General features: G+C 39.9%; 4 protein-coding genes across 8 annotated transcripts; 2 read left to right on the forward strand and 2 right to left on the reverse strand.

The window, feature by feature from the left end:
- Positions 1 to 495: 495 nt before the first annotated feature.
- On the reverse strand, positions 496 to 64837 carry FAM13B (family with sequence similarity 13 member B). Of its 2 annotated transcripts, XM_063120792.1 has the most exons (24): positions 64515 to 64837; positions 52454 to 52620; positions 51467 to 51656; positions 48977 to 49189; positions 45624 to 45798; positions 44261 to 44402; positions 43318 to 43496; positions 33179 to 33220; positions 31635 to 31781; positions 30535 to 30661; positions 25786 to 25850; positions 24786 to 24840; positions 24251 to 24398; positions 21294 to 21359; positions 19490 to 19697; positions 14596 to 14728; positions 13179 to 13260; positions 12731 to 12960; positions 12209 to 12292; positions 9560 to 9655; positions 8769 to 8852; positions 8369 to 8544; positions 7340 to 7441; positions 496 to 2867 (listed from the first exon to the last, which is right to left on the reverse strand). In XM_063120792.1, exons 3-24 carry the CDS (start codon positions 51621 to 51623, stop codon positions 2750 to 2752), a joined length of 2829 nt encoding a protein of 942 aa, XP_062976862.1. In that variant the 5' UTR covers positions 51624 to 51656; positions 52454 to 52620; positions 64515 to 64837; the 3' UTR covers positions 496 to 2749. The 2 variants fall into 2 exon arrangements, with proteins under 2 accessions (XP_062976862.1, XP_062976863.1); XM_063120793.1 differs by lacking the exon at positions 21294 to 21359 and having other exon boundaries at positions 64515 to 64836.
- A 23-nt stretch (positions 64838 to 64860) lies between these two features.
- LOC134394931 (thymosin beta-12-like) lies at positions 64861 to 80671 on the forward strand. 4 transcript variants are annotated; one of them, XM_063120795.1, is made up of 4 exons: positions 64909 to 64953; positions 65098 to 65170; positions 77196 to 77303; positions 80325 to 80671. In XM_063120795.1, exons 3-4 carry the CDS (start codon positions 77204 to 77206, stop codon positions 80360 to 80362), a joined length of 138 nt encoding a protein of 45 aa, XP_062976865.1. In that variant the 5' UTR covers positions 64909 to 64953; positions 65098 to 65170; positions 77196 to 77203; the 3' UTR covers positions 80363 to 80671. The 4 variants fall into 4 exon arrangements, with proteins under 4 accessions (XP_062976867.1, XP_062976866.1, XP_062976865.1 ...); XM_063120797.1 differs by lacking the exons at positions 64909 to 64953; positions 65098 to 65170 and adding an exon at positions 64861 to 64879; XM_063120796.1 differs by lacking the exon at positions 65098 to 65170 and having other exon boundaries at positions 64894 to 64953.
- An 18762-nt stretch (positions 80672 to 99433) lies between these two features.
- Positions 99434 to 106151, forward strand: WNT8A (Wnt family member 8A). Its single transcript, XM_063123311.1, has 6 exons — positions 99434 to 99513; positions 99616 to 99649; positions 99845 to 99983; positions 102202 to 102327; positions 103549 to 103691; positions 105591 to 106151. Exons 1-6 carry the CDS (start codon positions 99443 to 99445, stop codon positions 106149 to 106151), a joined length of 1074 nt encoding a protein of 357 aa, XP_062979381.1. The 5' UTR covers positions 99434 to 99442.
- A 20193-nt stretch (positions 106152 to 126344) lies between these two features.
- On the reverse strand, positions 126345 to 133344 carry NME5 (NME/NM23 family member 5). The gene is made up of 5 exons (XM_063123312.1): positions 133196 to 133344; positions 131024 to 131229; positions 130133 to 130233; positions 127051 to 127169; positions 126345 to 126520 (listed from the first exon to the last, which is right to left on the reverse strand). The coding sequence occupies exons 1-5, from the start codon at positions 133322 to 133324 to the stop codon at positions 126440 to 126442; spliced, it is 636 nt and encodes a 211-aa protein (XP_062979382.1). The 5' UTR covers positions 133325 to 133344; the 3' UTR covers positions 126345 to 126439.
- Between the last annotated feature and the right edge of the window lie 10835 nt (positions 133345 to 144179).

A 144179-nucleotide genomic window follows, 5' to 3' on the forward strand; every position in this document is an offset into this window, starting at 1 on the left:
GTATAGAATATTAGAAAAGTTATGAGATGTTTGGAAAAGTGCTTCGCCATGCTAAAATGTAGGCCTGCATCACGCAGAAGATCTAACACTCTAGCGTAATTTAAAAGCATTAATATATTCAGATGCTGTGAAAAGGACACAAAGATAACCTTGCTGTACCTTCTGCAAACACAATACAGTAGGCTGTGTTTTTAGTGGGCAGCATCATAAAATTTAGGAGAGCATGCATGAGCATATTTATATTTATAAACTTCTTTTCCATATTAAGTTTTCAAAGCAGCTTTTAAAGATAAAAATTAAGTACATGCTAACCTAGAACTACGACAAGTTGGGATTCTTTGTAAAACATAACTACAAATTAAAGCTAAACAGCAGTAGAATTGGACTACAGCAGATGGGGTTTTAAAAAAATGAAAAACTAACACTGTTAGGATCTTGCTTAAAGTCCAAGAGTTGTTTAGAGGAGGGAAATGAATACACAATACAAACACACAATGGAGTATGACAATAAAAGATCCTTTTATTATAAAAATCTATACAATGAAATGCCAGACATAGCAATCATTTATATCTGGTTTATTTATATATATTTATATATCTATATATCCACATATAGTTTTTACTTATACCAAAGTAAAACTATGTTATATCACAAAATGCCTAACACTACCATTTATTGCTCAATAAGGATGGCACAACACACACTCTTAGCATAACTGATGCCATGCTAACTACGATACTGAACAAACAGCCAAACACTGCATAACACACACAAAAGCAGCTGTTAATTCTGAAGTGGAACCAGTCTGATCACTCACTTTATAAAAATATTGGAGTCATATAGATTTAAGCATTATAAAGGAGGAATATATTATTTAAAACATTTAAATAGTGCATATTGACATTTTGCATGTGGTATATAAAACATTCATGTACAACACTATACAGTACACATAGGTTTCAATGTTTGGATGCACCAGTGTCTGCATACTGATAGAAAAGTAACTGAAGTGTACATTGCACAATGGAGCAGAATAAAAGCCACAAATTATCTCCAGCTTAATTTCCAACTTTGCAACTTGTTACAGTTCACTAAAAAAACCTTCTAGTTGTAAAAAAAGGCAAAGCAGGATATAAATTCATTTTAGTGCTCTGTTGGGATTCAAAATTTCATGCCTATAATCACAGAAAAATAAGTGACATAGCGAACGGACAAGTATGGAGTATTGAAAACTTTCTATCTATTCCATGTTACCACACCAACCTGATGAGTTTACACGCTAGCCACATTTCACAAAAGATTTTTTTTTTTGGTCTTCAGAAAGCAATGAGAAACAATATCTGTGCTGATATTAGCTGTTCATAACACATGCAAATAGGCACATGCAAAAAACATGGCCACAATACAAAAGATATTCAGAAGGCGCAAATTTAAACATTTAGGGCTAAATCCAGTCTTCTCACGGGCGCAGCAGTCACATGCAAAAGGATCCCATAACAGAGCCCTGTTCCTCCCTACTCAGCGCTCACACCGAGGCACTCAGTTCACCAAGTTGTTTGGAAAGCCCTGGGATGCAATGCCTGCATGTGTGCTATGGAGACAAAGTGAAAAGGAACTCCGTCCCATGGTTATCTTCATGTGCAGACATATCATGTCCATGATAGGACTGGATAGAACCCTTCAGATGATGCACATTTAAAGAAAAACACACATTGAAGGCTGTTGTGTTATCTATACTAGGCAAAATAAATGCCACCAAAAATATTTCAGTTCTGAAGCTTCATCATGCAAGAACCATGTATCTGCTTAACGCCACAAAGATTAAATCACTTTGCTTCCCATTTCTACAACAGTGACATAGCAGAAATACTTCTTTCAAAACTGGCTCTGTCCACCATGTTGATCACAATTATATTTATTTTAGCCCTTGATAAGATAAGCTTATTTCAGATACAGCAGAGTTGACGTAAGCCCACTCGGCTGTACATATCTGAGCACCAACACACACTTCCCTTCAAGGGTAAGATGCACTATCTAATTCAGACCACACACTTAAGTTGCCATTGACCGATAAATTGATAACTGGTAAATTAACAGTAATGTAAGTCTTGTAGGCAATATGTGATATAAATGTTCTGTTTTTTTCCAAGTTTTAAAAATACAACAAGCAAGGTCACTTTCTGGTTTGTCCATTGTCATCTGAAACTGAAGAACAAATAGGAGCTTTACGTTTCAATATCCACAGACCATAAACCATTATACGACAAATGTCATTTGAACTCAAAGTTATTCCGTAGCAGTCCTCTGAAAGGCATTCAGTTCAGTTTTGGTGTTCAGGAACACAGTTGTGTTATAAATTGCTGCCATTGTTCCCCATAATAAAAAGGCAACAGAGAAGTTCAGTGTAACACTAACAAATGCAGATGAAACAAAGTGAGCAGGTCCAGAGTTTTTGAATGGTTCTAGTCCTACAGTCTTTTGGGAACAAGATGCATTTGTAATATATATATATATTAAAAAAAAAACATGAGAAGAAAACTGTTTGATTACACTGGACAGAGCAGTCTCAATTTAAGATTTTCATTAGCTCGCTAGACAGGACCTACTTGCCCTTCAAATGTGGCACCATAATAAAGTGTACAAAAAACGCATTCTTTCAACAGCGCAAGACAAAAGAGAACACCTAACAGTACTATGGACAGCATAAGAAAACAACCTTTCACTGTTATGAAGAAACATAATTTATATTTATTTTGAGGGATCTTGTTTGCTGATGAGGACTTCAAGAAGCCGCAGTTTGGCTTTAACTTTCTTGTATTCTCTGTACTCATCAAGCATGGGAGTGCGATCTTCTTTCTGAACATTCCTGGGGGCAGAGGGAGGGGAGAAAAAAAAGATACAACCTTTAAAGATCCTGGCCCAATTTAGTTGGTTTGAAATAGATTGGGGATACATCCAGACCAGTGGTATTTCATGCTATATTGGTGACCTTGCCTGCACCACATCCTACAATCTCACCTGTTCTTTTTCAGCGCTTCATTTAAAGTGTTTCATGCAAATCATGTATCTCATTAAAGAGGTACAAACCTCACATTATGGAAGGCACCTACTAATCAGAAGTATACTGCTTCTGAACATGATTTTTTCATTTAGCTAGATAGTAGCAGCCTTCTACAGCATGACTTAATTCAGTTTAAGATAGCAACAAGAAAATATATCTGCAGTATGCAACATTCAGCAGCTCATTTCATCTTACATTCTCCAGGGTTTTTTTAAAACTGAGGTTTTTCTTAAAAAAATAACTCATTTCAATGACTTAAGAGGGACAAAGGATTGTGCCCACATTCCACTGCAATTGGTGTAAAAATATCAATATTTAGCAGGCTGAACTCTGAAATGTAAGTGTTCCACAATCAATCAACCCTGCCAGTTCTGTTGCACAAACAGCACCCACCGCTTGCACAAAGGGGATTTAGCGCTTCCGTCGGCAAGTCCCAAAACAAACTGAAATACTATTTCTGGAACGGAACGGTGGAGTTTCCTTATGCGTGCTTGTTTGGGTTGCCCACAGAAGGGCGAAATCTCCATTGTGCAAGAGGTGTGTGCTACTTACAGAATTGAATTGGAGGGGCTGATGACTCCCTGATGATCACCACTGAATCCTGCCTAAGCTACTTTGTTTTGAGGCATAAATAAATGCATCAGGTATGCAACAATGAGAAGAGTAATATTATGTAGTAGTACCAATGGTTATCTAGAATAAAATAATACACTAGATGCTTCAGGAGACTAAAGGACTCTGGGTTAACTGTTCAAATTTCAGTTAACTGGTGCCACAACAATGTATAAGGATTATGACTTTTTTTAAAAAAAAATGTTTAAAATTATTCTTAGGCTGCCTTTTATGGGTAAAGCCTTGTTGAAACTCTGAAGGGTTAATGTTTTTATTAGGAAAGTGCAAATGAAAGTAATTCAGGTAGAAGAAATGAAAGTAATATCATCTTGTTTGGTAGTAGTAGTTAGACCTTCTCTTTCAGTCAGTTGTATCAGCAGAAAATTATGCTCTGCTTTGTTTAAATTTGATTTAAAAATAAAAAAAGAAAATGTCCAGAGTCCTCAGTTCAGAAAAGCCGTTCTACTGGAATCTGGCCTGTTAAACATCTCTCAAGGTTCTGCACAGAGAGAGCCCTGAAAAGGAGGTATACTTTGAAAAATATTTTGAAGCTATATATTTTATTTTTTCTAGATTTTGTATGATTCTTGAATAGAATTCCTTAATTTAGGTAGAAGAAATAATGTCTAGAATGTCAAGTAGTAAGAAGTGCACTTCAGACAAGCATTAAGATACATGCACATACTCAAAATAGGTATTGGGCAACATATAACTGAAAATGACTATCTAAAAATTCACATTCATACTCCACTACCAACTCTTAACAGCATGACAGGAAGAACAACATAAATATGCTGTAGTAGACAGACTATTCTGCTGTACTTGTGGGTATTGGAATGTGGCAAGCCTTTGTCCTGCCCCAATTAGCCCTTAGCGCTACTGTGGGACAGATTTATTATTTCTACAGGCTGCAGTTTTTTTGTCTTACTGGCTGAAAGTTCATTACATGGAAAAACATAGGTTTGTGAAGCTGTCCCTAGAACGGAGTGCGTGTTGTGAGAGCACAGCTGTGCGGACTGTTTAGTGGAAACCCCTTGCATGTTCTGATCTATAGCATAGCCAGGCACAGGTCTCTATCCTTATTTCACTTGGAGCAGAATTGGAGAACCTCATGATTGTTTTTGAGTAGACATACAGAGGCTTGGTGTTTGAAATAAGATTTGAAACTGCTAAGTAATTCTTTCTTGCTTCATTGCAATAGGCTTCATGCAGAGGCTTGCTTACTTGTAAGTATACATGCTACTCAATCTAACTTCTGAGCAGAGATGCTTGCTACTATAAGAGAGCCTCGGCTATTGAGCACTATAAAAATGAAATAATTTTTTTATCTGGGTCCAGGAGGTTGTAAATGCCTCCTTGAGAGAGGGAGTGGTGCCGGCCTCTTTAAAAGAGGCGGCAATTAGACCACTCCTGAAGAAGCCTAATCTGGACCCGGAAGATGTTAACAACTACAGGCCGGTGGCTAATATCCCTTTCCTGGGCAAGGTGCTTGGTTGCAGGACAACTCCAGGCACTCTTGAATGAAACGGATTATCTAGATCCATTTCAATCGGGTTTCAGGCCTGGTTTTGGAACGGAAACTGCCTTGGTCGCCCTGTGGGATGACCTCTGTCGGGAGAGAGACAGGGGGAGTGCGACCCTGTTGGTTCTCCTGGACCTCTCAGCGGCCTTCGATACCATCGACCATGGTATCCTTCTGGATAGGTTGTCTGAGCTGGGAGTTGGAGGTACTGCGTTGCAGTGGTTCCGCTCCTACTTGGATGGCCGATTCCAGAAGGTGGTGCTGGGGGATTATTGCTCTGTGCCGTGGCTCCTAAGCCATGGGGTTCCGCAGGGCTCTATTTTATCCCCTATGCTGTTTAACATATACATGAAGCCGCTGGGGGAGGTTATCCGGAGATGTGGACTGAGGTGTCATCAATATGCGGATGACACCCAGCTCTACCTTTCCTTTTCATCAAACCCAGGTGAGGCAGTGACTGTTCTGAACCAGTGCCTGGGCACGGTAATGGACTGGATGAGGGCTAACAAACTGAGACTCAATCCAGACAAGACGGAGGTACTGTTAGCGGGTGGTTCATTTGTCCGGCGAGGTGATGTTTGCCCTGTCCTGGACGGGGTTGCACTCTCCCTAAAGGATCGGGTCCGTAGTTTGGGGGTGCTCTTTGATCCAGAACTGTCACTTGAGGCACAGGTGAACTCAGTGGCAAAGAGCACCTTTTATCAGCTTAGGCTGATATACTAACTGCGCCCTTATCTGGACAGTGATAGCCTAGCTACAGTTATCCATGCTCTGATAACCTCTCGTTTGGATTACTGCAATGCGTTATACGTGGGGCTGCCTTTGAAAACGGTCCGGAAGCTTCAGCTGGTACAAAACAGGGCAGCCCGTTTACTAACAGGGACTGGCTGGCGAGATCACATTACGCCAGTCCTTTTACAACTTCATTGGCTGCCAGTCCAGGTCCGGGCCCGATTCAAAGTGCTGGTATTGACATTTAAAGCCCTAAACGGTTTGGGGCCAGGTTATTTGAAGGAACGCCTCCTCCCATATGTACCTACCCGGACCTTAAGATCATCTACAGGGGCCCTTCTCCGTGAGCCCTTGCCAAAGGAAGTGAGGCAGGTGGCTACTAGGAGGAGGGCTTTCTCCGCTGTGGCACCTCGGTTGTGGAATGAGCTCCCCAGAGAGGTCCGCCTGGCGCCTACACTGTACTCCTTTCGTCGCCAGCTGAAGACCTTTTTATTCACTCAGTATTTTAACACTTAATTTTAACTTAAATTTAAATTATACTGTTTTAACTCTGTATTTTAACCTTATATCAATTTTGCTGCGTGGTTTTATCCTGGTTGTGCTTTTTATATTGTATTTTGTATTTGTATTTTTAACTTGTTGGTTGTTTTATGATGATTTTAATTTTTGTGAACCGCCCAGAGAGCTTCGGCTATTGGGCGGTATAAAAATGTAATAAATAAATAAATAAATAATATAAATTGGTGGCAATGGAATTGGGGCCCACTCACCACTGGACTGCAGCCCACAAAAGCTTTTCCAAAATAGAATCTGATCCTTGGGCCGAATTTCCTCCCCACCCCGATCTACAGTGTCTTTAGGTCATACTCCTATAATCATGAGCTTTTCCTTCATGTGAAAAACAGTGGTGTCAAAAGGCTGCACTGTTCACTGTTGTAGTAGCAAAGCTAAAGGGATATGTTTGCCAATAATGCTGTAGTTGATCACCATGGAAAGGTATTTGTTATATTTCTCTATCTCTCCACTGAATATAATGACATATTCTTAAATTTGATTGACAAGCACTATGTGCCATAAATCTCCAGCCTCTTGCACAGAACCTGATTAAGTTACCTCTTGCTGCATTGGGATAAATGGTTTCCCACTGGGATCTAACTTGTACACAATTTTATCAATTTTATTCATTTTGGCTGCTGTTTTGGTTGTTTTTATTTCTATGAATTTTAATTAAAATTATTGTCAAGTGTGATTGCGAATTAGTCAGTATCCTATTTAATGCTAATTAAGATATACAGTAACACATTGCTAGCATAACTGTCTTCAACACAGACAATTGTTTCTTCCTTTTTCTTCTCATTGTTTTCATTAACAGGGAACATCTAGGAGAACCAATTCTGTATATTAAACTGACCTTCCATTCTGCTGATAAAACCCTTCTTCAAATTCTCGTAATGTTTTACGCAATTTCTTTTTTTCAGCTCTGGCTTTCCAAAGTTGCTCCAATAATTCAGGCCTAGAAATACATTGTAAGAAAATATATCGGATCGTCATCACTATCTGATCTACTAAAGAAGCAGTAACACATGTTAGGTAATAAGTGACAACAACAACAACAACAACAACAATAATAATAATAATAAATTTATTTGTTACCAGCCTCTCCCTCCGGATCGAGGCGGGGTACAACATAAATGCAAATGCCAAAAAATGCATATAATTAAATCTTTTAAAACTAATACATTATTAAAAGCAACATATTATTAAAAGGCATCTTAAAAGTCAACAAATTCAACATTTGTTCAGAAGTTGATTTGAACCAAGGGAAAGCGTTCAACTGCTCTCTTGCTGTTGAGACAGAGAAAATAGCTAAGTGAAATGGTTTTGTGGACCTGATAAACTAGTCTATTTTATAGAATCATAGTACTGTAGAGCTGAAAGGGATCACAAGGATCATCTACTCCAACCTTCTGCAATGTGCAGGAAAACCAATTAAACCATCCATGAGAGGTGGCTGTCCAGCCTCTTCTTAAAAACTTCCAGAGACAGAGAACCCACAACCTCGGTAGTTAGACTGTTCTACTGTTGCACATATCTTACCATCAGGAAATTTTCCCTTATATTTAATCGAAACCTAGGTAGCTGTAACGTATACCCATTATTTTGGGTCCTAATTTCTGTGGCAATGGAAAATAGTTCTCGATCATCTTCCCCCTTTTATGTACCTGAACACTGCTAACATGTCTCCCCTCAGTCTTCTTTTCTCCACACTGAACATTCCAAGTTTCTTCAGCCTGTCCTCATAGGGAAGATGAAACCCCTTCCCTCCTCCATCCTAGATCTCATCACAATCATCAAATATTTGTTGAAAACATTAAGCAGCTATGTTGATTATGAAACTCTACATTTGTTGTTTAGCACTGATGTCGTCATATTTACATACATGGAAGCTGCACGGGTACTAGACAGACGGAGCTCTCGAGTCAATTTCTCTTGACTTTCTTCAACATCAGATTCTGAGTTTTCAACTGGGCTAGTGGTAGTGGAGCGCATTTCTTGGGCATTTGATTTTAGGAGATCAGTCAACTCTGAAGACAGGTTACCTTCTTCATCTTCCTCCTACAAAATAATAAAACAGTTGAAAAACAAGCATTTAGTATTCCAACTAGCTAGCCATAGTCCCAGTGGTATGCACACTGTACCTGCATTCACATTTAAGATTCTCCTGCAGCTTAGCGTGTGGGGAGGTCTAATATGGTGTGTCACTGCAGTTAAACTTAAGAACACGTGCACTATGGCTTTTACAGGTTATGGTCATTGTCATCTTTGGATAGACAAAATACCTTAATTTCATCGAAGAAGTGGGCCGTTTCTCCTTCTATGATAGGTTGTAACATCTGGCTGCGCCTTTTGGTTGATGGTGACCCCTAAAATATAATCACAAGTTGTTGAATAAGACACAAGAATAATATAGCTTTAGGTTTTTGTTCCATTTACTTTTAGAATATCAGTGGAGTTTCATTTTATATGCCTTTCTATGTCAGCAAAACGGTACATTGAAACCTAGCCAAAATCTATCTTAAGGTTTTGTTACTAGCATAGCGTGTGAGAACACTAAATCTTACCTGCCACTAACATTGCAATGCCAGCTATTGCAAATGAATTTGCTGTCCAGCTTTATTTATTGCATTTCTATACCGCCCAATAGCTGAAACTCTCTGGGCGGTTCATAAACATTAAAACCATGAAGACTATCCAAAGTATAAAAGTTTTACAAAGTGTCTAGAGAAAGATCATCACTTTTAAAAATGATAGTCACTTCAAACAAAGATCAATATTGATGAATGTTGGCAAAGAAATAGACAACGTTTGCTGTAGCTGACAAGCTAAAGACACACTAAAAACTCTCCAGCGGGGACTAATTCAGTCACTTATTATCCAAAACAAAGGGATTAATAATTTTTAAAAATTCACTAACCCACACTCTACTATCTGGCTCTGCAGCAGTCATCTTGAGCGTAAGGACTTGAACATGTCTCCAGAAAGGAAACACACAGCAAGGTATATACTCATTGTTGAGCTAAGTTAACATCAATCAATTGGAAAATTTATGAAGCACAGATTCTCTACTCACAAGAATAGGAGTAATGCTTGCTCGAGTTAACATTTGTTTCACAAGCCTGTATCTGTCATAGAGGGGTTTAACAATGTGTCTTTCTTCTCTGGAAACCTGTCAGAAAGAAGAAATGGATCATCTAATGCTGAAAATGAATAAAATGGTCTATCTTCAACATTGAGAAAGAAGATCACATGCTCTGTTAAGCACTATAGTAATGTTTATTATTAGATTTACATTCTAACAAAGAATTAATTAATGTGCCATTACATGCAAACAGCCCCCTTGAATGTGATGTCAAGAGTAGCTCAAGTCTTCTTTGCTACAGTTTATCTCCTATCCTAAGCTGTGGAGTGTAACCCATTTGCCTAGAATAGCCATCCCCAATCTAATACTTTCCAGATGTATTGGACTACAATTCCCATCACAAAAAAGCAAGAAGCTGGGAAAGACTGGCCTAGAGTTTCACCAGAGATAGGCAGGAGAACTAAGGTTAAGCAAAGTACCCAGAAAGACAGTGTCTTTGCTCTAACAGCAAGAAACTATAAGGCCTCATCTACACCAAGCAGGATATTGCAGTATGAAAGTGGTATATAAAAGGCAGGAGCCACACTACTGCTTTATAGTGGTATCGAAGTGCACTGACAACAGTTGGGGCCCATTGACACATACCATATACCACTTTCATACTGCAATATCCTGTTTGGTGTAGATTAGGCCTTGTCAATGTGAATAGCTTTCTAGGAATTTTCACACAGTAATAAGAACAGAAAAAAGTCTGGTATTTACATTCTGAAGCCTAGAGCAAGCTTTAAGCACCTAGCATGGGGTGTCGCTTCAGAATTTTAAAATGGAGATAGTCAATGGATCTCAGTATTTAGAAGTCAAACAAGGAGGGCTGTTATAGAAGCAATCTTTTTAATTTTCTTTTAGCAATGTAACTGTGAAGGGGGGTATAAGTTGTGCCTCCTCCACCCATACAGAACAAGAGGCACTGACATAGTACTGGGATAATGATAAGCAGCAACTTTATTCCAGAACATAACATCAAAACCAGTTGGTGATTAGAGAGGATCCAAACATCGGTTGCATCCTACCCCTTTGGCAAAGTAGAGAACAGGATGGAAGTGAAACAAGACGCAGCCTAATGTGTTAGACATTCACCTGGAGATGTTGGTCTTACCCTTCCTATTTGCAAGACTAATTCAGGTCCCCAAGCACCCAAAGTTTCTCAAGGACTACATCTCGCAAAGGTTCATGGTTCTAATTCTTCACCCTATTTTCCTTATCTATGCATGCCCTTGCTCAGTATAAAATTATCAGTTGGGTCATAAGTAATATATGTCAAATTTTCCAACTTGCCAGAGAATCACTGAGGGGATTACAAAATCCAATGGCAAACCCAGAATTCAAATAGATTCCCTCATAATGTTGTTGACTAGTGGTCAACCTTTATTCCTAACAACCCTGTACCGCAGAACATACTAGATCAAAGTATGGGCAACGTCCTCAGCTCTTCCCCTTATGTACCATATAGCCGGCCCATGCCACTGTATGACATACATGGGGTGGTGGGGAAGGAAAGTAGCAAATTTTTCAGACACTTGCTGATTTCCAATGACTGATTCTGGTTACAACCCTAAAGTCCTTGACTACAAGTTTAAAACGACACTATAATATAGAATGTCAGCAGAATTCAAACTCACACTTTGATTCCTTCTCAAATTAACATTTTTTTCAAATGCTTCTGTGTTTTCATGCTGGAACTACATATCAGTTCAACTCCAGAATTCGCAAAATAAGTTTCAAACCCATTAAAAAAAAAATCTTATCTTGAGAAGGAATCACAGTTTAATCATCAGAATTCTATCCACTAAGGTGTTGAAAGCTGCTGTCCTTTCAGTCCTATTTTGCAGTTCATTCTTTGGACTTCAACATGGCTTCCGTTTAATCAGCATTCTATTTTAAGAATCATTTGGGAATCATAAGATATAACTATCTGGGGCAGGTGTTCAGTGATCTTGCATAATCATGTCAACTGTATTTTAAATAATTGCAGGTGAGGGGGTGGGAAGGTATGAAATATGTGGGGCTGCCTTTAAAGCTGCTCCAGAAGCTGGAGCTAGTACAGAATGCAGCAGCTCAGTTGCTGGGAGCTGCTCCTTTCCAGCATGTAACTCCTCTGCTGAGGGAACTGCACTGGCTAGCTATTCGCTACCGGGCCAGGTTTAAGGTTCTAGTACTAGTGCACAAAGCCCTAAACAACTTGGGACCAGGATACCTGAGACAGCGCCTTCTCCTCTATCAACCTGCCCGGTCTCTGAGGTCATCTGAGGGCATTCTCCTGGTGGTTCCTCATGGACCTATGGCCGGACTGGAGTCCAACAGGAGAAGAGCCTTCAGTGCGGTGGCCCCCTTTTTATGGAACTCCCTGCCGTTGGAGGTCAGGCAGGCACCACTGTTGCATTGTTTTCGGCGCCTCCTGAAAACTTTATTGTTCCAAGAAGCTTTCCCGGAATGACCGGCCGTGGTTCAATCTGTACCTGTTCTTTTGAAAAGTAATTTAAATGTTTTTATTCTTTTATCCCATTCGTTCACCGCTCCGAAATCCTCAGATAGGGAGCAGTATATAAATATTGTAAATAAATAAATAAAATAAAATATTACCGGGCGTCCATGTTGACTTTCATAGTACAGGAGACTTTTCTGAAGTGAAGTTTTTTCTTCTGACAGATGGTCTTTTGTCATTTTCTACAGTGAGAAAGAAAAACAAGTGTCTTTCCTAAAGTCCACTATCTAGTGCATGTTTGTTTCTTAAGCTGAAAGAAAAAAGCCTAAAAGGATATACAGAATAATAGATCTGCATATTGGTACTAAAACGCCTAAGGGTTCCAAGCCCAGACAGTTGCTTTTTTGTAGGAGGCTTCTCTGTTCAATTAACTGTCAGCAAACATTTCATATGTCCCAATGCCAAATAGAATTGCAAGTCCCTTTCTTATGAAGAGCTCCATATGTGGGTTTGAGACTGCAGCAGAGCAATAGTTTGTGAATGTTTCTACCTACAAATTTAATGAACAGTGGGACATTACTATGCCAGTGATTGCATGCTGTACCAGGAAATTAAAAAGTGTCATAAAATGACAGGAGTATTTCCATTTCTTCTTCAGGCACAATACAAACAATACTTACCTTTACATCTTCTGGTAAGCATCTTTCAATTCGTTTTTCCTTCAGCCTTTTAAAAATTAGTTCAACAGTGACCTCCTTGGTAGGCTTCTTCTCTTTCTGCACACCCCGTGGATCATCTTCATTTTCTTCATCTTCATGATCCAGAGATGAGCCAAAGCTTTTTGGAAGAGTGTTACTTCGTGGACGTGTCTGAGGTATGAATTCTCCATCTGAGCTTTTGTGCTTTGCATCTATATTTCATAAAAATTACAAACCCAAACTAAGAGTCACTTTTCAATTATTACTGTTAAATTACCTGAGTCAAAACAAAAATGAGGAGGATTCTCATCCTTATCTAATGTGTGTTTTAGGAAAGTAGGTCAAGATTCAGATATTATTTCTCTCAAATGAAGGCTACAGAAATATGCATAAACTGTAGCTGTTTGAGAAATGAACACAAATCTCTTACCTTTTATTTGCTTTTTCAATTTGGTAAGCTCTGTCATCCATTTTAAAACCTTTGGGTTTGCTGCAATATCAGAATATGAGGGCTGCAAGGAGATATGTATAACATTAGTATGCTTTAATGGCTTTGCTACTGGAAAAGAAAGACTTCCATGCCCCTTGCTGGACAAAATCAGCAACAGCAGCAAAAACTGGCCCTTGGTTTTTAAAACAGCCTAGCATGCAATTTCACTGGCCACAAATCTTAATTCCTCCAACTCAGCCAGTTGCCATGATAATTGGATGGAGATAAGGAGGAGGTTGCAACACACTCAGAAGCTGTTACTCTTGTGAAACAGACAAGATTAGTTATGAATCTCCTCGCCATGTGTAGATGGCATCATGGTTAAGTGCTGTGATGGGCGTAAGCACTCTATACAGATTATGACAATCAAGCTTACAGTGGAAAGAACTGGGCCTGAGGGAGAAGACTCCATAGCTACTTCTTGGGGGAGAGCTTAAAAAAAAGAAAAAGAAAAACCTGAGAGAGCCAGTGTGGTGTAGTAGTGCTTAATTCCCTGATCAGGTATGAAGCTCACTATGTTATTTTCAGCCAGTCATTCTCTCAGGCCAACCTCACACAGTGTTTGTTAGGATGCACAGAAATAACTGTCATGTTTTCTATCCTGAAGTCCTTGGACGAAAAGTGGGAATACACAAACACACAATCTAAACTAGCTATTATCCACCAACATTCTCATTTTTCACATCATTATTTCACTTTTACTTTCTAGTCATATAGCAGAAATTAGATGGAAGATCCTAGACATTGTAGTGATAGTGAATGTATTATTAAGAAGTGTGTTTTGTGTGCAGATTATTTTGCCAACTTCAGTAGATGAGGATTTGTACCCAAAATTGCTTAGTTGGAAAAGACTGAGATTGCATTCCAAGTAATAAATGTTCATGAATAAATGTACAGATTCAATAGCATAAACTTCAAGATTGTGGCTTTCCTTTTCATCTAAGAAGAAAATGTTTATTTGCCCAATTTTGTCATCTAGCAGCCTAAGTAGTATGCAATTCTACTGTCTGACAAAAAAGATACACAGACACACACACGACAACCAAATAGGAATTATAAGCAGAGTGAAATAACAGAAATTTAATCCCATCCAAAGAATAAATGAAAAGGAGAGAATACTAGTTCACCCTGCTTTCTGGTCAATGAGTTCCCCTCTAAGAATGATGCTGACTGCACAGATTGACAGACAGTCCACATATATTAATTCTTATGTAATAATTCAGTAAGGAAGAAAACCTCTAGGACGTTTTGGTTAGAGAAGAAAATAGGTTGATGGAAAGTATAAAAGTGCCACAGCTGGAAGATCAAATGTTTTGGGTATGCTAGCTAGATAACAGTGTGCAATAAAATAGCTGACCTTGAAGTTTTTGTCTTTTTCGAATTGCTCCTCAAATTGCCTTATTTTTTTCTGCAACTTTTTGACTCGTTGATAAGGAGTCTTTTCTTCTCTTCTGTCATCCTTAGAACTACTAAAGGATGCTCTTCGAGTTCTGAATTTAAAAAAAGGTGGGAGAGATTTGAGATGCTTCATACACATATTATAAAACAGCTAAAACAAAACAAACAGCAAGCAGGTATACATTTCCATCACAAAGCCCATGGAGCAAACAGAACAAAAATAGTCTCACCTGTTAACTTCTCCTCTCACACAACATTGTCACTAATCCTCACTATAAAGTTGTATTTTGCTCAGATGAGAACATGGCAGGTGAAAAAGCTGTCAGTCAAGTGCTTGAGTCACTGATAAGAGCCACCCCTTCCTCTTGCCACAAGATGATTGATTTCTTCCAAAAGCTGTAAACCATAACATCTAAAAAACTATTAAACCATTGGCAAACCCTTCTCTATGGGAAAAAGCATACCTCTTTCACACTACAGCTTTAAAAAGTATCTGACGTGTAAAAGCAACAGCAGAATATACATCCTTTCTCTCTCCGATACCATGTCAATCTCATTAATACAAAAATTGTATATAATGCAGCGAGAAGTGGAACAAAAGTTTCAAGGTTCACTTCTACTGATATTTTCACAATAGTATTTTTATGTAATTTGCTTCAGTTGAAGGCTAACAATTCAATTTCAAGACTAACAGCTCCTGTAAGATGTTAATGCTGTATTCTATGTATGGAACTCGAAATCAAACTGGAGCATGAGCACAATGTTGCTGAGATAGCTTCACAGAACGCCCACGCCTTTTCCTCCATGCACTGTGTTTCCTTCCTCCTTGTAGACATGACTTTCAGCAGACAGCCTTCCCATTTCAAAGAGCATATGAAATGCTCTCTTTAGGGTCAAACTACAGAAAGGCTTTCTAAGAGTTAGTGTCTATTCAAGCTGAAAGCAAACACAAAGTCTAAAGACTTTGTGTCACCCTTGCAATGCTAATTCCCCCTGCTAGATTTCTCCTTTTTCTCGAAGGTCAGTAGATGCCACAAAATTTGAGCTTTCTATACATTGCATATTCACAATATATCTAAAAATATTCCACAACAAAGATAGCTGACAAGAAAATGTTACTTCTGTCACCACTTCCTCTGTAATTCTAGCTGCACTTTATTTTACTTATTACAGATGGAGATAACTTCATTTGTAAGCACTTTGTAACCCCCACATTGGAATTTCTGTATATTTGAAAGGGGAACAGTTTCATCTAGTTCCAGATTTTACTTCAGTGTTGTCAACAATTTATTCCTCTTTTGTTTCTTTTTGGACTAAGTTACCCTTTGAATGTTACGCTAATCATGATTCCAAAAGAAAATAATACCTCTTTTCTATTTCCAATTCTACAAGCACACACAGAAGTGAAGACATTGGAAGTTCATAAAAATAGGGAGAGGGAGAATGGACTGCAAGAAAAGAATCAACAAATGCCAACTAAAGCAAACGCTACCCATCTCAGAACTATGAAGATACTAATCCTTTAAATATATACCATCTCTATTTTCTTATTAGGTATTCTGAAAATGGGATTTCTCTCTCCAGAATATGCAATTCTCTCTAATGCACTTTGCTAATTCTCAATATTCTTCTGCATTGCCTTGCCTCTTTGGAAGCAGTATGAATGTTAACAAAACAAAGACGTTAGTTCCTATGATATCGGTTTGACATTTCCTATGATATCTGTTTGATATTTTAGTGTTCATCTGCTAGAGAGTAATAATAACCTGCCACAAAGTAATAAGAAAAAGCACACAAAAAACCCTGCACATGCCAGAAAACAGTTGAAAATAAAAATAATAGTACACTCCCAACAAGATGGCCTTATCTGCCATTCATAGAACTATATTTTGAACTACCCAACACCTCCCTCCCGCAGATTTGGAAGCTACTGAATGTGATGCAAGTCCAAAACAGCTGGGGCTGTCTAGCATCTAGCATCATGCTATCCTAGGCACGCTAGTGTTCTCCTTTACGTTATAGCTGGATTTAAAGTCCTTGGACCATGGATTCGAGACCAAGACAGGCTTGTCAAATGCCCATCTCTGCCTTAGACAGTAAGACAATTCAGTTTATGATCTTGAAAGGTCTATGCAAGAATTCTCCTACAGAAAATTCCTATTATGTTGACCTGAGACTCACAATTACATTTCAAAGCAGCCAATGGATGAAACACATTCAGTGCATATATCTTACTTGTAAGAATGAATGCTAGTTCCAGTAAATTAATAATGAATGCAGGCTGCAGTAAAGTCAAACAGAGGGTAGTGAATGCTCAATTCTCACTCTTCCTATAATCTGAATTCAGTTGCAGGCAAATACAAGTGTAAGAAGATTCTGGAAAGAGCTTTTCATGTCTTGAAACTGATTTCTCTTTCCTCTTCCCCTAAGAATATTACTACGTAAATCATAAAATGAAGGAAGGCTACCTACTAACTTTGTGTTCTTTTCTAGATAAATTTCTTTGCAAATAACTTCATCACAAATAAGTTACCATTATTACAAAACAAAGGACCAGATACGTAGTCTGAATAGGGTGTTAAAGGGGTGTGTTTGTCAGTTTCAGTGGAAACAAGTATTAATACTCCCCTGAAACAAATGGTGGGAGTCTACAAGTAAATTGTCCTAAGGGGTCCAAAAACATTTTGGCTGCCCAGCTGATAGACTTCAGACTATTACATACCTTTTCAGTCACACTTATTCTGAATATAGCCATTCGGAGAATGAACACTATTAGATATTGAATGAAAATTGGCTACCTAAGAGTACCAAATTCTTTGGAATTTTGACTTTATAAAGAACAAGTATGATCTGAAAAGAAATTAGATTGGTTGCTGTCTATAATATGGAGTAACAGAATGAATATGAACAGGTTACTTACTCTTAACTGGTGCTCTATGAATGCTCACACCAAGATTCTGTCCTTATGCAGAACAACGTTTTACACTTCAAGCCAGGAAGCTGGTACCCTCATCAGTCCATTCTAGGGGCAAAGTTTTGTCTTGTGTGCATGCCTGAAGGACATGAAGCAAGCACCTTTCTTCTTAGTACTTTCATGTCTGCCACAAACAAACAACCCCCAAGAGGGAGAGACAAGAGACACCTGCAGCATGGAAGGGGGAGGTTGTGCAACTGTACAGACAGCCACTTGAAGAGCACCAGTTATAATAAGCAACATGTTTTTCTTTTCATGGTTTTGGCCCAGACAAATATGAGGGGCCAGTAAACCAACATCTCCAGAGACTAGTGGTGGCTGCCTCAAGCCAAAAGTCCATTGAAAGCAGTTCTACCATTCAACCTTACCCTGAGCAGGAAAGTGTTCTTCCCACCCCTCCAGGCATATGCACATGACAAAACTTTTCTCCTGAAGTAGGGGGACATGAGCGACAACTCCCTGGCTTGAGATTCAGAAGTTCCTGATATTTACCCTCCACAAGCACAGAAGCTATGTATACCTGCAAAGTATTTGAGATATTAAATACTCATGGGTGGGTAACTTGTGACTCTCCGTATGTTTTAGCCTACAACCCCCATGATCCCTCACCACTGTTGGCTAGGACTGTGGGGGCTGTAGGCCAAAACATATGGAGGACCCATGCTATAAGGAGACTACAAAGAGAAATAAATGGACATAGCCAGTTTGCCAAAGATTGTCTTTAGCCTCTAGCATTCTGAGGCAAGAACAGCTCATTTCTACTTTAATTAAAGCTGAAGGATCCTATTCTGTTAACGCCAAGTCAGTTCTTTCTTACAAGAGCTAGACAGCTCTTTCTTACAAATGGTGCTTGAGGAATAGTGTGAAGATGGTGATGAAATATACAACCGTACAGGCAAATGAAAGTTGGAAAATGACAGACTTCAACTAAAACACTGCGGTGGGGGACAGACTACCGAAATGTGTTAGGAAAGTATCAGTGCTTTCTTTGTTTCCAAAGTTCAACACTAGTCAGCCTTTCTGCAGCTATAAACCTGTTTAAGGGCATTGAAATCAGTTGCAGAACTACAGCAATTTTAAACTGTCCCCATTGTCCATTATAAGGCAACACTTGTGGCAAGAAGCTGGTAAAGGCCCACAAGAGGCTTGAAGCTTGACTGAGTGCACTTTCCACACAGACTTTGTCCTCTATTTTAGAAAAACCTGAAGCAACTTTGTAGTGACAATTGTGGGTCAATTTCATATATCTTTCTAAAATCCTCACAAACAGAAAAAGATTCATGTATAATGAGTTACAAGAACTACAGTTTACTAGAACTCAGTGCAAAGGAAGCCCCACTACCATTAAAACGCTGTAACTTTTAACTGTTCATAAGCAGGTGCCGTATACCCTGGAATGCCTCTCTCTACACTTGCACTGCTAATTTGTTTTACATTTGCCTTAGCTGGAAGGAGGGTGGGGGGAATGTGTCTATAGACTTGCAGTAAACAAGAACGGGCAGCTCAAGAACTGTTGAAATTTCCAGATTAGGTACACAGAAGTGCCAACATGCTCAGCTTTTACTCCAAAGCAACTTTCCTAAGCAACAGACCACAAAATTTGCAAAAACTTTTCTTGTGGTAAGGCAAATCCTCCTAAGCTGAACCCTATATGCATATTCTCCTTCATTTAGCACAGTGGGTTTTCAGATAGACAAAGTGGAACAAAACGGGTTTTACAAAGCAATTTCATTGGAGAGACGTATATGATCAGCCTATAGCCATATCATAGCACCCACAATTTTGGTTTACACACAGATGAAGAATTCTGGATCCTAATACATGAAATAGAAAAAAATTATTTCACGTAGCTTACTTGTGAATTACATTAACTACCTACCTAACAAAAGGAAGTGCTTTGGATGAAGAATCTATTTTGTCTGGATCATGCAGGAAACGCTGGCTTTGCCCAAAATCCAAACTCCGATGTGACAATACGGGATGAATGTCTTCTTCCAGAGGATGATTCATTCTTCCAGCTTGTGGAGAAAGCTGAGCTTCTCCAGATTCACTGTCTTCCTGCCAAGACTTAAAAGCCGGAAACGGCTCTACGAAAGAAGAATTAGAAAACAAATGGCACTGAGATATTAGAGGGTCACAAGGAAAAGCAAGTCCGCACCCAATACTTAAGCTTGTATGCTATAATAGTGTGGATTATAAAGAAAATGAATTGTGAAATGCACTGAAAAACTACATGTCAAACAAACAAAAAGTAAAAAAGCCCAATACACTCAAAATAATATACAATAATCTAGTGACTATAACACTTGTGCATTTTACTGAACAACCAACATGCATTGTTTTATAAAGCGGTACAATTTTGCACACTAAAATATGTACAGTGTGCATTTTGTTAAAATTCTAAAACAAAGGCAGTGGATATGTTTAAACTACATGACCACAGAAGCCTTGTGTAAAAAGCAATAAATGACACACTGAAATAATTCAAGTGCAACATCAATTGCATTGATCCATCTGCATAAAGATTTTAGATAATTAAGTCTATCTTTATGAATCTTAGAAAAGAGAAAGAATCAATGTTTATGTTGCAGTGTGGTACATGGGTGGGCTGAAGATAGATCTCCAGATGTTTGGGATCTCAACTCCCATAAGTCTCTGCCAGCATGACCTATGGTCAGGAATTTTGGGTACTGAAGTCCAAAACATCTGGTGATCTACTTTCTGCCCGCTCTTGCTGTAAGATATAAAGAGTTCTGACCTCCACCATGTGTTGGTATATATAGCAGGGGTGGGAAAAATGTGTCCCTCAAGAAATTGGTGAACTGCAGCTCTCATCAAACCTAGCCAAAAAGGCCAATGGTGAAAGATGAGAGGAGTTATAGTTGAATGACAACTGGAGGGCCACATGTTCCCCTTCCTTGATATCTAGAAATAGCTCGCTCTAGAGTGATGCTGAAAGAACACAATACTTTTCAAAGAAATCAAGATCAGAACAACATTTCAAATCAGAAGTAAAAAATTTTTTGTTCAAATGCATGTTTCAAAAAATATTTTTTGATGGTTCTAAAAAGACTGAAAGGTTAAGTAAGGGATTTCAAGACAGAAAATTCCTGTTACTATCCCTTTAAATACATATACATATGGGGCTTTTAAATCTGCCTTTTAGCCACTCCAGATAAATATGGCCATATATTGACTATATTTTCATTTCCAGTACAAATCTTATATTTAAAACTAGATAAAGCATAGAGAATGACAACAGAACAAAACATTAATTGACCCACTTATACCTGCTTCCCACCGAATACAAAAAAATGCCATTGAGGAATCACTTGCTTAAAGTACACTATGTCTGGTTTAAAGAGACAGAGAAGACTGTTCCCATGGTATGAATATATGAAACTGCCCTACACAGAATCAGATCATTAGTCCATCTGGAGTACTGCCTACTCTGACTTGCAGCAACTCTCCAAGGTCTCAGGCAGAAGTCTTTCCAAGCCCTGCTTGGTGGGATCCTTTAACTGGACAAGCCCAAATTTGAACCTGGGACCTTCTGCATGCTTAGTATATGCACTATCAGTAAGTTATGGGACTTCAGAAGGCAGCAGGTAAAGGGGTAACTTGAAAGCAACCATAAACCATGAAAAAGGCAGATAACTAAACGTATGGCGAACCATACTTACCCTCCCCATCTCTCTGTAGATGCATTGTTTTGAAATCAATGAGGGGGAAAGTGATAGGGCATGGTGCTAATAAATGAAAAAAATGGCAAAAAATACCGAGGTGAACACATCGCACAGTTAGAACAAACCATACATTAACAAGTAGGAAGTACAGCATCACAAGGAAAGTCTTCCAATTGACTCTGGGCCAGCTGTGAGTGCTCAATTCCCAATGATGTGGAGTAGTTGAAACATGCCCGGCACCAATTAATATTAAGCCCATTATTAATCAAAAGCCTTTCCAGAAATGTTGATCAGAGGCTACAAACAAAAAAGCCACATGCTTTTCCATGTTTTAGCAAAGCACGTTTTAAACAAAAGAGGATTTACACGTAAGACAAATTTTGCTCACATTTGTTTAAAGGTAATAGCAATCCAGAATGCAGGGTAAGTTCATAGCACTAAGGATTAAATTATTTGTGACCCCAACACATGCATTTGTTTGAATTAGAATGATAAGCATTGAAATAAATAGTGGTGAAACAGATTTTTGAACAGAAGACACTAAATAAGCCTGTCAACACAGAGGAAGGCCAGGATTTCTTCTCAATCCTCCCAAAGCTCAGACACGGAATAATGAACTCAAGTTACAGGTAGCCAGTTTCCAGCTGGACATCAGGAAAAACTTCCTGATTGTTAGAGCAGTACAACAATGGAACCAGTTACCTAGGGAGGATGTGGGCTCTTCCACACTAGAGGCATTAAAGGGGCAGCTGGACAGCGATCTGTCAGGGATGATTTAATACATGGATTCTTGCATTGAGCAAGGGATTGGATTCAATGGCCTTATAGGCCCCTTCCAACTCCACTATTCTATGATGCTATGCATCTGCTAATCAGTGAACTAGACCTGAATCCCACTAGGTTACATCTGCAATCCAATTAGTTTAACATAAAAAGCTTAGCATACCAGAATTCAAATTGATTTCAACAAGAAACCAGAATAAGCAGACCTAGTCCATAATCCAAAGGGCCATACACAATCTTCTAAGAGCACACAGAGGCTTTCAGGCCCTCCCAATAGCAATCCCTAATACACAAATGCAAGCAACCTTTGGTCATGGAATCCTCTGGAGCAGCATTCCATTAGGTAAAAGAAAAGAAAAACAGAATTATATCCCCAAACCCACGGTATCTATCTGGATCCTGGTCCTAGAGTATAGCAGCAAAAAGAGCAAGAGGCATTTCTTGTTATAACCCTTTTTCAAAAGTTGACATTCCTATCATCTAAACGGCCAACATTTTTAAATGGGCACAAGTTACATCCCTAGACTCAGAAGAAATTTAGAATGGAAATGATTACCTATTAGGGAATTGAGTCCAAATGGAAGTTATTATTGGTACTTAAGATACTGTGTATGGCTCAGATTGTGTATGGCCCAGCTTCATGGGTTTGTTGCTACAAGTAGGGCTCAAGTTCATGTGCTATATGGTTGCTTTTTAAAATTATTCTGTAATTGTTAAGTTTTCATTGCATTTTAATGTATTGTTTTAATCAATTTTAATTTTACCTGTAAGCCATCTTAAGTGCCATATTTTGGTAGAAAGGCAGGGTACACATCTAAATAAATAAATATCCTTCCCTCAAGCTCAAAGCAATTACTTCCTGGCTTTTTCAAACAGAACACTGGATACAAAGCACATTCCTGGTTGGTGGATGGAAGCATCTAAGTATACAATTATCTCCCCCTCCCGCCAACCACAGAACTATAGTTTGCCCTTACATCCAACCAACAAATTATGTTTTCAGCTTGCACTGATTTGTAGGCAAATTCAAATCATAGTTTGTCAATCTGGATGCAAGGGCAAATGTCTTCTGAGTCCCTCATGTACAATTATTTCTGTATGGCATCTAAGAGAAATTAGAAGCATCTTTGATTTTGCCATAGTATCAGGATAAAAAGAATACCCTGAATACCTGATACTATGTAGAACACCAAGAATATTTTAAAATCGTAACTTATGAAACAGACTAGAATTAAGGCACCACAGATGGATATTAACATTGAAGTTAGCTGGATTAGGAATTTCCCATTTTTAATTACAAATTAAAGTTCTTTTCTTGAAACTATACACTCACAAATATATATGGCATTGTATACCAGGTGCCATCATTTTTGGCTGGCCTTGGCAGCAAAGCTAAAAATAGTGGTTGCCAAGCCCTTGCTCATATGGATGTTCTGTGGCTATGGTGCTCCTTTCCTGTAGGAACGAAGGGGCAGGGAGTGTGTCATATGGCCAGTCTATGCGTTCCACAGCTGCTCAATGGGAAGAAAGCTGCATACAAAGGCAAGGACTATATTGTTTTGGCTTTTGCTTGGTCAATACTTTCCTGCTCCAGAGCAGGAAATGATGATGTGGGGCTTGCTGGTTTGGCCTTGTGTGATCACAGAATCCACAGTCTTTGTCCTAACTCTGGAGCTCGGGAGAGGGGAAAGGACTACCATGATGGTCCCCACCAACTCCTGCAGCTCAAAGCCTCAGTAAGGGTTTACTGGAGAGTTGTAGAACCTTGATTACGCAAAACAAAAGTATGGAAGCCTAATTGTATATAGAAGTTCTAAAAAAATGACTCACTTACAAATAATGAAAACCATATAACTGGTTTTGCATAGGAATAATAGTAAGATCTGAGCACTTTCTTTGGGCTTGAGTGAACGGTGGTTTTTCTTTTATTTTCCTACGATAAATGGCAACTGTCTCCTTTTCATGATAAATCTGAAAGTCTCAAATAACTTCCATTGTTCTAGCCATCAATGCTCCTTCATATATTTCAAACAGCTCTCTATTAGCCCATATCTCAAAGTGCTATGAGAAAACCAAAATTAAGGATAAACAAATGCAAACATCTAAAGGGCATGTATTTGAAACTTCAGATTTATTCACTTCTTCAAAATGCTCAAAAGACTCAGAATTACCTTCCCATTTGTCAACACCATTCACATTCTTCAAATCCAGATGTGGCACGGGGACACACAAGGTTGCTTCAGGAGCATTGTTATTTCTGTTTTTCAGTTCTTCGGATTCAGTTTTAACATTTGGATCACAAACCTTGCTAACAAAGCCCTGTAAATAAGTAGCAAAGTTATATTAATCACCCTGCATTGTACTTAGCAGGTTTCAGTCTGTAGCATCCTTATTGCTCTGCACTTTAACTTCAGTATGCTACCTTATCTCTAAAGCTAATGTGAGCAACAACAAGCAAATATTCGGCCAAAAATCCACATAAATGTTTTCCTTCGCTGGAACTCTAAAACCATAGGCAAATATGACCCTCACACAAACTGAAGACCTTATGGATAAAGAGGAAATACACATACTCCTCTAAAAGAAGGTACAAATATAAACATGTATGTACGTTTACAATTTGGGCCAAGGTTTATTATTTATTTATTTATATAGCACCAACAATGTACTTGGTTTACAAGAAAAAGTAAAGAAGCAAATTCTCACCAGAATCATGTGTGACGTCAATTTGTCGCCATCATCAAATGATGTCCAATCTTGCCTATAAACAGAGTCTTATTATTGTTTGAGCAGATTATTACTTCAAAGCATCTGTGAAGACAATTTATTCTTTTATACCACACATATAGGCTCAACTCAGACATCACACAAACCATGGTTTGCACCAATTGTAATTCAGACAAAGCACAGCTTAAGCTTCCAAACAATCAGGCAAACCATTGATTAGAGACGCCTGTCTGATTTTATTTGTCATGCGCCCAGGACTGCCATCTCTAGATGCAGCCGCCTCTGAAGATGGAGTAACAGCAACAGCCATAACTATAGTTTCTCACTTCAGACTTCATGTCAAACCAAAGTCATCAAAAACCATGGTTTGCACAAATACTTAAAATATGATTTATGATTCTGGTTTGTCAGCTGATTACAAACGACAGTTAAATTTCCTTATCCATGATTTATAGGTAGCGAGCCAGAATGTATAGCAAGAATCTGGCTAGACTGCACACTTGATTTCAGAAGGATTTAAATATACTATAAGCAAAATCTTCTGATACCCCAATTCTTGTATTTTAAATTATTAAAGGGGCAGGTTGCTAGGATAGATAATAGGTTTTATATGAAATTACTATTATTATTTTCTAGCTTGGCTTTTCCTTTTCCTTACTCCAATTAAGAAATCTGGGTTACTTAAAAGCAACCCACTTCTATCCTATAAAATACAAAATAAGGGTGCCAATAGCATCAACTCTGTTTTTAAAAGTTCATATCTTCCAACACTATGCTTGCACAAAGTAACAGCCCATTTTCTTTATCCTCCAGAAAACAAATAGACATTCATATCCCGGAAAAACCAATCTTGGAGGATAACGTTCAAAAAAACATTTCTCTCTGCAGAAATTCCTTGATATTTATAAAACTGAGGTTATGAACAAAAATTGCCATCGTTCTTTAACTCTCAAATACTTTTATATATTGAAATACGTACTTATCTCCTGTAGACTCTTTAGCTTCTCCTCCTCCATCACATGGCTTCAACAATATGCCTGCTGTCTATTGAAGAAAACAGAGACTTTAGCATGGTATCTCAAAGACTGAGACACCCACCATTGTTTTTTTATGTTATACATGTAACTCAAGCCAAATCTATATTTTACTATATTTTATCTATATTAAAATATTTACTATGTTTTATCTGTACGCCGCCCTGAGATCCTAGTGATATAGGGTGGGATACAAATGTTTAAATAAATAAAAATATTCAAAGTAGTTCAGTCACTCTAACGTTACACAAATATGGCCCAAAACACAATGTATCAAAGAAATTAACACCACACATAGTACACTTTTCATTTTCAGCCTGTTCCTAAGTTTCTGGGGAACAGATTTTTTTTCCATTTGGCCATTGAAACATGCTAGATGTAGATCAAACTCGATGCCTGAAGATCTGTACAAAATAATAATGACAAGCATGTTAACGACTTGTCCTCAGCTTATGTAAAATGAATCATCTGCTGAACTCTCTAGAAGGTACTATTAATCCTTGTTACTAAATAAAGCCGCAACATGGATCAAATGAGATACAAAACTGTTGGCAGCATGCACTCATACGATCTAAAGCAATAACAAACACACACAAATACATTTTGTTCATCTGTTAAAATCTAGAACATCAGATCATTCTAGTTCTAAATCTGCCAGTTTTAACTCTTGGAACCCAAAAAGAGCCATGAAGCACTGGGGATGTGCGGGGAGCTAGAACTGCTAGCAGTCCCTACTAAAATTGCCACCACTTGCCCAATCCCTGTTGGTAACTTGGAGGGAAAGGTGATAAAGAAATGCATAAAGCTGCCTACTAAATTCAGTGCCAGACAGAAATCTGGATTCTGAATGCAGCCCTACTCTCTGCACTCATCTGATGCTCCTCCTCCAAAGAACAGTTTAAAGTCAACAGCCTAATAGTCAACTGATGTTCCCCCCTTTTGACACTGCATCCATTTCCCTCCCCTTGCTCTGCTAGACAATATCTAGATTGTAAGCTCTTTGTGCAGGGGCCTGTCCTCTTATTGTATTTTTTTGTAAAGCACTATGTACATGGATGGCACCACAACAACCAGCAAAATATGCTGTCCTTCATTTAAGCTTATGGGTACTGCAGTACCATGTCTTATGGCACATAGTTGACAGGTAAGGGTAAATATTGCACTCCCAGTTATATGTTGCAGCTAATAGTTGCATGCATACAGACATTCACAAATCTTCCCGAGACACACAGTACAGGTGGAATGCATGGGACACTTTCCCATGTGGTCTCGGAATGTGAGTGAGGAAATCCCAAAGGAAGTCACAGAGTCTAAATGCTGCAAAATGTCCCTTCCTTTCTTCAATGGGTTCCAATACGGATTTTTTTAAAAAATACTTTTTAATGTGTTGTATTATTGGTTTTTATCATTGGCTGTATTGTTTTTTGCTTTTATTATGTATGTCCACTCTGAGAGCTCATACGGCAACTCATAAATTGAATAAATAATCAAAGAATAAAAACACTCGGATTCTCAATGCCATTTATATGCCGAAAAAATAACACATCCATTTTTTTCTAGTTGAGGGAGTGATTACTTGCACAATCTCACTCATTTATCCACCATTTTATATTAAACTATGTTAACCATAGGAAGGAACATAACCGGTGAGCCTAATATGCATATGAAGGTGCTATTCAGGTAATTTGGTGGTTTGTTTGTCAAGGTGGATATTCTATTCAGGTGGCATAACATTTGAAAAATCTGTGGGTTTTTGGATACAGGAGCCCCCTTCACAAAAAAGGCTCACATGTTGAATAAATATGTAGAGTGGGCCCATGTCAAGTAACCCTGCCCCCAATGATATGCCTGCTAGCTGGCTCCATCCCCTACTATCCATTCATTCAGGTATATGCACAAGGCTTCTTTGCTACAGACATTTATGTTGAATGCATGATGCCAGAGAGGAGGGGAAAGTGCTGGGTGCAACATAAGGGGCACATCTAGTCAGCATGGCCCTGTTCACACATTGAACCAGTTCACACATAATGACAACCCGTGGGTTGTTTAAACCATGGGTTGACAGAGCCAAGCAGCAGCAAGAGAGCACAGCACGCTGCTTCCTGTGCACTCATTGTTTCCACTATCAATTAACAACCCAGGATTGCTCCCTTCATGAATTATTATTGTGATGTACTAACCCAGAAACTCTGGGTTGTTTAGGGATTAAACAACCCAGAGTTAATTTATGGTATGCTGTTGGTTTTTCATTTGCCTCAGATTCCACCACTTTCCACACCTAACGCCAAGGAACAAATGAATATGTGAAAGAGTTGAGAGCTTGTTTCAATTCATTCCAACTTCCAGTGTATATTACATATTACATTTCATAATCAGCAACTATTGAAATATGACAACGAAATAAAACGAAATAAAATAGTATACTGAAATCAGGCCACCTGATTTGTATAACCAGATATGATTTGTATGGCAGTGTGTGTGTTGAACTAGATATTTACTCACATATGTTTCAGGTACAGATGTGCACCAACCACACAAATCGGTTGAGAGACCAATTCCAAAAACAGCCCAATTTGGTTGTGGTAGTGCAGATCCAAATCTTGATTCAGAAACCTGAAGTTTGTCCCTCCCACTGACTAACACTGGAAATCAACAAACAAACATATTTTTTTGCTCTTTGTATTTGAACTTCTGTCACCCTTCTGGGCACTGCCACATTATTAGATAAAATAATGGAGAGAGACTGGAGCAGGCAGGGACCATCAGAGCCTGCTTCAGTTGGACCCCCCCCCACCCCCACAGGGCTAACATCTTCACCTTGTGTGGAAGAAGGAGATGTTGGTTTGCCCCTCCATTGGGAGATGAGAGGACGGAGCAGGGCCTTCCCACCAGCCTAAACAGTCTCCTTAATTTCTTTTTATTTTCTCCCTCTTCCCTCCCCATCCACTTTTCCTTGTGTGTCATGTCTTTTTTTAGAATGTAAGCCTGAGGGTAGGGACTGTCTTCTTTACTGATACATTGTAAGCCGCTCCGAGAGCCTTTTGGCTGAGGTGCGGGATAAAAATACTCTAAAGAAATAAAGAAATAAAATGCCTTTGGCTGCCATTTTCTAGCCTGTGTGGATAGTACCTTCATTCTGAATGGTGGGAAGACAGCAAACCTATGCTGCTCAAAGCTGTTGAAATGGGAAGGCTAGGAGCCAAACACACCTGAGACCACGGTAGTTGTCAGTCTTGTTTGTTTCAGAATGGCTTGTCATGATGTCCAAACACAAAATGGTTTGTTAACCATGCACAAGCTACCCTGAGAACCCATAGCTTGTTATTCAGTTGTTGCGCATTAGTTAATGCAAATTTGCGCAAGTCTCCCCCAAAGATTTTTAAAAATGCAAATTCCCCCCCCCCCCCCCCGAACCCACATTTTCACACTTTAGCCTATGGAGGATAATGGTGGTGGGTGTTAATATGTGGTGGGTTTTCTTTTTTTAATTTACATAATTTTCAATTGATTGCTGCTCAATTGGTGCAATTCTCCTGTTCCCGCAGAGTGAGCAGCAATCCCAAATACAAACTGGAATTGAAGAAGCAAATGAAAAATGCGAATTCGTCGAACAATATTCTCTGTATATCCCTAATTTTGTTAGAAAAGTCTCTGCACATAGTGATTGGCTGAGGTGGTGGTGGAGACGGTGGAAACGTTTCTGTCTGAAGATGGCGGAAAAGTTTCCAGTATGTATTCTGGGCAGAACACACCCAGAACACATAGGGGTTCAATAGTGAAAAGGCTGCTGCAAAGTTGTGCCCTAATGGCTGCTGGGATAGATGCTGGGAGCGGGCAGGAGGATCAAAGGAGAAATCAAGGAGTGCCTGATTGTCGACAGCAGCATAGGTTAGTGATCAATTAAACAAGCTACTGTCATTTATTTTCAGGGTTGCTTATCGTATGGTGCAGAGTGGTAAGCGGCAGTTACTGCAGCCGAAACTCTCCCCATGGCCTGAGTTCAATCCCAGCGGAAGCTGGTTCTCAGGCAGCCGGCTCAGGTCGACTCAGCCTTCCATCCTTCCGAGGTTGGTAAAATGAGTACCCAGCTAGCTGGGGAAAGGTCACTGCGACTGGGGAAGGCAATGGCAAACCACCCCGCTACAAAAGTCTGCCAAGAAAACGTCAGCGAAAGCAGGCGTCCCTCTAGGAGTCAGCAATGACTCAAGTGCTTGCACGAGAGGTTCCTTTCCTTTCCTTATCATGACATCCAAACCAGCCCAGAGTAGAACACAAGAAGGAAAAGTAAAAAACGAAAGGAAAATCTTGAAGAGAATGATGGCCAATGTAGATTTTTTTCAGGGAGGCAGAAAATATTTTCTGACTCCTGAGATAGGCAGGGAAGAAACTGGGAATTCTTTCTAAGAAGGCAAATCATAAAACTTCATTAGCATGCTTCATTAGCATTCTCCCTGTCTAGTAGGAGTAAAACCTGGCTTGGCAAATCTCCTACACCAGAAAATAAGAGGTTTGGTGTGTGTGTTTTTAACAGTATCGTGTTTGACTCACTAACAACACAACCCTATACATGTACACACTGAAGTCACAACTGTGTTCCCACTATACATGCTTACAGTTGCACTCTTTTTTTTTCAGACTACAGTCGCAAGAAATAGCATGAACATGCACCAAAAATATCTCTGTACTATTCTTACCTGATAAATTTCTGTTTCCTCAGACACAGGCTGTACAACTTCATTTTCTAAATTAGTGCAATCCACAATTTCAGAGCAGTCTTCAAGATTCTCACTATCTTCTGTAACATTCTTTTCAGTATCATTCCTAACAAAACAAGACATTAAAATCCCAGTTGTGTATTTGCTATAATTAGTGAAAATTAAGAATGTTAAGCATGAGATGTTTTTGGCAATGATGGTATCTTGGGATGAATGAAGTAAAATTAGGTTGATAAAAGTCAGACCAACTGTATTCAGAGAAGAAACATTATTTAAGGGATACTGGCATTCTCAAATTGTTTGCTACAGTACAACTCTTTGTTTAGTCATATTTATAGCTATATTCCTAGGGAAGATGAGTACTGCGCCTACAATCACAGGCAGCAGATAGCGGAATGGCAATCAGGGTCTGCTATTCACACAATAAGGAAAGACATCCAGCCAGTAAATAGTTTGGACCAAACACAGCAGTACCAAAAAGGTATGGTCAAGTTAGCTAAGTGGCATCAGGATCTTCATTAAATATCCACATAACCCTCTGAAACAGCATACAGTTTGCCACAAATAAGCCTGCTGCACTCCTCTCTCTAGGGGAGTCTTTACACCACAGGTGACAGCAGTCTTTAGGGTATAATCTTGACTTGACTGATCTAGAACACAGGCACCACAAGCTGTCTCTTGGCAGAAAGGAGCATTACTTCCCCAAGAAGTAAATTGCCATCTATCATAAAGGTGGGCACTGCCCATTCTGCATTTTTATATGTTCTTCAAGAAGGTCTTGAGTTGAAGGGAAAAGTGCATGAAAAAGATATCAGTTGTCTATGAGAACCCACAGAAGGTATATATTGAAGATAATCATAGACCCCCAGATAACATCATAGTTTATAGTGATAATAAATAATAAGCAAAGCAATTTCATGGTTTTACATTAAACTAGAATAACTGTTGAATACATCTTGTTCTTCTAAACAATTATTTAATTCAGGTATAGCAGATTAATAATATTAGAAAAATACTTTTTAAAAGCAATTCACCCATGTTTACAGTTAAAAAGGCAAGTTTATAAAATAATATCTTACTGGTTGTTAGATCCTTCTTCATCCCCCTCAATATTTGCTTCATGGCACACCATTCGGTGTTGTAAATTCTTGAGATCTTGATCTATGCTGCTCTGCAGATCAAAGAGATGTTGTTCTACAGCTGCTCTAATTGTTCTTTCCAAGATGCTTAAAAAAGAGAGATTATTTTAATTAATAATCTAATTTCTCAGCATGGGGTATAATTTCATTTCCAATTTATGTACTTAGCAAGGGTATTCATGCAAAAATAAGCAAGCAGACCTGAAAACTAGAGGTTTAAGGAACAAGCCATAGTTTTATTTATTTATTGCATTTCTATACCGCCCAATAGCTGAAGGTCTCTTTAACCCACATATAACCTAGAGTCCACAGTTTCAGATGACACGTTGCAGCTTGAATATTCAAAATATCCTCCTGCATGTACTGCATGTCCAACTCCTTCAGTTGGAACCCCACTCCCCACAGGGCTAACTGCCATCTTCACCCTGTGGGGAAGAAGATGCGAGGGAGACTAGAGCAGGCAGGCACCATTGGAGCCTGCTTCAGTTGGACCCCCCCCCAGGGCTAACATCTTCACCTTGTAGGGAAGAAGGAGATGTTGGTTTGCCCCTCCATTGGGAGATGAGAGGACGGAGCAGGGCCTTCCCACCAGCCTAAGCAGTCTCCTTAATTTCTTTTTATTTTCTCCCTCTTCCCTCCCCATCCACTTTTCCTTGTGTGTCATGTCTTTTTTTAGAATGTAAGCCTGAGGGTAGGGACTGTTTTCTTTATTGATACATTGTAAGCCACTCCGAGAGCCTTTTGGCTGAGGTGCGGGATAAAAATACTCTAAATAATAAAAAATACTGTAACCAGGGTGACTTAAATAAGCCACAGCATACTGATGTTTGAAAGAACATCAAGATAGTCCAATATATCCAAAATTGGATTGTCTTTGCAAACTATTTCTTGCCATCCACACACCATTTTGTCACTGGCTGAGTTGCTGTGATGACATGAAATTTTCTGACTGTGCAAAGGCAGCAGCAACAAAACACTGATAAGAAGTGCAATTTGTGCAGAAGTGAATGGTCAATTAGATAAGAGGAAATCTTTCAATAGGATACTCAGAATGTGCAGGCTGGCAAGCTCTTAGCCAGAAAGAGCAAACAGAAGCAGGACTGATGGGATGTGAAGGCAGGAGTAGAACCATGGTAGTGTATCTGAAGTCAGAAAGACTATAACAACCACACTGATAATTAAGAAATAAATGAAGTATTCTGGCACACAGAGACTTGAGGGAAAGAGATGCAAAAGAGGGTCAAAGGAAAAATTCAAAATCTACTATATGTGCTCATAGAAAAAGGATGTGTGTAGAATATCTAGAAGTTAATGAAATGTAAGTTAAGTTTCCCGTACAAGTTTTAACTAGCCTTTCCATTGTTAGCTGCAGGTTTCTAGACATATTGAAATCAGTGAATGTTTATCTTCCCAAAGTTCAAACTGCAAAAGCTTCCGTAACAGAATAAAGTGCAGTTGTGAATACTTAGAGAATGTATACTTACTCTGCAGAGGCCGGTAAGATGCTTAAGGGGGAGAGATGAGCACTGCAATGAAAGAGAAATAATGGTTTCCCTTTGCCACATAGAATTTCAACAACGAACATGCACTCTGGATAAAACCTAGTGGACATTTTTTAACAACTGTACATATCCCCGACTTAAAGAGATCAATGCAAATAAAGTTTGCAACCATACTATTGAACTAAACTCCAAATTAGCAAAAGCCCAAGCAGGAACCATGTGTGGCAATATCTGAATAAGGAATTCCTAGACCTTACAGCTATCTAACTGTTCTGAATCAGTGCCTGGACACAGTAATGATTGGATGAGGGCCAATAAACTGAAACTCAATCCAGATAAAATGGAAGTACTCTTAGGCCATAGCTAGGCGGGGTGATATCCCAGGGATCGTCCCTGTGCATCCATATGATGTGCAGGGGATCCCGGGAGCAGGGAGGGATGATACCTCCCTTTCCCCGGGATATCACCCTACCCTTTTTTCGCAGTTTTTCAGTGGTCTCAGGATGATCGTGACACCATGGAAAGTGTAGCCTGCCATCACGGTTTGTGCAGGCTCCTTGCAAATAACGAATAACTCCTCAGGAGCTCTGTGCCCACTGGAGATGGGGGGGGGGAGCGGGGATTTTTTTAAAAAAAAAAAAAACTCAATTCCTGCACACGAGCACTCCCTCGCCGATAAAAACAAAAACAAAATAGTGGCCACAATGTTGCACGCCGCGTGTAAACGAGGACGACATTCCCACAATCATAAAATCGTGAGATCATTGCCCTTTTATCCCCCTCATTTAGCCATGGCCATAGTAGGCGATTCTACTGCCCAGCTAAGTTGTTCAACGTGTTCTAGAGGAGACTGCACTCCCCCTAAAGCAGGGGTTCTTAACTGGTGGGGTACACCTCCCCAGGGGAGGTTTGGACCGACTCCAGGGGAGATGTGAGTAGCCTCTCAACCATAAATTGCTTATTTTACAAGTACCTAGCAGCACAGCTTGGTCCAACCTTATTTCTTTCTACTAGTCTTGGGAGCTACAGCGTAGCTCGTTTGTACACCGTGTACGTTATAGTAGTTATCGTTACCTGCTACACGTGCGTTAGCGTTCGTGAAGAACAATCAAACTTTCAAGATAAGTGACTGCTTTGTTCTAAGTCACTTTTTTCCGGTTTATTGCAAAAAGTGTTTTTTTTGTTTGTTTTGCATTTCTATACCACCTGATAGCCGAAGCTATTGTGGGTTCGAAATCCTTTCACATTTAATTTTGTCAATCTTATTGAGTTGCAGAGCAAAGCCCTGGTCAAGCAAAATTTCTTCAATCAAAATCTTGATGAATTTTGGTGCTCTCAAATGGCTGCATATCCTTTTCTGGCAAAGAAAGCTATTTCATCATTAATTCCATTTCCATCCACCTATCTGTGCGAATCTGGATTTTCAACTCTTGTCAGCATAAAAAAACAAAGCTAGAAATCGGTTCGATGCCAGAGATGATATGTGCCTAGCATTGTCTAACATTGTCCCTTGAATAACTACTCTTGCTGAGCACAAACGGCAACAGCGATCACATTGAAGTTATTTTGAAATTATCCTTTTATGTGTGTAGTTATTAGAAATACTTTCTTTAAATACAGGTTTTATTTCCACAAAACTGTTCATTGCTTGTGTTTGTGCTCTTTTCATTGAATATGCATTTTTTTAGTCCAGAGACAGAACTAAAAAATGCAGACTTGTCCTGCCTAAGCCTAAATTTTGGACCATTAACACATGGGAGGCGTGGATCATAAGAATTTTCACAAGGGAGGTGTGACACCAAAAAGGTTAACAACCACTGCCCTAAAGGATCAGGTTCATAGTTTGTGGGTGTTGTTGGATCCAGCATTGTCATTAGCAGCACAGGTGGACTCAGTGGCACGGAGTACCTTTTATCAGCTTAGCTGATACACCAATCATGTCCTGATCTGGAAAGAGATAGCCTAGCTACAGTTATTCATGCTCTGGTAACCTCATATCTGGATACTGCAATGTGTTATACGTGGGGCTGCTTTTGAAAACGGTCCAAACTTCAGCTGGTCCAAAACAGGGCAGTGAGAATGTAATGGGACTGGCAATGTGATATTATGCCAGGACTTCCCTGTCTGCATTGGCCACCAGTCCATTTCCAAGCCTGATTCAAAGTGCTGGCATTAATATTCAAAGCCCTAGACGACTTGGAGCCAAGTTACCTGATTGAGAGCCTCCTCCTATAATACCTGCCTGGACCCTAAGATTGTCTTCAGCATTCCTGCTATGAGAACCTCCTCTAAGTGGTGAGATAGAGGAATACTAAGAAAAGGACCTTCCTTTCCTGTTGTGGCACCCCAGCTGTGGAATGAGTTCCCCAAAGAGGCTTGCCTGACACCTTTTTAGCACCAAGTGAACACCTTATTTCCCCAGGCATTTTACTCTTTCAGTTTCTGTTGTTTTAAATCTGGTTCTGTATCTTTACACTGCTGCTAGGTTTTATTTTGGTTTTTATTTTATACTGTAGTTTTAAACTACCTTTTATTGTATTGTATTTTATGGTTTTAATTGTTACCAACCTCCCAAAGAACTTTGACTATTGGGTGTTAAAGAAATAAAAAAAAAAATAACTGGAAAGTATGAAATGGTTTTAATTTTAATTTAAAGTATTAATTTAGTTTTGCAACAGTAGCATTATTTGTTACATTAAAAAGAAGGGTTTCTATATGCTGCTTGTGTCTTGACTAAAACCATTTGTTTATAGTACCCAAAGAAATCGAGGATCATATGGGGACATATTATGATTATTTTAAATGAACTTATTGGTTTGTTAGTATCTTTAACCCAAATCAACCACAGGGGGCTTTTTTATGATACCCCATTTAACCATCGCCAGAATTATGGATGAAATTTAAACAGAGGAAACTTTATCAGAGTTATAAATCCTGTATTACACAGGAAATATAAAGAGAAACTTTTATTTTTTATAAAGGTAACAATGCTCTTCATTTATTGGATGTATTGAGATATCATAATCTCATTAGAAATTAGAAATTGTACTTGATAAAATTAAGTTTTACTAAGTAGCAATATCTTTAATTATAATTTCCAGAAAATGTGAAACTATGGGGGCTGGGGTCTCCCTCCAACCACCTCAGTTGTTTCTGAAAATAAATTAATATTTTGGGGGAAATAAAATATGCAGTACTTATTTTCTTATGAGTTCTAAACTTAATGTACTACTTTTAGGAGATAAAATGAATTGGGTTCCATTGGTGCTGTAGAAAGGGGATTTTCTCCAATAACCTCCTTCCCTTGCATCATGCAGCAAAACTTCCCACACTGTTCTGGAGGATCAAAATGGGGGCGGGGGCAGAATGCAGCTTTTCCAAAACCCAAAGAAAGAAAGTTTCAGTAATTTAGCTTGAAAACTGTATCTAAAAAGATTAGCCAGTGGTCAACGAATTTTGGTTCGGCTCGCTAGCAAAACCCACAGTCTGTGTCACCGACTCCTCCCTATCTCGAATCTTGAGTCATATGCAGATAATTCAGGGAAGTGCAGAGCAATTACCTTTGTGTTGGACTCTTGCAGAAAGTGCAAGTAGCACCTTAGTGCTGCTGCCTCCAGCAATAGCTCAATGGGATAGAAGTGAAACTAATCCTCTCTTCTTCTATAGAAAGTGAGAAGGGAATGAAGGAGATTTCTCTCCTGCAAGTTGGACTTTTGCAGAAAGCATAAACCATGTGTTGCTTTACCTCTGCAAAAGCCCAGTGGAAGGAAAAGACGTTACCCCTCCCCTCTCCATAAAGAAAAGGGATTTCCTTCCTTTCTCATCTGGATTTTGCAAGACGCAGCAGAAACATACTGCAAAAAACCAATCAGCAGGACAGAAGGCACCTCTCCTTTCTTCCTCGTTCTGTGAAGGAGATGTGATTTTGCTCCCACAAGTTCAGCTTTTAAAGAAAATGCGAACCACACCTTGCAGCCCCTTCCTGCAAAAAAACTTTAAGGGAGAGAAATGAAGGGAACCGTGTTCTTTCTCGTTTCACACCACTTGTTGAGTTTTGGCATGGTTGGTGCTTTCCTCAAAAAACCAACCTGCAAGCCAACTCTCCCAATATGGCTTTCTCCGTGTTTTTTTTCCTTTTGAAAGCCAAGCTTTTGCGAAACCACCACTAACACTTCACTGATGCTTCCTGAAAAAACTGAAGTGAATGGAAAGAGACTACCTCTTTCTTTCTTCTACAGAGAAGAAAAGGGGTTGGTTTGTCTACCTTCCTGTCAGTATTTGAATGAAGTGGCAGTGAAGCAGTGCTGGTGCTTTTTGCAAAAACCCAGCTTCCATCAGAGAAAGCACTTCTCTTTCTTCTCCAGAGGATAGGGGATAAAAGGAGAGAGAGTATACTACAAGGGCAGCTTTTGATAGACGCATAATAGTGCTTGCCAGATGGGGAAGGGCAGCAGCCAGACTGGTCATTGATCTGTTTTGGAAGGACCTAAGAGGAGTTTCATTGGATGTCTGGTGGAGTCAGGTTTGGAAAATTGCCTTATCAGAAAAATTAACAAACAAGTTACAACCGGCAAAAGGAAGTAGGAAACACGATACATTCGCTACAGATTGGTGTCAATTTATTATGTATGTTGGTAACACTCAATTTCATAACACTCTGCCTGTAGCATTTTGGTCTCTCTCGTTCATGTGCATAATATATTCTGTATTTTTCTGCCTTGATTTATTATAATTATTGAATGCCTGGACTATTGCATGTAGAGGGGAGGGGGAGGAGGAGGAGAATAATAATAAATATGTTTAGTTTTTTAACGGTTTTTTAATGCTTTATGTGTGAAAGATTTTAAATTTTGTATACTCGTTTTAATCTTAATTTTAGAATTTCTGTAAACCGCCCAGAGAGCCCTGGCTATGGGAGCGGTATATAAGTGCAATAAATAAATAAAATAATAAATAAATAAATAAATAAATAACAACAACAGCAGCACTGCTGGACAATTACTCAAGGATGCAATGGAAACAGAAAAGTAAACCTTCTTTGCTGTCCCCACTGCCACATAGTAGGCAAGATGATGTCTAGCCCAGTATTGTCTACACTGTCAGGCAATGACTTTCAGGCAGGAGTCTTTTGCAGCCTAGCTAGAAATGCCAGGAAGGAACCTGGCATTGCTCTGGCCCTTACCCAAAGAAAGCTGCCTTAGACTGAGTCAGACCCTGATTCTTCCCCTCAGTATTGTCTACACTGACTGGCAGAAACTCCTCAAAGTTTCAGCCAGGGGTCATTCCTAATTATACCTGGAGATGCAGTGGATTGAACCTGGCACCTTCTGCATGCAAAGCAAGTGTAGCTATGATGAAAGTAGGAGGGTTTATTGAAGCCTAAGATTAACCTATGAAAACGTATCCCAGAGATGTTGTTAAGTCTTTAAGGTGCCAAAGGTCTCTTGCTTCTTAAAAATCTATTGTAAAGTCACCTTCACTTTTGTTACTTGGGACAGAGAATTTAAGTAGGCATCTTACTGGCTAAAGCCTATACTTTCCTGACATTTGGGACTGCAAGTCTGAATTTTCTCTTCCAGTCTTTTACCCTGTACTTTTCCAGCATCATTATTATGCAGAGTGAAGCAAGTTGCTGGAAAAAGTGCCATCTGCCTCCTTGCTATTGACCAGCACTAAGTAAATATTATAAGATTAAATAAGGGGGAAGGAGCAAAGAATGGAAGGACCATGAAATGGGTCAGAGAGGAGTTAAACATCTGAGACATGACAAAGGGAGCAAAGGAAGGGTGACGAGAACTCCAAACAGGAGTCTTTGGAGACCAAGCAGGGCAAATGGAAACGGAGGTTATTTCACAATTTTGAGCTGGGAGCTCAAGGGAGACTTAAATTACAGTCAGGGAAGGATCCCATGGTGGAAGCTGTGATCAGCCTTAAGTATGTGACAGTACATCGTGGGGCCAAGCATTATATGAAAGTATGATTATCAATTCAATAACCCAGCCATAAGTAGTTCATTAGCTGCACTGTATTTATTTGGGGAGGAGTACAACTGAAGATTTTCTGGTCCAGGTACAAAGTGGGTAGGAATATCACTGCCTGTTCCTTCTTTACAATATAAATATTTCCAATCTACCATATCTTACAGATGTTGGCATACTTACAGTTTCAGAGCTTGAAATATACTTTACAGATCAGCTTTAAAAGTACTTGCATATTATTTCTAGGATTTTATACATGTTATTTCTTATAGTGACTAAGGCCATCATCAAAACTAGTGTTTCATTCGGTTTTAATTCAGTTTATCATCATATGGATATAAACACTGTCTCATATATTACTTTAACTTGGTTCTAAGCCAGCTTCTTCTGCTTTTGCTACAGTAACTAGCTGTTACTTTCAGAACAGGCAACATTTATTGTAATTTGTAATATGAAAGAAACACTAATCCATCAAATGCTTAAGTATATTCAGTGATGTCACTACACAGTATACTAGGCTTTGTATTAGTAAAAGGTTCAGGGGGTCAAAACAAAAAATTAAGAGAGCAAGTGATTTTAAGCAACATTTGAGGGAAGGATTAGAATTTTTTTTTTTAAATTATCACTTTATTAAAAATATGCCCACACCTACTTTAATCAGAGTGTCATTGATTAAATCCAATACTATATAAGATAATTCTTACACACTTGAGACTGAATATTATAAATGTAAAAAACATAACTGGGCAAAACTGAAATAGAGGGACAAAGCAAATTTTAGTGAAGCATCTTACTGATGCATTCATTTGGGAAAGACGATAGTGCAAGCTAACACAGAAAATAAAAATTATTATGAAAACCTATCGTTACTTGTGGGAATTTAGACTTGGCATTCTAAAATGTCCAAACTGTATTAGACATGGAGCTGAACCATCCTGCTCCCAACTAGGAAAGATTCATTAAGCATAGAAACAAAATATTCTACAGTTTTGTTCTTTCCCCACCTCAATACACAGTCCTTCAAAAAACAGAGTTTTTAAAATAGCACCACTTCAAAGCTTGAAGAATCCTACTACTACTTAAAGTATTACTAATCAATTTACCAGATTTGCTAAGATGTTGAGCTGAATTTGTATGACATGTAAAAATGTAGTATCCTATCAGTATCCCTCCAAACATTTGTATTTCAAACAGCAGCAGCATTTGGGTGAACTGCTGATGCAGAATGACGCAGCAAGATACCAGCATAAACATTTTAATGTGCTACCATATTCTGGCAGCACATTTTAGATCATCACAAGCATTAATTTTAATATCAAAAATAACCAATTAGGGAAACAATCGCAAGCTTGTTTTCCTTAGATTAGCTTATTACTTAGATACACAGCATGCAAACCCTGTTTTCTATTACAGTGCATACCTTAAGCAAATATTTATGTTTAGCTTCTTAAAGTTATTTCAGTTTTATCAAACTATTCTTTTAAGTCAATTTACCTGTGCAGTAGAACTTTGTAAGCCATTCTGATTATTTTTGCTATTCCAAATGAGCATTTCATATAAAAACACTTCATTTGAAAAACTATACAGTATGATAGTCTCTGTTGGTTATTCATTCTGCTTGCCTGACTTCAATAGCTGCCTGTAAGATGGTACTGAAGTACTGCACTAAGCCCTGCAGTCTACATAGAAATAGACTGCAACATGAGGTCACTACTGACAATAAGCTGCCCAATCCACCCTTTAGCTCTAGTATGCTTTTCATTTTATTTTTCTTGGTGCAAGATGGTGGGAATCATAAGGACTCCTGCCACATTAGTATCTATTGTCTTCGTTTTAGAATAAACTGGAGAATACTCACAGGAACTAATATCAAATGACAAGCAAACAGTAAATAACACAGTGGGTTTATGTTAAGTTTCAATTATTCCCCAAACATAGTTTTTGAAAGAGTCATTCGAATGAAGCCACAAAGAATGCAAGAACAATAGGCTTGAACTGAAATAGAGTAAGCTTAAGTAACTAACTAAAGTTCTTAACAGTAAACAATGGTGGGCTACGAATCAAGTTGCTTACAAATGATGCTGGCTCTCTAGCTTTAGATGGCATTTAAAAAACATATGCTGTAGACGCTTTAAATGTTTCTGATATATAGTTATGGTGGCTATAAAACAGGAATAAATCTGCTTTTTAATGGAAAGGTGGGGGCAGGGAGAATGGGTGCCCAAATGGGAGATTCCCCCTTAGGGTATTGCGATACCTCAGCATGAATGGGAAACCTACAGGTAAGTGGGTGATTTTTAACCCTTTTCCCCCACCCCAAGGGGGGGGGGAAGGGTAAAATCACTACTTAGCTGCAGGCTACCCAGTTACACCTTGATGGGTGAGCACTTTGGGGTGGCCCCCCACTCCCCCTCGGCACCACACTCCTTCCCATAGAACAACGTAGTCATCCATGATTTGAGGAAAAGATTGTGTCATTCTATGGGAAGGAGGGGTGTGCAGGGGGACCAAGTGGGGGACCACCCCAATGGGATCTCCCACTGAAGCACAACTGGGGAACCTGCAGCTAAGTAGGTAATTTTAACACTCCCCCCCCCCGCACACCCAAAACAACCTTCTCCCCAAACTAGGGATAGGGCGCGTAAAAAAAAATAGGGCTGGGAAATTTTTTAAATGACTCCAGCCATGATCAAGATCATGTTCAGAGCCAGGAAGGGAGGATCAGCGGGGGCAGAGAGGTGGGGGCGACATCCCCTCCAAGGTGCCATTTGGTATGGGTGGTTGCCACTGGCATGGGCAGCAGCTTGGCCACAATGGTGAATGGCCATTGCAGCCCTGTTTGACAAGAGCAGCAGGGGGGGTTGCCGCCCCGAGCGGCTTGCTGCCTGATGCTCTTTACCCACGATTGCTTGGCATGTCTGGGTCCGCACAATATTCCAATCTATTGTGGGTGAAACAACACCTACTTCAGATCTGTGGTTATCAAGATGGGTTGTTTGAAAAAAAAAAATCCACCCTGATAAGAACAGTCCAGGTTTGCACAACACGCTAACCCATCATGGGCAGTTACCTATGATGGGCTAGTGTGCAGTGTAAACTCAGTCAAAGCCAAACAAAATGTGGAACTACTTAATGACCAGATTCTTTGAACTAATAGACAAAGCACTGATAAACTGAACACAAAACGTCAGGCAGGCGCCAACTTTGTATTCCTTTCGGCGCCTCCTGAAACGCCATTGTTCCAGGAAGCCTTTCCTTAATGACCAGCCAGAGTTCACTTTTCATTCTGCTTCTTTTAAAAATCTATTTTAAGGTGTTTTATTCTGTTTTTATTTTATTTTATCTTGTACACTGCTCTGAAATTTTGAATGAGGAGCGGTATATAAATATTGTATGCAAACAAATAAATAGATACATATACATTTTTTCCATGAATAAAGGAAACATTATTATTTTAATCACACAAGAAAGGCAGGATGGTGTAATGACAGACATGTGGTTTGGATGCGGGAAACTTGGGATATGAATCACTGCTCAAGTTTTGAGCGCACTGTGGCCTTGGCTATAGTGCTATCTCTCAATCTGACTTCTCTCAGAGGATGGTTGAAAAACTAAACTGCCCCTTTGTGTTCCCTAGTTGAAAAGCAGAGCATAAAACGTAATAAATTCTGAAAAGCGGTTTTCAACATGCTGCACAAGTGAAAGTACAATGAAGATCAAAAATAAAACAGGAACAGCTTTATGAAGAAAATTACTAAATAGTGTATCATTTAATGATGTTGATTAGGTTTGCATGATCGGGGAAGGAAAGTAAGCCACCCTACCTTATTTTCCTGCTGTACATGTGGCAGATACGTAATATGTTAACTCCCATAATTAACCTCGCTGGGTGCAGTTTCTTGTGTCGTCCGAAGCTGGTGACGGGTGGGTTTACAAACCACCCTGGAACCCATGGCTTGTTCTAGGACTGCAGGGAGTTTGTAACCCTCGCTGGGTTCAAACGTGACAAACTGTGCCTGCCAGTACAGGGAATTATGCACACAACCGGCATGAACAGAGTGGGAAAATACCTGATGCTGGCTTATTTTCTGTCCCTGATTGTTCGAATCTGTCTGTGGTCTGTACTAAGAACCTTGCTGATACCTTGTTGATGCTGAAACGCTACACGACTCCAAGATGCTCTCCATCATATCTTGAGACTCCATATCTCGCCTATATTCTGGGTCCTCCATGTTTTCTTCTTCTTCTTCTTCTTCTTCTTCTTCTGGCAGTTCTTCAGACTGCTCAAGCTTTATATCATCTTCATCCAACAGATCATTTATCTGTAAAAACCAACAAAGACCACATTAAGATCAAGATTTCCAAGAAAGCCAGATTATTAAATTCCAAAGTGAGCTCTAAAAATAAAGTTGCTTTAGTAATTTTTAAACAATGAACTATGAAGAAGTTGTGCTCAACCCTGATACAGAAAAAATCTACTAGAAAAACTTAAGCCAACTTTTTCACAAGAAGCCACATCACTTCCCACTGGGCCATCTAATCCAGTGGCCCTCAAAGTTCTCAGCTTCAAGGGGTTCCCATCTACTATCTGAGACGCTTCACTTGGGGTACAAAAACCTTTGCTTCCAAGACTAATCCTGGCCCATGTAGCCTCTGGGATTCCTCCAGGGGGCAGGGTTTTGCCCCCTAAAGAAATCCACCCTGGAGGGAATCCTCATTCTTATCTCCTATCTGAAAACAGCATCAATATAATCAAACCTTCATGTATCTGCTTGGCAGGTTCAAGTGCCTCTGGCAAACAGGACACCTAGTAATGCAGAGATCATCACCTCAAAGCTCTCATTTGTGCCGCAGATTGGAGAAATTAAGAAATAGGAGAATTTTCTTACAAGTAGCAACTAATCACCTGCCTCTTCCCAAAGTCCTTGCCATATGCCTGAGGATTAGGGAAAGGGAAAGGGTTGAGAGCAACCGCAAATAAAACCTGGCAAAAATCCATGACAGTATTTGTGGTCCCTTAACATAAAATGCTTTATTTTTTACTTGTAGCAAAGTATTTTATTAAACTGCAAATGAGAGTCTTTACCTGCTCAGTTATCGAACTTAAATCATTAGATGAGAAATCTTCCTCTTCATTTTCAAAGAGTTCATCATAATTTTCTAGCAGCCCCGCCATTATTCTGCTAACTAGTTCTTGCTCTTTCAGATCCTCCACATCTGTATAAATGCTAAAAAGAAGAAGAAAAAGCGAACACTAAATTTATGATTTGAATTTTTTCCCCCAAAAAAGTGATTGTTTGCCTCCTTCAGGGATGTAGGAGAGTTAAGGGAGGACAATCCTGAAGGACATAAACTGACTGTCTGAGCACACAATGAAAATTCTGAGCCCTCTTTCCAAATCCTTTTGCATTGCTCCCAAAGCTGAGGGACCTTCCACAGCAACTACAAGACTCTTCCATTTTTGGCTTGGCCAGCAAGGCTAGCCAAAAAACATAGTCGCTAGCCCAACCACACCTGCCAAACCCTTGGCATTCCCCCCCTCAAAAAAAAGTCAAATGAGGAGTGTGCCCTATTGGAATGCTGCCTTAACGCTTCCAATGCTCCCCACAGTCTTTCCCGCAAGATGAGCCACCTGCGGAGAGTGCGCATTTGGATGTCACTTCTGGAAGGCATTACGAGCGCTTTCAGGCAGCATTGCTCAATGCTTCCTCCCACCTGCTTTCCAGCTCTGCAGTTGCTTTTGCCCTGCATGGTCAAGATTGACAAACAGATGCCAAACCATTGTAAGCCTCCAACTTTGGAGCTGTCGGGATCACTGGACAACTATCCAACTTATATCCACTCACCTCTGCAGCTTCAAAGTTGGGTGAAGGGCTAACTGTTTGTCATGCTCACCAGAGGGTGGCACCACACTTGCCATGGTGAGAAGATTTGATAAATATGCATCCAATGCAATATAAAGACATGCACTCTGAAGTATAAATGATGGTAGGCCCAATATGTACATGGAAGCACTTGGTTGGACACTAATCTTGGGAAGCAACCACAGTACATACAATTCTAGTTTTTGAGAATTTACATGTAAAAAGAAAAATCTGCTTCTTACACCTTTATATACAATTTTTTATTTTAGACCAAACAAGGCCATGATCAGTAATATAATTACTAAAAGGATTAAAACTCAAGCAAGCAGCTGATGTCAGCATGCACTTTTTTTAAATTAATATTTGAATTTGAGAAGATGTAGGAAACATGCAACTTTGGCTTAAACATTTTTATTTATATTTGCCGCTGTTACAGCAGCTTGACAGGGATAAAAATACTGCATGCACAGTATTGAACTTATTGAAATCAAATTATTTAACAAATTATGAAACAAAACTCAATGCAAGTTTACTATCAAGTCACATTAAGAGCAGGAGTAGAAGTTTGCAGTATCTTAAACTTACTGAAAAACATCAGGACCAAAAACTGCAGCCAAAGAACTTGCAGACCAAATCTCTTCATGATGCGATGCTACATTAGCTAAAAATCTACACAGAAACTTTAACAAACTGTAATTAAGAGGCGGAATCTGCTGCAAGAGGAACCTCAACTTTCTTCCAAATTCATCTTCATTATAATCTGTAAAGGTGATAGAAAAATTGAAAGATAATTTAAAATTTAACAACATGTGACAAATTTCATTTCAGCAATACCAATATTTAGCCAGTATGAAGGTTAACAAAATTCATGTGATTACTTGCTTTTTATTTTTATTTTCTTTAAAATAACAAAAACTCCGAATCTGAGCTATATTCTCGCACTTTCATACTAAACACATTTTTCTTGTCCTTTAATTTGTACCTTCCCATTTAATCCATCTGTTCAGCAAACCATTCTATCCATCCCTGCATTACTCTTATCCACTTATTCTAGAATACTACCATTTGTCAATTCACAAAGTGAGACTTTCCTCTCTATAGTACCCATCAAATGGATTTAAACAGTCTGGAATAAAATATTTATTTTGTTCAGATACACACAACATTCAAACTCCACACTCCCTCAAATTTGCAACCATTTTGTTTCCAGAATTGACTTCTGAAGTTACCATTACAATTTAATAGTTATTATTTTAAAATTTATAGTATTTATATCCTGTATACCAGCTGGCTGAAAAGCCTGTTGACAGGCAGACAACAAGCAAAACATATTATACAAAATTATGCTGATCAGACCTAGAACATCATAATTAGAAAGAGCAGAGAATCTGGACTAATAAACTATCCTTTTTTTTGTCATGACACATACTAGAATAGAAGCATATGAGACAGGCTTTGAAAGCAACAATACCACTGGACTAGGAAGGAAGTATTTTCACCACAAGAAATTAACAAATTTGCACCACAGTCCTAAGCTGCAACAATATAGGGCACTATCAAGTTAAAGAAAAAACAATTTTCATATGCTCATAGAACTTAACATATCTTACCCTTCTAATAATTTTTAATTAAAAAAATATGGACGGAAAGGGCCATTTTAATAGTCCTATGATGATAAAAAAGTTAAGTACTTAGAAATATACTAAACTAAAGACTCATTTGAGAATTCTTAATAAGGTTCTGAGCTAATGAAGAAAGCAAGGCTTTATCTTTAAAGAAACCTCACAGCCAGATCTTAAAATATAATTACTCAGAAATGCCCCACTAGTTTATAGGATATTAAGTGTTATTGTTCACATTGCAGACCATATAAAAATACAACAAAAATCCCTTAAGTATTACAATCTTCTGATTAAAGCTAGCTTGTTTATCTCTATTAAGGAAATGGAGTGTAGTAAACCATAACTGTTTGTAAATAAGAGAGTCAATCCCAATTCTATAGTCTCAAACAATTCTAGGCAAGGTGAGAAAGCTGATGATGGTGGGTCAGCCCTGTTTCTTTTGGCTGAACCAATTTCAATCTGGCTTTGGACTTGATCTTGGAACAAAAACTGCTTTGTTTGTGTTTGAGGGTTACTTTCCTCTGGGGCCAAAAAATGCAAAATTGGTTTATTCTTCTGGATGTTTTGGTGGCTATTGAAGCTATTTGTCACAGAGTCCTTCTGAGCCACCATGTAGAGTTGGGAGTAGATAACACTGCTTTGCAGTGATTCCTATCTACTAGGTAGCCATCAGGCAGTTATGCTGAGAAACTTGTTTTATCCCACTAGGATTTATTTGAAACTTTCTTTCAGACTTGCTAAAACTGTAGTTTGCTGTAGGATTCCATCCTGAATCCCTTGCATTTTAATATTTACATGGAACTATTAAAGGAGACTCTAAAAGGATTTGAAGCTCAATGTCACCAATATTACAAATGAAAGCCAATAAATAAGCTGGAGGTCAATCCAAATAAGATGGAAATTACAGCAATCGATGGCTCCTTGGATTGCAGAGCCGGTAAATGATCTACTTTGGTTGAGATGTAGCCCTTCTAAAGCAGGTTTGCAGCTTGGAGGTGCTTCTGGACTTTTAGGTGGTAGCTGTGGCCAGGAGTGCGTTTTCTGGTGTGGCTGCAGTGCAGCTGGGATGTCACCTCTGTGATACAGCTTGGCCTATAGCATGGACTACTGTAAAGCATTCTACATGGTCCTTTCTTTTGTTCAAAAATGACAATTGGCCCAAAATATAGCCATATGGATCATATAACCGTATACCTAAAACATCTACATTAGCTACCTATTTGTTTACAGGTCCAATTCTAGGTGCTGATTTTGTCTTTAAAGCCCAAACAATCTGGAACGTATGTATCTGAAGGAACACCTCCTCCCATATATCCTACCTCGTGCATTAAGATCTTGCAAGAGGTTCTGCACTGGCTGCCATGCACTGGCTGCATCTGAAGTGCAGCCAGTGACTAAACAATCTAGATCTTTTCAGCAGCAACCCCCACAATTGTGAAATTGTTTGCCCAAGGAGACTGTAGGATTGTGAACACATGTGGAGAGAATTTGGAACCTAAAATAACATTTGTTGGAAATACCAGAAAAGAAATTTAGCAGCAGCATACTGACTGCAACGTAACAAAAAACAGGAGATTAACTGAATGGATAAAGTTCACTGCTGCAGAAGACCTCCATTTCTTTGAAGTCCTATAGTACTCAAGAATCGGGAACAGACAGACATCTCATTAGATGGGCATGAATTTTCTGAAAGGACACCAGACCAGCTTTTAGACTGCTATTGTTCCCAAATTCTTGCACAACACTGAGGAAAAGCCACTGAAAATTGTGCTCAACACAACTAGTTTAAGATAGAGAATCTCATCTCCTAAGATTATAAATAGGACCTTGCAGAATTTGATAATTACACTTTGTACAAAAGGCCCACTTTGAACATAAAGGCTATGAGTCAGGAGAGAACAGGATCTATCAACCTCACTTACTATCTTGTCTCCAGACCAACCACTTGTGCAAATGAGGCCATAAAATTTGCATATGTCTAATGAATATATAAAATCAACACACAAAGAGACCCAAACGATATGGACATTAATTTACATAAAACCCAGAAATCAACTACATAGATGTTGGAATACACAGTTGGGCATGAAAAGTGTCCGGTTCACACATGACTAGCTGGTGGGACCAGAAACAGTACAAGTGCACGTTGGTGGGCTGGTATTGCTCACCAATATATGTAGCTTTTAGGTTTCTCAACACCAGACCAAATTTCCCAATCGTATTCATACAAATGTGAAATATGATAGAAGAAAAAAACCACTGCATTCTAAATTATTTATCTGATTATTTCTTGAAGCTAGTTAACCATTCTAATACCTTGAGAAAGTTGTATCAAATGCATATGTAGAGTTCCAGGAATAACTGGTTCCGGAAGTGCTTGAAGAAAAAATCTAAGAAGGCTAATAGCTGAAGGTACATCTGCTTCTTTAACCAGATCCACATCTTCTCCATTATCATATCTTTGCCGAAGCCACTCCACTGTTTCTGCATTTCCATTGACTTGAAAAAGTCCTTCTTGTTCTAGACCTCCTTAAGTCAGGGTGGGGGTGGGGGTGGGGGAAAGAATTCAGTACTCACTCTTGATTTTAAATAAAAAAATCCAACTCAAAGCTTTAAACATGTATGATCCTATGGCAAAGATGGAAAGCAGAAATGTATTTTTCAGTTTTAAAAAGGAAAAAAAGAAACTACTGTGCTCCTTCTCACAATTGTAATATTGTTCTCTATAATATAGCTAACATCCTCATAATTAGCTGATTATTCACTTTTGGAGCATCATAGATTCAATACAGCGTAACACATGACAGCACAGTCAGCAGTATTAACAGAGGTGGCCAACTTCAATTAGAAAGGTAGACAAGTTTGCAGCCACTGCCTGGAAAACTAGATTAATGTTCACATTTATTTCTACAGCGCTTCATTTTTACCTCATTTCTTATGTGACTATTAATTTCCCACACAAAAGCAAGGTAAGAGATGACACAAGCCACTACCCATGGAAACACTTTTTTTGTCAATGACAATGGCTACATTCGGACAACACAATAGTTAATGGTGGGTTAATAGTCAACTCCATGGTTGATTATCGAGGGGGTATGGATTAAGGCCAGCGTCGAGTTGACTAATAGTCAACAGTGTGTTTGATTAACACACATCCCCCACCCTCTCTCCCCCCTAGTCCACCCAAAGGTATCCCATCAGCCATTGCAAGTTCTGCCAGCTGGACTAGAGCAGAAGCCGCCGTTTTGGTCGCTCTTGCCAGGGGACTCTGTAGTCACCGAAAATAACCAACTGTGTTCAACGAAATACTCAACATGCCTGACACACAACACAATAACCAACAGTTGTTCAAATAATCAACTCTGCACTGCGTTGGTTATTTACATTGTGTAAAAAAGTTCCGACAGACACCACAATAACCAACCATTGACTATTTAACCCACCATTGACTATTTAACCCACCATCGTTAGTTATCAGAGACTGGGTTCAGATGACACAATAGTCAACGGTTGATTAAATAGCCCACTGTTGACTATTGTGTCATCTGTCAGGGAAAAACCACGCCACGGTTAGTTATTTCCCCAAAATAACCAACTCCAATAATCAACAGTGTGTAGAGTTGATTATCTGCACAATCGCTGATTATTGTGTTATGTGGTGGGCTCTATTGATTATATCCCTGCCTACAGTCATAAGGCAAGAATGACAGAAACCCCTGCCACTTTTGCCCAGTGGGGCTCTATACCCAGGGGAAATAAACCCATCCTGGGAAGTGCTTGGGGAACCTCTGATTGTGCTGTCCTTTGGTGGGAAGCCACCGATCGTGCTGTCCCTTGGTGGGGCACCATGATCTGCAGCTACCTATTCGCTTCCCAGGACAGGCACATGCCATCCGTGGGTGGGGTGCCACCAATCACGGCACCTGTTCTATCAGGGTCATGCACTTCCCTTTCCCCCCATCCTTGCCGCAAAGGGAAAGTGCTGGTGACTGGGATACTAGGAACTCCTGTCACTGCTTGAGAGCGGCAGGAGCTCCTAGCATCCCCATTGCCAGCCGCCACCGCTTTGTGGCAATGGCAATTTGTTGCTATGCCGGGGGGGGGGGGGGGAACAATGTCATAAGAGACTCTCCAGACATTGTCTCTCTCCGCCATCAACATAACAACAAATGAGGGAGGAGGCGTTTTGGAGAGACAACATCCCGTCTGACATCATTTCCACCGCCCTCAGCCTAGCAATAAATTGCCTTCGTTGCAAAATGGCGGTGGCTGGCAACAGGGGATGGAGGCAAGAAGGAGGCAGGGGAGCAAGGAGGTGGAAGAGCTTCTCCCCCACTTCCCCACGGAATGGCCACAACAAGAAGGAGGCAGGGGAGCTTCTCTTCTCCCCCACTCACCCTTCCCTATGGAATGGCAATGCAGTAAAAAGGTAAGGGACAACCAGCACTGCCATTCGGTGTGGAGGGCAGAGAAGGGGGCAGAGAGCAATAGCCAACCCTGCCCTTATAGCCTACTCCACGGATGACTTATTAGCATGTTTCCCAAGCACGACATCCTAATAGTCATCCGTGGAGTGGACTGTAAGGGCAGGGTTGACTATTGTGTCGTCCAAATGTTCCCGGAGTGTTTTTTCATGACCAAAAGAGGACTACTGAAGAGGGTAAAATGCCTTTCACTTTAATAAAGCATAATGAAGAAAATCAACATACATAAACATTCAAGATGTGAGTGAAAAATAACAAGTGAAAAATATTGATATTGTCAGCATGTAAGTTTGTAGTTAAGACACGGGATGAAAATACATACCATGTTCCTCAATATAGTCCACAACATGGCGGACTATCAATGGAACTTCACTGCCTGGCTGTCCTTCCTGCTGCAGTTCATCGAGTGGAATTCCAAATATTTTGTTAGTGAGAACAGAGTTGCAGTTACTCAAAGAAGGGGAGGAGCTCTTCCTCATATCTTTATGCAGCCCAATATCAAAGCTGTCTTTCTGCAAAATAACAGTTTTAGATTCAACTCCTTCAACACTAAATGCTAATTCATACATATAAACATTCATGACTTGATGAATAAAGCTTATCACAAATCACATTTCCAACTATAAATTCCATCTGAAATATATTCCTTTTTTATTTAAGGAGAAAACTGTACTACAATAACTATACAATGATATCCAATTCCTCCAATGCTAAGATGTATAAAACTATTAATGATAGCCACTGGTATTATTGTAAGAACAAGTGGACCTGTCACATTTAATGGCTCTGTGCTAAAGCCCAAGGCCAGTATCCAATTTGGCATTAGCACTAACATAAAATTAGTAAAAAGAATAATACTAAAATCTCTTATTTTTACATGGATTGTAAAATATCTCTATGTTAAAAAGGAAGAAAAAGAAATACCCCTGAGACTTAATAAGGAAGCCTTAATTACAATGCTGGGTTAATAAAGTGTGTTTTCTAAGTGCAGAAGAATTAAAGGGAGGTGTGATAGAGCACATGCTTTTCATGCAGAAGGTCCCAAGTTCATTTCCTGGCTTCCCTAAATAGGGCAAGGAAAGAATCCTGCCTGAAACCCTCAAGAGCCACTGCCAGTCAGTGTCGACAATACTGGGCAAGTCAGACCAAAGGTCTGACTCTGTATAAGGCAGCTTCCTAAGTTCCTAAAATGTAATTTACATTCTGGTAGAAGTAGGAAGGCAGGAATTAGATATAGGTAAAAAGCGCTCAGGATATCCATGCTTGCAGTCCTTAACATACATTATAAAATTACTGTAGCGAAACCTACCTCAGAGCACTTAGACACCTACGTTCACAAAATATTTTCTACGCCAGCTACCCTCACTGACCAAGCATTCTTTTGTCATTTATGGTTGCTTGAGGTTATGGCAGAAGATCAGCCTGTAGTTCCTCATTGAAGAAGAGCAGAATTCGATCAGTACCTCAGCTGTTAATCTGGAAAACAGACAAAAGCATTTGAGTACTCTAAATTTTATAAGTGTTTAACAGTGCAATACTATAATGTCTACTCAGGAAAAAAGCCCCAGGGAGTTCAACCAATTAGCATAGAAGTTTATTGAAGAAATGTGAATTACAAATGGAAAACTATTTTAAAATTTTCAGAGTTATTTAAAATCAATCCATCTGGTCATAGGGTTCCTTCTTGATGGCTAACAGATAAACTAGTAGCAAGTTAAAGTTTTAAATACATCAGTCCACTCTTTGTTTTCTTTTCAATGGACATTGGTTACTAAGAGCTACCTTAAGTCAGCCAGTGACATTTACAAGCATGAAACAGTTTCTTAGCTTATCAAAGTGCCTCAAGTATTATTAGACTCTATGCATTGTATCCAGATTTTGCATTCCGCAACTGGCATCAGTTTCAGCTATGAGCTTTATGAGGTAAATATTGGGGGTACATAGGGGCTGTCATAACCCCCAAAATCCCAGTAGCTTCCTGTAAGGCTAGCAATTTTGGAACGCCACAACTTTTGTAAAATGCTTAAATAGCCATCTTCTTTTCCTTATGTGGCAAATAGCCCAGCATAATCTCTTAGATTACAAGGGTTGGGCTATGCAGATAGTGCCTGGCTCAATTTTCAATGGCACCAATTGAATTTTCTGGAATAAAGTAAGCTGCAATTTGCAACACAGTTTGTGTTGCAAACTGGAGGCATGCAGAAGCTTGCTTTCTGTCATGGACAATCCTCCTTACTGTATATTCTGCAAGTATAGCTTCAGTAAGTGACGATGCACCCAATGGCTCAGGGGGTGAGGCAAAGTCTTGGACAATTGATTCATCTAAGAACTAACACAAGCACTCAATCAGTATTTGTCTCTCATCCCGTATCTGTCATCTACCTACTGCATACCTCCTGTCATTTACTGCACAGTCATTTTAAATTTGTTTAGGTATTGCTGACCATTGAGAGGACATAATAAGCCACAATAAGGGAAAGAGGATTCCTTCCCTCACACAGTTTACCTTCCATAAGTGGGATGGCTCAGCCTTCAGGGCATACACAGGGAAAGTGACAGTGTATAACTAGAGTCCCAAAACACATACCCTACATTAGTTAATATACAGAACGGTCTACCAACCAACCAACATAAATGTTTATTTCCCATCTCCTGAAAAAGGCTGCTCTGCCCAATAACTATGAGTAATTGCTTTTGGGACATTCTGGCACTTACAGCACAATCCTATACATGTCTATTCAGATGTAAGTCCCACTGAGTTCAATGTGGCTTACTTTCAGGTAAATGGGTACAGGATCGCAGCCTTGGTCACCAAGTAAGAGATGTTCAGAGCTGCTGTATGTACAAGTACAATTTATGTTGATGTCATGACAAAACTTAAGTTATCTATTAAATAAGTAATACATCATGTACCATTTCTAAAACATTAACAATACTGATCTGCAACCAACAAAGCTGCTGGGAGGCTGGCAACCTTCACCACTCCCCACAACTCAATGGGTTACCAGGAGCAAGTTTAGAGTAATCAACTCCAGCTAGATAAAAAAAACTAGTCTAACAAATTAAAGATAACCTTCCCAATAACAAATGTCCTACCCATTCCTAATGACTATAGGTATTTGAGCAGAAAGAGATCTTCAGCCGTCTGATCAAATATTGTTAATAAAATGTGTGAAGTATTTCAACTGGAAGAAACTCAGTAAGCATGTTCAACGACACATCTTTATCCTGAAAAACAACAGTTTAACATTCATTAAAACAGACTCATTTTTAGATAGCTAGTTCACTCTGTTTATATCACCGCTACCAAAAAAGCAAACATAGCTACTTGTTCAAATCGTAATTTCTTCCATATCACAATCCAGCAAAGTATACAAAACTTCATCCTACTGAATTATCCATGCACATTCCATCCTGACGATGGGGGAGGGGGGAGATTATGATAATTTACAGTACAGTTTTATGCATGTTTACTTGGAAGTAAATCCCACTGTGTTCAACGGGGTTTACTCCTTTATGAGTGTGTCTATTACAGCCAGAGTACTAGAACTCACTCTGTATGTTTGCTAATGAAAATTCCAGTACAAGATTTGAAGAAGCCCGCAACTAACCAAATTGGTAATCAATGCAGCCAATGAGCATGTTTCCTACTACAATTATAAGTCCTACATGGAGGAGGGGAAAGAGAGAGAACAATACCGAGGAAAAGGGAAAGCCAGTGGAAACAAAACTAGCAGCAGCCACACCCATAGCTTAAACTTTTAACTCACCTCCTTTATATTGCCCTTTTGTAGTATATTATTTGAAGTCAAAAAGTTTTTTTTAAAAAAGGACTTCATGGTATTTGTACTTGAAGGGCTAAAGAGTTTGTCAAAAGAAGTAGGTTACATGTTCATAGCAAAAGTATTCCAACTCTCATTCCTTTCAAAGCTTTATTTCTAAATATACCTACACTAGTAATTGCTGGATGTTTAATCATGTTTTCAAAATAATAGCCTCAACTTTTCTTATATTTAAGAGCTCCCCCTGCAGGCCACAGGGCCACATAGGGAGATTTGTGACATCAGAACTATAAACTTCATTCCTATAAAGCCCGTATAAGTATAGCTCAAGCACTTGGTGTATGAAAAACTATTGCAATGGTTTGCCATTTTGTGTAGGCCTGTTCTACTTTCAGTAACTGTAGAAGCTCTTCTTTAAAACCCAAGTCAACCACATCCACTGAAACATCAACTGATCACTGAAGAGTCAGTCTCAAAAATATAAATCTATTCAAAAGTGAAAAATCTAACTGCCTAGTGGCAATTACAATACACCAAAAAACTGTATTAAAGAACAGTACCTTGCAAAATGAATATAGATTTATGCTCGATGAAAAAGGCCTTTGGCCAAAAAGCAAAATAAAAATAAACAGGTTTCTAAAATCTTACACAGTAAAGCTTCTTCTAACACGAAATTCTAAAAATATTTCCACATTATAATCTAAATTAAACACACAACATGTCTACCTTTAATATTCAGTAAAATACTGTAACTTCTTATTTCACTATCACAAAACCCTACAATAAAAACAATGAGAATATTGCCCATTTACAGAATTTGGATAACTTAATTCTGTTTCATAGTGCTTTTTAAAGAATCATCTATGTCACAATCAGCTTACTGTGCCAGCAATTCAAATGTTTAAAATTCATGTAAGGAATAAACCTGTAAGTCTTGCTTTTTTGACTATCATTCCTAGCCTACATTTTACCCCACATGCATTTAAACCAGACACATAGAGTCCTGTTCTACATTAAATTATCCCAGATTTGCATTTTATGAGATGATGACTTGAAGTATTAAGGGTGATTTTATTACAGAGAAAGGACGTTTTAGGGATCTTGATTTATGCCATGACCTAAGACTTATGTACTATTCAATGAATGAGTTGACTTTCCATTTTCAAAAAGCTTATTTAACAATAGAACAAAGGATAGGGATACACCAACACTTGACTATTAGCTTCATTACTAACAATTCAACAAAATGTACTACAATGGAAACCGATTCTATTCTGCCCAGAGACCAGTTTTAAAAACTAGTACTTTTAGGCTGCAATCCTATGTCCTCATATGTAGAAGCCCACAAAACACAGTAGGAATTAGTTCGGGAGGGCAGGGGGAAGTGTTCAAAACCTTGGTTTATGTGGAGGGATTATATGATACCAAGTAGTTAACTTTTACTTTATAGTTTCCTTTTCCATAACGGTACTGATGGAAGAGACCACGATTTTCCATTACAATTTTCTAATGTGCCTTAGAAGAAGAACAGATCTATGAGGATAAATGATAAAGTAGCTAGTTCCTTGCCTCATCCAACCACTACTGGGAAGTTGCTACTTATAATTTCAATAGACTTAATCCCTCATAAATCCACCCTTTCCTGCACCAGACTCCCATACATTCTATTTCCACAAACAAACAACATTTTAGAAGCTTCCCATCCAGCCTCAAGATTCCTGTAGAAGAGTACCGTTGTATAAAAAAAACCTGTTAGCATGCTCTTTAATTGTGAGCTTTGTTATTTCTCATCTCCTCTACCCAAATGACAATGTTCAAGTGTTCACTATCTTGTGTCATAATGCCTCACAACCACTTCATCAAGTAACTGTAGACCTTTTGTGCTAGATATGAAACTCAGTCACAGCACATGCACTACCATCATATGAATTTAGTACTGTGTGTTAGGCAGAAAAGTTGGAATAGCAACTTAAAGTGCATTGGAATGCCACTGTAACATAACGTTAAGTCTGACAATACGTTTGTAGACTATCAACCTAGAAAGCACAATTTGCAAAACTCCAAGTAACTTTTAAAATAGAAAAACACAGTGGGTTGGATCCAGACTTAGTCATACTTTGAGTAGACCCACTGAAACCAATGGCACTTAATGGAAGTCCCATTATTTCAATGGGTCTACTTTAAGTATGACTATGTCCAGATCCAACGTGCTATGTGCCTTGCTATTCTTTTTTTTTAATATAATTTTATTAAACACTAAATAAAATACAGCAACATAACATCACATACATAAACTAGTCATAATACATAACAAATTATTTGATTATTTGACATATATTTTTATCCATAGACATAATCAAAAAAGAAAACATAGTGCTCCCCCTGCCCTTCGGGATCATTCCTGATTCCAAAACCTTAAAACCTCTTCTGGAGGCGGTTTCCCACTTCCTTTAGATAACACATATACCAGGAACTGTCTCCAAATCCCCTCAAATTCATTCGTTTTTGCTATACCTCTTCTTACTTTAATATTACATGTCAATTTATCATTAATAGCAATATCCCACACTTCTTTATACCATTCTTCAATAGAATAATCTCCTTGAATCTTCCAGTTCCTTGATACAATTAATCTTGCAGCAGTCAGCAAGTTTGTTATCAATTCTTTAGTTTCTTTGGTACACTTTACATCTCCATATAAAGATAGTAATGCCACTCTTGCTATTCTTAATCATATTTGCGACCTGGCTTTAAAAACACACACACAAAGCAGTTTTCTTCCTCATTTTTGTGTATTATGAGACACTGTAGTCTCTACTTTGGCTGAACAACTACCACAAAATAGCTTATGATACAGACTCAAAACAGTATCTAAACAGTATCTAACTCATTTATGTATTTATTAAGTTTCTTATGTGACTCATTAATGTATTTATTGAATTTATGAAAGAATTCATAAAAAAAATCTCTAGGCATTTTCCAATAATGATAAAAATGCAAATAAAATCAACCATGTAACATCGATACGCCAACACAGCATAAAATGCAATATCACATTGCAGGGAATAGGTTAATAAGACGCAAACAAACTAAAGTATTTTAAAAGACTTTAAAAGTCTTTGCTTAAAAAAAAAGTCCTGGAGAAGAGGAACATCTTAGCCTAGTGATGGAAATAGAGCAGTGTAGGCACCAGTGAAGCGTCCCTTCAGAAAGCATTCCAGTGTTGGGGGGGGGCACACCCAAAAAAGGCTCTCTTTTTGCCAGCCATCAAGTATCAGAATGAGGAGGCACTTGAAGAAGGGCTTTTGTGGATGACCTTATAGTATGACCAAGTATATATGAGAAGAAGCCCTCCATCAAGTACCAAGCTGCGTAGAGTTTTAGAAGTCAAAACTTGTACTCTGAATTGGGCCTAGAAACAAATTGAGAGATAGTGCAGGATCAAAGCATCTGATCCTAGTGCAGGATCATAGCATCTGATCCGAGTTAGACTTTTCACAGCTATATTTTACATTTTCCAGACTATCTTCAAAGGCAACCCCACATACAACACATTACAATAATCCAAACAGGAGATTACCAGACATGAATGACTACAACTAGGTTATTCACCTCCAGATAGTCATAGCTGGGATACCAACCAAAGCTGGTAAAAGGTGGTTCAGACCATAAAGGCCACATGAGCCTGCAATGACAGTGATGGATCCAAGAGCACCTCCAAGCTGTGTAGCTGATCTTTCAAGGGAAGTGTAACCCCCTCTAGAGCATGAATCCCACTCATCCAGTCTGAGGAACAGTGCCTCTGCCTTGTCTGGATTGTGCTTCAATAAATCATCCAGTCCATTACTGCAGCCAAACACCAGTCCATTACCCCCACAGCCTCACCTGGCTCTGAAGAGAAGGAGAAACAGAGCCCTGTGTCATCTGCATACTGATAACACAATCCAACCTTTCCCCCCAAATGACCTCACTCAGCAGTTTCATGTAGGTGTTAAACAGCACAGGGGACAACATGGAACCTTGAAGCAAAAAAATCCCTCAGGCACCCCATTCTGAAAACACCCATCCAAGTAAGAGCTTAACCACTGCAAAGTGGTCCCACCAAAGCTAACTCAGGCAGACACTCCAGAAGATCATGGTTGATGGTCTCAAAAGCTGCTGAGAGATCTAGAAGAATCAACAAAATTAGAGCCTCCCAACAGAGGTCATCCCTACAGGGCGATCAAGGCTGCTTTCATGCCGCAACCATGCCTGCACCCCAATTGAAATGGTTTCAGAAAATCAGTCTCATCCAAGAGAGCCTGGACTTGGTCAGCCACCATAAGCCTGAGCACCTTGCCCAAGAAGGGAACATTTTTCAACTGGCTTATAATTACTAAGATCTTCTGGGTAGAGACTGAAGGCCCAGAAAACCCCTGGAAAAATAACATGTTTTTTCCTGAAGCCTTTTTTGTTTTTTCCGAAAAATTGAAAAAATAAATAAAGAAAAATGGATTATGGGATGATTTGTTTTAGCATGATGAATGAAATGTTTAAGACAAATAATTTTCTGTTACTAATGCTGATGGTTTCTTCTGTGTGTGTTGTTGTTGTTTTTTAAAAATTGCCTGCTCTTCATAAACTGGCAAAACCAAAGTGGTTCCTTACAGTTCTGGTGTTCCTTGCAGTTCAGGAACTTGTAGCTCCATTTGTTACAAAAAAATGAAAAATGAAAAAAGTAAATTCAATTTGTAATAATTGTTTGAATACACTGTACTTTTAATGTACTAAATGTGATAATTTTATGCCAAACCAATTTATACATAATTACATTTTATGTTCCTAAAGTAAAAAAGTGACTTTCAATCTGTTAAAAAAAAAATCTGTTTCCCCCCCCATCCCCCTCCAAAAAAAACCCAGAATTTTTTTTTTTTTATGGCTTCAAAATTTCTGGAAATGTTACATCTCTACTTCTAGGTCCATTGATGGAGTGGTCCTTTAAGGCAGCTGGGATCACTCCTTCTCTAAGAGAGGAGAACTACTCCTAGGCCCAGACAGCTGTCCCCTCCTTGCCAGATGTGATTAACCACAAAAGAGAATAATCAAGCAAACACATGGTTGGCCAAATCTTATCAAGCACCTTGTCCACATCCACAAGACCCACAAACTAAAATTCATCCAACAATACAGGACAGTGTTTTGGATACTCCCAAGACTGAACTGTCACAACCTCAGAATCTCAGTCATGATACATACAAGCAATTTTGCCCTCAAAATGTCTAGGAAACTTGTCACAGCGTGCCACTGAGGTTCCCACTGTGCCAGATTTCAAAAGGCCATCAACCACTCAGATAGGCTCCACTAGACAATTTTGAAAGGATGCAAAGGTGAAGAAAATTGGCTTCTTCTCCACCATTCGCTCAATGTTTTCCTCTATTTGCATAACAGATGTCTCCCAGCTTGCTTCACTGTCCTCAACTCAGGTGTATACCAAGCAGCCAAATAGGCTCTGCGAAGCAGAAATCGCTCAGAAGCAATCATGACAACTGCCTTACTCATCTCTGTATTCCACAAATTAACCAGAGCTTAATAGGAGCACCATTCATACAGCCTGGAAAATCTCTTAGAGCCCTCTGGAATCCATCAACCTCTGGAAGCAGACTATCTTAGTACATCCCCCACCTTTGCAGAGGGAGACAGTCACTGTTAGTCTAATGGCTTGACTAGGACCATGTAATATAACCCACCCTTAGACTGCTATCCTCCTGCCCTGTACAGAAATCCAAATCTAGAGTGTATCCTACTACATGTTTTGGGCCAATGACAGATTGGGACAGCCCCATGGCTATCATAGCAGCTATGAAGTCCTGAGCTGCCCCAGACCCAAGACCCCCAGCATGAATGTTGAGATCCCAAGGACCATCACCTACAGGCCTGCAAGACCAAGCCTGTGACCACCTCTGTCAGCTCAGGCAGTGAGATTGCTGGGCAGTGGGATGGGTGGTACACCACCAGAATCCCCAGGCTGACTCATGCCAACATAAAACACATGTAAGTTATTACTTGATACTTCAAGCTTCATCACAACTTCTACCAATTTTACAATAAAATTCTATACATATCTACTTGGAAGTGAGCCCCATCAGTGGATTGCTATACAATTGCCACCTTAATCTTCACTGTTCTACCAGTGTGTGCTATACGACAAACATAATGAATATTAAAGTTATGTTATGTTTATACTTACCATTAGGTGTAGTGAGGTTTCCTATTTTATACATTTTTGTCATTACTCCTGTCATTGTTTTAGGTTTTGTATCATATTGATTTGTATTTCACATGGTTTAAAACATTAAAGTCCATTTGAAAAACTGAGAAATTCACTGCTTTTATGGCAGATTTTGTAGAATGTGTCTCTGACAACCAGTTCAGTATGAAGCACTTGCTTGAATTTAGATTTTGTTAACGCAAACACCCCTTTTAAGAGCAAGCCAAGAGAAACTTTAGAAAGTATTAAATCTTCTGCCCACTGTCTGACTGCACCAACAAATTCTGTGCTATCTGGCCTTTATAGCCTCTTTCTTGCATCCCAAACTATGCCATCATAGTACTACTTTTCTAGCAGTTTCCATATTACATGTTTAAAGTATGTTTGTATTAAATTCAGATTTCATTTTAAACCCAGCTATTTTTAAAAAGACACAATGGCCTGGTTCAGACAACATGCTAAACCACCCTGCTTAACCACAAAATGGTTAATGGAATGCAATGCATTCCATTAACCATTTTGTGGTTAAGCAGCATGGTTTAGCATGTTGTCTGAACAGGGCCAATTTTGTGGTTAAGCAGCATGGTTTAGCATGTTGTCTGAACAGGGCCAATGTAAGTGACAATGTTAAACCATGGCCACAACAGTATAAATTCAATAAACAAAAACCTTTCAGTTTAACATGTTTTTTTTATGCTTTTGATGTTTTTAAATTTTTATATTTGTTTTTAGTGTTCACTGCTTTTAACTGTTGTAAACTGCCCAGAGAGCTTCGGCTATGGGGCGGTGTATAAATGTAATAAATAAATAAAATAAATAAATATGTTAAATAGTCACATTATTAATTAGCATTAATAAAATAACAATGTACTAGTTGAACTTAGATGATGAACCCAAGTTCAAATACCTATTTAGCTATGAAACTCTCTGGCTGGAATTTTATGCAACTAACTACGGGCAGCTCCACACGATGTAGTGGACACAATTGCTGCAGCTTCTTGCAGAAAGATTTCAAGTGCAAATGGCACTCCTCCATTTTTAAACACACATTTACATGCATCTGGGGATATGTCCGGTAAGAGTACGAGAGTTGGGACCCATGAGCATTGGGAGGCCCACCATTAATGAGATTTGCATCATTTTATTCTTTAGTCTGAAAAGCTGCTGCAACCTACATTATCATCAATACTTCTACATGTCACTGGGGCCAAGAAACATTCTGGGGAAATGTAGATGAAGGTAGTTGCTATAACCACCTCACCCAGTGCTTCTCTTCTCACTGCAGGACTGACAGAGCACCATGCCTGGAACAACTTTCCAATGAAGAAAAGTTGTCTGGGATTGCTTAGCTTAGAAAAAAGGCAAATATGAGAAAACCTGATAGAGGTGTATAAAATTATGCATCATGGGGAGCAAGTGGGTAGGGAGAAAAACTCAAACTAGAACCCAGGATCATCCCAGGAAGCTGAACAGTGCAAGATTCTGTACAGATAAAAGTATTACTTCAAAAAGCACATACCAAAAGTATGGAATTAGCTATAGTGATGGCTGCCAAGTTGGATGGCTTTAAAGGGGGATTAGATGAATTCATGGAGAAGGTCATCAACAATGGCTACTAGTCATAATGGGTATACATTATCTCCAGATTCAGAGGTTGTATGCTTGTTGCTGGGGCACATGATCAGGAGGGTGCCTTCACACTCATCTCCTACTCATGGGCTTTCCACAGGCAGCTGGTTGGCCACTGTGTGAACAGAATGCTGGGCTAAATAGGCCTTTGGTCTGATACAGTATGGCTGATCTGCGCAGCACCTGAAGGGACAGAAGGCATTTTGCTCAGGGCCTCCTGAAACATGGTCTGGGAACATGGAACCCTGATTTGAACAGGCCTTCCTGAGTCATGTCATCTATGCTGCTTGTAACTCTTATAGTACCCATAGCAAAGTATGAATACTATCACAATACCATACTATCACTTACTCTAACATTCTAATTTAACAGGGGGTGGAAAAAGATAAACTGAAAACTCCAAATACACTTGTACCCTACTCTTCCACCAAGAAAAGTGTGACAGCTGGTAGTAATATTGACAATAAGAGAGGAATATCCCGGTGGCTGGATTTTGCCCATAAAAAGGGTCTCAGTTGGTTCAAACTTTCAATGCTCAGAGAACAAATTCCACACCAATTGCCAAAGAACTCATCATACACCTGCTGTAGAACCTCTGAGCACTGCAAGCCTTCTGGCATGTGTTTTAGAGGAAAAGTCCAAGCTCGCTGGGTTATGGTCTCATTCAAACTGACCACCCAAAACATTATACTTCCTTGCAGACAAAAGCCAATAACGTGGAGAAAGTTTTATGCCATTAATGGTCTCATTGGGAAACTCCAAATAAGCTTCAAAAGAAATGGTCTGAAAACAATTGACCTAACTAATCCTGATATTTGTGGATTAGGAAGTTTTCCAGTAGGTCTGATTGACAGGTAACCCAGGAGACAGGGCACCTTCATTTGTAACATGTGACTATTTTGATCTGAGGGAACCTTTCTGCGCTGCACCTGCTCTCTGTTTATGACACCAGATCTGAATTACATAGGCTCATCTGTAAGAGTCTGATGAGTTGCCTTGGGGCTGGATGCTTGACTACATGGGAGTTTTGATCCTTCCAACCCCAGCATCTAGTTCCAGAAAGAAAAAGAGGGGGATTAACAGAGCTTTAGCCTCTGTCCTGTTTCCAGTATTAGAGATGTCAGCAAGCACATCAAAGCAATGCCAGGAACTACACATCTCAAAATAGTGGTGGTTAATTTATTCACAAATTTCCCTGAATGTTTCTGATGCTTCAGCAGCACGTCCCCGTGTCCACGGCAACAAGCACCATTAGCCAAGTTTATTGTGGCCCGTTGCCCCTTTAAAGCGGTACACCATCACTCGCACCATAAAAGTTACACATAGCTATACTTCGACCAAGCAGTCTTCTTACCACGCTTTCACAGAAAAGATCCACGCCCGCTTTCTCGACTCCCTAATCCCAAGGGCGACCCTCAAGGCACAACCCCCACTCCTGTTATTCTAACCCTCGCGTTCATCTGCCTTCGCTAAGACCGGTCACCTTCCGATCTACCTCCAATGCAGGAGTACCTGCAGACGAACGTTTCCCCAGCCCACCGCCCTCCCTCCCTCCCTCCCTATCCTCCGCCTCGCGCGCTCCTCATCCGCCGCCCAAATGGAAGCTTCTCCCACCGCCCTCTCCCCCCCACACACACACATTCTGCTCTCATCCTTAAACCCCCCTCCCTCGGCCACAGCCCTGACGCGCATGCGCGGTGGCAGTCCCCCACCGTTGCCGGGTGACTCTATCCTCGGCCCTCAGTTTCAGCAGCAGGTTCCTCCGATTCTTTCCGTTCGAGGGCCCGGCTTGGCTGGGCCTCGCTCGGCTCTTCAGGGCTGGTCCTCCCGCGGGGACAGCCGACGATAACAAGTGTGAAGCTGCCGTGCCGGCCCCGCCCCTCGAGGCCAGATAAATACACAATCTCCGGCGCGCGCGACAGAGGTCCTCACTCTCCGTAGCGCGAGCTTCTCCGTTGACGGACTCTTCAACCGTAGTAGCAAAAAGCGGCAGTATCGGAAAGGAAGTGACGCGCGCCTGACTGACAGGAGTAACGTGCGCGCCTCGCATCGCCCCTCCTTCCCGGCAGGAAGTGATGTATACGACAGAGGCGGGGATCATAAAGAAGCGAAGCTGTCTCTAAGGGAGCGTATGAGAAGAACCAACGATAGGTGGGTGTGGTTGGCTGAAGGAAGATCAAGGGAGGGACAGGGAAAGACAGAGGGAGGATAAGGCGAAGCGTGTGGGTAGAGGTGATTACTGTGAAGCAGCAGAGAATTAACCGGTGTTGTGTATGTCCCCCAATCTCCCTTCAGGATTGGCAGACAGAAATTCAACAGGTGCAGCTTTTGCTGACATGATGAAGAAAGCACCACCTGTTGAGTTTATGTAAGTTATTCAGCTACTAAAAGCACATACTTCCGAAAGGAAAAATAAGATTTCACTACATATCTGTTCATGCCCTTATACGCTGTCATAATTAAACCAGAATAATTACCCTTCTGCGGTTCAATATTTATAGCTGTCAATGGGGGTTAGATTCCCCACTTTGTCCTAAAAGATGTGGAGAGTGGATATAAAATCAAACTTCTGATCACAGTAATTGCAAGCATGATCAATGCATGTTGTGCAAGTGTTGGCTTACATACAGGAAGAATGTGCAATGTCTCTTTAAAAAATATTGATGTTTCTTTGCAAGAAAAGGTTGGATGCATCTTTCGTTCTGCCATTTTGATTAGGCCTTCTAATCCTTAAAATCTTTGTGAGAAACTCTCACTTTTGAGAAGGGGTGTGGTTCAGCAGTAGAACACTTTTACTTTGCATGCAAAGGTCAAGGATTCAATCCCTGGCATTTTCTGCTAGGACGGGAAAAGACCCCTGTCTGAATCCTTGGACAGCTGCTGCCACAATAGACAATAACTGCACTAGATCAATCGATAGTCTGACTTGGTATTGGGAAGCTTTCTATGTTCCCTGTTCTTCAGATTTTGATCTAGCGGTCCTAGAGAGGATATGGTGAACAATTATGTCAGTTCTCAGAAAAAAAATGAATAAAAAATTTCCATTGTTCTAAATCAACTTGGATCTGATTTAGCATGTTTGTTTTTACTTAGATTTAGTAAACAAATTTTGTAAAAGGTGCAATGTTACTTTTGTATGCCTTATAAATATATCCCCCCAAAATCCTATAGTCAAAAGTAGTTGCACCAAAACATAGATGAACATTTCCATAAAGCACACTTGAGGTTCAATACTATGCTTATTTACTAAAAAAAAATGCCCTACTGTGTTCAGTGGTGCTTATTCCTAGGAAGTGTACGTGGAACTCAAAGCTTTATTATTCTTGATGACAGATAGATAGATGTAACAACTCAATAACATATCCTTTCCTCCATTGTTTAAACTTTAAGAAGAAATTCTGACTGCCTCTCTTCCTTTCAAATGGAGATAGGTACTTCAGCCATTGGGCTGCTAAAATAAAACTTATGGTGGTGCTCTCTCCATCATTCCTTCAGGGCATGAATCTAGTATGCTTCAGCTATGCCAGGCTGGATGGACTGAGGGTGTGGTGGACTTTGATTTGACTTAAGGATGACTGCCAGAGACAAGCAGCCATCTGCACTAGGGCTTCCGCCTCAAGACAAAGGCTCTACAGTTTTAACTCAAGCAAATCCAGATTGGTAGTGGCAAGAACAGGAACTGAAGGACAAAGGTCAGCAACGTGGAGCAACATGACCCACATGCTGCCTGTTCTACACACCCATGATTCATTGTCTTCTTGTCTGGGAACCTGTTTCTGTTCCCAAGTTCAGATATTTTTGCTGGCAACAAAACAGAACAAAAGACACAAGAAGGAATGAGATCCTTTCTTGGAAGATGATCTTCTGTTTTCCTAATCTCCACACACAAATCTTCTGAAGCAAGCTAATGATAAACCCAGGCGTGTCAGGAATTCAGTTGTATCTAGGAGGTACTGAGACGTTTTATCCTCCATATGAATATAGACTTTTGATGGATGAGTCTTATTTTATTTTTGAGTGTATAAAAAATTCTTCTTAAATCTAATATAACAGGTTTTTAACTCTTAGAAATAGAAAATATACCTCAATAGTTTTAAATATGAAATTGCTTTTGCTGTTGAGTGGGTATGTTATTTCAAAGCAGCACTAATGTGATTATAAAATCACTTGTATCAGCTTATTGACTCAACTGCAGTTGCTCTGATCTGCCAGACTGTCTGTTCGGCTAAAAACCTCAGTGCTTGCTTTGGAGGACATTGTCCCCTGCTTTCCCTCTAGCAACCTGATTCATGTAATTGTATCCCTCTTTTATGCCCATTATCTATAATACCTATACAATAATTTATCCGTATTATCACTATCACTATCACAAAGAAACTTAGCACAATATAGTTTATTTAAAGAAAAGGGAAAAAAGGAAACCTGAACACAATGTTGTACAAGATCACTAACAGCTATATTGATCAAGAGAATGGTTGTAATGTTCTTTGTTCTGTAACTGAACTCACCAGATCAAAATAATATTAGCCTCAGTACTGAAGTACATCCTATTTTGAAATCCCTCCTTTCTTCAGTAGCCTGTTGACCAGCTTGTTCTCATCATGCCCTTCAAAACCTCACCCTTCACTTATTCCTGCAAGCTGACAGTTTCTCTCTTTGATTCACACAAAACATTTCCATGTGATTTATCACATGATTGATCATAATTGTGTAAGGCCTAACCATGTGATCATAAACACTAATGCTCCAGGATATATCCTTTTCTAATTCAGCTGTGACTTGGGGAATCTCAAAATATGAAGCCTTTTGACTAGTGATGGCTGCAGAGGAGAAAGCTGATCATATAAGTCAGACACCTATTTCAATGAAACAAGCATAGGGAAAAATCACATAACACTTATATCACGTTCTTTCCTAGGAACCACAGTCAAATCATGGGTTAGCTGATTCTAGAACTCGTATCTCTGAAATAGATCAAATTAGTAACACACATTTTTTTTCTGTTCAGGAGGAGGAGATTTTTCAGAGCTGTTATTTAAATAAAGCCTTCTGGGCGGCTAATAAAATACCTTCATAATTTATCCTGAAGGACTTTCCATAATAAGTTTCTTTACACTAAGAAAACTATGAACTATTAGACTGCACTCTTACACTCACTTAACTTCTGATTAGACATGTATAGACTATACTCTTAGTTTAGCCTAGATTGTCAACTTTGACAAGAGATCTCATATCCTAAAAGCCAGTTCACTTAGTTTTTGAACTCATCAAAGCAATAGTTCATAGAATCATAGGGGCCTATAAGGCCATTGAGTCCAACCCCCTGCTCAATGCAGGAATCAACTGTCATCACATCAAATAGGCCATAGTACTTAATAATACTTTTTTTCTGCCCTTTAGGTGTTTGGGGATGCCATAATTTGTCATATAAAACTAAAACCTCCATTTACCAGTAACATGTAATACAGTGAAGCATATAAGCACACAGGTAGAGGTAGAGAAGGGGTGGGCAATATGCGGCCTGCAGGCCATACCTGTCTCTTGCTGTCCCCTGGTGTAGCCACTGCTGAGCTGGTGATTTTTGGTGGAAAACCACTGGGAAACCTCAAATGGCCCCAAGACCACCAGAAGTTGCCCACCCCTGTTGTAGAAGTTCAAATCTATAGGCATATTAAATCAATATAAAAATATAGATTTGGTATTGGAAAAATCAGGTCACTTGGAATTCAGAACATAAAGAGAAAGAAGGTATTTCTAAATCTGGCTAAAAAGCGAAATTTATCCTAGATGGTATAAAGAGATAGGGCATTTACATGCTTGAGTTATCCCATTTTGAAATGGACTTCAGGCAATTTCAGTGTGGCTATATGGTTGTCAGGCTATCTCGGGGTGCAACAATTTCAGCCAAGCCATGTAACTTCTAAGCAGGCTTGAAAACAAAGAGAAACCAAAGGAAAAAATGCCTGACCCTTTTGTAAAATCCTAACCCAAGGACATGAACAAATTGATAGCTTAAAAGTTGGCAAGAGCCAGGGCTTGTGAAAAGGGAAGTGTATAATTGAAGCTGGTGGAAACTAATAATTGTTAGTTTCCAATGTGGTTCTCAATGGGCACCACTATGCCCTCGGATGACTTTCTTGGTGTCCACCAGCTCCCTGCTGCTCCTGATTTTTATTTCTTTTAGATTGGGGACCCTTTTATTATAGCAATTCAGGATACTTAATAGTTATAAACTTTCAGAGAGGTGGCTGTATTCATCTGTTGCAGCAACAGTAGTCTTGTGGTACCTTAAAGATTAACTGTGCAACCCTGTACATGTCTACTGAGAAGTAAGTCCCACTGAGTTCAATGAGACATACTTCCTTACAAGTAACTGTGTATAGGATTGTTTCTTAGCATATTTATGGCAGAAATATACAGGGATGTTAAGTTCCACAGGGCAGGTAGTAGAACAAAAAGTTGAGGGTAGGTTTTGTGATCTAAGCAAATAGCAATGGACTCCATATAAAGAAGAAAACAAGCTAGGCTTAGTTCTTCAAAATTGGATGTTGCCCTTTTAAAAATGGAAGCTAGACAAGCTGTACAGTATAAGTCTAGCACCTCACAGGAATCACAAGTTTTCCAGCTAAAGATTATTTCTGTGATCTCTTCAGTGGGGATGCAAGGGAACAAACCTAGAAAAACATACATGAAATCCACACTATCTGTCACTATGTCATGCCATATTTTCAGACATCTAAAATTTCCCAATTTAATTTGGGTTTTGTTGATTTTTGCAGTCCAAGTTAATCACATCTCCCTTCCAGATTTGCAGTCTCTGGTTTCTTGCTCAATATTGACTTCTAAATTAAATTAATGATTTTTTAAAAAAAAATCAAACTGATATTTTGCTTAATTAATGACAAATAAGGCTTTAAACCCAATTAAAGTTAAGAAAGAAAAACACAGATTATAGAACAGGCTTCAACACATTTTTTTTCCACTGCAGATGGCAAATCCACAGGACTGTTCTTGAAAAATGGTGATAATGTGCAATTGGGTTAGTTCTTTAAATATAGAAGTATTTTTGACCCACTCAGATGGATCAAAATGAAACTTCAAATGAAGTTTCAAATTGGCACATACAGACAATTGTCCTGTATTGCTTGTTCTATTCAAATTCTTGGTTTCTATGCAAAACTTGTAATAGAGTCATAGAATGCCTACAAACTTTGTACCGACTTTAGTAACTAAATATTCTGTGAATTACAATGCAATCTTATATATGTTTATTCAGAAGTAAATCCCAGGTATGTGTGTATAGGATTGCACCCTAAAGAGCTATGACTTCACCACCAGCTACAATAACTTCAGCTGGGTTCTAGATCCACTCTCACTTATCTTCTGTTAGGAATATATTATCTGAGTAAGTAAACATTTGCCTTATTTTGTTGTAGCTGCCAAAAGCAAATAAAGTCTTGGCACAAATTCCTATCCAGACCTGTGCTGGCAAATAGGATGCCTAAAATGATGATGATGATGATGATGATGATGATGATGATGATGATGATAACGACAACAACAACAACAATTGTGCTAGTTCTCCTTGATATTTAGTCCAGCAGTTTCGGCACCATAGAGTGTGGAATCCATTGGTGGAATTACAGAAGGCAATGGGGGAGGGGGTTTGGTCAAGGAGAATTTACAGTAATCTATTTTCAGATTACCAAGACATGAATTATGATTTCTAGGAATTGCCTTTCAAACAAGCATTAGGATCTCTGTGGAGGGAGAAATAGCTTGGGGGCCATTTGGTGCAGAGAAACAGCAGGCAGACAAAAGAGTTAATGGAATAAAGAGGTTTTAGGCTCATCTACACCTAGAGCCCTTTCAAGGAGGTTGGGGGGGGGGGGGATGATCGCAAAGTTTTCTGCTTCAGTGATCATCCCTCATGGGACACACGCCAGTGAGTTTGCCCACAATTTAAGGAGAGCCGTTCCGGCGCATTTTTTATTTTATTTTAATTCTTGTGCAAAAGCAGAGTTGCAATCCTGTGCGAAGATGAGTTATTAAAAAGTAAATAAACATTCGCACACACACTCAGTGCTGAAAGACCCCCGAGACCCATCCAGAATGTGTCGACAATGCTCTCCCCCTCACCCCTGATACCCATGGGCTCACTCTGCACATCTGGTTGCCTGTTTGTTGTGCCCCACTACTCAACGACGACCCCCTATCCACATTCTCACACCCATGCATAATTTTGTACCTCTATCAGGTCTCCCCTTATTTGCCTTTTTTCCAAGCTAAACAATCCCAGCTAATGTAACCTTACCTCATAGGGAAGATGCTCCAGCCCCTTGATCATTTTAGTTGCCATTTTTTGCAATATCCCTTCAATATCTTTTTTTAGGTATAGTGACCAGAACTATACATAGAATAAGTGCCATTGCACCATCGATTTGTATAAAGGCAGTATGATATTAGCAGTTTTATTTGCAATTCCTTTTCTAATTATGCCTAACATGGAGTTTGCCTTTTTTTCCCCCTAGGAGTTTGTCTTTTCCCTACAGCAGCTGCACACTGGCTTGACATTTTCATAGAGCTGTCCACCACAACCCAAAGATCTCTTTCTTGGTTGGTCACCTCTAGCTCAGATGCCAACCAGGTTGTACTTAAATTTGGGATTTATTTGCCCCAACATGCATCACTTTACACTTGCTTATATTAAATTGCATTTGCCATTTGCATGCCCATTCTCCAAGTATAGAGAGATCCTTTTGGAGCTCCTTAAAATCCCTTTTTTGTTTTAACCACCCTAAATAAATTGGTCTTATTGGCAAACTCGGCCACTTCACTGGAGTCTCTGCTCAGGAGTCTCTGGTGAGGGACTTTGTCAAAAGCATCTTGGAAGTCCAAATAAACAATGTTCCTCTCACTTTATAATATAATAACACCACCCTCTCATCTGTCTGGTTTGGAGGGCAAGTGTAAACCAGATTTTTCCTATTCAAATGTAACAGGAAATTCTGTTTTGCTGTGAAACAAAGGGATTTCATTTCAGGTATTACATTTCTGTACTGCCCCAATAGCCAAAGCTCTCTGGGAGGTTTATAAAGATTTAAAAAGTTTTTAAAAATACATTATATATAATATAAAAACCATTTACATAGAATTATATAAACAGTACATACAGAGGCACACATATATCTAAATCAATTTTAAACAATGAACAATAAGTAAAATCCAGGACCTGATTAAAATCTCTTCATATGCTGCCAAAATACCTGAGGGAAGAGGAAGGTCTTAACCTGTTGCCAAAAAAATTAGAATGTGGGCACTAGGTGGGCCTCATTGGGGAGATAATTCCATAATTGTGGGACCACCACTAAGAAGGCCCTCTCCCTTGTTGCTGCCTTCTGAGCCTCCCTCAGAGGAGACTCCTGGAAGAGGAGCTGAGACTATTTATTTATTTATTTATTTATTTTTTATTTATTACATTTCTATACCGCCCAATAGCCGGAGCTCTCTGGGCGGTTCACAAAATTTATTTGTTGCACTTAAATACTGCTAACTATAATAAAATCCCTCATCAGTTCATAATAAACATTAAAATACAGTATTATAAACATAACATTAAAACACTTTCAATTACAATATAAAAAAAATACAAGGAACAGTAAGATGGAGTGACATGATTAATTTAATTAAGCCCAGGGAAAGCCTAGGTAAACAAATGTAGAGGCAATTAAAAGATGCCACATTTTCTTCCTCTCAAACTGCATGAGGGAGTATTTTACAAAGGGTCAGTGCCACTACTGAGAAAGCCCACCATCAGGGTATTGCATGGTGACATTCGCTTAGTTTTGGAATGACTCACAAGGCTTCCTCTGATGATCTTAAAGGTTGCCTGGTATGTATAAAGGGTTTGCTAGGTATCAGTGGTCCCAAGATGTTTAGGGCTTTGTATGACAATAGCATAACCTTGTACATAACTTGGTAGCTAATAGGCAGCCAGTGCAGTTCTTTTAACACAGATGTGATTAAGTATAGCTGGGTGTCCCAGTGAACAGCCTAGCTGCTGCATTCTACACTAGCTGAAGCTTCTGGCCCATGCACCAGGGCAGCTCCACATAGAGTGCACTGCAGTAGTCTAATCGTGAGGCTACCATTAGATCACCATGGCTAGGCTATCCCTATCCAAGAATGGATGTACTGGCATATCAACCAAAGTTGGTAATGATGCTTTGGGCCCCAAGGTCACCTGGGCCTCTGGGGACAAATGGATCCAGGAGCATCCCCAAACTATGGACCTGCTCCTTCAGAGGGAGTGCAACCACATTCGGAACAGGCAAACTGCTCAATTCCCAGACCTGGCAACTGCCAACTCACAGTACCTCTGTCTTATCAGGGTTCCGCTTCAGTTTATTGGTTTTCATCCAAGCCATAACTGCATCTAAGCACCGGTTCATCTAAGCAGCCTCTCCTGAGTCAGATGTCACAGAGAAATATAGTTGGGTGTCAGCATACTGGTAACACCTTGCCCCAAATCTCCTGATGACCACTCCCAAGGGTCTATGATGAACAAATGAATATCATATACTGAAACCTGCTTACCTGATTAACTCTAAACCTGATACATGCATTCAAAAACAAACAGATTATGGCCTCACAGGTGGGTCATTTTAACATGCATACAGTGTTTCCTACAAATCCTAAAAATAGCAACCTAGAAACGATAACATTTAGTGGGTTTTTATATAAGACGTTCACTTGTAAAACAGTTACAAGAACTATTAAAGTTCTATTGTAGTCATTTGCTGTACTTCGTCTTTCTATGTTGCACATGAAACACTGCAGGATGGCAATACATCACAATAAGTTTTTTTACACTAGCAGAGATTGTCCAGATCTACACCAAGCAGGATATAGCACTATGAAAGTGGTATGAAAGCAGTATATAAGAGGCAGGAGCCACACTACTGCTTTATAGCAGTACTGAAGTGCAGACAACTGTTGGGACCCATTGACACATACAGCTTTCATAGTGCTATATCCTGCTTGGTGTAGATCTGGCCATTGTGACATTAATGGTTCTCTCTTTGTTTCTGAATCGTTATAGCTGTTAGACAGGAAGTCTATGAATTTCAAAATGGGGAACTTGATTTAAATCAATAATCTAAAATGGTATTTCCCTTGTTACTTAAATAAATGATTTAAGTTGCTTCGATTTAAATCAATCTACTCTGGGTTGGGCACCCATCAACATGAAGTCCGTCTCAGGCAAGGGAAAGGTGGATCAGAGAGATCTTTTTTTGGTAGCTAGCATCCACAAGCTCACTATTACTTTGGGCTTCTATAGGAATCGATAGAAGCACATAGGTAGAATAGACCTCTGGTGCACATCATTTGAAATAAAGAAAGAAAAGCCCAAGAGTGGAAGAGGCGTTGGACAATGGCTAGGAATAAGACAACATGATAGTCAACAGTGGGGTAATAATCAATTTGACAGTTGTTTATCTAGGGGGGTACTCCCCACACAACATAATAATCAAGCATGGTATGGATTAGGATCAGCATTGAGTTGGGTATTAGTCCACACTGAGTTGACTCACTCATCCTCCCCTCAGTCCTCCCACTAGTATCCCATCAGCCATTGCTGCCAAAAATCTATCCTGATGGCTGGACTAGAGCAACAGCCACCACTTTGACTGCTCTTACCTTGCGACTCTGTGGCTGACGAAATAATCTAGGGTGGCTGAGGAAATAACTAATGGTACCCTCCGTGCAACACGATAACCAGTGGTGGTTCAAATAGCCAACTGCACACATTGGTTATTTGTGCTAGTTATTTAGGCCAAATAACCAACCGTTGGTTAAAAAAACTCCCTCCACATAACACAATAACCCATGGTGGGTTAAATAACCAAAAGTCAAATAAACCAACATTAGTTATCATGTTGTCAATCCAGTCACATTGTGGCAAGATAGTACAAACACATCAGCTACATTGCTCAAAGAGTAGTGGGGTGGGGGACAATTGATGGACATATTCTATCTATGTGGCACAGAATCCCAAGTTTGTTTTGAGCTAAGTCCCAAGGACTGGCGGTCCTGAAAGTTAGCAACTCTCATTTCAGGAGGAGGTAGTACTGTGAACTGAAGAAAACCTCTAACTAACCAGACTCCCAGTAGCAAGAGACTTATCTACCAATTCAGGATTTCCATTTTGCAGTAGGAGGTGGCTTCTAGAAAGCACTGCATTACTGGATAACAACATTGTACTTTCTGTTTCCTGCACAAACTGCTAAACTTTCCTCTGCAGATCTTTCTAAGTTACAGCAGAGAGGACAATTCTTTTCTTTCTCTGCCACTCATATTTCTGTTTTACTGGTTATCCTTTACTTTTATTTGCCTTCTATTCCTACCTAGCATGCATACCATCCTAAATTTGTATTTAAGTCTTCTGAGTCCATTTCTGCAAAGCACATGATTAAATCCATCCCAAGTCTATTAAATACTGATGAAATGTGAGCATCTATCAGGCCTAGGAATGACTGTACAGACTGCACATAATGAGTAGGAACCTGAAACCTTTGTGTAAGAAAATACACACACACACACACACACACACACACACACACACACACTTGGGTGGGCACTGCCCTCCGCACCTGGATTAAACCAAAGTTCCAGTGAGCATGGCTACAGAAGAGTTGCTATGGACCTGGCTGGAACCAGAAGATAGAGGGGGGCAGAGTGCCTAAAATTGTCTGGGAAGACTGACACACCCTCCCCCCACCCCCACACACACACTGCCTGGATGATCAGGCAAAAAAGCTGTCATAATAAAGGCTTATTGATGTTCCATCATTTTCACTATGATCAATTGCTAGATCTTGGATTTCCCCCCTTTTATTATTTTTCCTTTATGCACTCCGATTCCCCCATGCTATTTTCAAGTGTACACATGTTTGTGATAAATTTCTTTCAACAATATTGAATGTGATAACATCAATTTATTATTTGCCCATTCAATAATCAGATGCAAATATTTGCCTGAAAAATAGGCAAACATTCATCACGTCTTGATCGCCTTGAGCTCTCCTCCAGCTCCCAGTACCTCAGCATGTGAAAATATTTCTGCATCCCCCATAAAGGGGACAGAAGCTTTCCCATCTGTTAGTCAGTCTGCTCCCCATTCGAATCAACGCCTGAGGCAATCCATGTCTCCTATATACTAAGAAAATCGGATAGGAAGAGAGTTATCATATTGGAACCATTCTCTTCCACTTATGAACAAGTGGAAGAGAACGGTTCTCTTTGTATTGCCCTTTCACTGCCTCAAAAAAAAAACACTTTTGCTTATACAATTAGCTGTTATGGGCTCAGTAAAAGGGGGTGAAATCAAGATAAAATGTTGCTTTCCTTCCTGCTTTTTCATGGTGGTTATTCCCATCCCTAGCTGTACACAGCCGGCTTTGTGAAATTCTGTCATTTGCTGAACTACACTTGCTGCAAGCTTATCAATATTAATTGAGGTGGGCTGAGATGGGAGGAGGGATTAGGGATTAGTATGACCTTTTCCAAGCCATGCTGGCTCAGACGGTCAAAAAGCAGCGGAGGAGAGAGAAGCAGGACAGGTAACAGCATGTGGCTTTAGTGGCTTTTCTCCCATGATATTGCAATAAGCAATAAAATCCTAATCGCTTTTCATGATACGTATGAAAGGGCAGGTTTTATTGGTAATCTTTTGTTCAAATTCATTCTTGATTGAATCACCATTCCCACCAGGATGTGTTGTGTCCTCTGTTTCTGTAGGAGAAAATCTCTAGCAATTAGCACAGAAAGGATGAAATAGGTAAAGTGTTTAAATGCTGGAATGTTTGCCTAATCTGAACCTTTCTGCATGATTTGTGGTGAACAGCAGAGAGTGTGAGAGGGAACAAAGCGATCCACACATCTGTCATTCCATTGTTAACTACAATTGTTCACAAAAGCTAATCCAGACATTTATTTTGTCATTTTGTTTTGTTAAAGACAATTGGGATGTTTTGATCTTATTATGAACAATCCACTTTGCGTAGGCTAGCAAAATGATTGTTGATTGTTAAAGAGGATATTCTAGAAAATAATTAACCATCTCAGAAACCTGATTTCTGTGCATTAGCACTGCTTTTCATTTATTTTTTTAAAAAGCATTTCCTTGTTTCACATTGAATTTATAAATATCCCCCCTTTTCCTTGTTTTTCTTGCTGTTTAATTTTTTTTTTTAATTGATCTCTTGTGTTGTAAAACATTTATATTATTTTGGATTCAACCAAAAAATATGGTCCAGAGATATTTAAAAATGTGGTTTGTAATGTGTCACTAGCTAACAAAGCTAAGGGTGTGTTTCTCCTCTCTTTGTCAGGATCCATCATGTCTGACAAACCGGATTTTGCAGAAATTGAAACATTTGATAAGACCAAACTGAAAAAAACAGAAACGAGAGAAAAAAATCCATTGCCCACTAAGGAAAGTAAGTTACTCCTAGCCAGCCTGGAGATACAATTATTACCTTGCTCAATATGCATAACGGATAAATACTCAAAGACGTGGTGGTCCAGGATCTGTTCTTACAGTGCAATCCTATACAGATCTACCCAGAAATAAGCGAGTGGGTATAGGAATGCAAACTTAATGGCACTTTTAAATGAATGATTAGTTTGGGTTTATTATTTATTTGTATGTAGCTATAATTTATATTGGTGAATTAAATTACATATTGTGACTTTTAAACTGTGTTCTTTGACTTTACTCTTTGCCAAGGGAGATAATATAACTTGCACTTTGAAAATCTATTTTACCAGTCTGTCTAGAAGCTTGATGATGGTATACTTTAATTTCTAATCTAAGATCGACTTTAATAAATGCCAGAATGCTAGCTGGGTTAGACTGTTACAGCACATGCTCTCACACACAAAGGATGTTGTGGCACGTTACGGAGTGACAGATTTCTCGTGTCATAAAAGGTTATAGCACAACAGTGCGCAAAAGCTTATGCTAAAATAAATCTGCTAGTTTTTAAGGTGTCACCATGTTCTTTTTTAAATTTAATAAATGCACAATATTCCATTACTAACATCAAGATAAAAATCCTTCATCATTTAAAGAATGCTTAGTGCTGCCCTCTTCTGGATTGTTTGTCTTGTATCTACTATTATAGCACTGACTAAAGTAGGCTGATGCCTACAAACACATGTCACAATGGCGGGCCAGTTGCATATCACACCAAAGCTTGTCATGGCTAGGAGGCACCAGCCTGAATATTCAACCCCCAGCTGTAGGTTATTGTGTTGTGTGAACCCAGCCAGCTGAGGTTAAACAGTACTCACACAACCCATGGCCAGTGCTCATATCAACCATGCTGGCTGGGTTCACACAACACAGGGGTTGAGTATTCAGGATGGTGCCTGCAGGTACCATGGCTTCTCATGGCTTAAATAAGCCACTACAAGATGTGGCATGTCATGCAAACCCTATCTGCAAGTCTTTAAGGTGCTGCAAGGTTGTTGTTTTTGTTGGAAAGGATAACGCTTCTAAAATTTAACCTATGCGGCATAAATTCGATTATAAATATCTCTATTTTACTAGCCTAAAAACGGGAACTTTTCTTTCATTTTACTCTACAGCTGTAGCCCACAAGAATGTTATAATCTGGGCATTCCAAGCTGTGCACGTGACATTTTGAATAGAATAGAATAGAATAGAATAGAATAGAATAGAATAGAAATGAAATTCTAATCTCCTCTCACAACAGGAGATTTTTTTTTACACCTGGCAAGTGATAACTTGTGATAAAGACTGACCCATTGTGCTCAGAGATGCTATGTTTCGCAAAGTTCTTACAATTCTTAAGAACAGACTTGCACTAGAATCTCTACCCTTTGCATACAACAAGACAACACTGGCATATGCTAGAGAAAGATGGCCAGTTCCAACAACCAAATTCATCAGTGCAATAAAGTAGAGATATGCACAGTCATGTAGACAAAGACTGAGGTTAACTGGCAATACACATGGGAAAACCAACAGTCTTCTCTGTGATCACTGCTGTTGGGAAAGGCACAATTGCAATCACAACAACAGCTGTCAGCTTCACAGTTTGTTCACAATAGCCTTTATCCACACACCAGAGCACCCACATAAAATGATCACCTGGAGGAATTTGAATGTGTGAATTAGGCCAAGGACTATAAAAACCATTGGCTGGTTTCATCAGCTGTTCTACTGGATGTACTCTAATAACAATATGCAATTGAAAGGAGAGGTGTAAGTGAGCCTTATTGTACTGTCATCATGTCACAAAGCCTTTCTGCCTTCAGGATTTCAAGATCTTTATTTTTCAGGATCTGATTTAAAAACAAACAAACCAGGAAATTATACTGGTTAGTGCAACCTATCATGCTGTGTGGTTTTTTAAATGGATAAAATTATTAAGACATGAAGGGGAAAAAACAAAAGCAAATATAATTTGTGCATGGCTTTGTTTTATATGCTCACCTGTGGCTGAGAAAGAAATGTGTAATTTACTGCTTTTCGATGTATTTTTGGTTTCCTGCGTTAGCATCTATCTAAGACCATCTGTTGACGACTAGGTAGGGCTAGATTCATTTGAAGGCCCCCAGAACTTTACTCTTGTAGAATCACTTCCTGTCAGTTGGTATTATTGGGCACATCTTAATTTATAAAATGACCACGCAATTGCCTTGGCTAGTAACAAAAATGAGGCTGAGATCCTAAGGAGAGAATTAAGAAATGCAGTTAGAGGAAATGGACTTGAAGATACGCCGTTCTTCATCATCATCATTTTATCCTGCCTTTCCTCCAAAGAACTCAAAGTGACACATGCTCCCCATTTACCCTTGCAACAAGCCTATGAGGTAGGTGAGGCTGAGAGCTTTGAAACAGAGCAGGGAGTTGAGCCTTAGTCTCCCAGTTTAAATCCAGCATGGTATTCAATATTCCACACTGGTTCCTTGTGCCATCTGTTCTATTGTGAACCTAGGAAAAGTCATCCTTAGAATTAAGTTTACCAGAGGCAGAATCCTGTGTAGTTAGCAAAACAGTGGATGATGTTTAACCTACAACTCCCATCAGCCCTAGCTAGTGTAACTAATGGTGATGGATGGTGGGAGTTGCAGTCCAACAACATCTGGAGGGCCACTCATTCCCCATCTCTGTGGTAGACCAACATCATACACTGTTTCTCTAACTACAGAGGAGTCTGCTTCTACACAACTCACAGAGGTTTTCTATGTCAGCTCCAGAGCTATCTACCATGGGCCAGCAGTAATGTGATTTAGTAGTCAATGAAAAATTATTTCTGGGAATGGAAGGGACTGCAATATGATACTTTTTAAAAAAAATGTTGATGCATTTCTTCTTTACAAATTGATAATGATAAGAAAATCTTTATTATTTGCTGTGTGCTTAGAATAAAAGATGCAGCAGAAGTGTCGAATGTTGGCAAATGATATTTCTCTGGTTTTCTTGGCAGCCATTGAACAGGAAAAGCAAAGCAAAAACACACCCTGAAGTTGGATCAGAAGATATGGTTGACAGCTCCTCCTGTGGGATTTTAAGTTCTACGTTTTCAAACTTTGTTATTTATTAGCTTCCTTTTTTTTAAATAGCACTTTTGTTTTTGTTTTGCTTTCTTGGTGCAGCGGGGGGTCTTTTATTTTACAGCAATGCTCTGAAACCAATCAAATCCATCTTTTGTAATTCCCCAAAGTGACTATAATCCTGTGTCCAATACACATGTGACAATTTGCCAAAATGTACATTTTTGTTGTATGTCAAGAGAAAACATTATTTTCATATGGTATCTGATGTAGAACCGCACAATAAACCATTTCTTTGTGTGTTACCCTTATTTAGAATTTAAATACATTGATACAAAAAGAGTTGCACACCCAGAAAGTATTCTATAAATGTTCTTAGAAATAAGATGTAACTTTCAGATCACAGTTCAATATGAATATGACCTTCCCATGGTACATTCACATACAAAAAATATTTCACCTTTGGAAATTGACAGGGAAGTATCACTGTAATGAGTGTTCAAGGGAAAATGGATTTAGTTAATTTCTGTAATAAGGAGAAGGAATGGCCACTCTGTGATCACTTTACCTTGTCATTCTCCTAAGGCGAAAGTTTTGTATGCCCCCACATTGGGCCAGTTCACACAACACAACACAGTTCACCCCAGGGTTGTTTAACCCACAATGAGACACTCTGCGTGAGCATGACATTTTGAATAGTCATGTGAACCTGGCCACCAACCGTTATGTGAGTGTGTCCCTCTAGTTTACATCTAGTTTACCTAAACCCTAATATCTGGAATCAACCAATTAAGCTAAATGGTGGTGGGAGATCCAGGGCAAAGTGAAGTACTTCTTTACACAGAGCACAGTTAAATTATGGGAATATGCTGCCTCAAGAAATGATGTGACTTAGATTACTTTAGGGGTTTAGACAGATTGGTGGACAGCAAAGCTATCAATGGCTTCTAGGCATGATGGCTACATGCTTCTTTCAGGATCAGAGGCAGCATGCCCTGAATTCCCAGCTGCTGGGAACAATAGCAGGAGAGAGTATTATGGCTTTCATTTCTTCCTTGAGGGGCTTCCCAAGGGCAACTATTTGGCCACTGTGAAAAACAGGATGCTGTACTAGATAGGCCTTTAGTTTGACCCAACAAGGCAGTTCTTATATATGTACAGTTTGCCTTTTAGATATTTTCCACCAATAACCATAAATGCTTCCTGCTTTAAAAGTGTAACTGAATTAGTTTTAAATATACACATACAAGTTCCCATTATCTCAGTATCTGCATAACAGCAATTTTATATGCAACAAGGTATTGTCTCCCCACCCCACCCCATTTTAATGGGGTAGAGCCATGCTTGTGGTGAGGGATTGTACTTGCAGTATTAAATTGTTCCACTAGATGGTACTTTACCATCATCATACAAGTGTTACCGATTTTACCCATAAACTGAAAATAGAGAAAATATGATGTTCAAATCTAGAGTGATTATTGAATTTCCCCAGAGGTGGTCAATCTGTGGCCCTCCAGACGTTTTTGGCTACAACTCCCATCATTCCTCATCATTGGCTACACTGGTTAGGGCTGGTGGAAGTAGCTGACTGACAGAGAGTGAATACTTCTTCATGCACCACATAGTTAAACTATGGAATTCACTACCACAAGATGTAGTCATAGCCACCAACTTGGGTGGTTTAAAGGGGGTTTAGATAAATTCCTGGAGGAGGAGGCTATCAATGGCTCCTAGTCCTGATGGCTATGTGCTACTTCCAGTAGCAGAGGCAGTAAGCCTATGTACACCAGTTGCTGGGGAACATGGGCGATAGGGTACTGTTGCACTCATGGCCTGCTTGTGGGTTCCTGGTCAACAGCTGGTTGGCCACCGTGTAAACAGAATCAAAAGGACAAGTCAGTTCCATATCTGCTATAATACGTGAAATGGGAGTTTTGGATATCACTTTTCATATTGATTCATGGGTTACTTTCCCACACACAAGTTACACTGACTCTGTTCAGACGACATACTAAGCCATGGTGGTTAAGCATTTTGAATTCAACATTATGGCTTAGCATTTCGTGTGAAGTGTGACTTAGCATGTTGTGTGAACCATTCCGAACCATGGTGGCTATATAACCACGGTTTAAACACACTTACCATTTGCTTCAAAAAGATTTAGCGGCCTAACAATGGCTTAGCATGTTGTCTGAACAGGCCCACAGTAGATCAGAGCCAAGCTGGAAAAGATGCATAAAGGCTGGGAGTGGGACAGCTCTTTCCCTTCAGTTCCCTAAGCTCAGTTTGACTCATTTAATAGAAGATAGAGGTAGAAAGTAAGAGGCAGTGTTTGCATTGTCTCTACTGGAAACATTTCTCCCACTTCAAATTATTAGTCAAGAAAACTGTATGTGGATGGAAATGCTAGACATGACAATTCTCCATGATGACAGTGGGTGGAGCCCTTGTTGTTGAAAATATACTAAATGTTTTCACTTGTATTCAACGTTTCTTTTCTTTTTATGCTGTACAGTATACAAATGCACACGTTCATTCCCCAGGTCATTCTTGTTTCCTCACTACAACCTTGTGAGGTTAATCTGAAGTTAAACTGAGAGTTGCTTACTGGTCCAACTTCACTGTGTGAGCTTTGTGGCTAAGTAGGAATTTGAACTCAGTTCTCTGTCTCTCCTCAGTCCAAAAGTCTTAGCTACCTCACTATCGCTCATTGCTTGGCCTAAGCTTTGCCAATGACAGGTTCTGAACTTAAAATAATTAGTCTCTTTGGTTGGTGATATTTACTAAGAAATTGGCAAATTTAGGTTTTGAAAATATTGAATAGGCACATAGATGTTTTGAAATGTGTTACAGTTTTAAAGTGTTCTATTTTCTTATGGAAGTGGTTTTATGTTTTCTCATACTAACATATGAAAATACTGCAGAGAAAGAAGAGGGCAGGACCTTTCTCTAAATTGCAACTCTCTCTTATTGATCCTTTCCCAGAAGCCTTGGTCTTATCGCAGCAACATGGCTACCTTCTCTCTTTTTAAAACACAAATGCACAGTTACAAGATGGGGGATACTTGGCTCATTAATCCTACAAACAAGAAGGATCTTGGAATTGTTGTAGATCACAAGCTGAATATGAGCCAACAGTGTGATGTGGCTGCAAAAAAAACAAATGCTATTTTGCAATGCATTAATAGAAGTATAGCTTCCAAATCACATGAGGTACTGCTTCCTCTCTATTCGGCCCTGGTTAGGCCTCATCTAGAGTATTGTGTCCAGTTCTGGGCTCCACAATTCAAGAAGGATGCAGACAAGTTGGAGCATGTTCAGAGGAGGGCAACCAGGATGATCAGGGGTCTGGAAACAAAGCCCTATGAAGAGAGACTGAAAGAACTGGGCATGTTTAGCCTGGAGAAGAGAAGATTGGGGGAGACATGATAGCACTCTTCAAATACTTAAAAGGTTGTCACACAGATGAGAGCCAGGATCTCTTCTCGATCCTCCCAGAGTGCAGGACACGGAATAATGGGCTCAAGTTACAGGAAGCCAGATTCTGGCTGGACATCAGGAAAAACTTCCTGAGTGTTAGAGCAGTATGACAATGGAACTAGTTACCTAGGGAGGTTGTAGGCTCTCCCACACTAGAGGCAGCTGGTCAACCATCTGTCAGGGATGCTTTAGCGTGGATTCCTGCATTGAGTAGGGGTTTGGACTCGATGGCCTTATAGGACCCTTCCAACTCTACTATTCTATGATTCTATGAGTACCAGCAATGTTGCTGTAAAGGGGACAGAAAGGTGGTTTTGGGGTCATTGCAAAAGGCCCAGAGAGTAAACAGTTATTCTTTTCTTTTCCGAACCAGAATGTAAGATTCATTTCTGTAAAATTGCAGAGGGGATTTGGTAAAGATGGTGTGCATGTCACTGGTACTATCATTTCAGAGGGACATACCCATATTTTATCAAACCACTTCCATCTGCAGCACACTTATCTGCTTACTGCAACCTTCATGGGAAATAAAGGATGTTCTTCTTTCCCTTAAAGTTTAGCGGGAGGAAGATGGACAAGAAAACAGGAGGGAGAAAACAGAAGTACAAGCTTTGGAGTGTGGAGCCAACATACATAAAGGAAGGATGTGTAGAAAACAGTTTCATTTGAGAAAAACATAAAAGGGATGCCCTTCACCTTGTCTGAACAAGAATATTCTTGGGGTTAGCAATAGCAATGCTCTGTCTAGGCTGATTGCTATCTGACCCTAGGCTATAGACTAATACCCACCAGACGCCCCAGTATAATGAATGTTTAACATAATTCAATTTACACACTAGATACGTCTTATCACAAAGCTTCACTCCATCCCCAAAGCTTCAGCCCAAAGCTGCAAATTCCTGTAGATAACATTTCCATAGAAAGAACGCATTTTCAGGGACAGCATATATTATCCCCTAAGATAAACAAAACTAGTCATGTACCATTCATGTCACAGAACTCAAGACATTTCATTGTAGAAATAGCCCAGTTCTATTTCATGGAATGGTCTGTCTGGATCCAGCCCATAGAATTTTGATTATTGTGGAGTTAACATAACTCCTTTCATTTTCTAATGGAATGTATCAAGGCCTTAGAAGGATACTTTTGGGGACGGGGCAGGAAGATATTCTGAAACCCTATTTCTTCTTGTTTGCCAGCTCCACGAGTATTCTCTCAGAATCTGCACCAATTGATTTAGCACTATAGGATGAAGCTCATTAGGAGACAGATGTCTCAGGTATGTCAACCAGTGTTGGAGTTTTGAACAATTGCTGTTTCAGACCAGGGGTAAAAAGGAGATGGATGGGTTACTACTGGCGTTTATGTTACATTTTTATAAACTGCACTTCCATTCAAAACTGGATTCCAGAATGCTAGACATACAAAATTCAAATATACAATATAATATTAAAACGACATAAAATGTTAATCGACAATGCAATCTCTGGGTGATGTCCAGAAGATTTTCAAAGGTTTTTTACTCCCAATATATTAATAAGAGTGAGTAAAACTGCAAGGAAAAAAATCATTGCCATGGTTGGCCTCGTGCAAATTGCTTATCTCTCAGCCTCAGTGTTCCTCATTTGTAAATTAGGAGTACTAATTGGTTGCTTTTGACAACATCTTTGTTCAGGTCTTCTGTCCAGGTATAGAGTACCATGTTAAAATCTCTTCACTCTAGTAACTCATACGTAGATTTATATCAATCTCAGCCTATGGTTCATAGGCTAGTATCCAATTGTGCCACAGTGCTAGCACTAATGACTTTGTGCTAGTGTAATGCCACTTTTTCACATTGCCCTAGCAAGCACTAGTTACATTACAAGTGGTTTACACTATTTATTTTATTTGTTACATTTATCTCCTATCTTCTCCAAGGAGCTCAATTCTCCTCCTGTCCATTTTATCCTCATGACAACCCTGTGAGGTAAATTAGGTTGAGAATCAATGACTGGCCCAAAGTCACTCAACAAGCATTATGGTGAAATGGAACCTTTAACCTGGGGCAGGATCTACACACTACTGTTTTAAAACAGTTTATAACAGTATTGACAACTATTGGAGCCTAGGACATATTCTATATACAGTTTTCAAACCATTTTCAAAGTGTCTTATCCTGCTTGGTGTAGATCTGGCCCCAGTCTCTTCAGTCCCAGTTCAATAATCTAACCATTACACCACACTGGTTAATGGCAATGTCATTACGGTTAATGCTGGGGCACAATTGGATGCTACCTAATGATAACTGATTCCATACCATATGAGCTTTCATGTGTCTGTCTATGGTTGGTACACCTCAACATTATAGTGAAAAACAAAATAGATCTTGAAAGCTCATTGTGCCATCTGCTATATTATCATCATCATCATCTAAATTCTTAGACACTTTTCTCAAGAAAGACTAAAGATGGCATACAACAATATTAAAACATACAAAATGTAGACTAACTGAAATATTTATCCGTATCATACTAAAGCACAACCTGGAAAAACAACAACCAGAACACCAGTGACAACCATAGACAATTAAATAGCAAAACTGAACTGATGCATTAAAACAGCCTATCATATGCCATCAAATATATACTTAATATACATATTCATTAAACAAAAAACCTACAGTTTACAAAACAACGTTAAGGCTCTACAGTTTTCAACCAAGCAACAAAACGCAGGGAAATTGGGAGTTAAGGCTCACAAGCCTTAACGCCACATCCTCCCTAAGGAGGCAGAAAGTGCCAGTGAAATTCTCATTCTCCCAAAGCAGATAAACCATGAAGACAGGATGGAGAATATGATATGCAGAGGTGACTGTGGGGTTTGTGGAAAACTGATGATGAACAACTTAGGCCACGTACGTCTCTTTTTTTGTTTAGAGCAGCCCTTCCTCAACCTCATGCCTCCAATGGTGTTGGACTACAACTCCCATCATTGCAAGTCAGTATGTCCCGTGGCTAGGAATGCTGGGACAGCAGGATGGGGAACGCTGTTCTATATCCTTACAAAATACAGGGTCTGCCCAATATTTTTCTCACACAAACATCTGGCATATAGCAGCACGATTGATAACAAAAGGGGCACTATTTGTTGCAGATGTAGAACCAGAGCATGTGCTCGCACTTTCAACTTTTGGTGAATATCCTGGCCTTCAAAGAACCAATGTGTTTTTTTCTTAAAATGTGTTTATACAAAACATACTGTTCACTCCCCACAATCCCTCCACAATACATCATCTCATCAGAGGAACAGAGGAACAGAAAAGGATTAGTTTGGCTGTCTTGAACTCCTTTCAGATGAGATTAGTTTGCAATGCTATACCACTTTGGAAGAAGTGGTTTACCCTAGTAAACCCTAATAAACTTAGTGGCACTGACGTCTGAGAAGACATGTATAAGATCCAAGTGTAAACCAATCTTCTCCAGCCTGGTGCTCTCCAGATGTGTTGCCTTGCAACTCCCATGTTATGGGGAGGGCAAAAATCATTTTCATCAATAGTTTTTAAATAATCCTTACACAAGAAACTATTAGGTGCTAGCTCTGCCACACTACCTAGCACCTCTGCCACACTACTGAACACATAAGAAAAATCCTCTGTGTTAGTCCCCTGACACCATATATCTGGTATTCAATAAACAGACAACCTATGCCATGAGTTGAAAACTAATTTTGACATCTGAGGAACTATCTGGGTTAGGTTGCTTCATTTGGTTTGTCTATTTAAACTGATGCACATCTTTTGGAGTTCCTTGATGTATCACATATCTTAATGCTGGAAAACATCATAGTTTAGAACAGATGTGGGCAGAAAATAGATCTCTCCTGACATTTTGGACATCAACTCACAGCATTCCTGATCGCTGTCCATGCTGATAGGGACTTTTATGCATTGAACTCCAAAACATCTGGAGAACTACAATGCCTGCCCTTGCTCTAGAACAGCGTACCCCAATCTGATGCCTGTCAGATGTGTTGGGTTGCAACTCTCAACATGAGGAGATGCTCTTAAAAAAGAGAATTAGGTGGCCTGAAGTTGTTCATGATCAGTTTTCCACAACCTCACAGTCACCTCTGCATATGATAGCCTTCTGCCCTCCAGATGTTTGAGATTACAAGTCCCAGCATTCCTGACCATGGGACATATTGACTTGCAATGATGGGAGTAGCAGTATTGGCAGTGTATATCCTACTGCCAGCAAATGAATCACAGGAATATACTTTGAGTGGATGGGTTAAAAGTGCTACGTAGAACCACAGAACTCTCAGACCAGAACTCAAACATCCTGCAGGATCTTTAAAGGCCTAATTGTTATTCAGAACAGGTTTTGTATTTGAAATTTGGTCCTTGGGGTTATTCTGACAGATGCATACAAATGAAAACGTTTCATCTGAATGACTTGTCTAGACTCCTTGCTTCTAGATTATCCTGGGAGGCTGGATTCCTGAAAGGATTCCATTCCTAAAGTTGTGTACCAGCAAGCTGTGTGAAAATGCCTCATTCCACAAAACAATTACACACACACACACACACACACACACACACACACACACACACAGAGAGAGAGAGAGAGAGAGAGAGAGAGAGAGAGAGAGAGAGAGAGAGAGAGAGAGAGAACAGGTATCTCTCAACCATGTATTTAGTTTAAAGAAAAGACAGTGAAATTTAGGGTAAAGATTATATACCCTTTAAGAGTGACATGTTTACTGTGCCAAGAAAGAAAAAGAGAGTTGGTACTCTACACTATTTATTAGAAAATTAGATATTCTCTGCATTTTGAGCTGCTGGGCTCCCTCAGGGACAAACTCTATAAAATAATATCTTACCTATAAAATATTGATATTGTACACAAACAATCTCTATACAAGGGAGTTAGCTCCATGTGAGTTAGCCCCATTGAACATGATGGGTTTTATTTCTGGGTAGACATGTAGAAGATTGTGCTGTTTGGCTGTAGTCCTATGCCCACATACCTGGGAGTAAGTCCCATTGAGCTCAATGAGACTTTTACAAAAAACGCACACATAAAAATGAACACAAGAATTCTACATAGAGGTGTGTCAAGTGAAGCGATGTGTGGAAAAAGTTGATACAGAGAACTCTTTTATTGTGCAATTTCCATGCCCTATTCATAGAATTTTACAGTGGGTCCAGATATTGTTGTAACCCTCCCTAATTTCCCCATTTCTTCTTCTATGTCTTTCCTTACCACTGAAGTTCTATTTAATAGGTGTTAAATAGCTGCACAGTATCTTTTGATTGTTAACTCTAAGACCACTTTGTCTGGAAGCACCCCCATAATTCCTCTTCAGGGAAGCACATTCTGACTTTTGCCAACAGCCTGGGAACCTAGGCCCACTGGAATGATGCCCCCCTTGCTTCTGAGGAATAACACCAAACCAAGGGGGAGACCACCCTGGCCCACCCATCAGCCAGAGAAGGAGCAGTTGCAGGGAGCATGCTGTGCCGTCCCTTCCGGAAAGAATGCTTGGCCCCAACCCCCTGTAGCCCTGAGACTCCAGAAGGAAGGGGAAAGAAAGCTCTGGTCCCATCCATCAGCCAAATAACCAATAACTGCTATGGAAACAAGAAGACTGGCAAGGGAAGATCAGCCCAGCCCTATGTGGTGTAGTGATGTAGTGACTAGTCCTAATGGCTATGTGCTACTTCCAGGATCAGACACAGTATGCCTTTGTACACCAGTTGCTAGGGAACATGGGTGTGAGGGTGCTGTTGCCCCCGTGTCCTGTTTGTGCCTTCCTGGTCAACACCTAGCATAAATAAATAAATAAAAATCTAGAACCCGGGGTCACCCCATGAATCTGATTAGTGGGAGATTCAGGACAGTTAAAAGGAAGTACTTCTTCACATAGTGCACAGTTGAACTATGGAATTCGCTACAACAAGATGTAGTGATGGCAACTAATTTGGATGAATTTAAAAGGGCATTGGACAAATTAATGGAGAATAAGGCAATCAGTGGCAATTAGTCATGATGGGTATATATTACCTCCAGCATTGGAAGCAGTAAGCTTTTGCATGCCAGTTGATGGGGAACAAAAGCAGGAGAATACTACTACCCTATTCATGTCCTGTTGTGGGGTTCCTACAGACATCTGGATGGCCACTGTGCAAACAGAATGCTGGACTACGTAATCCCATGGTCTGATCTAACATGACTTTTCTTATGTGCAGACTTATAGCTTTTCATGTTCAGAAAGCAATGTAAAAATATTTAAAAATCAACATACACCATTTTATGGATTTGAACATTTGGGAGTCGATTTCTATGTTCTTTCTTTTTATGAGATGGCATGCATGTATGATTCACTCCTTTTAATCATGATTTTGCATGCTTTAGGGACATTTAAATTGTAAGCATGAATCTTTACGCATGTTCATACACTATAACTTGATGGAATGTTTATACAATATTATAATTTGCTTGACAAGCTGCGATACCATTTTGTAGATTCAGGAAGAGCATTTGCTTGAAATGCCTATGACATTTAATTCTTCAATATACAGTTAGCAAGACCTGTAGTTCTTTCACTCACACACACTTACACAGTGCATGGTGTCTTGGTACTGCAGAAATGACCCTTCTGTTTTGTTATGTTTTTCATATTTAGATTTACTGTAAGGGCTAAAACTATTATTATTGATTTAGGCAATAATTCAAGGAGAAAGGAGCTATGACCAGAAAGGACTATACTGTCACAGACTGATGGTCCCAGTCTATTTAGGATGATTAGTGCCTTTAAATGGGAAGATCTCCAATTGCTCCCAGATAGTCTTCCCTGATTGCTGAGAACGAGGGAGTGTTGGGAAATGAGTCATCCAAGACCTTTCCTCTTCCCCCTCTCCCCTCCTACAAGCTGTGAGTTTCTGTATACAAATAAAGTATATGGCATCACACATTGGGAGTGCTCTGGCCTCCCATGGAGAGCAATGCAGATGAACATCATAAAAAGTCAGCCTTGTTATAGGTCTTCAAGGAAGGGGTGGGATCTCCCTAATTACCCAGGTGTTTTTTATTGTGAAGCCTTGCAATGCAGGATCTGATGCCTGGGCAAAGAAGGAAAGGAGCCCTGCTTGCTATGTATGGTTCTCAAATGTTCCTCTCTGCTTTTTGTATTTGCACTACATGATTTGCAATACAAGGTTTTTGCCTGTAATAGGGATTTTTGGTCTCGTTTTTCAGCCTTAATGGTAAGGACCAGAACTGTTGTAAGGCACTCACGATTACATTTTTTTGCCAATTATATGTACCTAAATCCATGCCTGATTAAGTCTTCAATCCTGTACAAGCTTACTTGGAAGTACAGTATGTCTCCTTGAAATCAGTTGGACTTACTTTTGGCTAAACAGTGATAGACCCAGAGTCCTCATGGCTGGGTACAATTCCATAACTTCTATAGGCTTAAACCCAGCATAGATCTTCCCTTGTGTCCCTAATTCTGTAGGAACCATATGGCAATACTATAACACATAAATAACAAAAGTAGCCTTCCTGGCTCATGAGAAAGAAATCTAAAATCCTCAGTTGGGTAATACCTTTATGAGGACCAACCCATATGCAATAAAAACGTGCAGGCTTTCATGTTCTCCAGAATTCTTCATCCGGCTATGTGATACAAAAAGCAGGGGATGGGGGTGAAAACAGAAGAGTCCAAAAATTAGGCCAGATGCTGGGGTCATGAGGTCTGCAGTTTAATAGACCCAGTCCCAAAATTTGCAAATCTCCATTTTGAGATGGAGTAACCATTTTACTGATTTATTTGCTGCATTTATTCCATCTTTCAGACAATTATCTTCTCCCTAAGCAGCTCACATTAATTTAAAGCGAGAGAGTGAGAGAGGCGCTGCCACATAGTCCGCCCAGCACACTCAGGTCCTCTGGGGTGAACTTACTTCAGTCAGCTAAAACTAGGCTGACATCAGTTTCCCAGAGGACCTTTTCTTCTGTCGCCCCCAGATTGTGGAATGGCCTGCCGGAGGAGATTCGTAAAATTAACACTATGTGTGATTTTAAGGCAGCTTTAAAGACTAGCCTTTTCCGGCAGGCCTATCCAGATCAATGTTAAATCATGATTTTTTAAGATGTATTGATTCCTGTTCTAATGTTGTTCCCCGCCTCGATCCAAAGGGAGAGGTGGGTAAGAAATGAAATTATTATTATTATTATTATTATTATTATTATTATTATTATTATTATCCGAGTTCAAGCATCAACTTGCTCCTCCCTGTTAGTCAGAATCAAGTCAAGGATGCTGATTCTGCCCCCGCCCCCCATTCCTTCCTCCACCCTCTGAAGGAGAAAGTAGTCAACAAGGCAAGTCAGGAATTTCCTGGAGAGACCATGCTAGCCAGAGTTTGTCTCCCAACTAGGGTTGTCGTATCTTAAGCACCGGATGGATCTGGATGCCTAGACTCCCCCACACTTGGCCCCCCAGCCCCTGCTCGCCAAGACATAGAGCACTTATGGGCATGCTTGTCAAGTATGCACAGTCCAGAAGTGCCCTGCAGCTGTATACTCCCCAATGCAAGCCAACCTTTTTACTCAAGATGGGGGCTCCGTAATTTTTGTATATTTAATGTTGCACAAAATGGGCCATTTCCACAACGTTAGATGCATAAAGGAGCGTTCTACATAAAGGGGCCCTTCAGGGGCTCTTGTGGCCTGGTGAGTGGGGGTGAACAGCAGTAGCAACCCCTTAAATGCCTGCCAGGAACAGGTGAGTCCGTCCTTCCCTACTCCCAATAGATATCAGGGTAATTAAAGTCCCCATTACTATTGCTTTATGCTTTCTTGAAATATCTGCAATTTTCTTTCAGAAAGCATCATGCACATCTTCTCCTTGGCTGGTTGGTTGGCAGTAGACTCCAACCACAATATTATTTTTATTCCTTCCTCCATTTAGTTTAACCCAGATGCATTCAACAAAGCAATGTTCATTCTCTTGAATTTCTGGGCAGGTATGAATATTTCTAACATATTGTACAATTCCTCCCACTTTTCTTTGGCTTCTGTTCTTTTTGAACAAGTTATATTCTTCAACAGCTGCATTCTATTCATGGGAGCCATCCCAACAAGTCTCTGTTCTACCTATTAAGTCATATTTTCCCTCTTGATTCAAGAGTTCAGACTCACCCTATTTATTTCCCATACTCTGAACATAATATAAAGCCATTGAAAGCCATGAACTTTATGCTCCAATGACCTCTCTGCATTTTATTCAGAGGCCTAACAGGTCCCACTACAGCAGTTTTCCCAGATTCCAGCAACAGCACATGAGTCCTTATCTGTGCTCCTTACCTCTGGGCTTTTGCCTCCATCCCCCACAGGAAATAAGGTGGCAGCTCTATTTGCTATCAAGAACAAGTTACTCTTTCCAGCCCTGAATTCACATTGTGCTAATCACTCCATCACCAAAACAGCCCAGATTGAAGCTAGATTAACTCACCAAACGGGTTGACATTTTTATGCAAGAAGTCAGCTGAAAACTCCCTGCTAAGGTTGCGCAGCCTATCAAATGCGATTACAATCAATGGTTTCTGTTGAAATCTGCCACCCTGCAAAAAATACCTGGTTTCAGGAATGACTGTATCACTAGTCTCCACTCAAGGCAGACCCATACTTTCGCTTTTGCCCTAGAGACATGTGAACAACTGACGAATACCACTGAGATCTTCCGAGGCTGGGAGCCCGTCGCTTGTATCAGAGGTTTGATCTGCAAGGTCAAGCAAAAGTGTTTTCTCAGCTGTGGCTGCCCTCCATAAACAAGCCTACATTACAGTCTTTTCAGCACCAGGTTATTTATTTTATTTTATTATTCATTATTTATTTTACTATTCATTAATTCAATTTATGAGTTGTCCTACAGCCAAACCTATCAGGGCAACATACAGAATCAACATCTAAGCTCCTCCTCTAGGTGCCTACTCTAAGGGAAGCTCAGAGGACAGCAACAAGGGAGAGGGCTTTCTCTGTGGTGGCCCCCCAATTTTGGAATCATCTAGGGTGACCATATGAAAAGGAGGACAGGGCTCCTGTATCTTTAACAGTTGCATAGAAAAGGGAATTTCAGCAGGGGTCATTTGTATATATGGAGAACCTGGTGAAATCCCCTCTTCATCACCACAGTTAAAGCTGCAGGAGCTATACTAGAGTGACCAGATGTAAAAGAGGGCAGGGCACCTGCACCTTTAACTGTTGTGATGAAGAGGGAATTTCACCAGATTCTCCATATATACAAATGACACCTGCTGAAATTCCCTTTTCCATACAACTGTTAAAGATACAGGAGCCCTGTCCTCCTTTTCATATGGTCACCCTAAATCATCTCCCTGATGAGGCCCTCCTGGCACCAACATTGGTATCTTTTCAGCACCAGGTCAAGACTTTTCTTTTCTCCCAGGCATTTCACATCATCTGTTGAGTTTTAACTGACTCCAGAGCTATCTTTGGCCTGGCTGAGAGTTTTTTTAAAAATGTTTTAGATATTAGCTGTTTTTATGGTTTTACATTTTGTATATTGATTTTTAATGTTCAGTCTTTTAATCTTTGTAAACCACCCAGAGACCTTCAGCTATGGAGCAGTATATAAATGTAAATAATAAATAAATAAATAAATAAATAAATAAAATAAAAATGCAATCAAACCAATAAGAATATAAAAAGACCCTGCTGGATCAGACAAAGAGTCCATCTACTTCAGCACTAGGTGGGCAGGCAGCTGTCGACCAGGGACCCACAAGCAGGAAATGGGTGCAACAGCACCCTCCCACCCACGTTACCCAGAGACTAGTGTACATAGGCTTACCGCCTCTGCTACTAGAGGTATGATAAAACACAGTCAAAAAGCTGTTTTAAAAGCAGCAACAATCATTCAAAATAATTTAATAGAGTTAAGGAACCAAGCAGCTAAGACATGGAGAATGATAAACCAAGCAGCAGTTCAAAATTCTTTTGAAAGGCCTTTTAAAAGACCTGGGAGACTAAAACGGTCTTTGCCTGGTGCTGCAAAGCCAATAAAGTAGACACCAGAAAGACCTCTCTAGGGAGGGCATTCTACAATTTAGGGGCCACCACCAAAAAGGCACACTTTTCCCAGGCATATTAATCTGCTGTTGCTTTTAGCATTGTTTAAGGGTTTTAATGTTTCATTGTGGGTTAATTATTATTTTATGATGAAATAATTTTAAATTGTGTACTACCCTGAAACTTGAATAGGGTAAAGGCCAGTATATAGATGTTTTAAACAAATAAACCCTTATGTGTACTCATGGCTCGGAACAAATGACATCTTTAAATACATTGCATGTGATTGCTATGGGAAACACCAGCATTTGGCTGCTAAAGTTTGGGAAATTTCTCAGAGCTCTGATACATTGCTAGGATCAAGTTAGAAAACCACTGGCAGAATAGATTTCCCCTTCCCCTGCAATCCCGACATCCCTAAATCAGTTCTGGGGGTTGGGGAACAGATGGGAGGCTCCAGGGATAGAGGAGACCAAAGGGAAGCCTCTTTGCATATACAGCAGTCCATTCGTGCAACATTGGGTTTAATCCGGTGATTTAACATTTGCTCGTGAAACAGCACACAACAAGGATTTGGAATCACTACATGTTTTTTACACACACACACACACACACAAATCTGAGATGAAACCTCAAGCTTTTCTGCATGAGACCTTTATTGTGCACTCATCTTTCCCTACTCATGGTTGTTTATGGGTTCTTTAGATGATGTCATGACTCTCCAGTTTTGTTTGTGTCTAACCAGCACTTCCAATGAGTAGAACAGGAAAAATGTGGCATTTAATTGTGAAAGCAAAAGAAAGTGTGATTTCCTCTTGTGTGTTTGCACTTCCACACTATGGCGAGATATACTGTATTTCTCTATAAAACAGTAACTATCTCTAAATTTGCATCTGTTATCTATCTATTCTGTCTATAGGTTACCATATGCATTTTTATACAAATAACGGTACTCTTTTGCCCCCCCCCTTTTGGTGATGCATTTCCTCATTTTTGATGATTCATAAGTAGGTACCCTAGATATAAAAACTATTTCCAGGTTAGCAATTACATTTCCATCAAGCGCTGTCTTATAAATAGGGATCCTTTCCCTAGCTCCCTGGAAGGACAGCTATCTTCCCAGGATGTTAATGATTAAGGAGTTTGGTCTTCCCTGCAGGAATATACTCACTTTGCCAATGCTTCTGTGCTCCTTACAAGGTATTTTGCATTCATTACATTCTCACTAAATCACTATTTTAATCCTTAGCTTGCAAATGTTTGCTTTGCCAGACTGGCTCCAGGTTTCCCTTTCACATGATCTTGGGTGATGATAAGTTCCTTCTATTGCTTGCAAATAAACTTGGAGTCAAGGGAGAATTGCCTTTCAGAGGGAATCAGCCTTGGGCCTGTGTGACTTAAATCTTCTGCTGTGATATGGAATTGGTCTGCCAAAACAGCTGGTTAGAGCTGCAGCCCTATACACACTGATTTGGGAGTAAGGCTCATAGAACACAGTGGGATTTACTTCTGAGTAGACATGCATAAGAGCTTCGTCTATTGGGCGGTATAAAAATATAATAAATAAATAAATAAAAATCATACTGTTAACAGGGCCAGTGCCAGACTATTTTGTGCCCTAGGCAAGGTGAGCTACTTTCACTCACTCACACACACACCCCCCCCAAAAATGCCAACTTTGATTTTTAAGAACATATGTTTCCTGGAAAAAATAAGAAGCACAAAACTTGAAACTGCTAAATTTATTTTAAAGTGCAAGAAATACGTCATGCCAATAATAGCAAACAAATTGGAAAGGAACATCTATGGGTTTAAAACGCATTATTAAATAGGAATATCACCTCCAAATTATCCCCCCAACTCACACACGCGCGCACACACGCTGTGCCCAGCGCCCCTCTTAGATTGGCGCTCTAGGCGGCCGCCTGAGTGGCCTCTATGGTAGCACCAGCCCTGACTGTTAATATTTTGCAGTTACCATGTTCTATTGGAAAGGGAATAAGACATTTGATACTCCGCTACCTATTATGAGAAACTATCTTCCTTATTTATTTATTTATTTGATTTGATTTCTATACCGCCCAGTAGCTGAAGCAAAATAGCTTTCCGTCTTCTGTTTAAGGAGATTTTATATATATATATGTTTAATTGCAGATACTCCGATCACTTCATGGAAGTCAATGAAATTTCTCTTTTATTTCATGTAAGTCAATGAGATTACTCTGGGAGTAAATGCTTTCAGGAGTGGTGTCAACCAAATGTTAAACCTACTACTTGGTTCAAATCCCAGCTCTCAGTAAGTGATCTTTGGCAATTCATTCTCTTTCTCATTTCCCCCCTCTAAAATGGGGTAATAATAACCCGCTGCATAGATAAATGCAAAAAGGGAAATATTGCCCTTTATCAGCCTTAAATATATGGCAGACGCTTAGTCACAAACAAGTCATACAGCTGTCTGAAAGAAGGAATCTTAAAACAGAGGTGAACTTTATCATGGTCATATTGGGCTAATTCAGTAGCAAGCTAACAAACAGAGCACTGACATATGCAGTCAAAGGAGAGAGTTATCCTGCAGAATAATCACTGAGGAAAGCAGGTTGTCTCTAACATTTACAACTGAACAGTCTTTGCAAAATAAAGCAGTGCTTCAGTCCTATTCACATTCTCTTGGGAGCATGCCCTACTAAACAAATGATACTTACTTCTGAGTAAATATGCATAGGATTGCTCTCTGAAACAACTTTTCCCCCAATCCTAAGTGATCTAGTTTCTTCACAGAACCAGAAGATGTACAATTTATTGCACAATGAGTGTAATAATCCCAGTTCTTTTTGCTTATGCTGGAGAATGTTCATTGACTCTATTACAGTTTATTTATTTATTTATTTATTTATTTATTACATTTCTATACCGCCCAATAGCTGGAGCTCTCTGGGCGGTTCACAAAAATTAAAACCATTCAAAATATAAAACAACAGTATAAAACCATACAACAGTATAAAACCATACTTCTGCTTTAGATTTTTGTACGCAAAGTGAAAACGCGTTGAACTGCACGGACCTCTATGCTGCTCACGTAGTTAAAGTGTAGTTAAAGTTAGTGAATAGAGCTGTTTGTGACCACTTTTCCTGGCTAGGATCCAGCGCTGAACATTGGGACTAAGGTCCAGGGCTCCAGAGCCCAGCGGACACCTGTACATGACCACCAAGACACTAGCAGGTGATGAGGGCATCAGGACAGCAGTAACAAACTCCACTTTATTCCTATACTCATAGCGGTGCTATGATTTAAGTGAGCTTAAAATGCAAAACTGCACATGCTCCGAGTATTTATTTATTTTTAAAAAAGGAATGGGAAACGGTTTTGCTGTTTCTCCAATTTATCAGAATGCAGAAGCTGTGGTAAAGCATGGAAGGGTGGTTGGAGGGAACACAGAAATGTTGTGTGCTTCACAACTGAAGTAATACACATGGCCCTCTAAAAGGGGAGCCCATAAACCCATTACACCCAGGGTCTAAAATTACGTAGCTGTACTACTGCTGGGATTCTGTGCAATTAGCTACTGCATGATGAGCAGGTAAAACTGGGGTTGGCCAGAGCTCAGCCAAAGCTGAGCTTTTCAAACTTCTAAGGGTGCAATCCTATGTCACTTTAGACATATAAAATAGTGCCACAACTCACAGCATTCTCCAGCTAGGAATGCTGGGAGTTGTAGGATGCATAGGACTGCACCCTCAGGCAACAAGTGATGATACTTCTTTCAGTGTAGTGAATTCTAAACTCTGTTGCCAAATCCTCAAAACACTCACTCTGGAGTAGCTTCACAATAGCTCTTAGGACCCAACTGGAACAAACAAATTAATAATTGAGAGAATTGTCAGAATTTCCCCAGGAAATTCAAAAAATGACAACCTGATAGCTGGGAAGTGACAAGAAGGCTGAAATTGGCTGAAATACTGAGAGACCTTGATGAAGGAAAGGTGTTTATTTGTTTCAGTGGAGAAAGTAAGAGCATCCCTGCAAAAGGCAAAGAGCTCTCTTAATAGCATTAAAAGTTTCCTATTGTTACGCAAGTTTGCTCTTCATCAGGAAGGATCATTAGAGTGATTCAGATGGCAACTGACCCCCTGCCTTTTGAAGTACATCATGAGGCGGCTCCTTTTTGCTATCTTGTCAGCCATTGGTTCAGAAGGTCTTTCATCACTGGGTAGCAAATGAATAATGGTTTCTGCCCTCCAGGAGTTCACCTTATAACTGAGATGCTCTAACTTCTCTAAGAGTTGCATCTGATGAAGTGGCCTCTCTGGTCCATGAAAGCTTAAGCCATAATAATTGTAACTTTTAATTGTTCCTGCTTCTGATCTCCCTGTTGACTTCTCTGTTGGCATAGAAAAAAAGAGGGCTCTAGCTCTCAGCTACAAAAAACTATAGTGTGGGGTGGGTGGGAGGTGAGAAGTGTTGAGGTTAGCTAGTGGAATACAGATTCACCATGAAGAGAACCATCTTTACCATCCTTACCACAGCTGGAATATTCAGTGGTATTTTCGGCACATCAGCATGGTAGGAATTCAAGCCTCATTACCACCCGTTGTGTTTTGTTTTTGTTTTTAAGTGATGCCCTTAAAATGCTGTAGAGTATAACTTCTACTCCTTTTGCTTTAGGTCAGTGAACAACTTTCTGATGACAGGACCCAAGGTAATTACCTTTTTCCAGAGCATTGATAGTTCAAATAGCTTTCAACACAGTGGTTTAATGAGGAACCACATCCACCGATATGCTTATGGTGCTGTTGACTATCTATGCAGGGAAATTGAATATGAAGGGATCTTTCAATGGGGTTCTGGAGTTTGGAGGAAAAAAATAATACCTTTCCCCTCCCCCCCCTTAAAGGCATACTTAACATATACTACCAGTGTGGCAGCTGGTGCTGAGCTTGGAATTGAAGAATGTAAGCACCAATTTCAATGGGACCGCTGGAATTGTCCAGAGACAACGCTTCAACTCTCCACTCACAACAAGCTTAGAAGTGGTAAGTAAATTTAAATATGTCCTTTCCTATGGACAGGTCAGTTTGGGCTGTGTAGTCAGCAACTTACTTCGTTGTGCCAGGGGCTCACCAGAATTATGTCCTGGCTTCTGTTTCCTGTGCTAGGATTTGACCGTTTAATATGTGAAGAAATGAATAGATGAAAAATGCTCTTGAATGCAACCAGAATATTATTTGTTGCTTGCATGCAGTGGGGGTTGGTAGCTCTGATATCAGTGGGGCAGTGAATCCGTTCTGGGTTTCAGTCAGAACTCTAAAGGGCTTATCCAAGGTGTGAAGCACTTTAGAGATCTGACTGGTTCTGACCAGAACCCAGAGCAGATTTGCCACCCCTCTGGCATTGGAGCCGCTGGCTTCCACTGCTTGCATGTCTACTCTGTCCTCCTTTAAAAGAGCTCAGGGTGGCATGCAAAGTTCTTTTACCCCCTTTCTCCTCTCAGCAACCCTGTGAAGTAGGTTAAGTAGTAAGAGAGTGACTGGCCAAAGTTCATCCGTGAGTTTTATGGCTGTGGGGAATTGGATCGGGGTATGCCCAGTCCTAGTCCAATATCCTAACCACCAAACTGGCTTTCATTTTCCCCACCATTGGAAAAATAGAAGGAGCACCACTCATCAAGGTTTAAAGGAAGTGCTTCTAGATCAGAAGGCTTCTTCTCAGACAAACCTGAGCCCCTCTGTCTTTTTCCCCCCACCTAGAAACCAACTAGAGTTTTCATCAAAGGAAAATTGATCTATTTATTTGAAAAGCATAATCTGCTTTTCTGTTTATATATGTATTTATTTATGTACTTTTTTAAAAAAAAAAACAACTTTAAAATACCATATAAATTCAAACTGAATAGGTAAGTAGCTGACCTCCAGGAAAACAATAACATAATAGAAAACAATGGCACATGCAGGGCAATCTTCACAGGTCTAATCAGCAGTTAGATCTACTGAATTTATTGGGGCATGCTCCGAGATCAGTGGGTAAAGGATTGCTGCCTTACCAATATTAAAATGAATATTAGCCTTAGGGAGATGCTAATCTAACTGGGGAAATTCTCCTTCCCCAAGAGACTTTAAAATAGTAATTTCAATGTACTATCTAAAAATGGACATACCAACAGTGTAGGATCTGGCATTAAAGAAGTCTGTGGACATTATTGTTTTATCAACCAAATAATTGAGTTATTTGGTTATGGACTTCTTACGTTTTTGTGTTAACTGCTGATTTGCTTATATGCATAATATATATTCTGAGATACTATTATCAGTGGTGATATACAGACCACATGTTGTGCAGGAAATAAAAATTGAACCTAAGTGCTATGTATCAATACACGTTGCAATGGAGTTGTACAAGAGACTGAGAGTTCAGGATAGAGGTAGAAGATGGATTAACAGACAGATCATAAGCAAGTAATTTAGAAGTCCCCATTGGGACTTATTCTCTTCTTATAATTGCATAGGAGTTGCAGCCTCAGTCTCACAAATGAACTGACAGGTTTCACTGTGAGCACAGTTTGATTTGCCTGTGTCCTTATATATTCTAAGCTGATGTTTAGGACATTGGCACAGGACTGTAAGAAAAGGGGAGAAATTGCATAAGTTAGGTCATTTTCTTAAAATCACAGTCTCTGTGAGAAAACTTTTTAAAGTTTTGTTATTTAAGAAAAATTAGAAAGTATACTCTAGTTTGACTGCAATCCTATACCCGCTTACCTGGGATCAAAACCCATTGACCTCAATGGGATTTATATCTGAAGTAGAGGATTGCACTAGAAAAATAATATATATCTAGAAAAATTCAGAACATCTTAACCACCCGGAGATCCTAGTGATATAGGGTGTGATACAAATGTTTTAAATAAGTGAATAATAAATAAATAAACTTACCTAAGAAATAATAATAATTAGAAACTAAGAACAGATTTTTATACTGGTGGGGACTGATAACACCTCCACACTCAATATTTTGCGTGCTCCCTCCCATTCCTTATCATATCATACAAGTTTGCAGAAAGAGAAAATTAAGAGATCTGTTTTGTGCTCTGATTCCCTGCCCCCTTTTATTGCATCCTTCAGTGCCTTATCTTGAGAATGCTATCTTCTCAGTCATTGCTCTGGTGGAACTTATATGAGGGAGTTTGGTGTGGAAGAAATATAGAAGGATTTTTTCGTTATTGTTCTTGATGCTGATAGCTTTTTTCCCTTCCAGCTACCAGGGAGACTTCTTTTATTCATGCCATCAGCTCAGCCGGAGTAATGTACACTCTCAGCAGGAACTGCAGCATGGGAGACTTTGACAACTGTGGCTGTGATGAGACAAGAACTGGACGCGTAGGTGAGCTTGGGCTTACTTGGGATAACATCCTGGTGGAAGAAGGGCTTCATTCTCCAGGGGAAAACAAAAACAAAAATAGCACTGCTGCACCATGAGGGGGAAAAAACCCACAGTTGGGTGATACCTTTACAAAAGAACACAAGAAGAGCCATGTTGGATCAGACCATGGTTCCATCTAGTCTAGCACCCTGTTCACACAGTGGCCAATCAGCCATCGGCCAGGGATGAATAAGCAGGACGTGGTGCAACAGCACCCTCCCACCCATGTTCCCCAGCAACTAGTGCACGCAGGCTTACTACCTCAAATACTGGAGATAGCACACAACCATCAGGGCTAGTAGCCAGGAATTTATCCAACCCCCTTTTAAAGCCATCCAAATTGGTGGCCATCGCTACATCCTGTGATAATGAGTTCCATAATTTAACTATGCGCTGTGTGAAGAAGTACTTCCTTTTATTTGTCCTGGATCTCCCACCAATCAGCTTCATAGGATGACCACGGGTTCTAGTATTTTGAGAGAGGGAGAAAAATGTCTCCCTACCCACACTCTCCATACCATGCATAATTTTGTACACTACTATCATGTCGCCCCTTAGCCTCCATTTTTCCAAGCTAAACAATCCCATTTGATGTAACCTTTCCTCATAGGGGAGATGCTCCAGCCCCTTAATCATTTTAGTTGCCCTTTTCTGCACTTTATTAAGCATCACCTGTTTTTTGTGCTACCTAACCTGATGAACTCAAAAGTTTGCAGATTTTTGTGGAATGTTGGTTGGCCTTAAAAATGGTATTTCCTCACTGTAGACATTGGTGTTTTATTCTCCATTAAGTTCATTACAGTCTTCACACTTCTAGATGGCAGAATCTCACTAACCACGTTTTGGGATTTCTGTTTCTTGGTGCCAGTCTGCCTTCCCAGCATCACAAAGCTGAATTTAATCTAAAAATCTGCACATGCCCTTAACTATCACAGAAATTACAACTGAAATAAAGTTCCTAGTCCCCCACACATCTCTCTCTCTCTCTCTCTCTCTCTCTCTCTCTCTCTCTCTCTCTCTCTCTCTCTCTCTCCATTGCCAGTCCAAAACAGCCTATGCTTGCTTTCCCTGTTTTTTGTCATCATCCCCCCCTCCAATTTCTTCCTTCAGTCAAATCTACTTCTGTTCTAAGATTCAGCCCAGAACAAACTGTAAATGATACCATTTTGTTTTCTCTCCCAGGTGGAAAAGGATGGATTTGGGGAGGCTGCACTGACAATATAGAATTTGGCGAAAAAATTTCCAAACACTTTGTGGATGCTTTGGAGACAGGAAAAGATATCAGAGCTTTAATTAATTTGCACAATAATGAAGCAGGGAGAATGGTATGTCAAAGATATGTCATCTTACTTTGAAAAATATTTATTTTGGAACTGGCAAACACGCACTAAGATACTACAGAATTTTCCCTTTAGGCTGGGCTTTCTGAATGAGTTATTGACTTCATAGGATTGACTGTGTTAACAAGGGTTGCTCAACTTGAATGAGTTACCTTTATCAGGCCCTGAGGGAGAGTTTGTGATTAACTAACCTACCTTTTATTTTCAGAAATAAAGGTGAGGTTGACCTAATCATTTTAAACAGAACAGTGGCTCCTAAATTGCTTTAAAACTACTTCCTTAAGTGTATTAATTTAAAACAATTACAAGTAGGTTTGTTTTGATTCCAATAAACAAAACAAAAGAGATAGGAATTTTAAAGAAACTGCCTATTTTAATTTGTGTTTATACATAACAGGGGTTTTTAACAAGTGGTTATGATGAGTGTGTTTTTCTATGGGGTATAATAAAGATGCATCTCTTAGACAAAGGGACAATAACTAGCATCCTATACATTCCCAACAGAGACACTTGCCAGTATTGAATATTTTGCTTGATTAAAATTACAAACTGCAATCTTATGTGTACTTGCATTAGAGTAAGCCACAAAGAACACGGGAATGTATTGTTTAGTAACATCCTTGGGCTCAAGCTGCATGCTTCCATCTATAACAATTCCCATGCCTTATGAATTGGGCCCCTAGGAGGGAAAACAGAATAATAGCTGATGATTTTAAGGTGAAGATGGTTTCCGGCAGCACTATGCCTAATCTCTGTCACCCACGTCTTGAATCACCATCCGGCATGGTGGTGGGGCAAATGCCAGGGCTCACCACAGCTAGTGTCAATTGCCAGAATCCCTTTACATATATATATATATATTTAAAATACGTTTTGGGGACAGCAGTGCTCAGCCCAGCACTGTGAAGAAAAGCTCCAGACAGGGCTGCAGCCACTACCATCTCCATTTTCCCAGAATGCCTCTGGGTCCAGCTAGGGATGTGGTGGTGCCAGGAGTAGCTTTATCCAGTGCTTTTCTTTTCAGCACTAGCCTGAGTGCAACATTCTTGTTGCTTTCACATGCTTCTGCGTGGAGGAGACTTACTTCATGATGGCCAGGGGTGGGGGGATGGGGTGGATAGCATTTTGCCCAGAGCCCCCTCAGAGCTAGTGCCAGTCCTGCCATCACCTCTCCTCTTCCTTGTGCTTGGGACAGTGTGCTTTCTTTTAAAACGTGCTTTGAAATGCTTTGTCCATTTGATCCCCACAGCAATATCACTAACATTCCCATTACTCCTGTGTAAGCATGTGCAGCCACAATTCAAATTGGGACCACAGGGCTCAGGAAAGGGGGGTTGGAATCTTCCCCCCACCCCACGCTTTTCTCCTAAATTCCACACACACCCCTGGCAGCAGCAGGGCGGGACAGGACAGAGGCTTAAAAAAAGAAAGAAAAACAGTCTCCATTACAGTCAATGGAAGAGGATAGAGTTTCAGGAAAAATGGGAGGGGTTTAAGCCCCCTCTCTTGGAGCACTGTGGTCCCGATCTGAATCAGGACAGTGTGTACTTTACACAGAAGTAAGTAAAACTATCATACATAACTATACTACACGTGATTAGGACAGAATCTACACTACTGCTTTAAAATGATTTATAACAGTAGTAACAACTGTTGAGGCCCAGGAAACACTCCATATACAGTTTCCAAAATGTCATATCCTGCTTGGTGTAGGCCTAGGAGAATGTTTGGCTTGGAGCTTAATTTAAATGGTGGTTTTATTTATTTATTTATTTATTTCTATACTGCCCCATAGTGAAAGCTCTCTGGGCAGTTACAAAAAATTATTTTTTCTAGGCTGTGATTTCCTAGCATTCCTAATTGCTGTTCCATCACTCCCCCAAGGCTGTCAAATCAACCATGAAGAGGACTTGCAAGTGTCATGGGGTGTCCGGGAGCTGCAGCCTTGAAACCTGCTGGCTCCAGCTTGCAGAATTTCAAGAAGTTGGCAATTACCTGAAGACCAAATATGACGATGCTCAGAAGATGGAGTTGGATATGAGCAGGTCCAGAGAAGGAAACAGCGCTGAGAGTCGTGGGCCTGCATTCCGGCCCTTTAGCACTGTGCCAACCACTGAACTTGTCTTCTTGGAGGACTCTCCCAACTATTGCATCAGAAACCTCAGCTTTGGCCTCCATGGCACCGAGGGACGGGAGTGTCTGCAGAGTAGCCAGAACGTAACCCAGGGGCCGAAGCGGAATTGTAAGAGGCTCTGTGGGGAATGTGGGCTGAAAACAGAGCAGAAACGGACAGCAATGGTTATCAGCTGCAACTGCAAGTTCAAGTGGTGCTGTTCAGTGAAATGTGAACAATGCAAACAAGTGGTCACCACGCATTATTGTTCCAGACGTGAGAGATCTCCTTTCAATAACACCCGCTGGCGGAACAGGGGATATGGGAGATAAGTAACTCCTCTCTAACCACTACCTATGACTGTCTTCCAGAAGACTGATCCAAAGGGTCGTCTTATTAATTTCTTCACATTTAACTGATCAACACATTTCAGCCATTCCCCCTGCCCTCTCCTTGGAGCATTCAGAAAGGCTTTATATATTTACCTGGATCATGCTTACCTTCTGCTTGAAAAGCTTTCCTTTCTGGTAGGACTAGATAAAAAAAGTCTGAGGCCGGATTCCAATGTTGCTGAAATGAAATTCATAAAACCACATTTCCCTCATTGCCTAGGGCTGGTTCCCTATTTATAAGCAATGAGTCAGGGTTCCCTGTTTATAAGCAATGGCAGACCTTCTTGGCCTCATGTATACTTGCAATCTCCTGAGGAATTGTTAGTGTGAGCTGGGTTTTAGGTGGATGCAGTTTCTATCATTAGGTGCAGTTTCTCATTGTGGCACCTGCTTTCCTAGAAATGCTGCCTGTCTTGTATACAGCCTGGTTCAAGCTAATATTTTCTCCTGTGATTACAGTGCCATAGTTGCTTGTGCGTAGGGAAACCTGAACATGTGAACTGTTGCATAGTTACTTTTGCAGCCAACTGCATGATGGTATTAGGGGAAGGGTTGGGCAACTTGTGGCCCTCCAGATGTTTTGGCCTACAACTCCCATTAGCCCTCACCAGCAGAACCAATGGTGAGAGAAGATGAGAATTGTGGGCCAAAACATGTGGAGAGTCAAAGGTTGTCCACCCCTATGGGATCCAAAGCAATACAGACATAACCGATGCTGTGTTTTCAACAAACTTGATTTTTCAACAAACTAAATCCATCCTGCATTTTATGCCTTCAGATAATACAGTTCCATAAAAATCATACCACTCAGATACTACCACAAGATGGAAAAATATCATTGTTGGAATGATCTTTATATATGGTATTTTTTTTCTGGAATGCATCCTATGAAATTCATATACATTCTGGGAACCAGAGAGTAGTATCCAGTGGGGCTCCTCCGCCTCTTCTGGTACTGTTGTACTCGCTGGATCCATTGCTTGTGCAACAGGGCCTTGGCGAGCTCTGTTGACCTGCCTTATTCCAGAAATGACTGTTTTCACTCATTTGGAGTTATTTTTAGAATCACAAAAGCACTGTTGTGCAAGTAGTGGGCCCTGTGAGCCAGATATTACCCAATATATGGGAGACTTAGATTTGTCCTTCTGTAGTAAGTGGAAAGCAGAGGGTTCTTCAAAGTGCTGTACACACATGGTTTGTAAATATATATATAATATGTGTGTGTATGTGTATATATATATATATATATATATATATATATATATATATATATAATATGTATTATATATATATATATTATACATATATATAATGTGAAACATATGCACTTTTTTATCTGAAGAGTTTAGAGTCAGGAGTCTACATCTCACTGAAGGCAAAAGCGTGTGCCTGGGCTGTACCACTTCAGATTACAAGTAGGAGGGAGGCTTGCAGGATGGAACTCCATACTCTGCCCTCCACACACACAATATTCATTCCATATAGAAAACTAGGTATCATAGAAAAAGGTTCCTAGTTCAGCCTTTTCTCAGCATGCTACTTTTCTATACAAAGGATGTGTTTTGGTTTGGAAGAGCATTCAATCATATGAACTCCTACCTGGAGTCTCAGCCCAGGCACAGTTTTATTATCTCAGTCTGAACTAAGCCATAGTTTCCCATAGTTAGAACACTTTTCACCGCAAAGGTAGCTTTGGGCAATCCTTAGATGCTTCAGTCACAATGCGTTTTAAAGCTGCAATTCCATACATCAGCAGTAGGCAAGCTCCAGATGTTTTGCACCACAATTCCCGTCAGCTCCAGCCATCATGGCCAATAGTCATGGATGATGGAAACTGGAGTCCAAAAATGTATGGAGGGCACCAAGTTGTCTACCCTTACTACACCACTTACCTGGGAGTAGATTCAGTTGAAATCAGTGGGGTTTACTTCTGAGTAGACATGCATAGGATTGAACCCAATACATCCATCCGTTGTTAAGATTGTTCAAGGGAAGGCCATCCTTTGTTAAGGCTTTGTTTCCTATTGTCTGATGCTGAGAAGTATGTATCTTTTAGAAGTTCCTTGTCAATGCTCTACAAATGCATGCCACGAAGTCTAAAAGCTGTATGGAAAACTATTCAACTCTTAATGGTTTGTTGGTGGAGTTTTAAATTGTATAGTGTTTATTCTGTGTTTGTGTATAATAGCAATTTGCTAAGACACAATAAAGAACTCTCTTGCACTGTAGTTGAACTTTTTCCAAAATAATTTGTCAGCAGTCAACTTTAATTCTCTGTATTAGAATGAAGTGGTGTGCATCATCATGTGCCACCTAAAACTGTAATAAATTAAGCTATTAAGAATTCAATGTTTTTTGTTGTTGCTGCTGATTGATTTGTACTTTTGATTGATTTGTACTGTTTTGAAGTGATTATTATAAGACAAGTAAAGCTGAGATTTATTTTGGATAGCATTTTGCAATAAACTCTTTTAAAGACAATGAATGTTTAATTGTTAAAGCAGATAAAAGTACAGCATGTGTATTTTGTGAGAGTATGTTTGTAAAATTATGCTAGCTTTTTTTTAAAGGAAAAGGGAGCTGCTACGGGCTTGATCAATAGACCACAAACTGACCCCAGAATAGCTGTTTTAAATAGATATTGCTGCTTTTATGCTTTTAAATTTTTGTATATTTGTTTTTAATGTTCATTGTTTTTAACTTTTGTAAACCGCCCAGAGAGCTTCGGCTATTGGGTGGTATATAAATAAGATAAGCTAGGAACTGACTTCAGTGAGTCTCTTTTTCTTGCCTACATAAACTGGGCAAAATACTAGTAAGCAAAGGCTGCTCTTGTAAAGTAAATTTCCCTAGTCATTTTAATTTGTCTATTGTCTAATGTTCTCCAAACAATACAAGCTCAGGTTGTGTTTGATGTGGTAAATATCAGGGCTTGTTGCAAAATTCTTCATTCTAAGGAACAAGATTAACCCTTTGAACTAGAGAGTATGAGTGAAAACTTGGAGGCAGTTGTGAATGTGTCTGTGGGCTCCCTGCTGTTTACTCCTATAAACAACCTGATGTCTTGCATTCCTGGGAATGCAAAGGAGCCACTGGCTACAGTCATACTGGCTTCTTGCTGAAATGTGTATTCCAAATCTCATCCTACCTGGCTTTGGTTTGTTATTTTGCTGCCCTAACAGGCTAATGATGCCAACAAAGGCTTTGTTTTATTTTTCTACCTGGGCTGGTTTAGCCGTTCCATTTGCCATGTTAGATATTTGGTAGATGATGTATGTCAAGAAGCAAACAGCTGGAGTGACTTGACAAATTCTCCTTTTCTTCAAGGGCTCGCAGATTCCTCTTATTTTAAGGCTGAAGTGAACATCTCAGCTTTACAGAACCACAACCCACAGATGATGGCTGTTATTGGCTCCATGTTCCATATTTCTAAAAAGTTGATCAGGTGCAAGGTTACCACCTGGCTTGTATTCAATTAGCCTGACTCATTTTTCTGCCTCCTGCATGGCTTCTCTGTCCCCCACCCCGTTAGCTTGCCCTTGGTGATAGTCAGTGGGTAACTGTCCTACCCTGTGCCTGTTTACACTTCCCTGTGCCTGTTTGCATTCTCCTTCCCTCTTTATTGTTTACTACAACTTATTAGATTGTAAGCCTACGCGGCAGGGTCTTGCTATGTACTGTGTTATCCGTACAGCACCATGTACATTGATGGTGCTATATAAATAAATAATAATAATAATAATAACTGTCAATATGCAAGCATTCAAAATGGAGTTGATTCACTCCAGCATCCACCAGATCTGGGAAAAGTGGAAGCTTTGATTTGATTTTGAATTAATCTTTACTGTATAGCCAAAAACATGGCCTTACAATGCAGCTTTTGAATTAGTAATGGCAACTTTCCAGCGAACCATCCTTTTCCCAAACGGAGCTAGGATTCCCTAAGGAATGTCCTCCTACAGGTATGATACATGCCATGGCCAGAGAAAGCTTGTGCTCCAGCATCCCAGTGATGTGCCAGTGCCACCTCCTCCCGCAAGCCAGAGGTGTGGTTATGGTCCACCTGCCTATTTCTCTTCTCCATCTGTATTCACTACTTTACAGCTCCCCCTTTGCCTCCACAGCCCACTGCTTTACAGCTGGAGTCCTTTAGCTCCAGATCTGCATATCACTGGCAGGGGAGGACACAGGCAAGTGGTCGACATAAGAAATCATTGGGGTGCAAATCAGAAAACAAAAGCTGGCCCTCTTCAGAAAAAGATAGGATGACCCTATTTCCTCTGTATTTTTTTTTTTTTTTAGTATTTAAGAATGAAACTAAACATTAGGAGTCACACAGCGCTACTGATCCTTGTTCTTCCCTTCTATTTAGCAATGACTAGTACAACTCAAATCATGAAGCCATGCCACTGAGGGGCTTCCAGATAAAACTTTCAAAGTGCGATCAACCTGATTCATTCACAGAATTTGATTTGGGGTCTCGAAGATATCTCTCATTCATAATCCTCCCTTGTTTTCTCATCGCATCTCTCCATTAAGACAGAAATAGCTGCACAAAGCTTTTTGATCGGTAGCAATAGGAACATGGAACATGATTGGGAGCGTGCTATTGCACTCAAATCCTACTTTTGGGTTTCCCCAAAGGCATCTGGTTGGCCATTGCATGAACAGAGTGCTGGACTAGACAGACCCATGGTTCTTCTCATGTTCTCTTTTTGGATTAACTATCAGGTGGTATTAGCAGACTTATTCATGCATCACTACCATTACCGTTCACACAAACAGTTTGCGGGATCTACTAAGGAATGGGAATTGACTTTCTCAATTCCCTCGTTCTTTAGTAGTTAGAGAGGCAGCTAGCTTTCATATATGACATAGTTCTTCCAGCACTAAAGACCCTGGCATAGTAAGAACTTCTGCAGAATCACACCCAAGGCCCAGCTAGGTGCAGCATTCCACTTCAGATTCCAGCAGTGACCAGCCACATGTGGGCATTGCAATGGCAAATGCATGAAACTTTGGACCCCTGTATGATGAAACAGTGCTCCATTGACTTCCACAAGACTGTATGAAGTAATGGAACAGTATCGTCAGAGGGATGCAATCAGAGCCTGTAACTAGGGTGACCATATGAAAAGGAGGACAGGGCTCCTGTATCTTTAACAGTTGTAGAGAAAAGGGATTTTCAGCAGGTGTCATTTGTATGCATACAGCATCTGGTGAAATTCCCTCTATCCCTCCTCTCTTTTGTATCTGATCAAGAGGACAGGATTCCTGCAGCTTTAACTATTATGATGAAGACAAAATTTCACCAGGTGCTACATGCATACGACTGGCACCTGCTGAAATTCCCTTTTCTATACAACTTTAAAGATACAGAAGCCCTGGCCTCATTTTCATATGATCATCCTACCTGTAACCATATCAATCAATTGGAGGCCATAGGAGCCCAGTGGCAGCAGGAACTGACCCAGTGTCACAGCCACTCTCCTGGGGTTGAATGAAAATAGGTGTGTTACACAATCAGTCTTTCTCTTGTGAGTATTTTTCCCAATTAATTTTTCCGATCAACTGCAGCCCTTTACATAGATAGTTATTCCAGAATATAGTCTAGGCTGCATTAGTCTTCAAGGTTAAATCAAAGATGAGACCTCAAAGAACTCTTACCTAACCTGTGTGAGCAAGATTGGGTTTATGGCATATTATATCAGGGCCATGAATTTTGCCTGGGCAAGGCACTAAGGATGTAGGTGATTTCTGCAGGGGAGCATAGGAGATCGCTGCCATGATTTTCATTAGAAGCTCAGCCAGCCAAGTTGAATGTACAGTGGCCAGTATTTCTTCTCTTGTGATCCTACCCACTGATACAGACCATCTGTTGGGGGAACAGAACTACACCTGATTAGCAATCCACAATTTAGCTAAAGCAATGCCATTTCAGAAGATTCATTTCTGCTGTCAGCAAGCATCCTGCTATATGCATTCTAGATTTGCTCCTTGATGCTGATGACCCACTAACCACCTTAGTGTAGGGACAGAAGAATGTATTTTTACACCATTCATTTCCTGCATTTCCACATGGGGTTGGCAATTGTATGAAGTGAATATTATGGCTCCCAATGCAAAGGCTCTCCATCACTCAACCTGACATCTCCTCTCTTGAAGAGAATAAGTGACCTTTTCATATGCAGCTTAACTAGCCGGTCACACCACAACTAAATTAGGAAAAGCCATGGGTCACATCAATTCCTTGAGGCCTTCAAAACAAAAGTGAGAGGCTCTTTTCAACTTGCAAAAATCTTCCTTAACATTACAAAGTTAGGGGGCCATAATGGCCATTTTGATGGCCTCTTTCCTCCATGTGTCAGAGGTGGGTGGACAGCCCAACACAAAATGGTGGGCAGGGGTAGTTATCTGCTGTGCAGGATTCTCAGGATAGTCCAAGAAACTTTTGATAATAATGACTAAATGTAACTCACACTCATGAGGATATTGACAAGATAACTAAATTTTAAAGAGGATGATAAAACATAAAACCTTTTCAAGAGATCTTCAAAATGTGAAGAGTGAATAGAAGAGCAGAATATGACACAAGGCCAGCCCCACCCTTTGTGCATCCAAATGACATTTGGAACAGAGCACATGCACATGCATCTGTATGCACTTAGTGCTTTCTCTGTGTCAGCCTCTCCCAACCTACTGCCCTCCAGATGTTGTGGACTTCATCTCCCATCAGCCCCAGCCAGCATGGCCATTGGAAAGGAATCCTGGGAGTTATAGTCCAAAACATGTGCATATTGCATGTTTTTGTGGGGTTTTTTTCTTGTATATTTTTTTTAAAGAGTTTTATGTGAACCGCCCAGAGAGCTTCAGCTATGGGGTGGTATACAAATGCAATAAATAAACAAACATCTGGATTGTACCAGGTTGGGGGAACGCTGCACCAATCTACATGATTGGTAACCCTGAAGAATAGGATTTTCCATTGCACAGACTAGGCTACCTTTTGCACATAGTATGGGCATAGGCTCTCTTCTGGTCTTTACTTAAAAGTGAGCTAAGGGCAGAGATGGCCTTCACAATCTCAGTTCCCCCTATTTGTGATCGTATTATACACTCTGGAAGCCTAAAGAGAGCACTTATATCTCATACATATGGAGACATCCCATGCTCTTTCCACGGGCAGGCCTCTCAAGAGGGGTAGGAAGAAAGATTCTGGATGCCTGCAGAATTGGGCCTTTTTTCAATAAGCTGATTGGGCCACTTTATCTGACTTGAGGAGCAAGACAGTTTATAGGTTGGAGTGGCCAACCTGAAGTCCTTTCTCAAAAGGCAGTGCAGGTAGGGAAACCAAGTGTGGATCAAGAAACAGGACTGGCAGGGTCAAAGAACTAAGAAAAGAACTTTCATGGTCAAAACATGGGAAGAGGTAAGAGCAAGGGAAGGAGCAGAATTTTATTCTCCCAACATTTTAACAACCTATAAATACATTTTAACATGGTGTTTTAAATTTGTAATTTTGCATTGCTGCTGTTTTTATCTGGTTGAGCTTTTATATTGTATTTTATATTATGGTTTTATACTGTTGTTTTATACTTTGAATGGTTTTAATTTTTGTGAACCGCCCAGAGAGCTCCAGCTATTGGGCGGTATAGAAATGTAATAAATAAATAAATAAATAAAATCTGTACTTTTTGGTTTGATTTTTGGCAAGAAAGCAGGAATATGCTGTTCATACAGAGATACTTAAAAGGTTGTCACACAGAGGAGGGCCAGGATCTCTTCTTGATCCTCCCAGAGTGCAGGACACGGACTAATGGGCTCAAGTTACAGGAAGCCAGATTCCGGCTGGACATCAGGAAAATAATCCTGATAGTTAAAGTAGTACGACAATGGAACCAATTATCTAGGGAGGATGAATCTTCACTACTGTCTTTTAAGATGCGCATTTGCGAGCTGATAGGATGTATGGTAACTCTCATTGTGGATTATCAGGGGCAAGAAAGAGACCAAGAGATATACAGTAGCTTTATCTCATTAATCAGCAGAGAAGCACCACAAATCATTGTATAATTCCTTTTCTGACTGTTGGAAGCACTAAATTGTACCTCTGTTATCCAGAACTCCTGGATAACAGAGGCCACTAGCTGGACAACCATCAGTCAGGGATGCTTTAAGAAAGATTCCTACAATGGGCAGTGGGTTGGACTTGATGGCCTTGTAGGCCCCTACCAGCTCTACTATTCCATGATTCTATGAAAGGAAATGACAATCACAATTGAGCAGTGGTAGGGCAAAGGAAAGGGCTGGTAAAGCTATTTGAGTAAAAGGGGGCAACATAATTCCCCACAGAAAAGCAATGGCTGAAGAAGACCTAAGGCTCTAGCCCAACTCCTTGAAGTCATGTGTTTTACCACCTGGGGCTGAAAACCCTGATGGATAACAATAGAGAAAACTTACCCATCCTTTTATGATTGGATAAGTACATCAATTGGAGACGTACATAGAGTCCCTTCCCACCCCCATCTTTCCGTAAACTGCTTCAATAGGAGCAGAGATCCAGACAATAGCTTTTGTGAATTATCACAGATTCACAGCGCCAGCATGGGTGGCCAGGATACAAGAACAGGAATGGTAACACCATTACCCTTAAGTATTGTACCTCTTTTTTAAAAAAAATGTTTTTAGGATGGATTTTTTTAGGATGTTTTTAACAATGTATATTATGTTTTAATTGAATATTATGTATTTTACTGTTTATTGTTCCCCGCCTCGATCAAAATGGAGAGGCAGGCAAGAAATTATTATTATTTCTTTCCCTGTTCCCGTTTAGTCCTATCCTCACTGGAGAAAGCTAGCATTTGGGATTTCTCATAAATATTTGTACTACTGACCCAACAATACAACTACTCAGTTGTCCATGTTATAACAAGTCAGTTCTCGTACTGACCCAACAGATGTTCTCTGTCTGGCTGATAATGGCTGCTTCCAGATAAGGCTTTTCTTGTGCCATTGTCCTGCCTGATTCCCAGTGTAAAATCTAACGTAAGCCCTACTTAAACAGACCCATTAAAATGAATGGGACAAGTTAGTCAAGTCATATTAAGAAGTCCCATTCATTTCAATAGGTCTACTCTAAGTAGGATGTCTCTTGGATTTTACCCACCGAATTTTATAGGGGGAGGTGTCTAAATGTTGTCTAAAATGTTGTCTAAATTGGGGGAGGTGTCTAAATGTTGTCGTCCTCCATTCACAACCCTGCAGAGTTTCCCCACCCCTTCTTCCATCTTTTTTCTTACCACGGAAAACCCATCAAGAAGAAATAGATGGAAGAGCAGTCCAATGCCTTCTAATTAGTAGCACTCCACATGAAGAACATTTCACATCACAATTCACTTAAAGCAGTGGTTCTCAACCTGCGGGTCAGGACCCCTTTGGGGGTCGAATGACCCTTTCACAGGGGTCTGCTAAGACCATCAGAAAACACATATTTCCGATGGTCTTAGGAAACTGTATTGACTGAACTATGTAATGTATCATCTTTTGTATTATTAAAGCTATTGTTATGTATTATTTTCATTAGCAAACCATCCCATGACAATGGATCGTAAATTTTATGGTTGGGGGTCACCACAACATGAGGAACTGTATTAAAGGGTCGCGGCATTAGGAAGGTTGAGAACCACTGACTTAAAGGAAACTTTTCATAGATTTATTTGGAAGACAGGTGGGCAGGATACTGTGAAGCGCTAAGTGATTTCAAAAACATAAAATGCTTGAAGCTTTGGCACATATATGATGATGGGAAACAAATGAAGTCAGCCACTGAATGTCAGGGGCACATTTACAAGGAACAGATACTCCTCCAGGTCAGCAACACTTGAATCAGGGTTGCAAATATGACAACATTTGGAACCAAATCAGATTCAGGATGAATCTCCACTACTGTCTTTTAAGATGCGCATTTGCGAGCTGCTAGAAAGTGTGGTAACTCTCATTGTGGATAATCAGGGGCAAGAAAGAGACCAAGAGATATACTGTAGCTTTATCTCATTAATCAGCAGAGAAGCACCACAAATCATTGTATAATTCCTTTTCTGACTGTTGGAAGCACTAAATTGTACCTCTGTTATCCAGAACTCCTTATATTTATAAATACAGCCAGAAACCTTAAAGAGAAAGATAGTGTAAATGAGTCTAGAAGACAGCAACAAAAATGCTTTAGACTTCCTGTCCTGTAACAACAACAACAACAATAAAACGCCACTCAAAGATGAGGAATTTGGTTTGGACCATTTAGGGTTACACCATCCTTGTGGGAGAGATTGCCCAAGATAGGAGACTTTGAAGGTATTTCCCGCGCAATCTGTCTAGTACCAAAGATCAGAGGTATGGATAAAGGAAATATTTGCCAGAGAAAAAAGCAGGGGAAATGTAGAGTGTTTCATTTGTGACTTGGTGCTGTGGGCTAGTGAGACAATTCCTTAATTTTAATCTTCTTTTTGCTTCCATAGAATCCTCCCTGAGGGCTAGTACTGACAGAAGTATTAAATCTGTATCTGGGCTTCACCACTTCAAACTGCTGGAGGCTCACATGAATGAAGGATCCTTTATGAAAACAACAACTCTCCGCTAAAAGTTCTGGCTTAGCCAGCTTTCCCCTGATATGCTAGTTTTCTTTGTGCAGGGATAATTTTATTGTATTTTGTATGGGGAGTATTCTCTTATGTAAGCCCTCATTAGGAGTTTGCAGTGGTGCAGCTCAGACCCAGGATGACCGGAAATAGGCCTAGATGTTTCTACTCCTTTTGTTTTAAAATTCTAGCCCTGTGCAGACATTAAGTGAACGCAAGGAAGAGGGATTGTGCTTCTGGGACTGTCCCAGGCTCTTCTGTATATCCAACATTCATGTCTTTATCTATCTGCATAAGAATTTTGTGCGACCAACCCCACCCTCCTCTTTCTAGAGATATCTTTGAACAAAGAACATAACCAGTGTAGACACCCAAATTTACATCTCTATACATTCCAGGCGGACTCTCCAGTTGCACCTCTCCCACAACCAAGGGCCAAAACAAACATTATTTTAAATCTGTGTCTAGCAGCTATACCTTTCTCATTTCATTTTTTACTCTAGAGTAGGTGCAGAGGCCCAACACGGCTCTTAAGAACTCCCCTAACCCCTATGCCAAGTCTCAATCCAGATTGTGGCCTCTGTGCCTACTCTAGAAGAAAAATGAAAAAAGACAGTGTGGCTAAACACAGATTAAAAGTAATGTTTGATTTGGCCCTCAGCTTATGGAAAAGAAGTACTGCAGAATTCATCTGGAGAATTCATGACCAGGCCCTCCCAGGCTATTAAGAATGTAAGAAGAGCCCTGCTGGATCAGACCAAGTATCCATCTAGTCCAACATTCTACTCACACAGCGGCGAACCAGCTGTCAAACAGGAACCCACAAGCAGGACATGGTGCAATAGCACCCTCCCACCCATGTTCCCCAGCAACTGGAGTATATAGGCATATGCCTCTGATACTAGAGTTAGCATAAAGCCATCAGGACTAGTAGCCATCGATAGTCTTATCCTCTGTAAATTTGTCCAATCCTCTTTTAAAGCCATCCACTATATCTTGTGGTAATGAATTCCATAGTTTAACTATGCACTGTGTGAAGAAGTACTTCCTTTTATCTGTCCAGAATCTCCCACCAATCAGCTTCATGGGATGACCCCCATTGGTTTCTAGTATTATGAAAGAAGGAGGAAGATGTCTCCTTGTCCACTTTTTCCACAACCTGGATAATTTTGTACACCTCTATAATGTCTCCCCTTACTAGAGACTTTTCTAAGCTAAGCAGCCTCAGATGTCGTAGCCTTTCCTCATAGGGGAGTTGCTCCAGCCCCTTGGTCATTTTAGTTGCCTTTTTCTGCACTTTTCCCAACTCTACAATGTTATTTTTAGTGGGGTGACCAGAACTGTACACATTATTCTAAATGTGATTGCTCCATAGATTTGCATATGAGAAGCATGGCATTGATTGGCCAGTTTGAATTTCCCTCCCTAGGAACTGTACAGCCCCACAGCAATACTTGGGCTTTTTGAGTTTGTCTTTTGGGTGGGTGGCAAAGAGTCAAAGCTTACCAAAGTAAGCTGTTTGTTGAGTTACTTTTATGATCTTGATAAGTAGGGTTTGATATTTCCTTTTCCTTTTAAAAGCAACCGACTATTTCTCAACTTCTCTCTGCTTGGTTCTTCAATAATGTGTTGTATTGGAAACTGGAGTTGATTTGATACTTTGGCCTAGCCTGGACTTTGGTCTACTCTTGCCCTGGACTGCTCAGCAAACATGCTAATCAGGTTGTTAAGGAATTTAAAGGAAGCTCTGAAAAAGGGGGCTGTCCTCCATATATCAAAGCCATAAGCCTCCCTTCTCCTGTGAGCAGGAAAAGGAACTTTAAAAAGGTCTGGGCATGGTGGCAGCAGCACTAACTCTGAGAAATATAGGCAAAAGGGTGTCTTGCAGCATGTCCTACCTCACAGGGTGGAGATGCAGACACACCGATTTGTTACAAACCTACATGCATAGACCATTATACTATTACTGTCATTGTCGTCATCATCATCTCTATACTGTCCCATAGCTGAAGCTCTCTGGGTGGTTTACAAAGATACATGTAGGCTCCACTCAGATGATTCATGCATCCAGTTTTTCCAATGTACTGATTGTATGTTGACCCATATATGGTTGTAGGGTGCATGGAGGGGAAGGAGACCCTTGCCATAATCCCAATCCCCTCTGCTACATATTCATACAGGGTCTGCACAATTCTTCAATGGTGCCAGGAGGTTTGCCATCTCTTTGAAGGGTAGTCAGGTAGAATCAAATGGAAGGCTGACTTAGTAAAACAGACATTCTGATGAAAAAAGAGGCTAATCCACATTTTGGTTAAGAGATTCCCTGCTGAAATCTTAGGTTATTATGGAATGGTTCACATATGCATGTTCGCCACTTGATTACACACAGAGGGATGTGTATAGTGACTCCATTGGAGAGCATTGCACCTGAGGTGTTATTTTATTTATACTGGTTTGTTTTCCTTGGGCTGAAATCCAGCAACTACTTACCTTGAAGTAAGTCCCATTGAAATCAATGGGGCTTATATCTGTGTGAACATGTATTGTTAATCTTTGCTAAGTGTTATATCCGAATACCTAAAGTGTGGTCATAGTTGACCAGAAACCAGGATGCGAAAAAATGGTTACAAATGGGCTTGCAAACCATGTTTTGTATCAACTATGGTTAACTAACTTTTGCGGTGAGCAAATATTAAAAGTCCAGTATTTGTAGCCAACTCTTCTTCCAAGTTCTCTGTGAATGAGCCTGGGTTTTCTTAGCAGTCAATACATTATGCTGAGTTCATCTCCAACACCCTTGGGTTGAACCCAGAAGCAGGGTGCTCAGGTTGGGCAATATATTTTATCTCAATTCATTGGTGTGTGTGGGAAGCATAAAGAACTTTAAAACTATCAGGCTGACTCTAAGGGCATGTCTATACCAAGCAGCATACAGCACTATCGAAGCGGTATAAAAGGCAGGAGCCACACCAAGCAGGTTATAGCGGTATGGAAGCGGTATATGGTATGTGTCAATGGGCCCCAACAGTTGACAGTGTACTTCAATACTGCTATAAAGCAGTAGCGTGGCTCCTGCTCTTATATACCGCTTTCATACTGCTATATCCTGCTTGGTGTAGTTTAGGCCTAGATGAATGACCCTAAACAGCAATATGATAAGCTGTCATTTACATGTATAGGAAACTGAGTGAGATTTAATTTCCCCAGCCTTTTGTGTTCCTTCAGACTGTGAGGATGACACTATTCAAGGCAGCCAGCAAGGTGACTTTTCAGGGTCTGGAACACAAAGCCATGCATGGTCAAAACTCAGTTGGTAATTTTCCAATATTTACATAGAAATCCCTGGAGAAAAATATACTCAGAGATGTCCTATTAAGCAACAGCACAGTTACAAGATGGGGGGGGACACTTGGCTCAGCAATACTACAAGTGAGAAGGATCTTGCAATTGTTGTAGATCACAAGCTGAATATGAGCCAACAGTGTGATGTAGCTCAAAAAAAGTAAATGATATTTTGGGCTGTATTAATAGAAATATAGCTTCCAAATCGCGCAAAGTACTGGTTCCCCTCTGTTTGGCACTGGTTAGGCCTCATCTTGAGTACTGTGTCCAATTCTGGACACCACACTTCAAGAAGGATGCAGACAAGCTGTAGGTGGTTCAGAGGAGGCCAACGAGGATGATCAGGGGTCTGGAAACAAAGCCCTATGAGGAGAGACTGAAAGAATTGGGCGTGTTGATCCTGGAGAAGAGAAGACTGAGGGGAGACATGATCACTCTTCAAGTACTTGAAAGGTCGTCACACAGAGGAGGGCCTGAGACACAGAAATTTATGAGGCAAAACTTTCCCTATCACTTTGGGTAGAATCCAATGTTAGTTCTATGTAGAATGGACCCACAGAAGCAAGCCCACAACCAATCAAGGATGTCTACCCAAATATTCCTTCTTGTAAAGAAAGGAGCTATACTAGAGTGACCAGATACAAAAGATGGCAGGGCCCTGCAGCTTTAACTGTTGTGATGAAGAGGGGATTTCACCAGGTGCTGCATGCATAGAAATGACACCTGCTGAAATTCCCTTTTCTATACAACAAAGATACAGAAGCCCTGTCCTCTTTTTCATATGGTCACCCTACGTATATAAGAATAGTCCTGGTGTATGCAAACCTAATTCATGTAAATTTCAGTGGAAAATGATGACATTCTACATAATGTAGGGGCTATCTGGCACTGTAATCACCTCTTAACCAGTCCTATAATACAATAGGGTTGGATTCTCTGGAGCTGATTTGGTGGACACATGGTGGTGGTGGTGGTGGGGCAGTAGCAGGGAGGAGAGCACATGGAAGTATTGTTCTGCAAATGGTGTCCTTCTGTTGGTGGAAGGAAGGATCTGGATTTAATCCATAAACTGCCTTATATACACACTTTCTTGGGGGTAAGCCTCACTGAATACAGTGGAACTTACTTGGGAGTATGCAAGCATAGGATTGTGCTGATAAAATGCCTGCTGGACTGATTCCACAATTGTGCTGATTATTCTCTCACCAATCGCAATGAAGGTGACATAGCAAATCTAGATTACAGACAGGTGCTACTAAAAGGCAAAACAGGCACTTAAGTAGCCTTTTCTGTGTCAGCGCCTTTTCACAGTTAATTTGTTAAATTAGGTATTATAAAAATACTTGGTGTGACTGAGAGGATGTGTTAATCTCAGTGGCTTTACCATTTCCCTATAATGGCAGCTTTATGGTGGGTACATGGTAAAAAAATGTTTCATGGTTCAAGCAGGAGATTTATCCACATAGATATGTTAAAGACACTTTGGAATGTTCTCACGTAACAGAGCAAAGAAACCCTAATGCAGACACTAGGTACACGTTGTTGTCATTTGTATACCTAACACAAATGCCACCCAGTAAGAATAGGTCTTTTACAACTCCTAAGGAAGAGAAATAAGTGAATTTTTTTAATCTATTTAGTTTCACAATTTATATCCCCCACCCCATCCAACTGTTTATGGTAGAGTAGTAGAGATACTCCAGAAATTAACCCTCTGCATGAAGAAAGCATGGCCATAAATATCCAAATTCAAATGAAAGGGGAAAGACCCTACTTGCTTTTTTAGCATTATTAAATGGTCAGGAACTGAATTCACTATAGTTCAGATGTATCTTAGGTCTATTAAGAACACTGGAAGCTTACCCACTGATATCAGTGAATTGTGAATCAAACCCATACTTTGCAGGAAGATTGCTCCTCTTTCATTGCTCCCCTCCCCCGCGGTAGTCATCCTCTTCTTTATACCATGACGTGCAACCTCATCCCATATTTCCTTCCTAGACTTGCCAACTTCCTACCCACCCCTTCTTCTGGCAGGGCTCTCCTTTGCCTTTAACAGCTTCACACCAGGAGGAACTTAAGCAGATGAAGCTTTTCCCATCACTACATCTTCATGCCAGGAAAAGCTTCCCCTGTTGAATTTCTGCCTATCACCTACCTGTTAAAAACTCAGTAGCTGTTTAAGACGTTGGGGGAGGAAATGACAAACCCATTTAATTGGCAAAAAGTTTTACTTCTGCCACTATTTGAACCATAATTTGAGAAAAGTTGATACTGATTTTCTGGAACATAGATCATAAACAACTGGTGTGGAATCATGGAGACAAACATTATTAAATCAAGGGTGCCTTTTTAACAATGGCTTTTCAAAGCAGTGTAACTTAGAGTGATCACATGGAAAGGAGGACAAGGTTCCTGTATCTTTAAGAGTTGTATAAAAAAGGGAATTTCAGCTGGTGTCATTTGTATGCATGCAGCACCTGGTGAAATTCCCTCTTCATCACAACAGGATACAGGAGCCCTGTCCTCCTTTCCATATGGTCACCTTAGTGTCACTAGCTAAACGAGGCTAAACATTGTCTATTGTCACTAGATAATTCTTTGTTATAAATTATTATAAATATAATAAAATACTTTAGGTTTAATTCTATTTTAACTTTTGTAAATTTATATTTATATGTTTTAATTGTACATGTTTTAATCTTGTAAACCACCTTGGGAAAAAGGCGGGATATAATAATAATAATAATAATAATAATAATAATAATAATGAGGTAACCTGAAATGGAGAAATAAACATGGGTGCTGAGGGGATGACAAACATTTGTATGTATTGCCATCTTTCTAATGTCAGATATGATTCCAAATGAATAAGGTGATGTCTTTGAATTGATAAATGTATAATTTATCAATTCAAAGCACCAAGGCAAACATTATTTATGTGATACAAGGTATACTGAACTGCAAGCATCTCAATCATATGCATGCCTACTCAGAAGTAAGTCTCATTGATGTCAATGGGTCTTACTCCTAGCCCTGTGGAGACAGAATTGCCTCCTTAGCTACAATTTTATATGTATGTGCCTGGGAGTAAGTCCCAATAAACTCATGAAGGGTTTTGTATACTTTTTAATGTTTACTGTTTAAACTTTTGTCAACCGCCCAGAGAGCTTTGGCTGTGGGGTGGTATATAAATGTAATAAATAAATAAATAAATAAATAAATAAACGTGTATAGACTGCAGCCTAAGCCTATTTTGCTTTGATTCCAATGCAGCAGCCCCCAGGAAACTCCTTCTCCAGTCAATCTTTGATTAGACTGTACATTGTTCCAGGGGAAATTCATGCAGTAAAACTGCAGAGCTTCTCAGCCCTTTAATGTTCTCATGATGAGCAGTATCTTTCCCCCATTTGTCTGTAAGCTGTTGTTTCCACCCACTTGCCACTATCCACTGCCACAATGCTGAGAAAAGCAACAAGAGACTCCCCTCTGGGTTGATAGTAGTGTCACTCTATCATGACCTAACAGGAGGTGGTACCCCAGCAATTTGGTCAACAGCCATTCTCTAGGACAGAATACTTATCAATCATGTGGCTGACATATTTGGATCACCAGGGGGCTAGGTCCTTGAAGGCTGAGGCTTTCTTGGGTAAGAGGTAGCAGTGGGTGGGTGGGTGTGAACAAATTTGAATGATACATATGCACATTATGGGCTCGGTGTATAGCACTGTGACCTTGATTCCAAGAGAAGAGAGAGTTTTGCTTTTTAAGAACAGGATAGTAAGGAAGACATCCCTGTCTCCCCTTTTCAGTTACATTTTATGAGTTAAGCCATCAGGTCTGTGTCTATGCTCTGTGTCTCTGGATGTGTCACTCACAAATAAACAACAGCAAATGAGGAGTCGTCCTTTTTTAACACCTTGACAGTGAGCTGCATTTTCTAATACATTCCCGTCCACACACAAAGCCAGTCATTGATTTCTTCTTCTTTTGTGCACTTAACTTCTGAAATTTTCAAGGATGTTCAAAAAAACGCAGAACCAAGGCCTGAGATGAATGGTGCAGCCCGAGGGATCCATGTATAGCGCTTATCCCCCTTCCCCACCACTTCTGGCTCTCCTCCTGTCATTAGAATAGAGTGGTTCATCTTTATTGCTCTGGAACAAGTTCAATAAAACCTAACTCTTCTGGGTCTGCCTCTTGATAGGATCAGCTGTTCAAATCTTTGCTTGAAAAGCATGTAAACTGATGTCCTTAATCTCATCCTTTCATGTCAGCCACTTGAATCCATTTATAATCATCAATGCACTGGCCAGTTTAGGATTCTAGTCTCTTAAGGGGTGGTCAAGATCAATTACTAAGACTCAGGAGGTAGGTACTGTTAAAGGTGCCAATGGACCTAAATTTTTCTCCAGGGAGCGTTGTTGATAATCAAAGTCTAGGAATGAAATTTCCCAAGGTTGGCTTCACTTATTCACACAGGTAGGATGTACAGGGACCTCCTAGGAACCCATTGTATAGTATTTTGAACTTGAAGACCACAGATATGGTAATCAGGTCCAGACCTTGACCTTTAGCAGTTACATAGAAGACAGAATTTAATCAGGTGTAGGTTTTGCCATTATTATACAATAGTGACAGAAGTCATGCCTGGGGCTATATCACTTAAAGTATAGGATTCCAATCAGAGATGATTGAATGATCTTATTCTTTTAGGCTCAGATGGATGTTCCATGTAAACTGTAATTGTGAATTGTTTTGGTCTGTTCATTTGTTATATTTAGGTTTTTCTAAAATTATTTTATTAACATTGTAGATTTCCTGTACAAGGAATCCTAGTGGGCCAAGGTTAAATCCTAATTGTGCACACTGGTCTCATTTCCTCATTTGCGCTCTACTAATTATATAACTACAAAACCACAAGCAAAAACTAAGTTACAGGTCTTTGAAATTCAAACAATATAGCAGTAATAGGACCTAACTAGGCATGCAACATGACTAAATCTTTTTTTAAAAGTCATACTCAAGAAAAGCACGTGTTGATTTAGAAGAGTTGAGTGCAGAAAAGAGCTTCTACATCTCTTAGATCTCTGCCCATGACTACTACTACATATGTTTCCTAAAGAGAAGTTCCACAATATTCAGTGTGAGAACAGAGTTTGTATATGAAGCTCTGGGGATATTGAGGACCTGCATCATCATTTTTTTAAAAATGTAGACCATACAACCTGGCTAGAGAAACTTTGTTACTCCTAGTTCTTGCTGGAACTCAGTTTGGGGTGATAGCACAGAAAATGTATTTTCTATTATGTGGTGTCAATGAAATATATCTAGAAGAACTCACATGACAAAACTGTTGATAGTAATGCAGTTTGCAGTCTTAGTGATGTATGTAAATACATTACTGTAAGAAGTTTCTAATAGTGAAACAACTTTTGCTGAAAGCTTCTTGTTTGTAAATCTTTTAATTTTTTGCTTTTGTATTATGCTACATGGCCCAAACAATAAAGTTTATTATGTATTCCAAATAGTATCTTGAATATATCCATGTATCAGTACATTTTTATAGTTTTATTAGAATGTAAGCCTATGCGGCAGGGTCTTGCTATTTACTGTTTTACTCTGTACAGCACCATGTACATTGATGGTGCTATATAAATAATAAATAATAATAAAAATTATGAAAATCTGATTTGAGTAAATGCTGTAACTCAAAACTTTATTGCTCAAACTACAGGTCAATTGGGAAATTTGGAAGAGCTGTGCAGATTAATTGAAATAACTATGGATTTACATTAAAATAAATGAGAAGAAGTCATCACTCTGGTGATATCATACCCCAAAACTGAGGGGACAATGGAGTTTAAATCTCTATTTATCATCCATTATTTGCACCTGGTTGTGTTTTTATATTGTATTATGCTTTTATACTGTTTGTTTTATATTTTGAATAGTTTCCATGGTTTTAATTTTTGTAAACTGCCCAGAGAGCTTCAGCTATTGGGCGGTATAAAAATGCAATAAATAAATAAATAAATAAAATTCTAGTGGTTCTTTCTTCATTTCCGTTCCAAAATATGGGTACTGCTATTCCAGTCTGTGCACTTTACAAGGAAGAATTTTTCAGTTTACAGATGATTTTAAAACTACCATTTATTTCATGCTTATATTAGTAAGAAATTCGGGAGCCTGTGGTTAGCGGAAACAGATCTTTCGCTGCCATTTTTTTCATGAGTGTTAACATTTTCCTCCTTAAGGCTCCTCCACAATCACATTATGCCGCAGCCTAGGTGTGTTGGGATTATGTTCAATTAGCCAATCAGCCAGCCAAGTCTATAGAAAAAACCCAAAAAAGTTAGAAACAAGTTACTTCTAATTTCATTTCCATATGAACAAATTTGCTAATAGGAGACATTTAAACTCTACATTTCTGCATACAGAAAATCACTCAGAATGAACCTCATTTACACCAAACTTTCCTTTGTAATTCCAATTTCCTCAACTGGTTTTAAAAGGGAAAGCTGCTTAAAAACCCTAAACCTCCCTTCCAACTATTCTTACCTATGCTTTTGAAAATGTATCTATTTGTCTGAATGGTTGATGGGGAAGGAGGCAGGCAGTCTAGACTGCTCCTGGCATACAAAGGATCGTTGATTATGGGCATTCTGACTTGATGAAGAAACTAAGTATGCAAACAAACAAGTATTGCTCTTCCATTCTTCATACAGTAAGGGGCATTCCTTCACATGCAGTCAGGCTGGAATTAGGTCCTGAAACCAGGATTTGGCTGCCAACTGTTAACTCACATTAGCACTAGGACCCTACCACTTGATACTGGCAGTCATACATACTGGGATACATACAAAAGGATCTGCTGGCTTCTTTTTACACAGTGCTGTAAGTCCTTTCAGCAGAGTAGGAGTAACATAAAGGTTCAAGTAATCCTTAGCAGCTTGCCCCACTGGGATTGGTTCAATGATCACTGGAAAAGGGAATTAAAGACTTAGATTGTAAAAGTATTGATTTAAAAGTTAAACCATTGGTTTATAATGCTGAACATAGTGCTTTTTTTTTTTTTTACAGTTAGTAGCACTTAAAGTTGAAACCATTCTCTCTTTCTCCCCCCCTCCACCCCCAGGATACAAAGCATTGTAAAGAATAACTATACTTTGGTGTTTCAAGTGTCATTCAGCATTACACTTTATGGCATTTATTGTCTCCAGAATTATTCACAGTGAATTTATTCCATAATCATAAACCATAAAAAATGGGATGGTGAAAAATAAAATCAATTGAAGTTGCATGCAATTCAGTGGATAATGAACAAATAAGAGCCTTTCCAGAGGATCAATTTATAACAAGAAAAATGTGTTGTTGCTACTCCCTGGTTATATGAGTTTCAGCTAACTCTTCTGCAAGGGTTCAGATGATATCCCCCTGCTCCCCAACCCAAGACCCTCTTCAGGCAGCAAGTGGATTTCCAGCTCTCTTGCACACTTTCCAGGCCCACCCTATACCCTATGTGTAAAATGTAATGTATGAATTAGAAGAGACCATGTTTATTTAAATGGGAAATCTGCCTGACTCTACAAACTAAGCCCTCCTTTCAACTAGGGACTGGATCAGGGGTCAAAGATTCACAATTCAGTGCATTTGTTATTATTGTTCAGGTATTACCTTCTACAAGTGATTGCACGGAAAATATGCCTATGCATGAACCCACCGCTCACTTCCAATGTCACCATGTGAAGAAATTTGGCCCTCCAAATATTTTGGTGTATAACTCACCACTCATCATCCCTCACCACTGGCTATGTTGGCTAGGACTGATGGGAGTTCTGGCCTTCCAGATGTTTGGCCTAAACATACCAGAATACTTTTGTTGTAGGGATATTACTTCTTTCTTTCCTTTTTTTTTTTTTTTTGCATGTAAAAGAACAATGTTTTGCAGAAAACTCATTCTTGTTCCAGCAATCAATGTTGATTAGTAGAATTTGGTTATGCACTGAATAGTGCCCATGCTATTACTAGTGATGAATGTTATAATACCTCCCTGCTTTCACATACACACATATATACCACACCTTCTTTGGTGACTAAAAGGTTTTAGTCACTTAAATAGTATTCCTTCAGTAGCTATGTGATCCTGAACTGTGCCAAGACAGTTCTAAACTCTGCAATTAGCATTACTTTTGTCTAAAACCATAAATGTTCAGGAACATCAACTTCAATTCTTTAAGAAATAAAGCTTTCTTGTTGAATGTAAATCTAGTTGATAATAGTCATCTGGCTCTGTTTCCAAACAAAACAAAAATGCAAACCCCAGCTACCCCTCCTGAAACAATCTCCCCTCCCAGCTGCAATCCAGTATGTGGAAATGAGATTAATACAGCATTAACTCTGGATCTCAGGTGGCATGAACATACACACACACAGTCCATGGATAAACCCTAGATATGTTTGTCTTAATGTTAAAAGGAGCCATAGGGTTGATTCTTCAGCACACTACTGATAGAAAGCAAAGCTGATTTGGGGTTATCGCAGTGGGACCCATATCAAAGGGAAGGATTAGCATATAAGAAAGAGAACATATATTATCTCCAGGGGAGTGGTTAGTGTCGGCCACATTAAAGTCCATGTACTATTATTTGGCATATGTTTGAAAATGGCTTGAATTATAAATAAATACTAATGCTGTGTAAATAAATACTGAAGCTAGGAAATTGCATAGGAGCTCCCAAATGAAAACATAAAGGGCTGGGTGTAAACTTACAGGTACTTAGAGAACATAGGCAGAAACACTATTCGTAAATTTATAGCACCTTCACACATATCATTTTCCAGCTTAGTTAGGGCATTATGTTTCCATCTGCAAATGAATATCCCATCTCATCCCCAAGGTAAGAACTTAACAGAACACTCATCCACACATGATTTTGTGGTATTGTGGTGGAATAGTATACAAGTCTGTTCAGAAGCATGTCCCATCAAATTCAGTGAAACTTACTCCCAGGTAAGTGCATACAACAGAGCTGCAGAATCTGTGGCCCTCCAGTTGCATTTGGACTCCAATTCCTGTCAGCCCTAGCCAGCCTGGCCAATGGTGAGGGATGATGGGAGTAGTAATTCATGAACCTCTGGAGGGCCACAGATTCTCCAGTCTTGGTGTATCAGACCTCAGTCTTACAGCACAATCCTATGCATGTCTACTCAGATGTCCCATTGAGTTCAAGAAGGCTTTGTCCCAGGGAAGTGAGTATAGCATTGCACCCTTAGTGATTCTTCTTGCCAACCACTTTGAGAGCCAATTGGAGTTAGTTTAAGCAGGGTATAAGTATTCAAATAATTAAACAAACAAATATATTTCATTTACCAGTAAAAGACCATGCCTCAAAAAATCTGCTGTGGTCGAAAATGAAAGAAAGTGTTGTGTTTCTGGAATTAAGTGACTCCTTCATTATATCTGAGCCAGATCTACACTAAGCAGGATTTAACACTTTGAAGACTGTATAGGGTGTGTGTCCTGGGCCTCAACAGTTGTCACTACTGTTATAAACTGTTTTAAAGCAGTAGTGTAGATCCTGTCCTGGTTAGTGCCCTACTTCCTAAGCCACTGACAGTGCATTACTATGCATATCAATTCAGAGGTAAATCTCACTGTTTAAGGGGGCTTGATCACAGATAAGTGGCCATAGGATTGCAGTCTGCTAAGTCTCTAGTGTCTGAGACTGTGAATATTTGGCAAACAAGAACGAAACAATATCCTAGCAAAAATTCAACTGTTCTTTAAACAAATGCTGATCCATACTGCTTCACATGGGGTCAAAATGTTGTAAATCATGGTGTTAAGCCTAGATTTAAAAGCTTGACTATATTTGAATAGGGCAGATGGGAAGGGAACAGTTTTTCTCATAATGCTCCAAATTCTAGGTAGTAATTATGTACCTTCGGGAAACATGAACCGGATTTCCCTTTCTGCTGAGGCAAAGCTGACACTGCCATGAAGTCCATTCCTTAGATCATCTGTCCCATAGATTGCTCTTAAACTAAACACAAGGGAGAAATTATAGCACATTTACAGTCCAATTGTATACATGTCTATTCAAAAGTAATTCCCACTGAGTTCAATGGAGTACTTCAAAGTAAGGGGCTATAGGATAGCAGCCTCAAGGCACAGTGTTTAGACAAAAAAAAATGCTGGGAGTTGTAGGACCTCCCCGCCCCAGTCTAAGTATGCATAGGATTGTACTCTTAGTCATTGATATCATCATCATCATCATCATCATCATCATCATCATCATCATCATCCAATAAACTGGCTTGTATTTTGGTTTTGGGGGTTTTCGGATGTAAAAACCCCCTTTGTTTAAAAACATTGAAAAGTTTCTAAAAAGTTAAACCATATGGACAACTGCAATCCCCTACTTTCCCTCCACATAACTCCTTACTTCTCTCCAAGAACAACCAATCCCATAGGGGAGTTTTATATGGCTGTAGAACTTGGGAGGGGGGGGGAATACTGTGATCCTCCAAAAGTTGTTGGACTATAGCTCCTATCATCTCTGACCATTCCCAACTCTTGCTAAAGAAACACTCTCATGAGCATGATGCAGAACATAGGTCTTACATTATTTTGACCTGAATGTGCTTATTTAGTACATCTTTTAAACTGAAAGTAAAACTGTGGTTTCATGAATTATTTCAAATATCACCATCCCAATCCTATACCCATTTTGTAAAATGAAGATTACAACATTGAAATCATTGCTTCCATTAATTTCACTTGGACTATTTTGAGGCAAGTGTTTTTTAAGTACTCTGAACGGAGTAAGTTACCTGTCAGGATAAGTTTCCTTAGCTATTATGCTACTTGAGGGCCCAAGCAGGTCCTTCCAGTGTGAGATAGCTTGATGCCGAGCAAGAACCATCGCAATTAGAGGCCCAGAACTCATATAAGCTGTCAAGTTAGGAAAGAACATTTTCCCATACTGTTCTACATAGAAGTTGCTACACTGCTCTGGGCTTAGTTGGAGTTTTCGTTTCTACAAGAAACAAGAAAAATCTCATAAAACCAGGATTGTCAAATTACCATTCTGCATTACAGAAACATTGAAGTGTATTTTTCAGCAAATTTCCAAGTTTATAGAACAGAACCACTTGCTACAGTGCTAGCCGTTTCATCTTCTTAAAAATACCTTGACAACTAACAAAATGAGGCTGTGATTCCTGTTTAGCTTGGGAACCTTCTAGAGTCAAAATTTGGAGTGTTAAGGCTGAGTCTTATACTGTTATTCGTTCTCTCATACTATCGTAGGGGATGTGGCCAAGTCCACTTGTGACTACAGTCATCACATTCTGGTAAGTGAAAGCCAAAAGGGGAGCTACTTTGCACAGACAATTTAACCACATGGGAGCTGACTTCATACAGGGATTGCATGTCTTGTGAGAGCTTCGGCTATGGGGCGGTATATAAATGTAATAAATAAATAAATATCTGTTCAGTCTTTAAGACGTGCAGGATAGGCCCTTTTGAGGACATTCCTGCTTGCAGTGGCCTGCTTGTTGGACACCTGCAAATGGGCTTTCTCTTGTGTTGCTCCCAAATTGTGGAATGCTCTCCCTTTAGAGTGAAATTTGGCCCCCCAATCTTTCAGCATTTTTGAAAGGCATTAATTACGCCTATTAAATTGCGGATAGTGGTTTTTAATGTTGTTTTGTTTTTATCCATTTTTATTTCAGTTCTTTTATACAGCCTTGGAAAGGTGGTAAATACTACAAATAAATAAATAAATAAAATACTATAGAACATGATGTTTGTGTGAATCAGGCCTTTACGAGGCAACTGAGTAAGATTGTTTGGAAATATGAAGTCTGATGCCACCAGTAAGTTGATGGTACCCAGATATCTCTGTTGATCTCTCTTTTCTTCATCTAGCATCATAGAGAAATCTGTAACAGTAGATATAGTTGGACTTTGTAGGAATCTTAACATCCTCAATGTTCACCCAAATTCATACAAATTTAAAAAATTCTGACATATCAGGTTTTCCACTCATGATAAATTTTAAATGAACTGCTGTTTCCTTTTTTTTCTTTTTTCTTTTTTAAAGTCCAGTTTATAATGCAGCACTCTTGCCATTCAAATTCTGCACTGGGTCTTTAGCAGTTGGGAAGAATCCTGCTGAAAAGAGATAGTTTGGGAAGAACAAGAAGATGTACTAATTTTTGTTTTTAAAAGAAAGTGAGGCCACGGTTGGACAATTGCAGCATCTAGTGGTCACTTTTAAGCATTGTTACAATACTTCCTTCAGAACTGCTGAAATGGGTTGCTTCCAGAGGAACTTCTATGGCACCATCACCATAACTCATTCACAGAAATTTACAGGGGGTCCAGGTGTTGTCATGGTCTTCTACTTGTGATCTGCCTTTGTTTTCTTACCGCTTCTTCCTCCATCATTTTCCTTAATGCCACTAATTTGAAAAAGATGCCACAGCAGCACAATGCCTTCTGATGTTTAGTACTAGGAGACCTCCATCTGAAAGCACCCATGGTTATATGGAAGCAGAATTCTGTCTTATAGCAATCTTACCAAACACCACATTAAAGTAAAGCAACACATGTCCACCAACCTGCATTCAAATTCATCACATAAATTTGCATTTCAAATTCTAAAAATACCCTCCTCCATCAACCTGTACTCCTCAGTGGTGATACATTTACTCTGCAAGGCCATAGCTAGACCTAAGGTTTATCCCTGGATCATCCAGGGGTCAAACCTGTTCATCTAGGTGACACACGGGATCCAGTGCTCAGGCAGGGGCGAACCCTGGATGATCCCAGGATAAACCTTAGGTCTAGCTGTGGCCCAAGAAATAAATAAAATTTATTCACTGTGATTCTACCTGAAGACATGAACAAAGAGGTTATAAAGGCTGCTTTCTTTAACCATATCACTTGCTGGTTTTAAACATAGAGTTGATTATGCAGAATTTTTTTTTCCAGGTTACCTGAACGATGGTAAATCCTGATCTGAGAATTATATCTTCTATTTCATCTTCTTTGTTGACGATATCTGGTTTAATGATTGCCAGGGTTCTTTCAACATAAATCTGAGGTTCAGGCATTAACATCTGCATTTTTGCTGTTAAGATTCAGGTCTTCTCTCACTGAAATGATACATTTGTTATCCCCATTACATTTGTTATCCCCATTCCTAACGCTTTGGTTAGGAAACAGAGGAATATTAATCTGGCCTTTTGTCTGGAGCTTGAGCCAATCTGTTTGAATCCTATATATGTTTACTCCAACTGACAGTTGCTCTGGTACGGCACAGCTGAAAGGCACTGGCCAGAGTACCAAGGCCTACTGGGAGGCTGCACGCCTTCTGCCTCCCAGGAAGAATATCACAGCAAGGTGGAGACCAAATTAGCCCCACCCTTCAGCCAGAGAAGGCAAGGCTGAAGGAACTTTGCTTCATCCTTCCCTGCCAGAAAAAAACCCTCTAAGAACTAAGGGCTAATGCCCAAGTTTGCTTTCCTCTCTCTTCCTTTTCTTTTATGTCTTGTCTTTGACTGTAAGCCTGAAAGGAGAGGCTGTGTTATTATTAATCTTTGTAAATCACCCCGGGAACCTACAAATATATTTATTCAGAAGTAAGTTGACTCGAATGCAACTAACTTCTAGATAAGCATGTTTAGGATTACTGTGTTAATGCTGCCACGTACTTTTACAGTTCTTTCTTTAGCAGATGCATAACATACAAAAACCAAGGAGTGATCCTTACTCAGTCACACTGCTACGGTGCAAGAAAAAGCATCACCTGCTGATTTCTGCTAACATTTCTTGCTGGCAAAGAACTTCTGCCCATTAAAAGGTGATCATCGTGCAGCCCCAAACCCTATCCATATTTGCTTTGAAGTAAGCCCTGATACACTTCATTGGGGTGTCCCTCCTCGGTTAGCCTGCATACGTTTACAGCCTTGCAGTGCAATCCTATGCATGTTGTACGCAGTAGGACTCAGTGAGGCCAGTGGCTCTGATGTCAGTGGGGCTGTGACTACGCTGTGAGTTTCAGTCACAACTACACAGAACTGTAAAGGAGCTGTCCAAGGTGCTGAACTCTAACCGCCAAGTAGGTTCAGCACCGTTAGAGTTTGGACTGGTTCGGACTGAAACCCAGAGTGGAGTCACAACCCCACTGGTAAGACTTTACTCTCAGGGAAGTGCGCATTGGCTTCCAACCTTAACCCCTCACCCCTTCTTGTCTATTCTTTCTTCCAGCAGCTCACTACCGTCTGTTATGAGCATGAGATTTGTTGGTTGCCCCGTTCAGACGATCTTGCTCCTGGGCGTCGCGCTAGGCCGGTGGACTGACGCCGCCACCCCGGTTGTGAAGCCCCAGAGTTCTCTTTCCCGCGAGGAAGCCCCTCTACACGCCCACTGATTGGGCCGTCCAGTCCGCAGATGCGGTTGCCAAGCAACCAGAGAAACCGCGAGCGAACACGGCACCTACGGCAGCCGGCAAGGTCAGACTCGAAGCACTTGTCGGGCTTTGCGTTCGTTTCAATAACAGCAAACGTCGATGGAGATGGGTGTGAGAGAGGCACGAATGTTTCCTTTTGCTCTTGCAGCCACAATGAATGCGCGGGCTGTGTGTGCTTGGGCTTGCGTCGCCGGGACCTTATTATTTATTACCCCACCCATGTATATGGCACTTTACAAACAATACGAGGATGGGTCTCTCACCCGAGAGGCTTACAATCTACAAAACAGAGTCAAGGGAGACAGCAGGTGACAGGGAGGCTCCTCCATTCATTCAACTTTTTGCGACTGTTGATTTTATTTCTCTGCATATCTGTTAGAGCACGTTGGTGGGTAACTTGTGGCCCTCCAGATGTTTTGCCCGACAGCATTGGTTATGTTGGCTAAGGCTAACGTAACTAGTAATCCAGCACCTCACTCCATTCATGGTTAAAAACACTCAGTATAGGGGGAAACATGATTTTGTAACGTGTGGCTACAGTTTTTCCTGAATTATATTTAAGAGTAAGTTGAAGCACAACATCTGAACTACTCCAACATACTTTACCTTAAGACTTCTATTTATGTGTATGGAAAGACCTTTGCTGAATGGCCACAAGATGCCTCCACTGTTTGCTCAGAAATCTGCATTTATACTGCACAATTCTATGTGTCTTCTCAGAACTAAGTCCTTTTAAATTCAGTAGACCTTACTCCAAGGCAAGTGGGTATAGGATTGCTGGCTGTTCCTGCAACATTTTTTTCCTTCTTGCCCTTTCCTCCTCCATTGGCAGGGAACTGCCAGTTGTGGTGTCAACAGTGTTTATAAAGAGGTGCAGGGACTTTAAGGTGCTCAACAATAACATCATCATCAACAACAACAACCAAAGTTGGGATGTAGCAGTTTTACAGCCAGTCACATTGTTTTCGTGGACCTTATTGAATGAACCCAAACTATTTGCTGGTATCAAGTAATGCCAATAGTGTAAAACACATACACACACACGCACACCCCAACAAGCCAAACTCAACTAGTAGTAGTCAGCATGGTTCAGACAAGGCTTCTTCCTCAATGTGTGGCAAGGTTTCCTTTTTCATTGGGGAACATTCCAACCAATAATAGCTATACTTAAGTAATATTAGACTCTGGACTTAATGGTCTTACACTCCGTCCCACCCACCCCCTTTTCAGATGGTAATGTTATATTGCTTCACTTATTACAAACTGCCATAAGGCAGCTCTGCTGCACTTGAGGCCCCTTCTGCTCATTCTACTGAATGAGGTCCTGGACTTCTGTCTCAAGTCCTGCCCTGCTAGCACCACTGCCCACAGCCTGAAGTGATACAGTCCCCCCCCCCCAAGAAATATTTTCCATTTTATTCTGTGGGTTGCAGAGAGTGTCTTGTTTCATTTGCCACTGAATATTTGAAGCCCTAAGTAAGTTGTTTAAAGTCTTAAGTATGTACAACAGTAAAAAGAACAGCCACACTACTTTTCTTTTTAATGTTTCTCTTTTAAAAATAAAAATGCAGCTACTAATCTGGATCAATGTATGCATTCTCTCCTCTAGCAGTGGCCTTGAGACATACCTGTCTCTGGAAAGCTTAGAAGCAGAGTATGAGGGCTTATCCCCATCAGTATTTGGTAATCAGTGATATGCTGACAATGGAGGCCCCATTCTTAGCTACCATGGCCTAAGTTAGGTTTGTCAAACAGAATGAAAAGAGCAGTGCAACATAAAATTAGAGGCATCTCAGATTAAGCCTGCCTGGAAGTCAGGCTGCCAGTGCCTACTCCTAAAGTGCTGATTTATAATCCTAAATATCTTGGGATAATGGTGAGGAAAAGGTACTCTGTTTATGCTGCAAGGCATTATCTTATTCAAATTATTTCATGTGTTCAAGGGCTGAGCTTCACTCTTGAAAGCATGCCCTGGTATACTCTGGTTTCTGGTTCAGTTTAAGCCCTGGCTTTATGTTGTGAGTTGGTGGTTGACCTTTCACTTGGGAAGTGGAAACTCAAGATGAAGTTCAGGGATCTAGGAAATTACAGGCTGGTTAGCTTGACATCTGTTCCAGGTAAATTGGTTGAAAGCATTATTAAAGACAAAATTAGTAAGCATATAGAAGGACAGGTCCTGCTGAAGAAGAATCAATATGGCTTCCGCAAAGGCAAGTCCTGTCTCACTAATCTACTAGAATTCTTTGATTCTGGTGGACATTGTTTACTTGGACTTCCAAAAGGCTTTTGACTCCTGAACAGACTTAGAAGTCATGGAATAAGAGGAGAGGTCCTCTTATGGACCTGGTTAGAGAACAGAAAACAGAGTAGGAATAAATGGCCATTTCTCCCAATGGAGGGAAGTAAATAGTGGGGTCCCACAGGGATCGGTATTGGGACCAATCCTTTTCAACTTATTCATAAATGATCTGGAATTAGGAGTGAGTAGTGAAGTGGCCAAGTTTACAGACACCAAATTATTTAAGGTTGTTAAAACTCAAAGGGATTGTGAAGAGCCTCAAAGGGATCTCTCCAAGCTGGGAGAGTGGGCATCGAAATGGCAGATGTGGTTCAATGCAAGTAAGTGTAAGGTGATGCACGTTGGGGCAAAAAAAAACCCAACTTCAAGTATAATCTAATGGGATCTGAGCTGGTGGTGCCCAAACAAGAAAGAGATCTTGGGACTGTGGTGGACAGCTCGATGAAAATGTTCACCCAGTGTGCGGCCGCTGTAAAGAAGGCAAACTCCATGTTAGGCATTATAAGAAAAGGAATTGAGAATAAAACAGCCAGTATCATACTGCCATTATACAAATCTATGGTGCGACCACACTTAGAATACTGTTTACAATTCTGGTCACCACACCTAAAAAAGGATACTGTGCACAAAAGGGCAACTAAAATGATTAAGGGGCTGGAGCATCTCTCCTATGAGGAAGGTTACATCAACTGAGATTGTTTAGCTTGGAAAAAAGGAGGCTAAGGGGAGACATGACAGAGGTGTACAAAATTATTCAGGGTGTGGAGAATGTGGATAGGGAGACATTTTTCTCCCTCTCTCAAAATACTAGATGACTTCATGGTCATCCCATGAAGCTGATTGGTGGGAGATCCAGGACAAATAAAAAGAAGTACTTTTTCACACAGCACATAGTTAAATTATGGAATTCACTACCACAAGACATGGTGATGGCCACCAGTTTGGATGGCTTTAAAAGGGGCTTGGATAAATTCCTGGAGAAGGCTATCAATGGCTACTAGCCCTGATGGTTGTGTGCTATCTCCAGTATTTGAGGCAGTAAGCCTGTGTGCACCAGTTACTGGGGAACATGGGTGGGAGGGTGCTGTTGCACCATGTCCTGCCTTGTTGGTCCCTGGCCAATGGCTGGTTGGCCACTGTGTGAACAGAGTACTGGACTAGATGGACCCTCAGTCTGATCCAGCATGGCACTTCTTATATTCTTATGTTCATTGATCTTTAGACAACACTGGCTTTTTAAAGCATCTCATACTGCTGGAGATGCAGCAGAAGTCATAGAATCATAGAATCAAAGAATAGCAGAGTTGGAAGGGGCCTACAAGGCCATCGAGTCCAACCCCCTGCTCAATGCAGAAATCCACCCTAAAGCATCCCTGACAGTTTTATTGTCATATTTTGGTATTTTATTGTTTTATAATACAATAAAATATATTTATTGTTTTATAAATAAATAAATATATTTATTGTTTTATAATAAATAATTTTAATTGTTTTATAATTGGTATTTGGTATTTTATTGTTTTATTGTCATATTTTGGTATTATTGGATGGTTTTTAACTTGTTGCAAATTTGTTTCAGAAAAATCAGATATTTTTAAATGAATAAGGATTTCTTTCAACTGCTGTCCTATGCACAGTAGCTTGGGAACTGAACTCGGACTTACTCCTGAGTTAGTGAGCATACATTGAAGCTGTTACAACCCAATCCGGTGCATGTTTACAAAATTAGGTTTTTACTGGTCGATGCTATTTATTTCTTTTTTATGGATTTTTTAAAAATAATGTTTTTATGTGTTAATGATAATTTGTGGTTTATTATATATTTTATTGTTTTTAGCTGCCCTGAGAACTATCTGTGATAGAAAGGCAGGATATAAATAAATAAATAAATAAATTAAATGATCTGGCAGATCCCAAGCCTTCCATGATCTACCCTGGCTGCCATGCACTCTTCTTGCCCTTACCACTGTTATTGTTCTGATGACATGGAGGCAGAGCTTTCTGCCACCATCCAGGGAGCGGCTCTGAAGGCATGCTACCCTCTCCGCTTGTGGAGTTGGAAGTCCATGATATCCTATGGCCCCTGGAATCCCCTCCCAGGGATCATAGGATTGTGACCTAAGGGAGTAATATTGTATTTTTTAAAAGTTATTTTATTTGTTTATTTATTTATTGTACATTACTTATCCTAGGTTTAAAATGTATATGTTTTAAATTTTGTAAGGCCGCCTTGAGGCCCAGTATTGGGCAAAAGGCAGGATACAAATACTACTACTACTAATAATAATAATAATAATGTGTTCCCTAGACAGTGTTCAGGGAGACATATAATTGTTCAGCTTCTTAGTTCTGAGCTTGTAGACAGGGCTCTGAGCTAGGAACCAAGAAACTGAGCTGCCTTCCCCCTCATAGCTGGCGTGGAGAGAACCACACCGGCCAGCTCTCCGTACTTGCAAAACAGAGCATGAAGGGAAAAGGAGGCGGTCTCGTAGACAGGGAGGAGACTGGGTGGTAGCCATATGAGAGATCCTATGGCCACCCCAGCCTCCTTCTCTCCCCCTCCCTGAAGCCCCTGCTAGACAGGCAAAGTGCCCATCTAGTTTAAAAGCAGAGTGGGTGTCACGATGCACCTCCTGCTCTGCATAGAATACTTGTAAACCTTCTCTAAATTCAGAGGCTTACGAGTAGCCAGAGTGCATCCCATAGGATCGAGCCCTAAATAGCTTAGTTTGTCCCATATTTAATTTAATACTTGGGGATTTTATTTAATATGTTCATTTTCATGATGTACATATGTTGCATTTTTACAATTCTCAATTATAAATTAATGCATTGTTCATAAAACTTGCTTTTATAAATATCTTCGAGAAAGACTTAGGAGCATAGGTAACTGTCTTAAACCATGGCAGAATACTGGCCCATCTAGCTCAATATTTTCTACATTGATAGTGGCTGTCCAGGGCTTTAGACAGGAATCTTTTCCCAGCCCTACCTGGAGATGCCAGAAGTGGAATTGGGATCTTTTCTATGCAAAGCATCTGCTCAGTCACTGAGCTATGGATAATAAATTCTTCTCTGTGCAATCTTGTGATGTCCTTCTGTTCTTCTTTGTTTTAACAGGTGCAGGCAATATTGTGGTGGAAGTGCTAAGATGAGAGCAGAACCCTTTTCTTTTCCACCTGAGTATTATATGGCCTCTTCCTCATTGCTCACATTTCAACAAGAAGCATATTATTAATAATGTAATCATAATTATTATTCTGTGTGCTTTAAAATATAACTCTTTACATCTACAGTTCAAGATTATGTAAGAAACAACACTTGGTGTAGGGCTGTTAGGAAATAACCACATCCTCCAATGAATAGCAGAGTACAATATTAAATGTCCCTTTCCTCAAGTTTCAAAGGCACACTTTAAATAGCACCACCGCCATTCAACTATAGAAACTCATTTGAAACTGTAAAAGTATGTGATGAACACTTATTAAATTTACATTTATACAGAAAAATATTTTGACAGTTATGAGTGGCATAACTGATATGAAATAATGCTGGTAAGGAAGAAGTACCAGAAAAAGAGACTTGAATGATTTGGACAAGGAGGTGCAGGGAATGCTTATCAAATCTGCAGATGACACAAAACTGGGTTGGTTAGGTAATACTCTGGAAGATAGAAAAAAAACTTCAAAGTGTTCTTGATAGGCTGGAGCACTGGGCTGAAAACAACAGAATGGAATTTGATAGGGATAAATGCCAAGTTCTACATCTAGGAAAAAGAAACCAAATGCAGAGTTACAAGATAGGGGATACTTGGCTCAGCAATACTACAGGCGAGAAGGATCTTGGAATTGTTGTAGATCACAAGCTGAATATAATTTAACAGTGTGATATGGCTGGAAAAAAAAAAGCAAATGGTATTTTAGGATGCATTAATAGAAGTATAGCTTCCAAATCACATGAGGTACTGATCCCCCCCCCCCCCATTTAGCACTGGTTAGGCCTCATCTTGAGTGTTGCGTCCAGTTCTGGGCACCACACTTCAAGGATGCAGACAAGCTGGAGTGTGTTCAGAGGAGGGCAACCAGAATGATCAGGGGTCTGGAAACAAAGCCCTATGAGGAGAGACTGAAAGAAATGGGCATGTTTAGCCTTGAGAAGAGAAAGCTGAGGGGAGACATGATAGCACTCTTCAAATACTTGAAAGGTTGTCACACAGAGGAGGGCAAGGATCTCTTCTCGATCATCCTAGAGTGCAGGACACGGACTAATGGGCTAAAGTTACAGGAAGCCAGATTCTGGCTGGACATCAGGAAAAACTTCCTGATTGTTAGAGTAGTACGACAATGGAACAAATTACCTAGGGAGGTCATAGGTTCTCCCACACTAGAGGCATTTAAGATGAAGCTGGACAACAATCTGTCATGGATGCTTTAAGGTAGATTCCTGCATTGAGCAGGGGGTTAGACTAAACGGCCTTGTAGGCCCCTTCCAACTCTAGTATTCTATGGTTCAAGTTACATTTGGATTTGAATCTTCTGGGAGTTAGAAATTCTGTTCAGGAGAGCAGCAGTTGTGCTTGCTGACTGGATTTGGCTTTTCTGCTGATACTTTGAATATTTTTTGGTTGGTTTAACACGTTTGTGTGTAGCCTTTAATTGTAGTATTCTGCCCCTTTAGTGACAGAGAATGTGGTGTAGCCATTTAATAAATAATAGGAATGCCCAGTGAAATTATTGTAATGGAATTAATAACTGACATTTGGAATTGGGACAACTGAAATGGATGTCTTGAAATGCTTGAAGGATAGCTGGGATTGTGAAATTATGCATTAGAGTTGTAGGGAATTTTTGGAGTCAGTTACCTGCAGTTAACCAAACAGAACAGTAAATTATTGAAGCCGCAGTTTTGCCTTCAATAGATAAAGTGATCAGTAAATAAGGATTCCATAAGTTTAAATGGAAATCAGGGGGCTGGGTTTATTATAACATTAATAAAATCAAAAGGGTTTCACCAATCTTCTTGAAAATTGCACATGCCAGAAAGAAATGTCTATTTTACATAACCTGAAAATTTCAGGAAGATTGGTTAAAGACTGAGGGAGAAAGGGTAGTTAACAGGAAAAAAAACCCCTCAGTCACACAAAAGTATTCCTGAAAACTTGTGTTGGCAACCACTTGTACCCATCTATGGTAAAGACACTATAGGCTGCATATTTTATAGATTGCTGGGTTTTTCAATTTCCCTTTTATTGTTTTTTGGTGCAATGGAATTTATTTTCTTTTTTAAAAATTCAATTTACTTTTTTCAATAATTTTTGTTTGCTAATGAAAGCCTATGGGAGTTCATAATATGGCACTTGGGATGTTGAGGGTGGGGGTAGGGGAATAACTGCCGTGCAGACCAGCCGTGGATTAACCTTTAAGCAATATAAGCACACGCATAGGGCACCAAGGGAAGGAGGGCACCACAGAGTACTGGTACCATAGCTGTAGCCATCTAATTTTAAGGCATTCCAGATTAAAAATCATTTTCAATAAGTTTTTGTATTTGCATTTTCCCCTTATGTTTTATTAAAAAATTCAGAAAATAGTGATGAAAATTTGTATTTTTTTCTGTTGCCCTAGTTATAAGTAAGTAATTGGCTTATATTGCTTGCTGCTTTTTAGTGTTACAGGAAATGTGTTTTCATCTGTGTATTTTTAAGTTTTTTTTTTTTTTTTAATAGCAGCTGTGGGCCCCGATGCAGATTCGGACCTTGACATATGATGTGCAAATAACTACTTGAGGGTGTGTGATTTTCCTTGGGAAAACACAATGAGGAAGGATTAAACCCCCTTTCCTCATATTATGTTCCTGCCCTTTTAAAGATACGCAGAAATGACCAATCATTTCATATATTATCTAGTTTAGTCCTTAGTTGGAAGTTGCATAGAATGTACTTCTGAGAAAGCATGCATAAGATTATATACTTTGTTTATGGTATTTATGGTCTAATGAACAAAAGTTGATTCGGAGTTTTATTTAGATTGTGGAGAGCTTTATTCAAGTGTCTGGAAAAGAGAAACTGTTGTTTGCAGGGTTGGGCTTAGAGTTTGACATTGACAGCCTGGATGTTGACCACTGATGCTCAAGCACCTGCCCTCTCTTTCTGAATGGCACTAGTAATTGGGCCCAGTACCATCTAGAGCAGTGGTTCTCAACCTTCCTAATGCCGCAACCCTTTAATACAGTTCCTCATGTTGTGGTGACCCCCAACCATAAAATTATTTTCGTTGCTACTTCATAACTGTAATTTTGCTACTGTTATGTAGCAAAATTATGTAGCTTGGTTCCTAAGACCATCGGGAATATGTGTTTTCCGATGGTCTTAGGTGACCCCTGTGAAAGGGTCGTTCGACCCCCGAAGGGGTCGCAACCCACAGGTTGAGAACCGCTGATCTAGAGGGAGTCAGTGGAGATGTCTGCTCCTTTGACAGAGGAATAGGGGCAAGAAGCATCCACTAGGTCATTATTTCCCCTCTAGATAGTATGCAGAAGATAAAACATAAGAAATACCATGCTGGATCAGACTGAGGGTCCATCTAGTCCAGCACTCTATTCACACAGTGGCCAACCAGCTGTCGACCAGGGATCAACAAAGCAGGACATAGTGCAACAGCACCCTCCCACCCATGTTCCCCAGCAACATGGTACACACAGGCTTACTGCCTCGGATACTGGAGTGCTTGGCTCAATCCCAGCTGTGGCACCATCCAGTAAGATAGGATGGTGATGGCAACAGCTGCTTCTTGTAGCATCTCTGGTGCTCCGTCACCGGCTTCATTGTCCTGTCTCTCGTTCTGGCTGGCAGTGGTGACTGCATCTGGCACTGCCAGCCAGAGGGAGAGTTTAAGCTAATGGGTGGAAGTGGCTGCTTCCTGTGCCAAGGTCCTGCTATGGCTCTTCTCTGGGGCAGTGGGCTCAAACCGATCTTTCACATCACCAACTGCAGAGATGGCACCAGCTGCTCTTTGCAGCTTCTTCCACCACTTGAGCGAGCAAATGGCTGAAAGGAGCACAGGCTGCTGCCTCCACTGGCTTGCCTTCTGTCGTTCTCTCTCTGTGGGCAGCAAAAATTCCAATTCTCCCAGCCACGTGGAGACAGCAGCACCTGGTGGGTCACCTGGTCCTTCTGGGTGGTGCAATGGGCCCAATCCCAGCTGCCGTTCTA

Source organism: Elgaria multicarinata, chromosome 3 (assembly GCF_023053635.1).
Source record: "Elgaria multicarinata webbii isolate HBS135686 ecotype San Diego chromosome 3, rElgMul1.1.pri, whole genome shotgun sequence".
Lineage (NCBI taxonomy): Eukaryota > Metazoa > Chordata > Lepidosauria > Squamata > Anguidae > Elgaria > Elgaria multicarinata.

Bases quoted from the DNA above. Each gene is read 5' to 3' on its own strand.
- LOC134394931 (XM_063120797.1), top strand. From the start codon at position 77,204: ATGTCTGACAAACCGGATTTTGCAGAAATTGAAACATTTGATAAGACC. The intron at 77,304-80,324 runs GTAAGTTACTCC...TTTTCTTGGCAG, and splicing joins TCCATTGCCCACTAAGGAAA to CCATTGAACAGGAAAAGCAA.
- WNT8A (XM_063123311.1), top strand. From the start codon at position 99,443: ATGAAGAGAACCATCTTTACCATCCTTACCACAGCTGGAATATTCAGT. The intron at 99,984-102,201 runs GTAAGTAAATTT...TTTCCCTTCCAG, and splicing joins TCACAACAAGCTTAGAAGTG to CTACCAGGGAGACTTCTTTT. The intron at 103,692-105,590 runs GTATGTCAAAGA...CACTCCCCCAAG, and splicing joins ATAATGAAGCAGGGAGAATG to GCTGTCAAATCAACCATGAA.
- FAM13B (XM_063120792.1), bottom strand. From the start codon at position 51,623: ATGAGGAAGAGCTCCTCCCCTTCTTTGAGTAACTGCAACTCTGTTCTC. The intron at 45,799-48,976 runs GTATTAGAATGG...TCACCTTTACAG, and splicing joins TTTGATACAACTTTCTCAAG to ATTATAATGAAGATGAATTT. The intron at 8,853-9,559 runs GTGAGTAGAGAA...ATTATATTTTAG, and splicing joins CAAGCATTACTCCTATTCTT to GGGTCACCATCAACCAAAAG.
- NME5 (XM_063123312.1), bottom strand. From the start codon at position 133,324: ATGCAGATGTTAATGCCTGAACCTCAGATTTATGTTGAAAGAACCCTG. The intron at 131,230-133,195 runs GTAACCTGGAAA...TGTTTCTTGTAG, and splicing joins CAGGATTTACCATCGTTCAG to AAACGAAAACTCCAACTAAG. The intron at 126,521-127,050 runs GTATGTATCCCA...TTTTTTCTATAG, and splicing joins AGAAGCCAGCAGATCCTTTT to ACTTGGCTGGCTGATTGGCT.